The following is a 144,179-nucleotide window of genomic DNA, read 5'->3' on the forward strand; positions in this document are numbered from 1 at the left end:
AAGAAAGGTTTCAGAAAGTCAAAATGAAAAATAACTGTGGAATTGGAGGTGACAATGGAAAAAAAAATGTTAATGGCAAGGGATGTAAAGATTGTTGGATTGACTGGGAGAATACGATCTTGAATTGAAAAGATCTGGATTTTGTTTATTCAAGATTCTTTTGCAGATAAACCAGAATATTTTCCCAACATTTTGGTCTAAGTAAATTGTAGCACACACACCACAGAGTATCTAAAACAATGACCAATGTTTCCATCATTAACTTTGTTTTTCAGTTCAGAAATGCCACATGGAATATTATATATAAAGAACTTGACATAGTCTAAATGGCTATATACATTTAGTGTAAATAAATAACTTGGAAGAACATCTTGAAATGGGTATTTCCTTAAGTCATAAGGATGAAATTCAAGTCTTAATGGAATACAGAGTTGGAAATTTCTTACATTTTTGCTGTTTGCTTGTAGGGATATTGATAAGGACATTGTTAAGGATGCTATCTCACATTTTCTTTTTGATGTTGACCCACAGAGGAAATGCTTGACAGATTTCCATGTTGTGAAAAGTTGTACTTATCTTGAGTCTCTGCTTTTTAAGGTTTTTGGATCATTATGTATCTGATAAGGGATTATGCTTCTCTCTTTGCTTTGGACACCAGGAATCTCAAAAACTGAATTTGCAGAGCTTTTAAATAAGCATGTAAGCTCCTGTTGGATTCCATTTTATGTACCAAATCCATCTAATAGGCCTGCCTTTATTCTCCTTTGCACTCATTTTTCATTTTTTTGGGCTCTGTTACAGTATCTATATTTTTATAAGCAATTCCAAATCATTTTGAAAGCATGTAAGGTATAATGACCTGAACAAATCCTCTATTTTTTCCTTATCAAAGCTTGTAAGTATGGTAAACAGTGATAAGAAATGAATTATCAACTATGCCAAAATGACATATCAGACAACCTTATACCATTATTTTGAGCATGGGACTCTAAAGTATAGAGATTAGAAATAGAGAAATCTCAATGTTATATATTTTCAATAATGGAAAGGGAGAAAGATAAGTATACAATTTAAATATTGAACATATATATTGGAAAAACTTAAAAAAATTTTTAAGAGGTATGAACTTTGTAATGTGTTTTGCTTAATGTAAGCCAATTGTAATTTATCCTACTTGTTTTTCCATATGAGTCAGTGAGAGTATTCAAGGGACCAAATTTAATTTGTCATACATTCGCTTTGGCTTATTCAAAGGTTAGATTGTTGAAACTGAATTTCAATAGCGTAAATAATAGTGATGGGATTGTGATTGGAGGCCAGGCGGTTTGCTGATCTCATCCCCTTAATCACTGTGTTACATTGTTTGTATCTGTAGGGGTAACAATGCTAATGTGTAGTAACAAAAGACCTCCCAAATGTAGGGGATTTAAACCATGAAAGTAGATTTCCCGTTCACATGTACGTGTTCACCATGGCTGGCTGGGGCTTTGCCATCTGTTGTCTTCAGTCTTGAGCTGAGGCTGATGGAGAAGTTCCTATCAGGGATGTTGCTGGGCTCATAATAGACGGGAAAATAGAAACATGATTCATGGGTTGGATCTGAAAGCTTCTGCTGAGAAGTGGTATGTGTCACCTTCTATTCACATTTCATTGTGCGAGGAAAGTCACATTGTCTAAACCTATTGTCAACAGGATGGGGATGTGTAATCCTCCCACAGAGGAGCAGTTGTGAATGGTAACACAATATATAACATTGCTGGGAACAAGAGTCTTATCTCTTGTATGTTTTGTTTAGCTAGACTGAGCTTGGTGTATTGTATGGAACCTAAATTGTATGGCTGTCAAGTACACACACTAACAGACTATCTGATCTTGACCCTGGCTCAACCAAATAGATAGCATTTCCTTCTTCCTGTATTGTCTAGGATGACTATTCTTTGAGGTGGTGAAATGTGAAGCAATAGCCTCTTAGTAAAGTCTACTCTCTTATATACTTTTCTGAAAGGCTTTACAATGGAGAAATAGGAAGTATATATGTGACCTTGGCCAAGGTATGAGGTATGGCTTATATTTACCTCATAGTGTTGTTTTGAGGATCAAATGAGACGATTTTGGGGTGATCTTTAGCAGGGTGTTTGGCATATGAAAAGCGTTCAATACGTGTTATTAGTAGTAGAATTAATTCTAGTATAATATCATTTGCTCTTCTCATGGATCATCTAGGCTTCCCTCATAGCTCATTTGTAAAGAATCCGCCTGCAATACAGGAGACCCCAGTTCAATTCCTGGGTCAGGAAGATCCACTGGAGAAGGGATAGGTTACCCACTCCAGTATTCTTAGGCTTCCCTTATGGCTCAGCAGGTAAAGAATCCGCCTGCAATGCAGGAGACCTGGGTTCGATCCCTGGGTTGGGAAGATCCCCTGGAGAAGGGAAAAGCTACCCACCCAAGTATTCTAGCCTGGAGAATACCATGGATTGTCTAGACCATGGGGTCGCAAAGAGTCGGACTGAGCGACTTTCACTTCACTGGGTCACCTAATGCTTAGTTGTGTTTAAATGTGATTTACTTAAAAGAACTTGAAAAAACTATCCTATTCAATAAATTTGTATTTTATTAATGGTGTGTGTACACACACACACACACCCACAACTAGAAAAGATATATGTGAAAGACATTATGTATTTAGTCACTAAGAAAGCAAGATGGCTGTCTGAATTATTTGAAGACTCTGCAATAAACCTGTACCCTCTCATCTACTCTGATCCTTCAAAGTTTCATGATTAGCTTCTTGATATATGTAGACAACTGCTCCCACTCCTGCAACAAAACACTAATTCTAACACTGCCCTCTCATTAATTGCCAATCATCAAACTCAATATTAGAGTGTAGGTTTAACTGACTTTGCTGGTCAACATCAAGAAATTCACTTAAATCTTAATGATTTCAAAAGGAATCAAACTCTTCTGAATTAAAATTTTCCATAAAATACACATAGTTTTAAAATTGGATGGCCAAAATACACCATAAAATATGTTCTGAATTTAATGAACCCAAAGCTGTTAGCAATAACTTCAGCCCCAATGAAATCAACATGTATGGCAAAGATTTCTCTACTCTGGTAACAAACATGGCACTCGCGCACCAATTTCAACTTTAAATCTTACAGGACTCTACCAAAAGAGAATGTGGTTGCTTACTTCAGCTCAGTTGTTTAAATCATTTTCTGAATAAAATGGAGAAAAATTTGCAAGAAAATAAATGAATGACATCATTCAATGCCATACATACAATTGCATTGACTTTTCACCAGAGAAATTATATATTATCATGTTAGTATCATGGTTTGCATTTTCTTTGTTTCTTTCTCTAGAGAAATATTTTCCTTATGGTGGAAATCCAATGATTTCTTTCCTTATAATTGAAATTCTCTGTTTGCATGAAGCCAAAGCAGAGTAAATAAAGATATAAGTGAAGGAAACTGACAAAGAAAGGTTACATGGGTGCTCTTTCCTTGTGTGCAGAGGTCACAGACATAAATGCACATGGTGTAGTTTTACATCACTAGGAACAAGCCTTATCACTGAAGCCCTATATGAATAAATATTTTGGAAAGTGAGATAATTTATTCCCATTTTATTTTATTTTTTTATTCCCATTTTATAACTCTAGAGATACTTGGTTTTTATTTCTAATTGAGTTTTAACCATGTAACCCCTTCTCCCACTTTGAAAGTATCTTATATGTATATATATGAATTGGAAGGTAGAAAAATACTTACTGTACAATTTACAGAACCTTGGAATGAGTGAGTGCTTTTGTAAAATGAAACATACTGTTTTAATGGTAGTGATACCTTCAGATGATCTCTTTTGCAAGTCTTTTAATCTTTTGTCCTATGCCATGGCTTTTGAATGTGAGTGTACAATGAAGAGTCCGTCATCTGAATGATGACCTGGTAATTTGTCTCCTTTAGAGGTGTGGACTAATTGCATGTTAAATTTCAAGGGAGGAAGGATGGATCCTCATATCTCTGGGACTGGGAATGGGCTGGGTCTGAGCAATTTTGCCAAAATGACATGGCCCCTGGTGTTGGTGGGGCACAGGTGTCCCCAGAAGTCCCACCCATCTTGTGTCAGGGAGGGCTTTTACCATTTCATGCCCTGGTTCCCATGGTAACTTGGTATATTATTTGCCTTTGGCCTTAATCATGGCATATGATGTTAAACTAGAGCCAGGGACTCAGCTACGAACGCTTTGGCTTCCTGATTTATGAGAGATAGCATGACTGGGAGAAACAAATTTGTAAGTAGCAATTAGAAGAGCAGAGGTAAAGAATTGCACTGAGATTTATTTTTCCGGTGAAGTGCAATTAATGGAGCATGTAAATGGAAACGACTTGCCATTCTTTGGCGAGCTGGTACATTCCCTGATTTAATCAAATGAGACTGAAGTGTGCCTTTTACTTTCTATACTGTCTGACAGAGGTAATTTAGGATGGAGCTTTCAGATGAGTGTTGGCTGCTGCCGCCAGGGCTTATGTCTTATGAAGGAACCCCAATTGCAGATGTCTTCTTCAGCTGATTGATAGGCAATAAGAAAGTGAAACAAGAGCTCCATCTTCAAGAAATGAGAAAAAAAAGTTGTGTTTGTTAAATGGGGCAGAAAGATATCTGCTCTCCTCTTGTGATTTTTGTGTCTCAGTTAGTCTTTATGCAGATCTGAACTCTAGCATGTGAAACCAGATACGCATTTCCAATGTAACATGCTTCATTTGAGTCATAACATTTTCACTGAACTGCATATCCCATAATGCTCCAAAGTCTGCCTAAAAGTTTTTGGCTGATTAGAATTATCCACATTTGCAAATTATTGATGTTGGACCTAGAGAGAAAAGTTCTTATTACAAGAGACTCTAGCTCTTATTGTAATTAGTAGAAGAATGTAGATTCAGATCCTTGTTTTCATCCTCAAATCATTTCCTTCTGTTCATATAAAATCTATCTACTAAAAAGTGAAAACAATTCTCTAAGTCCACTATACAGATGATTGTTTATTACCCCAGCACATTCCCACTTCCCTCTCTCTTTCCAATCTTACACACATTTTCGCATCTTTACATACCTACTGAAAACATGGCTATCTGCTATGGAGATATAAAACTGAATGATTATGATATAGTGTGTCTTGACAATAGTAGATGATGTCTATGCTAGATGAGCAAGTCTGTGTAAAGGATTTGGAAAGATAGAGCCAGTAACTCTGTCAGAGGTTTCAGGGGGAGCTCAAGAATATGTCATGCAGGAGGCCAAGAAGAAAAGAAAATTCCAGCCAAGGGGAACAGGCAGTGCTACAGAGACGTGAAAAAACAAGGTATTTTCAGAACTAAGGTCTACTTAGCTCTGATCGAGATTCCAAGGAAGGTCTAAGAACAAAAGGTAATGACATGAACCTTCCCATGTTACTAAACTGGATGACTGCACTTCCCTGGTAGCTCATTGTTAAAGAACCTACCTGCCAATGCAGGAGAGGTGGGTTCGAACCTTGGGTCGGGAAGATCCCCTGAGAAGGAAATGGCAACCCACTCCAGTATTCTTGCCTGGGAAATCCCATGGACAAGAAGCCTGGCGGGCTACAGTCCAAGGGGTTGCAAGAGAGTTGGGCACAGCTAAGTCACTAAACAACAAGCTGATTACCACATTGACTTGATGTTGTAAAAGTGAACAGAACTTTATGAAAAAGCTTGTAGTCAGCAGCAAAGTTTAAACGTTAAACTTCTCGACAAAACTCTCAGGTGTGTTAAGTGACTAATATTCCCCTAAACAAGGTGCACATTGGTAAAGAAGGTCCAGATATTTGGTGCAAGAAGCTCTCCGATATTGGAGAAAGTATTAACAAGCAAAAGGGATGATTGTCAAAGATTATTGTCAGACTTCTCTTTTGGGTTACTAGTGATGTCTATGCAAGTATTGGACAGGTTAAGTTTGAAATACTAATGAGCCAAGACAGTTATCTTGTAGCTGGAAATACAGATTTAGATTCCAGGAAAGAAGCTGAGATTTCAGACATAAATTTGAGGGTGCCTATCATAGAGTTGGTAGTTAAAGTCATGAAGAAGTAGATGAAAATACCCCAAATTGCTGTAGATGAAATTCTAGAAAGCCACAAAGTTTAATTGATGGTCTAGGGGGAAACTGATTGGCATTTGGCTATGGTCAACTGAGCAATAGTTCCCCCGCTTTTCCCTTCCTCACAGTACCCAGATTTTTGTTTGGGTATCCACACATCTTTCCACTCTGCTGCTGGTGTGTGTCCTCAAAAGCTGACTCAAACTCAGCCCTAGGGGTGAGTCCTGGTTTATACAGCTATTCAGAGTAATCCTATACTGCTGCCACAATGATGGGTTCAAATAACCCAATCCTAAGACAATCAGAACATTTCTAGGGTGAGAAGAATTAGTTTAGGAAAGGGGCAGAGACCCAATTAAATTTAATTAGACATGATGGGATGTTTGCTGGAGGTTTCTTTTGGGAAATAAAAAAGCTCCTGAAAGACAAGCTCCTCCTTCGGATTAATAGGTATGGCCTATTAATGTGAAAATTGGAACTGTTATGGCCTAGAATGAAACTGACATCAGAGAACCAGAATCCAAGGAAAGAAACCAAGTTCTTGGTGAGCTGCCTAATCAAATCAGCCCTGACACTTGCCATAACTGAAAATTCCAATAACAATCCCTTGTAAATTACTGTTTAGGCCAACTTTAGTTGAGTTCTTTATTTGCAGTGACAGTTATTCTAACAGATACAATCGCATTATCACAATCAAGAAGACATTGAGAAAAGTGTCAAATGTTGTAGATCACTGAGGTTTGGGAGTTCATTCTTGTTCTTTGCTAGAGCAACCTTGGACAGGGCAGGGACAGAGGTGATGTGAGGGGTTGATTTCAGTGGGTGGAAGAAAGAATGAAAAATGAAAACAAGTTCAGTAAGAGCAAGTGTTTTTGTCTTTATAAAATGTATTATTGCAACCCCAATATCTAAAAATGCCCATGACACAGAATGCGCCAAACATGTATTGGAGAGTGAATGAATGTGTAGAAATTCATTGCCTGCCTGCCTGTGTGTGTACTCAGCTGTGTCTGACTCTTTATGATCCCATGAACTATAGTCTGCCAGACTCCTCTGTTCATGAGATTTTCCAGGCAAGAATACTGGAGTGGGTGGCCATTTCCTTCTCCAGGGGATCTTCCCAACCCAGAGATCAACCCCTAGTCAGTTGCTTCTCCTTCATTAGCAGGCAGATTCTTTATCACTGAGCCACCTGGTCTCATTTAAAAAGTGTAGGGAGAAGAAAATAGAATGTGGTAACATGCTGAAAGAGAGTGGGGTTAAGTAAAACATAATTTTAAATGGAATTTTTTTAGTTTAGCAAGGTCTTGAAAGAAATTCAGGAAAATGTAAACAACAATAGAAAAAGGCTGAAAATATGAAGAATAGACTTAGAAAATTTTTGACAACCTACTCCATGCCCTCCTCCAGGGGATCTTCCCAACCCATGGATTGAACTCAGATCTCCCACATTGCGGGCAGATTCTTTACCATCTGAGCCACTAGCGAAGCCCAAGAATATTGGAGCAGGTAGCCTATCCTTTCTCCAGGGGATATTCCTGACTCGGGAATTGAACTGGGGTCTCCTGCATTGCAGGTGAATTCTTTACTAGCTGAGCTACCAGGGAAAGGTTTTGACAAGGTGGAAGATGTAAAGAGAAAATCTTGCAGGTTTCCAGATTGAAAAAAATAGAATTTTTACATAGGAAGAAATATAATATTGGAATTCTGGAGGCAAGAAGATGGTGGGCTATTGCTATAGACCACTGGGAGGAAGTATGGGGTCGCAAAGAACCAGACACAACTGAGTGACTGAACTGAACTGGAAGGAAAGGTCTGCAAGCTGAGGCTGTTGATGTAATTCATTTGCTCTAGGTATAGGAAATATTTGTAGATTTGTGAGGATTCTGAGAAACTGTCAGGTACACAGTCTAAATGGAGCAGATACTGTTAAAAAAAAAAAGAGAAAGAAACCTCAATATAGGTGAAGAGAAAGAATGGCAAGCATGCATATATAAACAGATGTAAATATATGCAAATAGTATTAAACACGTGCGAGGGTAGATGTAAATATATGCAAATCACATTAAGTACATGCAAATGATGAATGATACTGTAATAAGAAATGTATAATTTAAGTATTAAATACAAATTGTCAAAGCAAAAGGGACACATGGAAAGGGAGGCGGCAGGTTACTAAATGTTTACCTAAAAAAGGATTTAGGTGTTGAAGTTGGGGGAATAAAGAATGGTGAAGCATTCTACAGAACTCAATACCAAGCAGTGGAGAAAGAAAAGCCTTTTAGCGGTCTCATCAGGGAAGAGAAAGAAAACAATGGGAAATAGCTCATCTCAGTTGGGAGAAATAGTTGTTATTTTGGTTTCATATAAAAAGGGATAAATAAGAGCTTGATTATGAGTGCTGGAAAAAAGAAGGTAAACACTGACAGAGTGGAAAAGTACCGAATTTCAAATTAAATACAGGGGGGAAAAGGGAATAACTAGCAAAACAGCAAAAGCAAGAAGAAAGAATGAGTAAGCAAAAACAAAGTAAAAATGAACAAAGCAAGTGAGATGTAAGGAGTAAAATAAAGTACGTAAATTGTTGCATTCAGCATGACTTGGCAAATTCTCTTATTGAAAGATAGATGTTGAGAGATTGGATTCTTAAAAAAGGAAAGCAGATACATTCAGTTTGATGAAACACACTTGAAATGATGAAAAGTGAAAGTGAAGTTGCTCAGTTGTGTCCGACTCTTTGCAACCCCGTGGTCCTCCATCCATGGGATTTTTCCAGGCAAGAGTACTGGAGTGGGTTGCCATTTCCTTCTCCAGAGGATCTTCCCGACCCAGGGATCAAACCTGGGTCTCCTGTGTTGTAGGCAGATGCTTTACCTTCTGAGTCACCTGGGAAGTCCCTTGAAATGATAGTTTGGAAATAGAAGGATGGATAAAAGAGACCAAAGGCCAACAAAAATGAGGGAGTGGTGATGGTAGATGAGCTTGAACTTAGCATTAATGTATCAAATATGTATGTGGGACTAAAGAATGAGTAAATCTATGTCAATTTTCTTGGTGAGATTTACATGTCTGAGTGTGAAATGGTAGATGTAGAGACTATAAGGTGAAAATCAGTTGTGTAAGATAGTCCCTCAAACCTAGGTGTTTGTGTTTGTGAGTGTGTGTGTAATTCTACAATTCTGGGGAAAGGTGTGGAAGGATACATACCAGTGTTAAACACTGACTACCTAGAAAGGGTCAGGGCAGGTTGTACAGGATCAGGTCAAGGTGAGGTTAGAGGAAGAAAAATAAGGATTCAATAACATCTGACTTTGAGCAAATGTATTGCTAGTGTCGCTAGTGGTAAAAGAACCTGCCTGCCAATGTAGAAGACATAAGAGATGCGGGTTGGATCCCTGAGTCAGGAAGATCCCTTGGAGGGTATGGCAACCCACTCAGTATTCTTGCCTGGAGAATCCCACGGACAGAGGAGCCTGGTGACTTAGCAGACACACATTGATAAACATCACCACCAGATCTCTTCTAAGATCTGTGGAGTACAGGGCTTGGACTGAAGGAAGACCTTGGAAAATGGGATCAAGAAGCAGAGAGTGGGATCTTACAGAAAAGGTTCTAGAACTGACCCATGACTACTCACTGAGCCATACTATGTGGGTAGAGAATAAGTTCTTTAAAAACAATATTTGGTGGATATATAAATTTACAAAGAAAGCTGCACAGAATTTGCATTTTAAAACAAGAAGCATAAAAATGATGTTTGATTCCAATAAAATGTGTTTGCTTTGTTGTGTCTGTGTTAGAGGCAAATGTACTTTAATGTATTCCTGTATTATTGTCTTAGGTGAGTACATATGAAGGAGTGCTACTAAGTCAATTTTTCATAGTCCTATTATTACAGAATTTATATGTCAGCAGAGTTAAGCATAAGGAAAACAGGGGACACTGAACACTTCAGATCTGTACCCCATCCTTTCATTGACATTGCCTACAGGAAGATCAGTTTTGAAGAGACAGATACAGACATAAAGATTTCATATTCCCTAATTCCAGGTAATTGCTTTGAGTATCCTGTAGAGTCCAGAGTCACTTTTTGGGGGGTGATTTTAAGTAAAAGATAACTTACTATATAAAATCCTGATAATTCAGAATTTGTCTATATGTTTCAGGGTCTAAGAAGTTTAACCATGACTTAAGTAAATATCAAAGAACAAAGAAGTTCTCCAAGCAGGAGGTAATAGAATTATGTTATTAAAAAAAGCAAAGTAACTTTGTGATATATTTAGATGAATATGTAAGAAATGAGACTACTTTTTCTTTATACAGCTATAAAAGGAAGGTAGCCAAAATGCTTTCTGCTTAAAAGAAAATCATATGATGCATTTCATGAACACAAGAAGGATGAGTTCATTTACAGGCGGCTGGATGGATTATGAGGTTGATGTTGGTGAACACATCCGTAACTTAAGTGTGTAAATTTATCTTCTGATGACAAACATTTTTTATTTAAGTGAATGAATATGATTTCCTGTAACAAATGTTGCATAAAGTTTGTGGTCACTGAAAGCTTTACGGTTAAGAGTTACATTCCTTTGTGATTAAACCAAAAGGTTAGTTAAGCAGCTGGATATTAAAGAGAAGAGCTTTAATCATGCTAATAAGAAACAGAGCTTGCGTATATTTAAACTTAGCTAAGACAGTTGCTCCTTCTGGCTAATTTCTGCATCATGGGCTACCCTTGTTCCGTCTCCCTTTTAGGTTTCTACCAGGAAGAGACAGAGGTGGGCTGCGGGAGGAGGGAGAGGAGGAGTTGGGGATAGTTATTCCCCGCTCTGCCTCCCTGTCCTGTTGCTGCAGGTGGATGGTGTTTGTCTCTGAAAGTCAAGACTGTGCAGCAGCCTCTTTATACACAGCTCTTTGGATTCCAGTATCCCCGTTTCCCATTGTCCCTTCTGATCTGCATTTGATCGTGACTTCCTCTGTTGCTCTAGGCTGCTGTCCTCTGCTCAGAGCTTTGCATAGGATCCATCTCTGACTCCTTCTGTACAATTAGTATGACCGGGCTGAATGTTTGCTGTTAGGACACCGACCAAAGCTGTGCAGTCTAACCTTCTCTTCTGCATCTTATTAACCAAGAACTAACCCCTTTTCACATCTGTTACTCAGAAATGCAGTTCACAGCACAGGGTTTTTTGTTTTAATACTTATATCAACAAGTTCTCAAGATCGTAGTCCTCAAATACAAGCATACCTTACATTTTCTTCAAAGTCAGCCAAAGAATCTCAAATTACTAATCCCAACATTCATAGTTAGATCCTGTTTTATAAGTGGCTAATCAAAGGCGATCCATTTATGTTGTGGATATTAGGATCCACGTGTTTCATTATTATGTTTGTTCCAGGTTTACTTCTGTATTTCTTTGGACTGTGGGGATTGACATGTTGATATTTTCTGGCAAGGATATGTCCTTAAGAGAATCCTGAGCAGGTATGAGTGGCAGTGATTTATCATTTTCTTACAGATTGTGAGGACCCACAGTCTCAGCGGGGCCCGTCCGGGTCCATAAGAGGATGTGTGTGTATCTGAATCTTTCTAGGAGAGGGGTGTGTGCTATGGATGGCAGTGGAAAGTGGCCCTGTCTGTCCCTTCAGTCATTCAGAATTGTTTGTTTTTTTTTTTGTGGGTTGCCACACATGTGTGGGCACGAGCCAGGATGCCCACCATTGGATGAGATGGCCCCACCCAGGGTTATGAACAATGACCCGCCTGACCACAGCTTCCCTTGTTGTAGCTGAGAACTAGACCCCTTTCATTTCTGTTTTTCGTGTACTTATTCAGTCATTCATTTATGGCTGCGCTGGGCCTCCATTGCTGCACGTGGGCTTTCTCTGGATGAGGCAGCAGGGGCTACTCTCTAGTTGTAGTGGGCAGGCTTCTCATTGCAGTGGCTTCTCTAGTTGCAGAGCACGGGCTCTGAGGTGTGCAAGCTCAGTTGCTGCAACACTTGAGCTTAGTTACCCTGGGGGATGCGAGATCGTCCCGGACCATGGATTGAACCCGTGTCCCCTGCATTGGCTGGCAGAATTTTAATCGCTGGACCACCAGGGAAGTCCAATTAAGAATTCATGAACATGTGGAAGTTTGAATCTCTAGAGACGTTTTTTCCTGCTCCAGACCCTTCAACCTAACTGATGACAAAGAAGTATTTCTCAAGCTGAGAAAATCCTAGAGCTGGATGGAAAATGACCAACTACTAAGGGTGAGCGACCTGACAGCCCAGCACACAAATTGTTGAAAAACTTTTGTGATTTGTAATCCTTAAGTTTGGCTTTCATTTGGGGAAAAACTGCTGCCAATAAAATTACACTGACTAAACTGTGATTGGGGTGCAGTCTCCTCCTGACTTGAAACAGATGTGAGGAGGATTCTGGATAGGGTCTTTTAAAAAAATATTTATTTTTGGCTGTGTTGGGTCTTCGTTGCGGTGCACAGGCTCAGGAGTTGCAATATGCGGGCTTAGGTGCCCCGAGGCAGGTGGGAACTAAGTTCCCTGACCAGGGATCACATCTGCACCCCCAGCACTGGAAGGTGGATTCTCAACCGCTGGACCACCAGGGACGTCCATGGAGAGGACTTCTGACACCTGATGAGTGTGGGCTGCTCAGTGCCAGAATCTTTTTCCAGGAGCCCTGCCCAGAGATCCGAGAGGTAAGAAAGGAGACCCAGTTTTCCCGCCCTGGGGCTGCCTCTCTTCAGAGGCATCTTGTGGAGATGATGGTGCCATGAACACGAGAAATTTGGAGCCCCAAGACCCTTTCTTCTGGGTTAAAAAAAAAATAAGGGTCACTTTGGAAGACAGTTTGGCGGTTTCTTACCACCATACTCTTACCATGTGATCTAGCAATTGTATTCTTTTGTATTTATCCAAATGAGTTGAAAACTTATGTTCACACAAAAACCTGCACACAAATGTTTATAGCAGAATTCTACATAATTTCCGAAACTTGGAAACAACCAAGATTCCCTAAGTGAATGGATAAATAAACTGTGGTACATCCAGATAATGAAATGTTACTCCACACTAAAGAGATTTGCTATCAAGTGATGGAAAGATTTAGAACCTCAAATGCATATTACCAAGCAAGAGAAGCCAATCTGAAAAAAGCTTCCATATAGAATGATTCCAACTATATGATGTGTTTCAAAAGGCAACACTATGCAGATGGGAAAAAGATCAGTGATCATCAGGGTTGAGGTTAGGGATGGGGTTGAGGAAGGGTGGCTAGATGAACATAGAAGATTTTTAGGGCAGTGAAACCATTCTGTGTGATGCTGTAAATGGTAGATGTATGTGATTATGCCTCTGTCAAAACCCATAGATGAAACAACAGCAAGATTGAACTGTAATAAATCTATAGACCTCAGATAGTAATGATGTGTCGGTGCAGTTTTATTGCTTGTAACACATGTACCACTTTGCTGCTGAATGTAGACATTTAGAGGGGCTAAGCATGTGTAAGGGCAAGAGGTATATAAGAAATTCCCATACCTTCTGCTCAATTTTCCTGTAAACCTAAAACTACTTTAAAAATAGCCTGACTTTTGAACTCTGTGGGAGAAGGTGAGGGTGGGATGTTTCGAAAGAACAGCATGTATATTATCTGTGGTGAAACAGACCACCAGCCCAGGTGGGATGCATGAGTCAAGTGCTCGGGCCTGGTGGACTGGGAAGACCCAGAGGAACTGGGTGGAGAGGGAGGTGGGATGGGGGACTGGGATGGGGAATACGTGTAACTCTATGGCTGATTCATATCAATGTATGACAAAACCCACTGAAAAATAAAAATAAAAAATAAAAAAATAAATAAATAAAAATAGCCTGTCTTAAAGAAAGAAACAAGGTCCAGGTTTAAAAGTGAATCGAGTGAGGACGTGTGTCTCACGGAGTCTCCAGCTCTGGGGTCACATGTAGAGAGTGTTCAAACAGCCTCTGTTTCAATGCCAGGATCCTTCCACATTGTATGTCTTGCTAACAGAGAAGAGCGTCGAAACCGTGAAGCGGGGAGGTCATCCAGTGGTCATGGGACATACCCCTGTCTTCAACTTATTCTTCAGAGGCATTTTATGCCCGTGGGAATCTAATGAGAGGTTTAATAAACACCCTCAATCTATTAAAAAGTTTCTTTGCCATTGGCGGCTTTGGCCTTTTTGTGTGTTTCTAAAAACACTTCCTAAATTACTGCTTGTGGTTTAGGAGCATTTGGGGGTGTCCTATTTTTAAAGACAAAGGATTCACCCTGCATAGGATTTTTCTAAAAGGATAAGGGAGAGGATTTTATGTTCACACCAAAGACCAAATGAAATATTCTGTGCCATGATTGCACATTTTTGGAATACTGAGGCTTTAGAACAGTGTTTTCTGAAGCCCTTAATCTTTCAGTAGTTGCCAATTGGCCAAAAAAAGAAAACAGCAGGAGGGCACATTTCTGTCCACTACTATTCATAAAGGTTCTGGATATTTTCCCTAGAGAAACTGATGATCCTTTGGCAGGTAGTAGATTATGAATCCGTCATCCTGTCTTTATAGAGGAGAGTTTTCTGATTTACCAGATGAAGAAAATGTGGTCACTCTTGGAAGAGAGACTGACAGAGGTCAGGTGCTTCGTGGTCAAGCTGAACAACTTGGACTACTGTGCATTTATGGTGCTCTGGCGGCTGATGCCGTTTCCAAGAAAGATTGGCTTGTTTGTCTTGACGTACTCATTTCAGAAGCAGATGGATAGACGGGGCAGCATAAATTTGGAGCAGGAGTGTTCAGACGTTTCTCATGCTGTGAATTCTTTCGTCTCTCCTGGAAATTCAGCACATGCATTTATCCCATTAGTGGTAGGAGTAAAAAAGCCCTGATCACCTTCCAATTCATATGATGTCCGTCAGCGGGTTGGAGTGGTGCTGGGCATGCCTTCTTCTCTGCTTAGGCTCGTCCATGTATTTAAGGGTCCTTGAAATCTGAAAATGGCCACCCTAGAAGCAGTTGAGCCCCTTAGTGACTGCTTAGATACAGACTTCTAATTTAAGCAAACAAATATCCTAATCCAAGCTGCATAACTCTGAAGGAGATCCTGGGAAATTCTGCCTTCAATTTCATTTCTTTGTGGTGCTTTGTCATGATTTTACAAATGTAAGTCTAGGCTGAAAAAGAAAAGACACTTATCTTTATTACGCCTAACAGACATACAGGCGTAGTAACAACAACATCCACAAACCTTAGATAGAGCTTTAGAACCTTTTGTCCCAGTGTTTTGTGTGAACTCTGTTAGAATGGAATGAGTGTGGAGAAATGTTAGCAACCTCCCAGGAGGGGAGCTCTGGGCTAATTTTTCCTGTAGGACCCATGTCCCGAATGCAGAATGACATGGGGGATGAGTTGCAGAGGTAATGTCCTTTGTCTCCTGTCTTGGTAGGTCTCTGCCAACTATGTTTGGAATTGAGCTGAGCCCTATGCTGAATTGTTTGACTTTAACACCCTGCCTAGGGATTGAATTTTGTGTCTTCTCCCACTGCCCAAAATGTTTTGAAATCTAATTCCCCATAAGACGGCATTTGGAGGTGGAAACTTTGGAAGGTGGTTAGGTCAGGGGTCCTCAACCTCCTGGGCCATGGACCAGTACCGGAACCTGTTAGGACCCAGACTGCACAACAGGAGGTTGAGCTCAGGGCCCAGCCTGATTGAGCTCGATTGATTCTGCATTATGGCGAGTTATTTCATTATATATGTAATTATTTCATTATATACCACAGTGTAATAATAATAGAGATAAAGTGCACAATAAATGTAATGTTCTTGAATCCTCCTGAAGCCATCACCCCTACCCCAGTCCATGGAAAAATTGTCTTCCATGAAAATGGTCCCTGGTGCCAAAAAGTTGGTCATGAAGGTGGAGCCCTCATGATGGGATTAGTGCTCCTATAAAAGAGACATTAGAGAGCTCCCACGGCCTTCCCCTACATGAGGACACAGAGAGACTATGGCTGTCTGTGAACCAGAGGGTGTATTCTCACCAGACAGTGAATCTGCCATCACCTTGAAGTCTAGGCTTCCCAGACTCCAGAACTGTGGGAAATAAATTTGTGGTTTTTTAATAAGTCCCCCAGTTTATGGTACTCTGTTATAATAGCCTGAACCAAGAAAAGTCAGAAAAAGTAGATTGTATTTATGGCAACAGCAGCAAGAGGCAGGGACACTGAAAATTAATATGGAATTTGGAGACCGAAGACTTGAATCTCACCTTTAACCTTTAATTGTTGCACAGTCTTGGGCAGGCTTTCATTTTTCATGTATATAAAATGGTTTCAGTAAGCATAAATGCAGGTAAAACATGTATTTATTTAAGATAGTTCCTGGTCTTTAGTGAGCATACAGTGTACAGTGCAATGATAATTATAATACTGAGAACAGATTAACTCTGTTTTTGAAGCAGAATCCAATAACCTTTTCTAGCATCTTTTACAGAGTTACAGAATCTGAAGAGTTGACATGAGGGCCTAGACATCTGCATTCTAGACTGTTGAGACTGGACAGAAAATCACCCTTTTGGGGTTGGGACTTTCTCTGACCTCTCTCAGCTTGCTTGCTGATTATATGGCTCAGGTAGCTTTAGTCAATACTGTGTGCAACTAAATTCCTGGTCCTGGACTCAGCCTTTCCCTGTTACTATACAATTCCCACTTAACGCAAGAACCATTTCTCTGCTCCCCCACCCTGCCCCAGAACACCACACTTCAGAGAGTAGTCAGAGGGCTCATAGGAAGATAGGATAATAAAGAGAACGATAGTTATACCAAAGTAGGACACGTTTTCTGTGTAGCAGATGCAGCCTATGAAAAGGTGTTAAATTTAGGAGTAGTATAATCATCTATAACCATACCTGGTTTTATCATGCTTTGCAGACACTGTATTTTTGTTTTTTAACCAACTGAAGGTTTGTAGTAACCCTGCATTGTCAGATGAAGGTTAGCACTTTCTAACAATAAGTATTTTAAACTAATGTATGTACATTTAGTCACTGTATGTTTTTCTGAGGCATAATGCTACTGCATTAATATGCAACAATATAGTGTAAACATAACTTGTATTGCCTCAGAAAACTCAAGTAGAACATGTTACTGTGGTATTTGTTTTATTGTGGTGGTCTGGAACTGAACTTGCCATATCTTTGAGATATGCTGATAATGCATGATAAAGTTGCATTGACAAAACTGAAAAACGACTTCTGATTCATCTGTATTTTACTAGAATAATTTTATCTAAACTCCCAACTTATGTCAGATGGTATGCAAGACAGTAAAAACGAAAATTCAGCTTGGCATTTGCTGTGTTAACTGCTAGCTGTTTAGGCAATGGTGGGTACTTAAATATCCTGTTCACCTGTGAGATCAGGGAACATGGACGTTCCTGTTCCCTTGTGGGCAGTTCCAGCATCAGGGAGAGAGCAGGATTAAGACTGAGCACAGATGAGTGAAATACGACTTTTCATAGAGCATTCAAGAAGAGAAGCAAACCTTCAGAGTCAGTGAATGTTGTGAAGACAATCTCAGAGATTGGGAGGGTGGCCAAGAAATTGGAATCCTAGGTGAGATTTTTTTCAGATGCAGAACTTGAGAACAGAAGGCCGATTACATGAATCTGGGAAGATTTTTGGGATGTTGACTCAGAAACTGGGAATTAAATAGACACCAAAGAATAGTGAGAAAGCCCTGGTGGTTCAGTGGTAAAGAATCTGCCTGCCAATGCAGGAGATGCAGGAGATGTGGGCGCAATCTTTGGGGCAGGGAGATCCCCTGGGAAAGGAAATGGCAAGCACTCCAGTATTCCTGCTTGGGAAAACCCATGGACAGGAGAGCCCAGCAGACTATAGACCATGGGTTCAGAGTCAGACACAACTTAGTGAATAAATAGCAACAGAGAATAGTGAACAGGAATCAGCCTGGGCTTGCCACTTCTTCAAATTAGAGAATAACAATGCTATCAAGTCCCATATGAAAAGATTCCATGTTTCAGGGAATCTTCAGTCAAAGAATATTTATAGGTATAACTGCGAGGAAGGCAGGAAAAAAAAGAAGCCAAAGGCAATGAAGAGAGGTCTCACCAGAGTGTTTCCAACTTTGAATTTCCCTAAATGCGATTTGCAAAGTATTATAGGTGAGAATCACCACCACCTAGGATTTTGTTAAGCACTACTGTGTGCCAGGAACTGTGCTAAATATTTTACAGGTATCATCTCTCTTTCTCTTCCTAGCAATCTTATAGGTAGATTTATTTTATTGTTGATAAAATTTTCAGAGAAATAATGTGCTAAGTAGAAGTACTAGAATTCAGATCTAGAGGTGTTAACTACTCTATACTTTCTGAACTTGGCTAAAATATGTTCATCTGTGCTAAATCAAAATAGTCCTTCTTGAAAGAGTTTAAAAAAAAATTATTTGGCTGCACAGTCTTACCGGTGGCATGTGGGAACCTCAGCTGCAGCATGCAGGATTTAGTTCCCTGACCGGAGACTGAACCCAGGCCCCTTGCGCTGGGAGCACGGAGTCTTAGCCAATGGACCTCCAGAGAAGTCCCTCTGAAGTAGTTTTCTTTATTCTCTTCTACCTGTAACTCTAACTTACCCAAGAGGAAGAGCAAGAGGCATATAAAGACACAAGAATATATTCATACTCTCTTTCTCTGCCTTCCATCTCCCTATTATCTATAAATTTATGTCTTGTGTTGCTGTTGTTCATTCACTAAGTCTATATAGTGCTAATGCAGCATCAATTGTTAAATACTATAAATACTAAGCTCCTATTCTGTCTGAAACATTTAGTAAGACAGGTGTGAAAGATTCGAGTATTTAGGAAACATTTTCCCTGGGCTCCAAGGAATCTATAATTCATTTGGGGCCCATAAGACAAATGCCATATTAATGTGACAAAGGTCATATGCTATGCAATCACTTGCTATGCAGTCAGGCAAACAAAATGATTTAGTAGTCCAAAAGAGGGAAATTATCTCCTTTGATGATGGAGGAAGACTTCATATGCAAGGGAGCTATTCAGATGGGCCTTCATAGAATCCTGTAAAAATAAACTGACTTGAGTTTCAGGCTTTATCTCTACACCAGGAGTATCTAGCCTGTTGGCTAAGACACAGTAGGAGTCAATAAATATTTTGTGTTATGAGGATGAGTAATGAATGAATAATGAATAATGTTTGTTGACCACTTAGCTTTTTTACTTTTGTGACAGATTTATGGCTACAGATAAATCATTCCCTTTATATGACTGTTATATATTATTTAGAAGATAATTACATTTACTACCAAGCTTTTAAATCCAAACATCTTCTTATATTTGTGGTTAATGTAAGAGGCTGTCAAAAAAACCTGGAAATGGAAAATAAAAAGCCACTTTGACCTGGAAAGAAATTCAAAGTGTTTTGAATTAGACTCATTCAATTGTGCATATCCATATTTTTCCACAAGCAGAAGCTTGTAAAATCTTGTACACAAGCAGTTCTTATCCAACTGAAAGATACTCAAAAACATTTCTTTCATCTTCTGAAGACCAGTGTATTTCTCTATTAATTACAAATAGCTTCAGTCTTCTAGTTTTTCCCTCCCAATGCAGTTGCAATACTAATCTATTTCTGTATAACAGAACACCCCCAAAACTTAGCAGCTTTAAACAACAGACATTTATTATCTGAGTTTCTGTGGGTCAAGAAATTTGAGAACAGCTCAGCGGGGTGGTTCTGTGCTAGCATCTCTCATAACATTGCAGTCAAGATGGAGTCCTGGGCTGCAGTCATCTGAGAACTAGTCTGAAGCTGGAGGACTTACTTGCAAGCTCTATCATGTGTTGATAGGAAGCTTCAGTTTATCACCAGTTGTTGGTTGGAGACCTTGGTTTCTTGCCACATGAATCTTTCTGTAGGGCAGCTCAAGACAAGGCAGCTGGCTTCCTTCAGAATGAGTAATACAAGAAAAATAAAGAACAAGATGAAAGCCTGCCTTTTTATGACCTAGTCCCTGACATCATACACCATTTACAGATGATGCGGCAATTAAAAATAGCTATTAAGTGGCAGGCGAATGCTTCTGTGTACAGCCCACCAGGCTCCTCTGTCCATGGGATTCTCCAAGCAAAGAACACTGGAGTGGGTTGCCATTTCCTCCTCTAGGGGATCTTCCCAGACCAGGGATTGAATATGTGTCTCCTGTGTCTCCTTCATTGACAAATGGATTCTTGACCATTGTGCCACCTGAGAAGCTCATAATTGGTAAGTCTAGGGTTCAAACCCATGTCTGTCTGACTCCGCAGTCTCCTTATAACCTACAGCATGTGTAAATAAATGGCCAAGATGCCTGACCCTTCCGTTGGACTCTCCCAATGAAGTTTTCTTCACAGTCACCACTGATCAGTCCTGCCTCCAGGAAACAGTTGCATCTTTGGGTCATGAACTTGAACTAAAATCTTCCTTCTTGTGGTATGAGGAGTTGGCTTCCCAACTATTTTCTGCTTTGTGCATTCCTCTCCCTGACCAACCCCAATAATATAAAGTAAAAGAATGAGATAGCACTAGTGGAATATGGACTAAAATTTATATTTTGGGAAGGCACAGACAGCTTTGTGGACTTAGAATGATGAAAATCTTTGAGAGCTCAGTTTGAGTCTATAAAATTCCCTCCACATTTATGTTTGGACTTTGGGATTGAGATTAGTGTTTCACTTGATATTCAGTCCCACTGCCAAAATGAAACGATGACCCTCTTGTTTTAAAAACAAATCTATAGAAGTTACTGAGCCATGTAGAATTTCTACCTGTGTTAATAAATCAATGACCTAAAATCAGAGAAAGGACCATGGTGTATACTTCATTTGATCTCCTGGCTGGTGAAGGCAGAGAATTAAGTTTATGAGATTCAAATTCACATTTTGCTTTCACTCAGCTTTTTTTTTTTTGAGTCTAGAGAAAATTTTTTCTCCCTCTCAGATTTTCCACATGAATATATTTTAGAGTCATCTATTCAATCCATTCTGCGAAAAGCTGACAGGGAGGGAAGGCTTGACAGATATCAGTTCTTCTTGCCCTCTTCAATCCCTACAGACATAAAAAACAGAATGTTATAAAATAAAAACTATTTGTGTAATAGCTTCAAATATGTACTTATATTCCTAGTTCTAAAGTATTAGTAGAGTACCACCTAAATGAGCAAATGAACCAGGAGCTACGATCAACTAATGCTCATCCAGTGATCTTGAATAAATTGAATTTTTCCTGGGCTTAATCAATAGATGAACATTACAGATGACATGAAGTTCAGAGAGCTGATAATAAATTAGCCTCAGGGATTGAAATAGTATAATTATTAGACTTTCTCTAAAATAAAATAATCACTCTATTTAAGAAGATTGGAGACAACAAGGGAACATTTTGTGAAAAGATACGCACAATAAAGGGCAATCAATCCTGAATATTCGTTGGAAGGACTACTGCTGAAGCTGAAGCTCCAATGCTTTGGCCACCTGATGCAAAGGACTCACTGGAAAAGATCCTGATGCTGGGAAAGATTGAGGGCAAGAGGAAGAAAGGGCAACAAAGGATGAGATGGTTGAATGGCATCACTGACTCAATGGACATGAGTTTGAGCAAACTCAAGGAGACAGTGAAGGACAGGGAAGCCTGGTGTGCTGCAGTTCATGAGGTGACAAAGAGTTGGACACGAATTAGTGACTGAACAACAACTCTATTCTCAGATCTATGAAGGTATAAAAGAAATTGTCTTCTCAGGAAATGACTAGAAAACTCTGAAAGTTTCTTTGGGAAGATTTAGAAAAGGCATTGATTAAGTATTGTTTTTCCTACAAATTTTCTGGCCCTAGTCCTCTGTTTAAATTTGTAATTTCTGAAGAAATGGACCAAAAGAGATTTTATCTGATGTAACCAAATAATTGAAGCCAAATGAGGATCCTTAATTAAATTATTTAAATAGTTCCTTAAATTTCTCATCACTGAAACTAACATTGGAAAAAAAAAAAAAACACTTGACTATACATTGGGAATAGCATAGAGTCTCTGGGATACAAAAAAATACAGTGTCAAAGATTTTGGACATTCAATCATTCATTCATTCATTTATTCATGCAATAATTTTCTGACTATCTACTATATACCAGGCAGCACTCTAGGTACTGGGGATTCAACACTGAAAAAAAACCAAAAACAAAGTGAATACAACAAAGACAAAAGTCTCTGTTTTCTTGAAGCTGAATGTCTGGAATGCCGAAGGGGATAGGAGACATCTTGATGAACATTTAAATTATAACTTCAGTTTGTGTAGAGATGTATGTGACCTTGATTTGTATTTTGGGTGTCTGTGAGGCAAGAAATTCCCTGAGTTTTTAATCCCAATGGGAGCAACTGTGAATGAGGAATTGCTATTGCCATTGATTAGAACAGATAGATCATTGTCAATGGTCAAGAGTGTGTAACATTGTGCAGAGAGGACTGATTATTGTCTTCATCATCCTCCAGTATTAAGACAGTTGCTCAGGTTGGTTAGTTATGCTGACCTTTGGCGCCATCTTTTTTTTTTTTCCTTTAAAAATGTATTTATTTATTTTGGTTGCACTGAGTCTTCATTGCTGAGTGTGGGCTTTCTCTATGTAAGGCAAGCGGAGGCTACTCTTTAGTTGCAGTGCCGGCTTCTCCTTGCAGTGACTTCTCATGTTGTGGAGCACAATCTCCAGGGTGCATGAACTTCTGGAGTGGCAGCATGTGGGCTAAGTATTCGCAGCTCCCCAGCTCTAGAGCACAGACTCAATAGTTGTGGTGCATGGACTTAGTTGTCCCGAGGCATGTGGGATCTTCTCAGACCAGGGATCATACTGGCAGACCAATTCTTAACTACTGAACCACCAGCGAAGTCCCATATTTGCTTCTTGAATTACTAGTTTTGTGTATTTCATTTTTATGTAACAGCAACTCCTCCCTCTTCCCTTATGGATTTGGTATCTTCTTTCCAAAATGGAAATAGTCAAATAAAGCCTAACACTTACTAGCACTAGATTTTTAAAATCCTATGGGCTTGTAATTTGTCCTGCCCCTTAGCCAGGGTAGCCCCACTGTATTCTGTATAGTTGACCACAACACAGCTTCATGTTGACTTGCAGAACACAGCATGTTCTGCAACATACGGCCAGGAAGCTGATCTATCTATAGGACCTTTGATCAAGGATGTCCACGTTAGAGGATAGATAGTAGTGGCTCTCTGGGGAGCTCCATCACCCATGCCATCTGTAAGGTGGATGAACCCACCTTCTAGATCTCTCTCAGTTGATCCCTGTGGACTTCCCAAGTGATCAGTGGGTCTGAAGAGGAATGACCACCTCTGGGGCCATTACACCTGAAAACAGAATGAGGATGGGAGAGTCGCTTTCTCTTATAGGTGGAAGGTAGCAGAGGGTCCAGGTTTGGCTCTATGCGTAAATATGGATTCCATTTTAATAAGGAAGACTCTGGGACCATTCAGAGGGTTTAGCCTTCTGCCCCCATGACCCAAGGCGTAACAATCAGCTGGGCGTGGGGAGTCACAGGCTCGGGACTTGGGAGAGCCTCCATCTCCGGAACGGTTCTGTATGTGGACAGGATCTGCTGCTTTAATGGAGCATAGCATGGGAATGAGGAGGGCCATGTCTTGCACCAGAAGCTCACGGGCAACTGTGGCCATCCTGGATAATACAGCAACTGTAGGCAGCGAGAGAGGAGCAATGCTGAGAGTCTCTGGGAGCATCAATAAGAGCACCTGGAGAATGGCGATTTGAATAGATTCTAGAGTCAATTTTTGTTGGAAGACACAATTCAGAGTGAGCCAATTCGTAAGTAACAACATGAACAAGCCTACCACCAGTTACAGATTATGCTAGAATTGAGATTCAGTTCTGATTCAATCTGTGTCTTGGCCAAGACACGTAACCCAGGTCCACGTGAAGGGGAACCCTGCTCCCACACCACTGCCCCTAAAGTCAGTTTTTGTAACTTAGTAGGTAATGTGTATAACAGAGGCTTGGTGAAGTGAAGTGAAGTTTGGTGGGACTCTGCAAATGCGGCAGAGTGTAGGACAGCTCAAAATGCAAGCTTGACGGAGGATAGCAACACAACTCAGAGTTGACACTTGTCGACACACAGCACTCAGAGCTCATGCTTTCCAGGGCCAGATGATCTGGTAAGCAAACCAAATGCAAGAGAACGAAGAATCCCCACATGTGGTGGTAATTGCTAGATGATCCCATTTACAGCACCGATTGCATTGCGGTGGCCCTGTGGCAGGTGGGTCAACCCCTCACTCAGATTTGGTTCAGATGTTGAGAAGGATGATGTCACATGTGCACCAAGAGGATAAGATAAGCTTTATTACTCAGAGTGTGGGATCATCCAGAATGGCTTAAACCAAAGGGGGCGAGTGGTTTTGGTTTTTATTGTGGTTGGGGGTGGGATGAAGGGTTTGTGTGTTTCCCCTCTTGTGCCAGAGGATTTTGTATGGGCTTGTCCAGGTGTGGGGCCAGAGGGAGAGGAGGAGGGGTGGGGCTTGAAAGCAGTCAGGGGGTCTACCAGTGAAAATGAAGTCAGACTCTTTATTGCGGTAGGTTCCACACAATTCTGTTTCTGTTGAAAGAATTAGAACTAACCTGAATACTCAAGGAGAGCATTGAGTAATAATTCTGTAGACCCATGCGTTGGACTATTGTGAGGCCAGAAATATTGTTAGGTGAGGAAATTAAGATATGCTGTATGATTCTATTTTAGTGTATATCCAAACATACATACATACATACATACATACATACATAGTGTATATCTAAACATACATACACACACATACATGCTGGGCTGTGCTTAGCCGTTCAGTCGTGTCCAACTCTTTTCGACCCCGTGCACTGTAGCCCACCAGGCTCCTCTGTCCATGGGATTCTCCAGGCAAGAATACTGGAGTGGGTTGCCATGCACTCCTCCAGGGGATCTTCCCAACCCAGGGGTTGAACCCAGGTCTCCCACATTGCAGGCAGATTCTTTACCATCTGAGCTACCAGGGAAGCCCAAGAATACTGGAGTGGGTAGCCTATCCCTTCTCCAGTGTATCTTCCTGACCCAGGAATTGAGCTGGGGTCTCTTGCATTGCAGGCAGATTCTTTACAAGCTACCAGGGAAGCCCATGCACATAAATAAACATATATATTTACAGGTAAATACACCAAAATGTTCATAGTATTAACTTACATAAGATTACAATGGTTTTTATTCTGATTTTGTTTCTTTGGATTTTCCTTTATGTATATTACATTTTTTTAAAATAAGATTTTGTGTGTGGAAGCAGTTCTTTGTTGAAAACTTTGGTTTAATATCATTTCTAGCCATGGAATCACAGATAGAGTTGAGGTGAGAGTTGTTGCATGTGAGTTTGGTCCTTCTGCCTGTATGTTTCCTCATTTTGTTTGTCTAGTTTAAAAATGATCCAGATGGTCCAAAATGCTGTGTTGTGTAAATAGCTTTGCTAGAGGGTCTGCTTAATTTTGATTTACCATGGTTCAGAACATCTTGAATTAGTTTTGTATTTATTTTATAGCTTTGTAAACCCCCCCAAATTCAGAGGTAGATAAGATTATTCAGAATTACTATGGTAATTACCTTCTCCTCCACTTTTTCAGTGCCTTGGCTAGAAATGATAAGATCTTCGTCATAAAATTATTGAATTCTGATGATAGAGTGAGAATTTGGTCCATGATAATGATTACTTCATTGGTAAAGAGCATAATCTGTAGAGGACATGAATATTTCATAACACAAATCAAGGATAATAAATAAGGATAATTAAAAACTATCCTAAAGACTATGTAGATTTTGCATGTTTGAAAATACCATTGCTGGGACTTCCCTGGTGGTCCAATGGTTAAGACTTCATGTTTCCAATGCAGGGGGCATGGGTATGATCCTTGATCAGGAAACTAAAATCCCATATGCCATAGGGTGTGACCTAAATTTTTTTTTAATTAAAAAAAATGAAAAGGAAAATAGCATTATTTTCTATTGAATATGAGTTACTATGTTCAAATATAAAAAGGTCAATAAATATTTGTAAATGCTTCTTCATAATTACTGAAAAAAGTATGTGTTTAAAGTTGTTTTAGTAGGTCATGTAAAATTATGAAGTCTTTATTGTGTGGCATTTAGTTTCATTATCAGAATATTAATTAGAGATATAACAATATCCAGTGGGTAATACTGTAGAACCTTCTAAATCTAAAAAGAAGATGGTTCATTGAATTCAAAAAAAGAATTTTGGCAATAATTGCATGTATTACATTCTAATTATTTTCAAATTGATAACTTATATAACGTGTATGTACCATTTAAGCACTCTAATCCAGAAATCAGAAAACCTATTCTCCAAATGCCAAATATAAAATAGTTTGTATAATATAGTCTCCAGAGAGGTGAATGTTGTGAGACTGGAAAAAAGTACATTCAATACTTGGCTATTGCTTCGCTGTGCCACACAGCCAGAGTCTGTTACCCATAATGTTCATTTATTCCTTGCTTTTAAAAATTCATCACAATAACAACTCATATTGAGCATCTCTTTTGTGCCAGTCTTGAATTAGAGTCAAGTTCTCTTCCCTGAGGAAATGTATACCCGTTTATATAATTTCAGCCTTATTACAAGTCTTCAGAAGAAGTTTCTGTAGTTGACTCAAGGGCAGAGGCCACCCTCCACTTCATTTTCTGTCTCTTATAACTGAGATGTGGGTAACTTGGCCCTTTGAATATGAATGGGAAGAGTAAGTTCTGATGAAGCAAAGACCATAAGAAAAAAAATCTATGCTTGTGACTGATGGAAGCAATGGGGATAGAAGCAAAAGTCTATTTCCCAGAGAGAGAATGGCATCCCCTAGGCAAGCCAAAACTTCTGCTGGTGGTGGCGGCTGTGGAGGTCAGCCTCGGATCTTCCCTGAGATCCTGTGAAAGTGAGAGGTGAATGTGTTAGTTGCTAAGTCATGTCCGACTCTTTGCGGCCCTGTGGACTGTAGCTTGCTAGGCACCTCTGTCCATGGAATTCTTCCGGCAAGAAAGCTGGAGTGAGTTGCCTTCCCTTCTCCAGGGGATCTTCCTGGCCCAGGGATCGAACCCAGGTCTTCTACGTTGCAGGCAGCTTCTTTACCGTCTGAGCCACCAGGGAAGCCGTGAGATCCTGTGCACTGCCCTTGACAACAGCCTATAAATAAGTCTTGTGGTTTTTGTTTTTGGCTAAAATCAGCTAGATGCAAGTGTCTGTTGCTTGCATCTAAGAATCTAACTCATTTAATACTATTAATCTTCACCAAGGAGAAAACAAAATCAGAAAAATTTAAGATCTGCTTGTTGAAAGCCCATGTTTTTTTCTTTTTTAATATGTCCTGCTGCAGAGATGTCTCCTCTTGCCAGCAAAGCTGCTTCTGGGTCCAATTTTCCAATCTGCTGGAAAATCACTCAAGGCTTACTATAGCCTACATGCCCTTCTGCAGTGGCGCCTCTGATGAGGGTGGGAATAGACTTTATCATCTTAACTTGGGTTTTGTCTATGGTGCTGAAACACAGACTTCAGTTCATTCAGTGTAGTGGGAAAAACAGTCCAAAAAAAACGGCTGGACAAATAAAACACAGCATCGTGGAAGAGGCTAAGTTGACTTATTGCATACTTTAGTTTTCAAGTCATTGTTTAGCTATTAAGTATAAAATAGCAGTTTTTTGTTTTTTTTTAAAGCAAACCTGGTCATCTTCCGTTAGAGAGGGCAAGGCAGCTTGAAGTGGGCTGGGGTAACATGGCTCATTCCACACACGCCTGCTGTTATGTAGAACATGCTCTTAAGATTTATGTTTGTCTTGAAGTTAATTAGCCCAATGTAAACCTTATGTGCTTTTGATTAATGGGTTTCGCACTGGCAGGCCCTGATAAACACGCATGATCTAGTGCTGACAAAGAAATGGGACGACCTGGGCTGGCGGGTCTGAAGGAGGAGTGGATGGACGGTCTTGCCTTAAGATGGCACTCCATTCTCTCCGTTTTCATTGTATCCAAACAAAAACCTGAGTGCATATTCCAGTCTCAGAGGAACAATTTGTGTTTCACAATCCAAGTTGTGATTCGATGATGTATCATGTTTCCCGTCTGAACTCATTGCTGATAGTTACAACATACCTTTTTTTTTTTTTTTTTTTTAAAGCTCTCATGGTGTATTTTACGAAACTCCAATGGTTGTTAGGTCTTGTTTTGTGTACCAGTGCCCTTCCTGAGTAAAAGCTTGGTTTCTTCAGATTCCATTCTTAACCCTTCTCCTTCCCAAATTAACTACCTGGCCCTTGGGCTGGTCCGAGATGGTGAGGGTGGTAGGGAAGGCTTCAGATCGCTCTCTACGCCCCAGAGTTCTTTTCTGGGTCCTTGTTGGGCTCAGCTTCATGGTGACTGTCGTCTATGATGGCGATGCTCAGCCTGCTGGCTCTACTGCTAAAGGCTGTGCTGGTTTTTCTCTCGCCCCTGAGCTTCCTCTCCTTTCTCTGCTCTGCCCTCTCTTTCCCTCCTAAGTCCTGCTGCCCAGAAGGAACCAGTCAAGGCCTGCCTTCCCTCCACAGTGCACAGAAAAACCTTTGCATATCCTCTGCAACATATGAGGGCAACTGGCAGAAGTTTAAGAAAGCTGAGCGCAGGCTCTGCTGCTCCTCCACTGAGCCATTACATGCTGTCTACTGTTGGGTGGCCGCTCCCTGTGGGTCTCCTGCCTCAGGAGAAGATGGGAAACCACACACACTGTGCCCTCTCACGCCTCCCCCCCCCCATACACTTTCAATTTTCTCCTCAACCTATCAACTGTGCCTCCAGCCTCAAGCTAAGATTTCAACTTCAAGTGGGGAGGAAGTTATGACCTAAGATTTTGGCTCCTCACCTCTGAATCTTTTCCTCTGTCCTTAATCTTCTAGGCTTGGAAGAGACTTCTTTCTCTTCTTCACTGACACCTGTCCTGTCACCTTCTCTGGGCCATAATAGTTGGTCAAACTGCAACAAAAGAAGTTGCCTTATTTTAAGAGCAGTTTCAGAAATTTTATAGAGCTTAAAATTCCATGTGCATGTGTACATTTAGTTCTATTATAATCATATATATATACACACACACACACACATGCGCACAGTAGTTTCCTCCACCTTGTGGTTATAACTTAATAACATATCATGCATACCCTTCTTTGGGGAAAGTATGTGTATTTACACACTTTAAAGAATGTGTTTTAAAAGGAGACTACTGAAGCCACAGTTCCTTGTCTTTCTCTTTCCTACCCCATCCCTTTTTCTGACCCTTATCTCTGTACCACTAGACAGTATATCACTGTGAGGAGGGAAGCTGCCAGTCTACGGGGCACTCCTCCACTCCACCTGAAGCTGAGTCCAGAAGTTACTGGCTGAGGCATCACTTGCATTTGCTACACACTGTCTCTATGTGGAGTTAGAACCATATACTTCTTTTTGAGAATCGATTACATGCTAAATGCATGGGTATGATTAAATTTACTATAGCATTTGAATTAAGCATGCCCAATTATTTGCAGATGTCTTAAAATGTCCAGACCACAGTATTTATAATGAAGATGACATATCTGTAATCGGTATGTGTTACTGATAAATTGAATGCATCTCTCTTGGGGTGGGATCAAAGCTTTGTCTCCTGATGCCTCTTTTGACTTTATTCAGTAGAGGGAAGACTTTCCTCAGTTATGCAATAGTCTATTGAAGACTATCCTGGAGTCTATTTATGTCACAAAACAGTCACAATTAAAAAAATGAAAAGCATCTTATCCAAGCTATTAACACTTCAGTCTTTATTCAAAGACATGTCTTCTCACCTTCTCCCAGCTAAGACCCAGCGGGTATAACGATCACCTACAATCTTTCTTCCTTTTTCTATCCTCCATGGGATGTTTTCTACCCTGTTAGTGATAAGGCATGGGAAGAGAGGAAACAGGATACAGATGTTGGCTCGATGGCTTTGTGCCCTCTGAACTTGGCATGGTTAAAGCCTACTTTTTCTCTTGTGGTTCCTTTTTGAGAATCCCAAATGGGGAATCTCTTACTTGCTGTTCCCTTTAACCCAGAAGACTGATTATCTGTCTACTCTGACTAGTGACATGAGCCTCCTTCTCCAGCCTTGGAATTTGCTTGCATCTCGGAGGCTTCTTGCATCTTCTAGTTTTCTCTCTGAATAGTACATTCTCCAGCTCACTACCAAACACTCCTCCCTCTTCTGTATCCACCAGAAGAGGTTAACTAGGTTAACCATAGTTGGTTAACTATGTTTCCAACCTCAGGGTCACAGATTAAGTTCTCTGTGGGGCCTAATTAGAGTCCCTCCCCATCAGAGCTTGAGGTAAGAGGTCAGGTTCCACAGTCTCCTGCGCTTTGGGGCACTCTCCAAAACCCCTCTTCACACAATGATCTCTTTGTATCATATTTTCTTTCCACTCTGGCCTCCTTGATGTTCCTCTTTTGGCAAGGTGTTCAAAGGGTCACAGGCAAGGTTTTGACTCTTGTAAGTTCTGTATTTTTGTCTGGCATTTCCTTTTGTAAATTTTTAAAATCTTTGTCATCTATTTAAAGATGTAAAGATAACACCTTGTCATACTTTTTCTATTCATGCTATCAATCCTTTCTTAAACAGTGGGTTATTTATAGTTCACTAGCTTGTAGTTTTAGATTCATATCTCTATTCATCTCCTGTTCTCTTTTCCTTTATCTGTATTATTTAGGACTCTTTGCTTTCTAACTAAGAGAAACCACCTAAAGTTGGCTTATGCAGCTGTTCATGATGACAACTCTTTCAAGGAAGTGAAAGGCATGAATACTGTCTAGCATTAGGGTGGATTTGAGCCAGGAAGAAGGTGATAGGGAGCCTAGGGAATATTCTCTTTCTATTCTATTTACATACACACACTTCAGTTTTTTCTCTCTGTAGACAGGCTGGCTAGCTCTGTTATCAGCAACTATGGTTGCTCAAGCTCCTATGCTATCATGCTACAAAGAGAGACTACATCTCTTATTTCTAGGAAACTGATCCTGATCGGCACATCATGGGTCAAGTGTTCATTTCTTATTACTTAAAGAGGGATGGTAGTTAAATAATAGAAACATTGTTACCACTGGAAGCCCCAAACTCTGGATTGGGTTTGGTGAACAGCAAATACAAAATAAGTTGGTCCCTAAAACACCTATAGCTTACAATACCTTCTAGAACTGTCAACAAAAAAAGATTTCCTTTTCATCATAGAGGACTGGAATGCAAAATTAGGAAGTCAAGAAATACCTGGAGTAACAGGGAAGTTTTGGCCTTGGAGTACAGAATGAAGCAGGGCAAAGGCTAATAGAGTTTTGCCAAGAAAACACACTGGTCATAGCAAAACCCTCTTCCAGCAACACAAGAGATGACTCTACACAAGGGCATCACCAGATGGTCAGTACCGAAATCAGATTGATTATATTCTTTGCAGTAGAAAATGGAGAAGCTCTATACAGTCAGCAAAAACAAGACCGGGAGCTGACTGTGGCTCAGATCATGAACTCCTTATTGCAGAATTCAGACTTAAACTGAAGAAAGTAAGGAAAACTATTAGGCCATTCAGGTATGACCTAAATCAAATCCCTTATGACTATACAGTGGAAGTGACAAATAAATTCAAGGCATTAGATCTGATAGAGTGCCTGCAGAAGTATGGATGGAGGTTCGTAAAATTGTACAGGAGGCAGTGATCCAAACGATCTCCAAGAAAAAGAAATGTGAAAAAGCAAAATGGCTTTCTGAGGAGGCCTTATAAATAGCCGAGAAAAGAAGAGAAGCAAAAGGCAAACGAGAAAAACAAGATATACCCATCTGAATGCAGAGTGTCAAAGAATAGTAAGGAGAGATAAGAAAGCCTTCCTATGTAACAATGCAAAGAAATAGAGGAAAACAATAGAATGGGAAAAACTAGAGATCTCGTCAAGAAAATTAGAGATACCAAGGGAAAATTTCATGCAAAGATGGGCTCAATAAACGACAGAAATGGTATGGGCCTAACAGAAGCAGAAGATATTAAGAAGTGGAAAGAATACACAGAAGAACTATACCAAAACGATTTTAATGACCTGGATAACCATGATGGTGTGATCACTCACTTAGAGCCAAACATCTGGGGCTGTGAAATCAAGAGGACCTTAGGAAGCATCACTACAAATAAAGGTAGTGGAGGTGATGGAATTCCAGCAGAGCTATTTCCAATCCTAAAAGACAATGCTCTTAAGTGCTGCATTCAACATGCCATCAAATTTGGAAAACTCAGCAGTGGCTGAGTTTTAGCAAGCTCCAGGAGATGGTAATGGACAGGGAAGCCTGGTTTGCTGCAGTCCATGGAGTCGAAAAGTGTCAGACATGACTGAGCAACTGAACAACACCAACAATATCTATGATGATGTTTATTGTTGGATTAGCTGCCATAACTGTCACTGTAATTATTGAATACCTTTTTAATACTATTCTATGGATGATATAACCTATTATTTGGTTGCTTAAAACAATGCAAATTTATTACCTTGGGTTCTGTAGGTCAGAAGTCTGAAATGGGACTCCCGGGGCTAAAATCAAAGTATTTGCATGGCTGCATTCTTTCTGGGAGGCTCTAGGGGAGAATCAGTTTCCTTGCCATTTCCTATGTTTAGAGGCTGCGCACATTCCTTAGTTATGGCTCTTTCATCTTCAAAGACAAAAGTAGCTTGTTGAGTCCCTTTCAGGCTGCATCACGCTGAAACTCACTCTCTCACTTAGAAGAACCTTTAAGATTACATTGGGTCCACCTGCATCACACAGGAGAATTGCCCCATTCCAAGATCCTGAACTTAATCGTGTGCACAACTTCTTTGAGTTGTTATATGAGGTAACATATTATGGGTTCAGAGAACTGGAATGCAGATATCTTTGTGGGATCATTATTCTGCCTACTACAACCTTCATTGTTTACCTTTTCCCCCTGACTTCTCTGTATATGTTGTACTTGATCTTACACTTAATGTTTCTTCTTTTCCATTTCTCTCCTTGTGGCTAAATTTTCTTTAGCTGGTCACCTGAAGCTTAAACAGACAAAAATGACATTCTGGTACTTTATTTAGTCTACTCTGCCACTCACTTTATTGATGCTACTGGAGCTTACTATTTGTTAGATGGACTCATAGGTGAAAATTATGTATCAAATATATCTTGAGAATAAGTACTCTTGCAAGTTGATGAGATTTCTAAAGGAGCAGAAAGCTAATGACATAAATGGATAATTTGTTGTTGTTCAGTTGCTGTCATGTCTGATTCTTTGCAACCCCATGGACTACAACATGCCAGGCTCCCTGTCCTTCACTGTCTCCCAGTTTGCTCAGATTCTTGTCCATTGAGTTGGTGATGCTAACTAATCATCTCATTCTCTGACACTCCCATTACCTTTTGCCTTCAGTCTTTCTCAGCATCAGGGTCTCTTCCAGTGAGTTGGCTCAGTGCATCAACTGGCCAAAGTATTGGAGCTTCAGCATCAGTCCTTCCAATGAATATTTAGGGTTGATTTCCTTTAGGATTGACTGGTTTCATCTCCTTGCAGTCAAAGGGATTCTCAAGAGTCTTTTCTAGCACCACATTTTGAAAGCATAAATTCTTCAACCCTGAGCCTTCTTTATGGTCCAACTCTCACAGCCATACATGATTACTGGAAAAACCATAGCTTTGACTAGACAGGCTTTTGTCAGCAAAGTGATGTCTCTGCTTTTTAATATGCTATGTAGGTTTGTCATAGCTTTTCCTCCAAGGAGCAAGGGTCTGTTAATTTCATGGCTGCATCACTGTCCATGGTGATTTTGGAGCCCTGAAAAAGAAGATCTATCACTGCTTCCACTTTTCCCCCTTCTATTTGCCATGAAGTGAAGGGACTAGATGCCATGATCTTACTTTTTTGAATTAAACTAAAATCTTAGCTTTTCGAATTTCAAGCCAGATTTTTCACTATCCTATTTTGCCCTCATCGAGAGGCTTTTTAGTCCTTCACTTTCTGCCGTTAGTGTGGTATCATCTGCATATTTGATGTTGGTATTTCTCCCAGCAATCTTGATTCCAGCTTGTGATTGATCCAACCCAGTATTTCACGTACTATACTCCACATAGAAGTTAAATAAGCAGGCTGACAATATATAGGCTAGTCATACTCCTTTCTGAATTTTGAACCAGTCCATTGTTCCATGTCTGGTTCTAACTGTGGCTTCTTGACCTGCATACAGGTTCCTCAGGAGACAGGTAAGGTGGTCTGGTATTCCCGTCTCTTTAAGAATTTTCCATAGTTTGCTGTGATCCACACAGTCAAAAGCTTTTAGCATAGTGAATGAACCAGAAGTAGATGTTTTGTCTGGAATTCTATTGTTTTTTCCATGAACCAGTGAATGTTGGCAATTTAATCTCTGGTTCCTCTGCCTTTTCTAAACCTAGCTTGTATATCTGGAAGTTCTCAGTTCACACATTATTGGCGTCTAGCTTGAAGGATTTTGAGCATAACCTTGCTAGCTTGTGCAATGAGTGTAATTGTGCAGTAGTTTGAACATTCCTTGGCATTGGTCTTCTTTGGGATTGGAATGAAACCTCTCCTTTTCCAGTCCTGTGGTCACTGCTGAGTTTTCCAAATTTGCTGGCATATTGAGTGTAACACTTTTAACGACATCATCTTTTAGAATTTGAAATAGCTCAGCTGGAATTCCATCACCTCCACTAGCTTTGTTCATTGTTAATGCTTCCTAAGGCCTATTTAACCTCACTCTCCAGGATGTCCAGCTCTAGGTGAGTGACCACACCATCATGGTTATCTGGGTCATTAAGACTTTTTTGTACAGTTCTTCTGTGTATTCTTGAACCTCTTAATCTCTTTTTCTTCTGTTAGGTGCCTGCCTTTTCTGTCCTCTATTGTGTCCATCTTTGCATGAAATGTTCCCTTGATATCTCCAATTTTCTTGAAGAGATTTCTAGTCTTTCCCATTGTATTGTTTTCCTCTATTTCTTTGCACTGTTCATTTAAGAAGGTCTTCTTATCTCTCCTTGCTATTCTCTGGAACTCTGCATTCAGTTGGGTATATTTTCCCTTTCTCCCTTGTCTTTCACTTACACAGAGTGCCTGAAGAACTACGGACAGAGGTTCATAACATTGTACAAGAGGCAGTGACAAAACCATCCCAAAGAAAAAGAAATGCAAGAAGGCAAAGTCGTTTCTAAAGAGCCTTTCCAAATAACTGAGGAATGAAAAAGGATAGTAAGAGAAAGCTAATTTTATTTTTAAATTTTTTATAATTTTATTTATTTTTGGCTGTGCTGGGTCTACATTGCTGCACAATGATTTTCTTTAGTTGCAGAGAGCAGGGGTTACTCTCTGCTTGTGGTGCATGGGCATCTCATGTGGTGGCTTCTTTTGTTGCAGAACATGGGCTCTATGGTGCTTCAGTTCAGTTCAGTCACTCAGTCATGTCCCACTCTTTGTGACCCCATGGACTGCAGCACGCCAGGCTTCCCTGTCCATCACCAACTCCTGGAGCTTACTCAAACTGATGTCCATCATGTTGGTGATGCCATCCAACCATCTCATCCTCTGTCATCTCCTTCTCCTCCCACCTTCAATCTTTCCCAGCATCAGGCTCTTTTCAGATGAGTCAGCTCTTCACCTAAAGTGGCCAAAGTATTGGAGTTTCAGCTTCAGCATCAGTCCTTCCAGTGAATATTCAGGACTGATTTCCTTTAGGATGGACTGGTTGGATCTCCTTGCAGTGCAATGGACTCTCAAGAGTCTTCTCCAACACCACAGTTCAAAAGCATCAATTCTTTGGTGCTCAGCCTTCTTTATAATCTAACTCTCACATCCATACATGACTACTGGAAAAACCAGAGCTTTGACTAGATGGATTCTTGTTGGCAAAGCAGTGTCTCCGCTTTTTAATATGCTGTCTAGGTTGGTCAGAGGTTTTCTTCCAAGGAGTAAGCGTCTTTTAATTTCATGGCTGCAGTCACCATCTGCAGTGATTTTGGAGCCCCCAAAGTAAAGTCTCTCACTATTTCCATTGTTTTCCCATCTATTTGCCTTGAAGTGATGGGACTGGATAACATGATCTTCATTTTCTGAATGTTGAGTCTTAAACCAACTTTTTCACTCTCCTCTTTCACTTTCATCAAAAGGCTCTTTAGTTCCTCTTTGCTTTCTGCCATAAGGGTGGTGTTATCTTCACATATGTGTTGATATTTCTCCCGGCGGTCTCTTTAGTAGTTGCAGCACTTGGCCTTTGAGCCCAGGCTGAATCATTGTGATAAATAGGCTCAGTTGGTCTGTGGCATGTGGGATCATCTTGGATCAGGGCTTGAACGAGTGTCTGCTTCATTGGCAGTAGGATTCCTTATCACTGAGCCACCAGCAAAGCCCCAGAGAAATCTAGTTTTAAAAGGCATATTCCTATTGGGAAAGGAAGGAGACGTGAGTTCTATGGTGATAAGGAAAAGTGATCTCTTAGAAGTGAATGAAAAATGATACTTCGGTTTGCTGAGATTTTTCCCAGAGCTAGTCAATTAAGGAAGCAACAACAATATAATAATTTTAACTATGAATACAATCAGGGTGGTCAGGCAATAATAAAGTAGATAGTAAGAACTTCCCGGGTGGCCCCATGGTAAAGAATCCACCTGCCAATGTAGGAAACACAGGTTCAGTTCCTGGGTCAGGAAGATCCCCTGGAGAAGGAAATGGCGACCCACTCCAGTACCCTTGCCTGAAAAATACCATGGACAGAGCCTGGTAGGCTACAGTCCATGGCATCACAAAAGAGTCAGACAGGACTTAGCAACTAAACAACAGTAGCAAGTAAAACTAATGCTACATACAGTAAAACTGTATGACAGGTATTGCATTAAGTGCCATATGTATACAATAATAATAAGCCTGCCAGCTAAGGTGTTATCATTATTTCCCCTTGTAACTGGGAGACTTAGAGCCAGATTATGTAATTTCGAAAGTCACACCAGTTGTAGTAGAAGATCTTGTATTGAAACCCATGTGGTCAATTATACTCTACAGCCTCCCTCTTATACACTTCAAACCCCACTAATTGCCTTCCTCCTTACTTTATCCTCCTTCTAACCATACAGATAAAAACATCAAGGTGTGGCAAGATAAAGAGACTTGCTTAAGGTCACTCAATTTCTGGCAGAATTAGAGCTCAGGATCCATGTACTATGATACTCAGTCCAAGGATACTAAGTGTTGATCATATACAGGGGGAGAAAAAGAAAGAAAGATGAAGAGGTGAAATGGGATATGAAGTATGAAAGTGGGAAAACGATAAGAGGGAAAAGATAAGTAATATTAAGGTTGAATAAAACTTTAAAAGTATTCATGCAGTGGTAGATGCTGCTGGTGGCTTGCTATCTACCTAGAATACTTGCATCCTATTCAGCTGAACAAAATATTGCTGAGCCCCCACTATTTCTTGTTCTTTCCCAAAGCTAAGCTGTGTTGTTTTTACATCCTCATGAGCCACTGATGATGACCAAGTTGTATGGTCAGGCAGGAAATCATTTAAGAACAGATTATTAAGGAGTGTTCCCTACGGAAACAAACCTTTTCCATATGTGGGCCTTGACTAATGGCAATTAGAGAAACATAAATTTGGATGCTCTTTTCCAGTGTATGGCACCTGATAGTCGTTGACTGCAAGAGCAGCTCTAAGCTCATCTTTGCTTTGAAGCTACGCTTCTTGGCTTCAGGGGTCAACTTTGGTGTGAAAAGATGACTCCTCAATTCCTGGGGAGTTAAAGGGTGTGTAACCTTTTCTCCTGTTGCAGTTTATACATGGATAGATAGCCCCAAACTGCTTCTTAGAAGTATGTTAGGAAGTAGCCCAGAGTGAAAACTTGTCCAAATATTTGACAAAAATATTGTACATCCTTCTGATGAGAGAATCTAAATTTAATAAGTTCTGTACGCAAGGTGTCACTCAGGAGACAAACCTGCATGCCTTCCAGATAATCTTTCTCACAAGCTAGCAGAGATTCCTTGACAGGTCTCTCTAGGCAACCTCTGCATGCAATAGGTGTTAGAGAATAGAATGTTTCTCTTGTCAGCAAGATCAGATAAAGCAGTGACGTGGTGAGAATGGGATAATTCAGGCTTAGTCCTATGACTTTTAGATTTTGTAGAGTCTGCCCTCATCCCTTGTGTGGTGATGATTGTCTTGTGATTTTTCAAACTCTCTATTTGGAATGTGAGAAACAGATCATTTTTAGCTTCTGATCCCACAAGTTTATCTGGGGTTCATTTGAAATTCTCCACATTTTCCTCATCTTTATCTAGATCTATCTCTATAAAATCCAGAGAGTATTTCTGGCCTGGCTAGGTGGAGGGCAAGGCAGTGTGTCAAGGAAGAGATGTTTTCACTGAAGACACATCTTCTTAAAGTCCAGACTAGAGGTTCTCAAGTGGAAACATGAGAGCTAAATTACCAACATATGATGAGTAATTTTTAAGTTAAATTTGCCTTTATTCAAAAAAGAGAACATGTCATATGTAAATTGGGGTGCCTGTTTGTGTGTTTCTTTTCCTTTCAAAAATCCCAAATGGTTTCCAGCACTTGACGGGACGTGCCCATTCCAGCTCCTTATAATCCCCACTATTTTCTCTTGTCTCTTCAGCGTGAGTCTGTGTGTCAGTTTCCATATATCGTCACTCACACACACACCCTGAAAATCTTTTCATAGTCTAAAAGTACGCGAATCTAAAATTTTGGTTGTAATTTCAATAAAGCTGAATTGTTTATGATTGTGGCCCATGTACTGCTGAATTTCCATAAGGAATGAAACGATTGGTAAAGAATTGATCAAGTATGGGCAGAGAATGAACAAGTGATGTTAAGCCTTATTGTTTATACTTTAACAGGGCTATGAGATACTCATTGACAAAACAGTGAAGCAGCGGTTTTAACTCTAAATAGCAACAATGAAAATCAATAATTGCTAAAATGTCTTTCGATTTTTCTCTTTGATGGGCCAGGGGCTAAGAACGTGTGAGAAATCTCTGAAACTCTATTTCCTAGACATGGGCGCGGCTCTTTTCTTCATCTCCTGCAGCTAAGTTCCAGTCATCAGTGAGGCCTTTTCTAACCAGCCTATTTAAAATTGCAACACTGTTTACTCCTCAGCAATCTCTTTTCCCCTTCTCTGCTTTATTTTTTCTTCAAAACCTATCACCTTTTAAAATAGTAACATAATAAAATGGGTTTTTTTGTGTGTGTATGTTTATTATTCCCCAGTCTTAACTAGGATGTAATTTCTATAAAGGCACAAATTTATGTTTGTTTGGTTCACTCTCATGACCTCGAAGAGTGCCTTAATCTGTATATTTTGAATGGATAGTTGTTGAATGAAGAATCATCATTTGTTGAATGGATAAAGAATGTGTATGCCTCCATTTCAACTCATAATCTAATTTTTTTCAAAGCAGATGTTTCTAAGATTTGAGAGTTGTGAACTATTAAAAAATAACCCATTTTTTGCTGAGTTTTTTAAATTTTTTTAACCATAGTACCTTTCATTGTTTAAGATGACATAAAGATTACTCAAGGGAGATTGCTCAAAATTTTCCTTCTCTTGTCACATTTTTTAATGTGACATTTTTCCAGAGGACATTTTTATAGCCTTTTTGATCAAAGAAAAAAATCCATGAATTATGTATTTCAGTACTTATTATTAATGTTTGAAGTTTGTAATATCCGGACTAAGGAGAGACCCTGAAAGCTGTTAACAAAGAAGACATCCACTGTTACTAATTCAGAGTCCTCTGGAATCTCAGTGTTTCTCATAATGGCATACTTTCCTGCTATGTATATTCCGGGGCCAAAGACAAAGAGTGAAATGTCTAAATTCAGAAAGCATCTAGGAAAATATATCCTGAAATATTATTATAAGCAGAAGTAAGCTAGATGGAATGAAAAGGAAATGGCACTTTTAAACTTTTATTCCTTCTTAATGCAGAACTTTTGTTATTTTTCTATCTCAGTTAATTTTGGCATGCATTTATTTTATTTTATTTTATTTTTTATTTTTATTTATTTTATTTTATTTTTATGTGTGTAATGTTACTGAGAACTTTGGTTAAGATTTGTTCTGATTTGCAGGACTTTCTTTTACTATATTTTATTAAACCATGAGAATATTTAAGATAACATGTGATAATTAATATGAAACCCCTTCAGAGGGGACACTAAGGTGATTTAAAAATTGTCTTAACAGTTTTATGAGATATATGTGGAGCAAATAGCTCACTTCAACTTACTGCATTTAAGTTGAATTTTTTATTTTATTTTTTTTATTTTTTATTTTTCAATGGGTTTTGTCATACATTGACATGAATCAGCCATAGAGTTACACGTATTCCCCATCCCACCTCCCTCTCCACCCCATTCCTCTGGGTCTTCCCAGCCCACCAGGCCCGAGCACTTGACTCATGCATCCCACCTGGGCTGGTGGTCTGTTTCACCACAGATAATATACATGCTGTTCTTTCGAAACATCCCACCCTCCCCTTCTCTCACAGAGTTCAAAAGTCTGTTCTGTACTTCTGCGTCTCTTCTTCTGCCCTGCATATAGGGCCATTGTTACCATCTTTCTAAATTCCATATATATGTGTTAGTATGCTGTAATGTTCTTTATCTTTCTGGCTTACTTCACTCTGTATAATGGGCTCCAGTTTCGTCCATCTCATTAGAACTGATTCAAATGAATTCTTTTTAACGGCTGAGTAATATTCCATGGTGTATATGTACCACAGCTTCCTTATCCATTCGTCTGCTGATGGGCATCTAGGTTGCTTCCATGTCCTGGCTATTATAAACAGTGCTGCGATGAACATTGGGGTGCACGTGTCTCTTTCAGATCTGGATTCCTCAGTGTGTATGCCCAGAAGTGGGATTGCTGGGTCATATGGTAGTTCTATTTCCAGTTTTTAAGAAATCTCCACACTGTTTTCCATAGTGGCTGTACTAGTTTGCATTAAATTGAATTTTTATCTCCATTCACTATATGCTGTATTTTAGCTTTTTCGTATGTATTTCCTGTGACCCACATCCCATTGAAGTAGCTGGGCAAATTTGAGAATGTGATAATTTAGGCATAGAATCTTCACCAAGAGATGGCAGGACACAGAAAAGAAATGATCTTGGATCTCTCAGCTGTTAGATAAATGCATTTAGGTCTTAGTACAGTAGCTGAAGCTTGAGGAAGATTCTGTTGTGTTTATGGCTTTTTTTTCCCCATTATGCCTACAGAGCAATGAAGAACTCTGGCTTTGAAGCCATAAAAGTCAATCATATGTTTCATATCATTATAATATTGGGCTCAATTTCTCTAAGTGTAGTTTCATCACCTGTAAAATAAGTGCTATTAAACATAGCTGGTATACATTTATAATATTTATTTGTCTGTATAAGATCTATATATTTAGTCTTCCCAAACCATTTGAATTAGGCACTGACTCTGACTTTGTGGTATTGACCAGGGAAGTTTAGTGACTTAAGACCTCATAACTAGTATTAATAATTGGTAGAGTCTGGCTAAGCCTGAGACGTATTCCAGTACTGCCTTCTTCTCTTCATGGCCACAGGAATCATTAACATGTGCCTTATAGGACTGTGGCATCCAGGTGATAGAGAAAGAAAGAGTTGGAAGTAATGAGAGACCAAGAGACAATGAAAATAAATGGCAAGACAAATGAGAGAGAAGGGATAGGTCAGTCGGAGTTTAAAATTTTCTTTTATTAGAATGTTTTCCATTGAGAAATAATTGATATATAACAAGGTATTAGTTTCAAGTGTACAGCATTATTCAATATTTGTGAATATTGTGAAATGATCACTACAGTAAGTATAGTTAACATCCACTGCCAATTCTTTTTTATGATGAGACCTATTAAGATCTATGATCTTAGTAACTTTCAAATATACCATATAGCACTACTAACTATAATTTCTATGCTGAAAATTACATCCCCATGACTTACCTATAATTGGAAGCCTGTAGCTTTTGAACACCTTTTCTCATTTCTTTTACCTCCCAGTTCTGACAACCAATTTCTGTTGTCTATATCTGTGAGCTCTAATTTTTTTTATTTTGATTTTTAGATTCCATATATAAATGAGATCACACAATGTTTGTCTTTTTCTGTCCTACTTCAATTAGCATAAAGCCTTGAAGGTCCATCTGTGGTGTCACAAATGTCGATTTCCTTCTATTTTTATTCCTGAGTAATATTCTGTGTGTGTGTGTATGTGTACACACACCTGCACACACACACACACACACACACACAACTTCTTTATTCATCTGTCCATTGATGGATACTTGGGTTGCTTCCATGTCTTGGCTATTATAAATAATGCTGTGATGGGAGTATAGATATCTTTTTGAGTTAGTGTTTTCATTTCTTTGAGATAAATACATAGACACATAATTGCTGGATCAAGGGTAGTTCTATTCTTAATATTTTAAGGAATTTCCATACTGTTTTCCATGATGACTACACCAAGTTGCCTTCCAACAAACAGTGAAGAAGGGTTCTATTTTCTCTATTTCCTTGTCAACACTTGATATTTCATATCATTTTGATAACAGCTATTCTAACAGTCATGAGGTGATAGTTTATTGTGGTTTTGATTGCCATTTCCTTGATAATTAGTGATACTAAATACCTTTTCATGTACCTGTTAGTCATCTTTATGTCTTCTTATATGTCTACTCAGCTCTGCCTATTTTTAAATTGTATTTTTTGTTCTTACTATTGAATTGTATGAGTTCTTTATGTATTTTGAATATTAAACCCTTGTCAGATATATGGCTTGCAAATATTTGCTCCATTTTGATAGGCTACCTTTCCATTTTGTTGATTGTTTCCATTTGTTGTGCAGAAGCTTTTTAGTTGATGTAGTCCCACCTGTTTATTTTTGCTTTTGGAGTCTAAAGATACTTTATTGATTTGAGTAAAATCAGTAAATTCTAACCATGAAAGTGGAGCTGTCATATTCACATTTTATTTATCCAAATTCAACTACATGTATTAGTATAAAAAATCTATAATCACCTATAACAATATGAACTCTGTGTATTAGCTAATTACTTTATTAGGTGCTGACCAGAAAACCAGAACCAATTAAATTCTGTCTTGGAGAGAGAGAGGGCATAGTGTACTCACATAGTGTAGTTTATGGTGATTTAATGGGCTATTAAACACAATTTTTACAACATGCAGTATTCTCCTTTGTACTTATTTTAAACATAACCTATGTTAGAGACAATTTTACTGTGGTATTAATATAAGCATTTTTCTATGAATTATATTAATTTTGCATAATAAACTCAAATTAATTAGCTTTGTACCAACCCTTAACATTCTGCAAAAAACTTTAACTAGTACAGAACTGTATTTTTCTTTATGGTGATATGCTTATAAGTTTGTTATTTCCTAGACCGTTCACATTTATATAGTTTAAAATATACCCATATTTTATTCATGTGCATACACATTGTTATAAATGATAGTTACTACTCCCCCAACTCCAGAAACTGCAAGGAACCTGAAATATGCATTCTACATTTATAATGAAAACAACAACACAATATCAACTTAAAAGTGACTTGCCCTGGATTACTCATAAAGCAGAAAAATTTGCCGTAGAAATGCTTTGAAAGCCTTGGAAGAAATGTGCCATCAAAATGCAAATATGTTTTCACTTAAAAAGAGAAAAAAATTCTCTCTGGAAACTGGTTTACATAGGATTTGGAGTTAACATTCCAGTTTTTCAACTGATTGAAACCATTGGCTATTTTATTTACCAGTGTTCTTTGGACTTAGTACCATCTGCTGTTCATTGTTATAGCATGCAAAATTCCAGGGATTATATATCCTCCAGCAGATTTCTTTGTTATGGTCCATTTTTGTAGGCTGTTGGTTCAACTTTTCTTGGTAGCTCCAGTATTTTTTCCTAAAATCTACTTTTTGGTATAGTTCTTCTATGACCTGAATTACAAATTCCTAATTTCCGGAAGAAATAACAAAGCATAGGTAAGTTGTAATAGCTTAAATTATTCTGACCTTGTTAACCACATTTAACATTTTGCTTTTGATAACTACATTCATTTATCCTCTTCTCATTTTTACTTCTTCCTTGAACTAAAATCATTTCACTTATGTTGTTACCTAGGGTATTGTTAGGCAGTACCTTACTCCATCAGTTACTTAGCGTTAGTTGCTCAGTCGTGTCTGACTGTTTTCAACCCATGTACAGTAGCCCACCAGGCTCTCTGTCCATGGAATTCTCCAGGCAAGAATACTGGAGTGGGTTGCCATTCCCTTCTCCAGGGGATCTTCCTGACCCAGGGATCTAACCTGGGTCTCCTTCATTACACTAAATAAAATCCTTCCTGATCTGTTGCTTATTGTCATGGGTTGATGGTGTCTCTCCCATTACCGCTCAAAAAAGACTCATTGGAGTCTTAACTCCCAATATCTTAGAATGTGACCTTACTTGGAGACAGGTTCATTACAGAGGTAATCAAAACTCCAGAGGCTAGGAGAAAGTCCTGGAACAGATTTTCCTTTGGTGCCTGGAGAGGGAGCATAGCCCTGCTGACATGTTGATCCCCTATTTCTAGCCTCCAAAACATTGAGAATAAATTTCTAAGTCACTCAGTAAGTAGTACTTTGCTATGGCAACCCTAACAAACTAATATTTACTCACTAATCTTATTGCTCATTGTATTTCTTCATGTCCTCTCCTGTGTGCCCAAACTTTCCTGATTATTTGCTTTTTTATTATTTATCATGGGCTGTCCTTCTCACACATCAGTATATTCAAAATTTATTGTTGTTTAGTCACTAAGTTGTGTCTGACTCTTTTGCAAACCCATGGACTGTAGCCCACCAGGCTCCTTTGTCCATGGGATTCTCCAGGTGAAAATGCTGGTTGCCATTTCATTCCCCAGGGGATCTTCCTGACCCAGGGGTTGAACCCGCATCTCCTACCTGACAGGCAGATTCTTTACCACTAAGCCACCTGGGAAGCCATATTCAAAATTTACCTTTTATTTAAGGTCCTATATTTCAAATACCAGATTGTTTATGAAAAGTTCATAAACAATAAACTTTTCATAAAATTAGGTATGTTTTCTCCTTGATCTCCTTGATGTCCCATTCTGAGATCCTTTGCTTAATTCCAAATGGCTAGCTAGAGATTGTTTTCATTACCATAGTAGATATCTTGGGCCCATGTATTCTGGAAAGGTCTGTTAAGTGAGATATTGGGAGAAGACATGAGATATGCACGTGGAAACTGATATATACAGATGATAAGAAGTCCACATTTATGGTGTAATGAGTGAGAAAGTTCTCCCTATTTAAATCAAGCTCAGTTTTTGGAAATTTCCCCAGAGGCCTGAAGACAGTTTCTTCTTTATTCCACTTATCCTGGCTCTTCCCAGGTAGCAAAACCACTGCAAATCTGTTTTTTTTTTTATGTTTTATCCTAGTTCATTTTCTTTTACTACTTCGCCTTTAATATGATATTTATTTGGGGGTGCAGTAATGACTTAGCGATTAAACCACCACCATGATCTAATTTATTTTCTCCAAGTCAGTTTTTCCATCTCCATTCAAATAGAATGATCTGTATCTGTTTGATTGTGCAGTGAGTCTTCTGTTGATTGATTTTGGGGTTTTGTATTATTGTAACTGTCGATGGCTCAGTAGTAAAGAATATGCCTACAGTGCAGGAGACACAGAAGACATGGGTTCCATCCCCGGGTCAGGAAGACCCCATGGAGAAGGAAATGGCAACCTGCTCCACTATTCGTGCTGGGATAGTCCCAAGGACAGAGAAACCTGGTGGGCTACAGTTGGTCACAAAAGAGTCAGACACAACTGAACATGCACACAAAAATGCAAAATCTCCATAATAATTTTGAATATTGTGCAAGACACATCCCTTTAATACCTTTGTATATAAAACACATATTAACTAGATGTTTATTGCTCCAGGTGCATTTTAATATATTTGTATTTGACTATAACCTAAACATTTACTACAGAAAAATACCTTTACAGTGTTTAGTATCACCATTTACTGTGAATTCTTTTTCTGTAGCAAAATTTTATAGTTTTATATATACCTAATATGCTTCTTTTTTTTTTCTTTAGTAATCTTTATTTTTTTTTCTTTTTTATTTATTTTATTTTATTTTATTTTTTTATATTACAGTGGGTTTTGTCATACATTGATATGAATCAGCCATAGAGTTACACGAATTCCCCATCCCGGTCTCCCATCCCACCTCCCTCTCCACCCAATTCCTCTGTTGAGATCATTTATAGTTACTTTTATCATGTTGCTCCCATTTAATTAGAATAACACTTATTTACTTGGGAATATTTCATTTTTATTCAGAGTCTTTACTCAAGTAATCTTTCAGTTCTAGTGAGCTTTCAGTCAATTTCCTTGAGTTTTATAAGTAGAGAATTGTTGAAGTAAAAATGGTTTTTATGGAACTTCCCTGGTGGCCCAGTGGTTATTACTTCACCTTCCAGTGCTGAGGGTACCACTTTGATCCCTGACGAGGGGGTAAGGGGCTTCCCGGTTGGCTCAAGTAGTAAAGAATCTGCCTGCTGACTCAGGAGACACAAGTTCGATCCCTGGGTCAGGAAGATCCCCTGGCGGAGGAGATGGCAACCCTCTCCAGTATTCTTGCCTGGAAAATTCCCATGGACAGAGAAGCCTGGTGGGCTGCACATAGGGAGTGAAGACCCCACAAGTCTCATGGCTGAAACACCAAAATGTAATAGAAGCAATATCAAAATTGTAACAAATTCAATAAAGATTTTAAGCACACCTGCAAAAAAAAAGAGATTTTAAAAATGGCTTTTCATATCAATGTATGACAAAACCCACTGAAAAATAAAAAGTAAATAAATAAATTAAAAAAAAGAAAAAAAAACATGGCTTTTCTTATTTTTATATTTTCTTAAATCTTTTTTTTGTTTTTTTTAGTATATGTGCTACCTACCGAAGTGGGCACTACATATCGATTTTTAAATAGCCAATTGATTTCTTTTTTGTGGTAACATTGGCTTATAACATGTATGTTTCATGTGTAGAACTTTATATTTCTACTTCTGTATAGACTAAAGTGTGCTATCTGATAAAAGTTTAGTTTTCATTCATCAACATGAAATTGACTCCTTTTACCCATTTCATTCTCTTCCCACATTCCTTGCACTGTGATAACCACTACTTTATTCTCTGTACTAATTTGTTTCAGTCTTGCTTTATTTTTATGTTCCACATATGAGTGAAATTATATGGTATTTGTCTGCCTTCATCTAACTTGCTTCACGTAGCATAATATGATCAAGGTCCACACATGTCATAAATGGCAAAATTTTATTTTTCATAGCTGAGTTGTATTGCTGTGTGCCTATGTGTACAACATCTTATCCATTCATTGGATTCCTTTCATATCTTGGCTGTTGTAAGTAATGCTGCAATTTATGTAAGAGTGTATGTATCTATTTGAATTAGTTTTTTTTGTATTCTTCAGATAAATACCCAGAAGTGGAACACCTGAAACATATAATAGTTCCATTCTTAATTTTTTGAGGAATCTCAATACTGTTCTAATCAATTACAATAAGAAGCAAATCAGTACACCTATGTTTTCTGACTTGTTTCTTATTGTAATTTATTAGAACTTACAGAAAAAACAAAGATCAGACTATGAATCCTTACTAATTCCTGTTTGAATGGAAATTTCTATTAACTGTTGCATTAAGCACCAGTAAGTATCAACTGTCTTTTTCACCATCTCATGAAATTATTATGAAATGATTTTCTTTTTATCAATAAGTTCTTTTGGCTTTTCACATTTGGGTCAATTTTTGTAATTTATATTAGGATAGAAAAAAATCAGTTTTTCTTTCCTCACTGTAATTTCTAATTTTAATCATAGAACTTATTGTAATCAAATAATTCTATTTTATAGATTTATTATAATGAAATAATTTAATCTTTAATTAAATAGAAATTTGTTTCTAGATAGGTTCTACATATCTAAAACTGTATAAATATATATTACTACTTCTGTTGCCTAATAGATTTATATGTTTTTTAATTTTATTTTATGTTTTTGAAGTGTGAAAGTCACTCAGTCACATTTGACTCTTTGCCACTCAATGGCCTATACAGTTCATGGAATTCTTCAGGTCAGAACACTGGAGTGGGTAGTTTATCACTTCTCCAGGGGATGTTCCTAACCCAGGTCTCCCACATTGCAGGCAGATTCTTTACCACCTGAGCCATGAGGGACGCCCACGAATAGTGAAGTGGCTACTCTATCCACAGTGGATCTTCCTGACACAGGAATTGAACTGAGGTCTCCTGCATTGCAGGTAGATTCTTTACCAGCTGAGCTGCTAGGGAAGCCCTTTATGATTTTATCCTTATATATATCCTTCTATATTGCTATTTATGTTAATTAATAGATATACATTTTAATTTTTTTAATGCTTTTATCCTTATATTTTTTTCTTCCTAAATTCTTTGCATTTTATTATTAAAAACCTTTTTTTCATTGAGATATAATTGACATATAACAATGTATTAATTTCATATGTATAAAAAGTGATTTGCTACTTGTATATATTGCAAAATGATAACACAGTAAGTCTAGATAACATGCATCATCATCTATTCTCTTAGCAACTTTCATAAGTACATTAACTATAGTCATACTGTACATTACATACTCATGACATGTATTCTATAACTGTAAGTTGTACCCTTTGACCACCTTTACCCATTTTGTCTATTCTCCCAACCTCTGGCACCACCAATGTTTCCTCTGTATTTATGAGCTCCAGTTTTATTTGATTGTTTTAGATTCCACATATAAGTGAGATCATATGGTATTTGTATTTTTTTCTTCTTATTTCACTTAACATAAGTCCCTCAAAGTCCATCCATGTTGTCACAAATGGCAAAATTTCCTTCTTTTCTTGGCTGAATAATATTCCATTGCTTATACATACATATAAAATGTCTTTATCCGTTCATCTGTCTGTGGCCACTTAGGGTAATTCCATGTCTTGGCTATTGTAAATAATGCTGCAGTGAACATGGATGAATGGATATTTTTTCTAGGAAGTAATTCTGTTCCCTTCAGATAAATACCCAGAAGTGGAATAGCTGCATCATATGGTAGTTCTATTTTTAATTTTTTTTAAAAAATTCTGTTTTCCATAGTAACTGCACCAATTTACATTCCCAGAAACAGGACATAGGCATTCCCCTTTCTCTGCATCGTTGGCAACACTTGTTATTTCTTATCTTTTCAATAATATCCATTCTAACAGGTATAAGATGCAGTCTCATTGTGGTTTTGATTTGCAGTTCTCTGATGATTAGTAATGTTGAATACCTTTACATGTATCTGTTGGCCATAAATACACTTTCTTTGGAAAAATGCCTTAATCATATCCTCTACCCATTTTTACATCAATATTTTCTGTGGTTTTGTTTGTTTGTTCTACTGTTGAATGAGTTTTTTAAAACACATTTTGGATATTAACCCACTATCAAATATATGATTTGCAAATATTTTTATCCCTTTCAATATGTTGCCTTTTCACTTTGTGGGTGGTTTCTTTTGTTGTATAGAGCTTTTTAATTTGATATAGTCCCAGATGTTGTTCGTTTTTCTTGCCTTTATTTTTGGTGTCAAATAGAAAAAGTTGTTGCTAAAGTCAGTCAGATAGCTTATCACCTTAGTTTTCTTCTAGTTTTATGATTTCAGGTCATTGTTCAAGTCTTTAATTCATTTTTAGCTAGTTTTTGTTTGTGGTATAAGATAATGGACTAGTTTCATTCTTTTGCATATGACTGGTTCTCAACACTGTTTATTGAGACTGTTCATTTAACATTTTATATTTGAAGCTATGTTGTCATAAATTAATGACTAATTTGTGGATTTGTTTCCTGGGCTCTCTATCCTGTTCTATTGATCATTGTCTCTATTTTAATGCCAATGCCATACTGTTTTGATTACTGTAGCTTTGTAATATGGTTTGAAATCAGGAAGTGGGATGACCCCAGCTTTATTCTTCTTTCTCAAGATTGTTTTTGCTAATCAGGGTGTTTTCTGGTTCCACACAACTTTTAGGTTGTTTTCTTCTACTTTTTTGAACAATGTCATTGAAGTTTTGATGGGAATTACATAAAATTGTAGGTTAGTTTGGGCAGTATGAATGTTTTAACAATATTAATTCTTCTAATCCATGAGCATGAAATATCTTTTTGTTTTTTTTTTCTTCAATTTCTTTCATCAAGGCCTTAAACTTTTCTGTGTACATGTCTTTCACCATCTTGGTTACATTTCTTCCTTGTTTTTTTGATGCAATTGTGAATAGGATTGTTTTCTTAATTTCTCTTTTTAATAGTTTGTTATTAGTGTGAAGAAGTGAAAGAGAGTTTTGTATACTGATGTTGTATGCAGCAACTTTACTGAATTCTTTTATGATAATATAAATTTTTGGTAGAGTTTCAGATTTTTAAAATATATATATCATTGGCAAACAGTGACAATTTTACTTCTTCCTTTTCAATTTGGATATCTTTTATTTTGCATATTTATTTAGCCTAATTGCTCTGTCTAGGACTTCCAATAGTATGTTGAATAAGTGGCAAGAGTAGGCATCCTTGTCTTGTTCCTAATCTTAGAGATAAAACTTTCAGCCTTTCACCATTGTGTATGATGTTAGCTGTGGGCTTATTATACATGGCTTTAATATGTTGAGGTGCATTATCTCTATACCCACTTTGTTGAGAGCTGTTATTATAAATGGATGTTGAATTTTGTTAGATGCTTTTTATGCATCTGATGGACAATCATGATTCTTTCTTCAAGTTGTTAATTTGCATCATATTAACTGATTTGCTGATGTTGAACCATCTTTGAATCCCTTGAATAAATCCCATTTTATCATGGTGTAGGATGCTTTTAACATATTATTGAATTCAGTTTGCTAATATTTTTTTGAGGAGTTTTGCATCTATGTTCATCAGGGATATTTGTCTATAATTTTCTTGTGGCATCCTTAACTGGTTTTGGTATCAGAGTAATGTTGATTTTGTAAAGTGAATTCCAGAGTGTTCCCTCCTCTTCTGTTGAGAAAGGTTGGTGATAATTCTTCTTTAAATGTTTGGTAGAATTCACCAGTAAAGTCATCCACTTCTGGACTTTTGTTTGTTGGGTCCTTTTATGATTTGATTTCCTTAGCAGTAGTAAATCTGTTCAGATATTGAATGTGTACATGCTTCAGTCATAGTGGATTGTGTGTTTCTAGGAATTTTCCAATTTCTTCTAGCTCATCCAATTTGTTGGTATATAGTTGTTCACAGCAGTCTCTTATGATCCTTGGTTTCTTTGTATCACTTGCAATGTCTTCTTTTTCAATTCTTATTTTGTTTGAATCCTTTCTCTTGCTCTCTTTCTTTTTTCTCCTTGAGATTAGCTGAAGTTTTGTTAATGTTATTTACCTTGTCAAAAAATCAGCTCTTTATAGTATTGATTCTTTTTTTATTTTCATCTCTATTTCATATATTTCATTTCTGGTCTTTGTTATTTCTTTTCTTCTACAAGCATATCTCAGGAGATTTTGTGAGTTTGGTTTCAGACCACTGTGATAAAAAAAAATATCACAATAAAGTGAGTCACATGAATTTTGGGGTTTCCCAGGGCATACGGAAGCTTTGTTTACACTAGAACTTAGTCTATTAAGTGTTCAATAGCATTATGTCTAACAAAAACAAAGTATGTATCTTAAATAAAAACACTTTATTGTCAAAAATGTTTAATGTCATCTGAGCCTTCAGCAGGCTATAATCTTTTGCTGGTAGGGGTTTAAAATACTGTGAGAATTACCAAAATGTGACAGAGAGACACAAAGTAAAGAAATACTTTTAGGAAAATGGCACCAGATATACCTGCTTAGGGCAAGATTGCCATAAATCTTTAAATAATAAAAAGCACAATACCCATGAAGTTCAATAAAGTGAAGCTAAATAAAATGAGCTGCGCCTATACTACCTTTGGGCTTTAATTGTTGTTTTTCTAGTTCCTTGAAGTATAAATTTAAGTTGCTTATTTCAGATTTTTCTTGTTCCTTGATCTAGGTATTATCCCAGGAATTTTCATCTTAGAATGGCTTTGACGCATCTCATAAGTTCTGGTATGTTGCATTTATATTTTCATTTGTTCCAAGGTTTTTAAAATTTCTCTTTTGATTTCTTCTTTGACCTTTTATTTAGTAGCATGTTTAATCTCCATGCATTTATAAATATTCTGCTTTTTTTCTTGTGATCAAATTTTTGTTTCATACTAATGTGGCCAAAAGGATGCTTAACTAGGATTTCAGTTTTCTTAAATTTATTAAGACTTCTGTTGTGGCCTACCTTATGATCTTTCCTGGAGAAAGTTCCATGTACCCTTGAGAAGAATGTGTATCCTCTTGCTTTTGTATGAAAGGTTCTAAATATGTCTATTAGTTCTTCTGATCTAGCATGTTTAAAGCCAGTGTTTCCTCATTGATTTTCTGACTGGATCATCTACCCATTAGTTAAAGTGTGGTGTTAAACTCTCTTACTATTATTGTACTATCTGTTTTCCCTTTAAATCTGTTTATATGTGCTTTATATATTTAGATGCTCCTATATTGGGTCAGAGAAGGCAATGGCAACCCACTCCAGTACTCTTGCCTGGAAAATCCCATGGGCAGAGGAGCCTGGTGGGTGGCAGTCCATGGGGTCGTGAAGAGTCAGACACAACTGAGCGAATTCACTTTCACTTTTCACTTTGATGCATTGGAGAGGGAAATGGCAACTCCCTCCAGTGTTCTTGCCTGGAGAATCCCAGGGACGGGGGAGCCTGGTGGGCTGCCATCTATGGGGTCGCAGAGTCAGACACGACTGAAGTGACTTAGCAGCAGCAGCAGCATGTTGGGTAGGCTTCCCAGGTGGCACTTGTGGTAAAGAACCTATCTGCCAATGCAGAAGACATGAGATGCAGGTTCAATCCTTGCATTTATAATCCCAGAAATATACCCTGGAGGCACGCATGGCAACCACTCCAATATTCTTGCCTGGAGAATCCCACGGACAGAGGAGCCTGGCAGGCTATAGGCCATAAGGCCGTGAAGAGTTAGCATAATTTATAAATGTTATATCCCCTTCTTGAACTGAGCCCTTTATCATCATGTAATGACCTTCTTTGTATCTTATTAAAGACTTTATCTTAAAGTCTATTTTGTCTAATACAAGCATGCTGCCCAGATTTCTATTGGTTTCCATTTGCATGGAATACCTCGTCCTATACCTTTATTTTTAGTCTGTGTGTGTCCCTGTATCTAAGATCTTCTGTAGACATCATATAGATGGTTCCTGATTTTTATCCATTTAGCTACTCTATGTCCTTTGATTTGAAATTTTAGTTCATTTACAGTTCGGAATTATTGATATGTATGTACTTAATGCCATTTGTTAATTGATTTCTGACTTCTGTAGTTTCTCTTTCTTCTCTAGCTCTATTGCTTTTGATACTGCTGCTTGATAGTGGTGTTCTTAGCATACTTTTTTTGTGTATATACTATAGATTTTTGCCTTATGGTTATCATGAGGCTCACATAAAACAACTTATAACAGCCTATTTTAAGTTAATAGCAACTTAAGTTGGAAAGCATCCCAAAGCTCTATATATTTATCCCCACACACATTTTGTTTTTAATGTCTTAATTTATGTATTTTTATATTGTGTATCATTAACTAATCATTATAGTTACAGTTGTATATACTACTTTTGTCTGTTAACCTTCATACTAGCAATATAAGTGATTAATGTACTACTTTACAACATGAGATTATTCTAAATTATTCTGAATTTTACTATATATTTACCATTATCAGTGAGATTTATACTTTCATGTATTTTGCTTTAGTAAGCATGTTTCATTTCTGCTTAAAAAATTCCCCTTAACATTTCTTGTAAGGCTGGTCTAGTTCTTTAGCTTTTGCTTGCCTGGAAAACTCTCTCCTTCAATACTTCATGACAAATTTATTCTTTTTATAGGTAGTTATGTGTAAGTCTTTTGTTTCATTTCTTTTTAGTAGTTAATGTAATTTGGGATACAAACTTACTTTTACTATACCTTGGTCAATCTATGCCATTTGACGTGTAGTATTTTTATTATTTTATAAATTGTTTTCAGCTGTTTCAGATTTTCTCTTTGTTTTTCTGGTCAGAAAATTAATTTTTAGTTCCCATGGTTGGGATATGCTTTATTTTACTGTGTTTTACTGTTTACCTTTTTTACATTATGGAGAATTATAGATTTTAAGGTTTTATTTAAGGTTGAAGAGATGATCAATTTTAGCAAATGTCCCTTGACAAAATATGAAAGTCTTTCTTTCCTTTGTAGGGTGGAAAGTTAGTTTTCTCTTTTTATTTAACTTTATTTATCTGAGCAAAAACCTTTTACTTTTTTCTCTTCTTGTTTGTGTACTTGCTCTGTTAAAGGCTGAAAATTGTCTGTTAAAATCTCTCTCTATAATATTTTCAGTAATTTGTGCTTTTTATTTGTTTGTGTATGTATATCTGAACCTCAGAGGCAAAGTATTGAGTAAATCACACACCTGAATACACAATGCAGGATCACTGATGGTTCTGTAAGGCCTTATGTTCTTTTTTGATTTATACATTTATTCCTTTCAATCCTCATTTTCTATTCCACCTGTCCCCCTCTTTCATCCCAAACTCAATTCTATCTAGTTTTGCAGATGTCCTTTGGTTTGTATATATGCTTATGAAACATGTGCTGTTTTATGTGCAGTTATTTTTAAATTTTTATAAATGATAATGTAAATTATATCACTTGTTTCTCACTTTTTCATAAAATATTGTGCTTATATGACAGTTTTGCTCTATATGCTGCTTTTAAAGTAGGCTTGGTTCTCAATAGTAGTATGTATCTACCATATTTATTTCACTTATTTTCTCAACAATGGGCACCCAGGTCACATTCAACTCCTTGAAATAAGTTGGCATAAATTTCCTTATATATTTCCCCTTATGGACTTCTTTAGCTTATAGAGGCAAGAGAAGGGTGCCCAGATGGAAGGATATCAATATACTTAATTTAACAGATTTCTCAGAAGATTTGCACAGTCTGCACTTGCATCAGCAAAGTATGAATATCCTCAGGTCTCTAATCCCAGCCATTTGGCCTTAGCCAGCTTTATAATTTTTGACAGTCTGAAGGGTATAAAAATGACATCTCATTTTAATTTATTTCTGATTATTATATGCTCTGAGCATATATTTAAAAGTTGAGATCTTTTAAATTTCACTTTCTGTATTTTGTTTGCTTTTACTTTTTGCCTATTTGGTATTGCTATTCTTTTGTCTTGTTCATTTGTAAAGCTTCTTTTATAGTCTAGACTGCTGCTGCTGCTAAGTCGCTTCAGTCGTGTCCGACTCTGTGCGACCCTATAGACGGCAGCCCACCAGGCTCCGCTGTCCCTGGGATTCTCCAGGCAAGAACACTTAGGGGTCAGCAAATTTTGTTCTCTGGCCTAAATATGACTTTCTGCCTATTTTCATACAGTCAACATGCTAAGAATGAAGTTTACATTTTTAAATGACAGGGTAAAAATGAAGGGAATAATAATATTTTGTGACACATGAAAATTATATAAAATCAAAAATTTTAGTGTGGTAAATAAAGTTGTATTGAGCATAGCCATGCTCATTCATTTATGTATTGTATATTGCTGACTTTATGCTACAATGACTGTGTTTAGAGTTTAGTTCCAACAGAGATTATATGACTCACAAAGCCTAGAATATTTACTAGCTTATCCCTTTATGGAAAAAGTTTGCTGACCTCTCATCTGAGGGAGACTCTGATTGATTTCAGACATTTTCAATTTTGCCATCATGTTTTCTAGTCAAGAGCCATTATTTTGCTATAATCAACTTAATCAGTTAAAAGTTTTTTCTGATATTCCATGCTTTTAAGATTACTTTTAAAAAGTTCATTTCCACTCCATTATCACAAAGATATTTTCTCACATTAGCTATAATTAGTTTTATGATTTAACTTTTACATGTAGATATTTTATAAACCATGAGTCCATCTTTGCAAATGAATTTTTCTCTGTATAGGGAACCAACTTTCCCCAAACCATCTAAAAAATTATCTGTTCCTTCTTTTTTATACGTTAATGTATGGTGCCATCTTTATCATGTATTATGTTCCTGCGGGCTCATGGGTCTGTTTCCATTGCTTTCTCTTTTGATCCAGCCGTCCCTTTGTCTATTTACTGGTTATTATAATGATTGGAAAGGTAAGTGTTCACCTTTTTTTTTTTAATGTAGGTCAACTTAATTATTTCCTCACTTCAATTTTTAATGTAAATTTTAGAATATGTTTGATTTTTAAATATTCAAAATGGAATTTTTTAATGTAGTTTATAGATTAAATTGGGGATATCTTTATAAATGTTAAGTGGACTTGTCCATAGCACAGAATATACTCCATTTATCCAGGTAATTATTACATACTTTAGTGAAGCTTAACATTTAAAAACATGAAATTTTGTTTACCTCTTGTTATCAAGAGGTATCAAATTACCTCTTGATAAAGGTAATTTCCAGTTACCTTAAATCGTTGTTGCTATTGGAAAGATACATTTTCTTATATTTTGTTATTTGGTTTTTGCTGTTACAGAAAATGGCATTGGTTTTTGTCTATTGATTTTGTCTCTGGCAACACTTGTACTCTCTTACTTTTATTGTTTTTTAATTTAGTTGGTTTGTCTAGGTAGATGATGATGTTATCTGCAAACAACAACATTTTTATATTCCTTGCTTCCACCTTGGTTCCTCCTCATTATCATTGTTTTTGCTGCTGCTATTATTATAACACTTTATAGTATTAGCCAGGATAGTACAATAGTGTTGCCAGAGACAAAATCAAGGTACAAAAACCAATGGCATTTTCTGATCCTATATTAAATGACACTGTCGTTGGTGGACATCCATGTTGTTTAAAATGGAGTAACTTTTAACTTTCTTGTGGCTCAATTGGTAAAGACTCCACCTGCAATGTGGGATACCTGGGTTCAATACCTGAGTTGGGAAGATCCCCTGCAGAAGGGAAAGGCTACCCATTCCAGTTTTCTGGCCTGGAGAATTCCATCGACTGTATGGTCCATGGGGTCACAAAGAGTTGGAGACAACTGAGCAACTTTCACTCACTTCCAGTAAGTGTACTGTTTATCATAGCTGGGTTTTGTGTGTGTGGGGTGGTGGTGGGGAGTGTGAATATAAACTTTAGCAAGTTAGGGTGATTTCCTTCCATCCTAGTTTGTGATTTTGTTCTAATTTGGAAGCTTTTCAGAAATCTGTTGTCTTTATTGAGGCAATCAGATTATTTCACTCCATTTTATGTGGCAAAATATATTGTCAATTTTTATGAGATATATTCACATATCATAAAATTTACTTTTAAAGTATATAGTTGGGTGATTTTTAGTATATCTATATATCTGTGAGGGATTCCCAGGTGGTAGTAGTGGTAAAGAATCTGCCTGCCAATGCAAGAGACCTGTGTTTGATCCCTGGGTTGGGAAGATCCCTTGGAGGAGGGTGCGGGAACCCACTCCAGTATTCTTGCCTGGAGAATCCCATGGACAGAGGAGCCTGGCTGTCTACAGTCCATAGTGTTGCACCGAGTTGGACACGTCTGAAGCGACTTAGCACACACTCATTTATCTGTGAAATTACTACTTCAATCTAATTCTAAAACATTTTAATCACTCCCAAAGGAAACTCTGTGACCTCATTTCCTTGTGCCCCCAGCCCCTGGCAACCATAAAACTGCTTTCTCCACCTCTATGGATTTGTCCATTCTAAACATTTAATGTAAATGAAATCATACAATGTATTATTTTGCATGTCTGGCTTCTTTCATGTAGCATAATGTCTTCCAACTTCTTTCATGTAGCGTGTATCAGTATTTCATTACTTTTAGAGCTGAATAATATTCCATTGTATGAATATACCATATTCTATTTATTTACCAGCTGAACATTTGGGTTGTTGCTACTTTTTGGCTTTAATGAAGTATTTGGGCACTATAAACATTTGAATACAAATTTTTATAAAGTTATATGCTTTCATCTTTTTAGATATATACCTATGAGTGGAATTGCAGAGTTATAAAGTAACTATATTGAACTTCTTAAAGAATTATCAAACTGTTTTTGAAAGCAGCTGCATTTTTTTTTTCATTCCCATCAGCAGTACATGAGAGTTTCCACATCTTCACCTGCACTTACTGTTTAGCCTTTTTTTTTTTCTTTATTATAATCACCCTAGTAGGTGGACAGTAGTATCTCATTGTGGTTTGACTTGCTTTTCCCTAATGGTTTTTTTCTATATCTTCTTTGAAGAAATGTTTAATTTCTTTGCCCATATTTTCATTGGGTTATTTGTCTTGTTAGTGAATTTCAAGTATTCCTTCCAGTCTGGATGTCTTTTATTTTTTCTTCTTGTCTAATTTCTCTTCCTATAGCCTCCGGTACAATATTGAATAAGTGTAGCGAGAGCAGACATCTTTGTCTTGCTCCTAATTTTAGGAGAAAGGCTTTCAGTATCTCTAAGAATGAAGTTAGCTGTGAATCTTTCACAGATATCCTTTCCTGGTTGAAGAAGCTGTCTTCTATTCCTAGTTTATTGAGTGTTTTTTATAACAAAGTGTATTGGATTTTGTCAAGTACCTTTTTGCATCTGTTTTGATGATAATATTTTTAATCTTTTATTAGTATGGTGTATTAATGTTCATATATTGAGCCAACTTTGTATTCTTGGAATGAATTGCAATTGGTCACAGTATATATTTTATATGTTGCTGGATTTAGTTTGTTAGTATTTATGGAAGATTTTTATGCCTGCAGTCAGAAAATATATTGGTCTATAGTTTTCTTTTCTTGTAATATCTGATTTTGGATTCAGGCTAATATTGACCTCATAGAATGAGTTGGAACATGTTCCTTTTCTATATTTTGAAAGCGTTTGAGAAAGTTTGGTGTTAAATTTTCCTTTAACATTTGGTAGAATTAGTGACTGAAGTTATCTCTTCTGGGATTTTCTTTGTGGGAATTTTTTTATTATTCAATTTCTTGTTGTAAGTGTATTCAAACTTTTTATTTTTCTTTTAATCAGTTTGGGTAGTTTGTGTCTTTCTAGGAACTTTTCCATTTCATCCAAGATATATAATTTGTTGGCCTACATTGGTAATGGTATTACCTTAGGACCTTTTTTAATTCTGTAAGGGCAGTAGTTACTTATCTTCTTTCGTTTTTTATTTTAGTGATTTGAGTATTCTCCCGTTTTTTTGGTCCATGCAGATAAATAGGGGGATGGGTGGGATGAACTGGGAGCCTGAGACTGACATATGTACGCTCCTATATATAAAATCAGTAACTAATGAGAACGTGCTCTACAGCATGGGGGACTCCCCTTGGTGCTCTGTGGAGACATCAAGGGAAGGCTATCCAAAAAAAAGAGGAGATCTACGTGTACATATGGCTGATTCAGTTTGCTGTGTAGCGGAAACTGACACAGTAGTATAAAGCAACTATACTTCAACTCCGATAAAAAAAGACATTTTCAATAAATAAGCTAGAGAATGATTTATATTGTATGATAACATGTTTAAAGCTTATATACATACATATGGTCTATAGCTATCTGTAAATGTAGACTTAGTTATGTAAATCTGGGATGAGAAGGATATATAGCACGTTCATGATAGTGGTTTCACAGAGGAGAGAGGGAAGGAGATGTGATTTCACGGCCATCAGTTGGTCTGTAACTATATTTAATGTTTGGTTTTCTGAAAAAAGAAATAATAACCAAAGAAAATATGCTATAATGTTAATATTTATTATTTCTGAATTGGGGCACATGGTTTTTCATTACATTAGTTTCTCTGATTTTTTCATATGTTTGAAATATTTTATAAGGAAAATATTTTTAAGAATCTCATCAGAGTGGAACAACATGCTGACAATAACAAGATAAAAATTAGGAAAGATAAGTTACAAAAAAAATTCTAACTTTAAATCAACGAGAAACCCCACCAATTGGATATATACACAGTAGGGGGGCATGTGGGTTAAAAGAAGAATTTATTTCAATATCTATGATTTGATTTGGTTACAGTTTCATGTATCGATACTACTAAAGCCTGCCAACAAATCTAATTTGTTCTAAAGCTGTACAGTATGAGTGAAATGTCGGAAACAGAAAAATGATAGCACTATTCAACTTTTTTCAGCCAAAGCTTATGTTGCTCAGTTTTATAGAAACTGGAAGCTGTTTTACAGAGAGAGTGAGCAGAATGGTGAGAGGAACTCTGAGCTGCGTCATGTGCCTGGCTTAGAGAGGACAAAGTTCGGGATGGATATGATGACCATCATTGCTGCCTTGTAGAAGTAGAATTTGCCTAGTTTGCTGTGGCCTGAAGGGTAGAACTAGAGCCAAGAAATTGCAAGTAGATGATTACACATGTTACGTTTCACCTCAAATAAACAGCTTTCTAGTTGGACTGGCCAAATATGACATTCCTCACCATTAAAACTGCTTAAGCAAAGACCCTGATTATTTGGTTGTGAATTGTTGGTTGTTGGCTGGACTGGAACAGTCATTCCTGAAACTGGAGTTTCATGGGCCAGTAAAACTTCAAATGAATAATTGGCAAACCAACAAAAAGTTTCCAACCTCCTATCTTGCTAAGGAAGATGGTTACAGAAGGACAAAAAATATACACCAACCCTATTTTCACCATTACTTACCAAAGTTAATGTGATACATTATACCAGAACATTTTTTTTTCTTTTCAAGAAAAAAAAAATTACCATTTGTACTGAGGTTTTTTAAGAGAGAGTGTGTGTGTGTGTATAATGTTTTAAAATAGAAGAAAACATAAACCTATTTTTGGTTTTTGTTATATGCTATGTAAATCATTTTCTTGATTAAATATATCAATTTGGGAATTCATACATATAATTGTATGCTATGAAGTGGAATTTATGTATCCAAAATGTTTTTGAAATTTATTTTTTGTTTATAGTCATTGTCAAACATACTACTTGGCCTTGAGGTAGAAGTAAATTCCAAATGTCATTTCTTTTCATTTAGAATATTCTTTGTGGGCTGGAAAAGCCAAATAACATCAGCAAATATAGTTCTATCTTCCCTTTGTGCCTTTCTGGAAACCAGGTTTGCTAGGAGGAAGGAGCAGGGCAGTGGTTTCCAAATAACTGCTTACAAAGAGGACCACACAGCTTAGAAACAAGGACAGAAGTCCCACCAATTGAATGCATCCACACCAAGGGAACATGGCTCCACATGGCTGCTTACAATAAGGATCTCCAAGATCAGAAATCAGTAAGATTGTGCTTCCTCGCAGACTGGGCTGATCCAGCAGATTCTGATCTACCACAGCCTGTCTTATTCTATGCACTTAAGAGTTTGGGCCCGAATTCTTTCTTGTCAAGGACTGTTCTGTGCCATGTAGGGTTTTACAGCATTCCTAGCCTCTATTTATTAGATGCCACAATTACTTCCCCCACTCTAGTTGTGACCATCAAGAATGTCGCTAGACGTGCCAAGTGTTCCTTTGGGACCAAATTGCTCCCTGTTGAGAACCATGTGTCTAAAAGAGAGTTTCTGATAGTAATACTAGAATCACTCACTCTTTTTTTATGATCTTTAAGCATAAATTAATATAAAAAAGGGCACGAGAGTGGACAGTTCTCTAGGCTCCTATTTAATCAGAGATGTTTCTTCTTTTGGACGTGGATAAAAATATCTGGGAACAAGTTTCATATGCGTTTGAGTGTAGAGAAACTGATGAACCTTTAAATACCATTGCTGCCCTTTTTGTATTCATCAGTCTTGATGAAGACTGTGACCCTTTTATCATGCTGCTGCTTTTTAAAAAATTACCTTGGAGTATTTGAGAAAACATTTTTAAGGATGTGTAGTCTGACCATTACATTTCCATCATCCTACAAGAGCCATAAAAAAAGTTAACTTCATTATTTGGGGAAAATCCCTACTTATGTAGGCAACTTTCCCTCAAACACATACATATGGCTTCTCTTATTCTGGGTTTGGCTTGCTGCCTGAATCAAAACTAGGAACTGATCTGTATTTGCCTTTGAGAAAGGGATCTGTGACCTGACTTTTGTTTTCCAGTGCTATTGAGCCATACACTATGCAGCTGTAAATAGTCTTTCTTGCTCATCCTAATGGAAAATTATACTTGGCAGAAATAGTGTGAATCGCTCTACACAAGGCACCATTGGAACTTGTGAAAACAGCAAAAGAAATGAAGTACCATACCAATTAAAGGAGCATTTTCAGGAGTTTATTTAATTATGGAGAATAAAGAATGCAGAGGTTGGAGCAAAGCATCATTTGCAAGAACATATTTAGTACTAGAGTAGAGAGTTCATAAAATAAATTTCATACAGGTTGAAATACATCTCAGTTTCTTGATAGTGCTGGATCCTATGCTTTCCAGAACTTTGGCTTTTGTTTGTGCTCAGAACCTCATTGATCTCAATAGGAGAAAGAAATTCAAGTTAAGATAGATGAACTTTTGGTGATCTGCTCTGTGAAGGTATGCCACAAAGGTAGAGCTAGTAGCCCAACAGTTCTAAGATTTTCTAATCCCATGCATTGGAAATTGTTCAGTTCAGTTCAGTTAAGTTGCTTAGTTGTGTCTGACTCTTTGCGACCCCATGGACTGCAGCACGCCAGGCCTACCTGTCTATTACCAACTTCTGGAGTTTACTCAAACTCATATTCATTGAGCTGGTGATGCCATCTAACCATCTCATCCTCTGTCGTCCCCTTCTTCTCCTTCCTTCAATCTTTCCCAGCATCAGGGTCTTTTCAAATGAGTCAGCTCTTTGCATCAGGTGGCCAAAGTATTGGAGTTTTATCTTCAGCATCAGTCCTTCCAATGAACACTCAGGACTGATTTCCTTTAGGATGGACTGGCTGGATCTCCTTGCAGTCCAAGGGACTCTCAAGAGTCTTCTCCACCACCACCATTCAAAAGCATCAATTCTTTGGCGCTCAGCTTTCTTTATAGTCCAACTCTCACATCCATACATGACAACTGGAAAAACCATAGCCTTGATGAGATGGACCTCTGTTGTCAAAGTAATGTCTCTGCTTTTTATTTTTATTTTTTTTATTTTTTATTTTTTTTTTATTTATTTTTTTAAATATTATTTTATTAGTTGGAGGCCAATCACTTTATAACATTTCAGTGGGTTTTGTCATACATTGACATGAATCAGCCATATAGTTACACGTATTCCCCATCCCGATCCCCCCTCCCACCTCCCTCCCCACCCGACTCCTCAGGGTCCTCCCAGTGCACCAGGCAAGAGCACCTGACTCATGCATCCCACCTGAGCTGGTGGTCCGTTTCACCATAGATAGTATACATGCTGTTCTTTCAAAACATCCCACCCTCACGTTCTCCCCCAGAGTTCAAAAGTCTGTTCTGTACTTCTGTGTCTCCTCTTCTGTTTTGCATATAGGGTTATCGCCACCATCTATCTAAATTCCGTATATATGTGTTAGTATACTGTAATGTTCTTTATCTTTCTGGTTTACTTCACTCTGTATAATGGGCTCCAGTTTCATCCATCTCATTAGAACTGATTCAAATGAATTCTTTTTAACGGCTGAGTAATATTCCATGGTGTATATGTACCACAGCTTCCTTATCCATTCATCTGTTGATGGGCATCTGAGGACACAAACAGATGGAGAAACATACCGTGTTCATGGATTGGAAGAATCAATATTGTCAAAATGGCTATTCTACCCAAAGCAATCTATAGATTCAATGCAATCCCTATCAAGCTACCAACGGTATTTTTCACAGAACTAGAACAAATAATTTCACAATTTGTATGGAAATACAAAAAACCTCGAATAGCCAAAGTAATCTTGAGAAAGAAGAAAGGAACTGGAGGAATCAACCTGCCTGACTTCAGACTCTACTACAAAGCCACAGTCATCAAGACAGTATGGTACTGGCACAAAGACAGAAATATAGATCAATGGAACAGAATAGAAAGCCCAGAGATAAATCCACGAACCTATGGACACCTCATCTTTGACAAAGGAGGCAAGGATATACAATGGAAAAAAGACAATCTCTTTAACAAGTGGTGCTGGGAAAACTGGTCAACCACTTGTAAAAGAATGAAACTAGATCACTTTCTAACACCATACACAAAAATAAACTCAAAATGGATTAAAGATCTAAATGTAAGACCAGAAACTATAAAACTCCTAGAGGAGAACATAGGCAAAACACTCTCCGACATAAATCACAGCAAGATCTTCTATGACCCACCTCCCAGAATATTGGAAATAAAAGCAAAAATAAACAAATGGGACCTAATGAAAATTAAAAGCTTTTGCACAACAAAGGAAACTATAAGTAAGGTGAAAAGACAGCCCTCAGATTGGGAGAAAATAATAACAAATGAGGAAACAGACAAAGGATTAATCTCAAAAATATACAAGCAACTCCTGAAGCTCAATTCCAGAAAAATAAACGACCCAATCAAAAAATGGGCCAAAGAACTAAACAGACATTTCTCCAAAGAAGACATACAGATGGCTAACAAACACATGAAAAGATGCTCAACATCACTCATCATCAGAGAAATGCAAATCAAAACCACAATGAGGTACCATTACACGCCAGTCAGGATGGCTGCTATCCAAAAGTCTACAAGCAATAAATGCTGGAGAGGGTGTGGAGAAAAGGGAACCCTCTTACACTGTTGGTGGGAATGCAAACTAGTACAGCCACTATGGAAAACAGTGTGGAGATTTCTTAAAAAACTGGAAATAGAACTGCCATATGACCCAGCAATACCACTTCTAGGCATACACACTGAGGAATCCAGATCTGAAAGAGACACGTGCACCCCAATGTTCATCTGCTTTTTAATATTCTGTCTAGGTTGGTCATAACTTTCCTTCCAAGGAGTAAGTGTCTGTCAATTTCATGTCTGCAGTCAACATCTGCAGTGATTTCAGAGCCCCCCAAAAATAAAGTCTGTTACTCTTTGTACTGTTTCCCCATCTATTTGCCATGAAATGATAGGACCAGATGCCATGATCTTAGTTTTCTGAATGTTGAGCTTTAAGCCAACTTTTTCACTCTTTCACTTTCATCAAGAGGCTGTTTAGCTTTTCTTCACTTTCTTCCATAAGGGTGGTGTCATCTGCATATCTGAGGTTATTGATATTTCTCCCAGCAATCTTGATTCCAGCTTGTTCTTCATCCAGCCCAGCATTTCTCATTATATACTCTGCATAGAAGTTAAATAAGCAGGGTGACAACATATAGCCTTGACGTACTTTTTCCTATTTGGAACCAGTCTGTTTTTCCATGTCCAGTTGTAACTGTTGCTTCCTGACCTGCATACAGATTTCTCAAGAGGCAGGTCAGGTGGTCTGGTATTCCCATCTCTTAAAAAATTTTCCACAGTTTATTGTGATCCCCACAGTCAAAGGCATTGGCATAGTCAATAAAGCAGAAATAGATGTTTTTCTGGAACTCTCTTGCTTTTTTGATGATCCAGTGGATGTTGGCAATTTGATCTCTGGTTCCTCTGCCTTTTTTAAAACCAGCTTGAACTTGTGGAAGTTCACAGTTCATGTATTGCTGGAGCCTGGCTTGGAGAATTTTGAGCACTACTATACTAGTGTGTGAGATGAGTGCAATTGTGCAGTAGTTTGATCATTCTTTGGTATTACCTTTCTTTGGGATTGTTGAAAACTGACCTTTCCCAGTCCTGTGACCACTGCTGAGTTTTCCAAATTTGCTGGCATATTGAGTGCAGCACTTTCACAGCATCATCTTTCAGGATTTGAAATAGCTCAACTGGAATTCTATCACCTCCACTAGCTTTGTTTATAGTGATGCTTCCTAAGGCCCACTTGACTTCACATTCCAGGATGTCTGGCTCTTGGTGAGTGATCACACCATCATGATTATCTAGGTCGTGAAGATCTATTTTATACAGTTCTTCTGTGTATTCTTGCCACCTCTTCTTAATATCTTCTGCTTCTGTTAGGTCCCTACCATTTCTGTCCTGTATTGAGTCCATCTTTGCATGAAATGTTCCCTTGGTATCTCTAATTTTCTTGAAGAGATCTCTAGTCTTTCCCATTGTATTGTTTTCCTCTATTTCTTTGCACTGATCACTGAGGAAGGCTTTCTTATCTCTCCTTGCTATTCTTTGGAACTCTGCATTCAAATTGGTATATCTTTCCCTTAACTACTTAGAAAAAATGGAATGAGATAGACTCACTGTGGTGGGAAGTGTTTTTGCTTATGTTCTTTGTCTTGATAGTGAATGGAGCAAGACTTCTTGTTTTAGATAAAGATATTTCCAGAGGCAAAACAGACACTTGAAAATAACTTTTAATATTTAAAATCTCCCCTGTGGCCTGATTACCTGGTTCATTTTCCTTTGAGGTATTTGAGAATGAGGAATGCCCTTTCAGGACGCTCAGTGTCATCACCTGAGTTGTGGGTTGACCAAACTCTATAATATATTCTCTTATGCCCTTTTATTAGGAAATTAAATAATTATCTGTTACTTTCCAACAATAACTGTCTGAATACATATTCAAGCCTCATTTTGTTGCTTCGGTCACAGTTGTAGGAAATTTCCCAGTTATGACTTACGCAAATATCTTTGACTTACTTTTTATTACTCTTTTTCTCCCTACTTTTCAGATGTTGAGAATTTAATGATTATTTTCTTGATGTGTCTTTATCAGTAATAGATGAATCCCCTTTTATAAGAATTTACTGTTGGTTTCAGGAGGGTTTTTTGTGTGACATATAAACTGCCTTTCTGCTAAATATGAGGGGTTTTCTTATTACATTCCAGTGAATATCATATATGCAAATTTTATATTGAGAGTAACCATACTGTTATTAGATTTTTCCCTTTATTTTTCTCAGGTTCTTCTTACATAAGGATAGAAAGCTTTTCTGCTCTCAAACTGGGCATGTGCCCTTTTGGAGCAAGTATTACTTCCAGATGGGTTTCCTGGGTGGCTCAGTGGTAAAGAATCCACCTGCCAATGCAGGAGATGGGTTATCCCTGGGTCAGGAAGATCCTCTGGAGGAGGAAATGACAACCCACTCCAGTATTCTTGCCCGGGAGATCCCATGGACAGAGGAGCCTGATGGGCTACGGTCCACAGGGTCACAAAGAGTTGGATATAACTGAGCGACTAAACAACAGTAGCAACAAATTCCTCCAGGATAGATGGTAACTGATAAACCAACAAGCTCGTAGCCCCAGGACTGCTTGAGTATCCAAGAGTTCAGTGGGAACATGGCAATAGGAGAAAGTGAAGGTAGGCAGGTAGGAAGGGGGAGAACTCTGACCCTGATATCTGTAAAAGTAAGATGGGAGAAAGGCATTCTCTTTCTGGTGACCCTGGGGATTGAGAGTATAAAAGGGGAAAGCATACAAGTAAGGCAGTCAGCGATTATTAGCATCTGAGCAAGTCACAATAAAGGCTTCTCTACATAGTCAGTCCCTTGTGCCGTAGCTGACCTAACCTCATACCTTGAGGAATTTGATAGATCGACAAAAGAGCAGATTGCCAGCTTCTTATATCAACTACTTACGTTAATGTTAGGATGTAAAATGTCCTGATCTGTGTTAGATATTTTCCCAGAAGTGTTGGAAGAGCAGCCAATTTAGAAAAGGCCTATGAAATAATTTCCACAGAAATTCACCTAAGAGAGCTCTGACATGGGTCTCGCATGAAGTATCTCAGCTTATTGGTGAGCCATTCCAGACTCCTGTGTAATCGTTTCTCCGTATCTTCTGCAGTACTTGGATATGGTCCCTGTTTTGTTGATCACTATACCTCTGGTGTCCTGAACTGTACTAAGCACATAGCAGGCGTACAATAAATATTGTTGAAAGAGACTGATATTCAGAGATCCTAAATGTCTCACTCAAGATTATACAGCTTAATCTAGCAATCATCAAAATCAAGGAAAATTCCAATCTAGATCTATCTGGCTCCAAATTCATGCTTTTTATGTTCACTCATGTATAATGTAACTTAGCTTATCATTTTTAGCAAAGCCAAAATATGTGGTACACTAAAAGATACACAAAAGCTCTGAATAAAATGTCACGCAATATTTGATACATATAAGTAATTGACATGACTTTATGAAGCATAATAACATCAACATGGTGAACTCACTATTTAGATTAAAAAGTAGAATGTTATTGACATCACTGAATTTTGGGTGTATTCCTCCAAAATTCCATTCTTCTACTACCATTCCAAAAATAACTGATATATTATTCCCTGTGCATGAGGTCGCAAAGAGTTGGATATGACTAAGCGACTGAACTGAACTGATGCATTTTTTACAGATTTTCCAGGTGGCCCTTGTGGTAAAAACCCACCTGCCAATTCAGTATACTTAAGAGATGTGGGTTCAATCCCTGGGTCAAGCAGATACCCTGGAGGACGGCAAGGCAAACCACTTCAGTATTCGTCCCTGGAGAATCCCATGGACAGATGAGCCTGGTGGGCTACAGACCATTAGATTGCAAAGAGTCAGACACAACTGAAATGATTCAGCTCACGTGCATGTATTTTTTTGTTTTGTAAATATCATTTTATTAGAATTGTGACCTAAAACCAATATAGTGATAATTATTATTTCAAGTTCTGGTTTTTATTTTTATTCAGTTTTTTTAATTAAAAATTTTTTATTTTATGTTGGAATATAATTAATTTACAATATTGTGTTAGTTTCAGGTCTATAGCAAAGTGATTCAGTTATTCATATATATTTATCTATTATTTTTCAGATTCTTTTCCCATTTAGGTTATTACAAAATACTGAGTAGGATTCCCTGTGCTATACAGTAAATCTCATTGATTATCTGTTTTACATGTAGTAGTGTATATATGTTAATCCCACTTCCCTTATCTCTACCCCAATTTATCCATTTGGTAACCATAAGTTTGTTTTTGAAGACTGTATGTCAATTTCTATTTTTGTAAATAAGTTTATTTGCATATTTTTTTTCAATTCCACATGTAAGTGATATTATATGATATTTGCCTTTTCTGACTTACTTCATTTAGTATGGTAATCTCTAGGCTCATCCATGTTGCTGTAAATGGGGTTATTGCATTCTTTTTAATGGCTGAGTTATATTCCATTGTATACATGTACCACATCTTCTTTATCCATGCCTCTGAAGATGGACATTTAGTTTGCTTCCCTGTCCAGGCTGTTGTAAGTAATGCTGCAATGAACACTGGGGTACATGTGTCTTTTCTAATTATGGTTTTCTCTGGATACATGCCGAGGAGTGGGATTGTGGGAATATATGGTAGCTCTTTTTAGTTTTTTAAGGAATCTCCATACTGTTCTCCATAGTGGATATACCAGTTTACATTCCCACCAATAGTGTGGGAGGATTTTCTTTTCTCCACACCCTCTCCAGCATTTAAACAATTTTGATGATGACCATTCTGACCATGAGGTGGCACCTTATTATAGTTTTGATTTGCATTTCTCTAATACTTAGCAGTGTTGAATATCTTTTCATGTGCCTCTTGGTCATCTGCATGTCTTCTTTGGAGAAATGTCTATTTAGGTCTTCTGCACTGGGTTTGATTATGTTGTTTGTTGTTGTTGTTTTTTTTTATATTGAACTGCCTATACTCTTTGTAAATTTTGAAGATTAATCCCTTCTTGGTCTCACTGTTTGCAAATACTTTCTCCCATTCTTTGGGTAGTCTTTTCATTTTGTTTATGGTTTCCTTTGCTGTGTAAAAGCTTTTGAGTTTAATTAGATTCCATTTGTTTTTGTCTTTATTTCCATTACTCTAGGAGACAGGTCGGAAAAGATATTGCTACAATTTATGTCAAGAGTGTTATGCCTGTGTTTCCCTATAAGAGTTTTATAGTATCTGGTCTTAAATTTAGATTCTAGTTTGAGTTTATTTTTGTGTATGGTATTAGAGACTATTCTAATTTCATTTTTTATTTTAGCTTCCAGTTTTCCCAGAACCATTAATTGGAGAGACAATCTTTCTTCCATTGTATCATCTTGCCTCCTTTTTCAAGGATTAAGTGACCTTAAAGGCATAGCTTTACTTCTGAGCTCTTTATCCTATTCCATTGATCTACATTTCTGTTTTGTATGTGTGTATGTGCAGTATCAAACTGTTTTGATGAGTGTAATTTTTATCAAAGTTTATAATCCAACAGTATTGAGAAGTATAGGACAAAATACAGTTATTGGAGGACAATTGCTCTACAGTATTGTGTTGGCCTCTGCTGCACATACCACAAATCACAGGTATATATTTGTCCCCTCCCTCCTGAAACCCCTCTACACTACAAATGAATATAGCTTTGTAGTATATTCTGAGGTCAGGGAGCTTCATTCCTCCAGCTCCATTTCTCTATCTCAAGATTGCTTTGGCTATTCAGGGTCTTTTGTGTCTCCATACAAATTTTCAGATTTTTTTTCAGTTCTGTGAAAAATGCCAGTGGTAATTTGAAAGGGATTACATTGAATCTGTAGATTGCTTTGAGTAGTATAGTTATTTTGACAGTCCTATTCTTCCAATGTAAGAATGTGGTATATTTTTCCAACTGTTTGTGTCATCTTCAGTTACTTTCATCAGTTTATAGTTTTTCAAGTACAAATATTTTGACCACTTAATTAGGTTTATTTCTAGGTATTTTATTCTTTTTGATGTGTAAGCAAATGGGATTTTTAGCTTCTCTTTTTGATTTTCCATTGTTAGTATATAGAAATTCAACAGATTTCTGTGTATTAATTTTGTGTCCTGCAACTTTACTGAATTCATCGAAGAGCTCTAGTATTTTTCTGGTAGTGTCTTTAGTATTTTCTATGTATAGTAAGTCATCTGCAAAAAGGGAGAGTTTTAACTTCTTTTTGGATTCCTTTTATTAATGTTTCTACTCTGACTGCTGTGACTAGGGCTTCCAAAATTGTGCTGAATAACAGTGGTGAGAGTGGGCACCCTTGTTTTGCTCCTGAACTTAGAGAAAATGCTTTCAGTTTTTCACCATTGAGTAGAAAGTTAGCTGTAGGTTTGTCATATTTGGCCTTTATTATGTTGAAGTATGTTCTCTCTGCCCAATTTCTGGAGAGTTTTTATCATAAATGGATGCTGAATTTTGTCAAAAGTTTTTTCTTCATCTGTCGAAATGATCATATGGTTTTTATTCAATATGTTGATGTGATGCATCACACTAATTGATTTATGGATATAAAAAAATCCTTGCATCCCTGGGATAATGGTGATCATGGTGTATAATCCATTTAGTGTATTGTTGATTTGGTTTGCTAGGATTTTGTTGAGAATTTTTTCATCTATATTTATCAGTGATATTGCCCTGTAAGTTTCTTTTTTTTTGTGGTATTTTTTTTAAAGTTTTGTTATTGGGTAATAGTGACCTAATAGAATGAGTTTGGGAGTATTCCCTTCTCAGCAATTTTTTGGAATAGTTTCAGAAGGATGAGTGTTAACTCTTTTCTCATGTTTGGTAGAATTTGCCTGTTAAGCTATCTGGTCCTGAGCTTTTGTTTGTTGGGAGTTTTTAAATCACAATTTCAATTCACTGCTTGTGATTGACCTGTTTATATTTTCTGTTTATTTCTTATCCAGTCCTAGGATACTGTACCCTTATAAGAATTTGCTCATGTCTTCTAGGTTATTCATCTTATAGGCATATATAGTTGCTTGCATTAACAGTTGTCTTATGTTCCTGTGTATTTCTATGTTATAAGTTGTAATTTAGCCTGTTTTCATTCCTGACTTATTGATTTGAACCCCCTCTTTTTTCTTGATGAATCTGGCTGATGCTTTATCAATTTTATTTATCTTTTCAGAGAGCCAGCTTTTACTTTTATCAATCTTTCCTATTGTTTTCTTCACCTCTATTTCATTTATTTCTGTTTTGATATTTAAGATTTCTTTCCTTCTATAAACTTTGTGTTTGTTCTTCTTTCTCTAGCTGCTTTACTTGTAAAGTTAGAGTTTGTTTATATGAGATTTGTTTCCAGAGGAAAGTTTGTATTCCTATAAACTTCCCTCTTGTGACTGTTTTTGCTGTGTTCCATAGATTTTGAATGGTTGTGCTTTTGTTTTCATTCGTGTCTAGGCATTTTTTACTTTCTTCTTTGATATCTTCAGTAATCCACTGGTTGTCTAGTAGCGTATTGTTTAACCTTTATGTATTTGTGTTTTTTACAGTTTTTTCCATTTGGTGATTTTTAATTTCATAGTTCTGTGGTTGGAAAAGATGCTTAATATGATTTCAGATTTCTTAAATTTACTGGGGCTTATTTTGTGCCCCAGCATGTGAACCATCCTGGAGAATATTCCAAGTACACTAGATGAATATGTATTCTGCTGCTTGGAATGCTATATAAATACCAATTAAGTACATATGGTCTCTTGTGTCTTTTAAGGCCTGTGTTTCCTTCTTGATTTTCTGTCTGTATGATCTGTCCATTGATGAAAGCAGGGTGTTAAATCCCCCCACTATTATTATGTTCCTATCAATTGCTCCTTTTATGGCTGTTAGCATTTGCCTTATATATTGAGGTGCTCCTATGTTAGGTGCATGTGTATTTTCAATTGCTACATCTTCTTCTTGAATTGATCCCTTGATCATTATGTAGTATCCTTCTTTGTCTCCTGTAACAGTCTTTATTTTAAAGTTTATTTTGTGTAATATGAGTTACAAGTTACAAGTTCAGTCGCTTAGTCATGTCCAACTCTTTGTGACCCCATGAACCGCAGCACGCCAGGCCTTCCTGTCCATCACCAACTCCCAGAGTTTATCCAAACTCATGTCCATTGAGTTGGTGATGCCATCTAACCATCTCATCCTCTGTTGTCCCATTCTCCTCCTTCCTTCAATCTTTCCCAGCATCAGGGTCTTTTCAAATGAGTCAGCTCTTTGCATCAGGTGGCGAAAGTATTGGAGTTTCATCTTCAACATCAGTCCTTCCAATGAACACTCAGGACTGATTTCCTTTAGGATGGACTGGCTGGATCTCCTTGCAGTCCAAGGGACTCTCAAGAGTCTTCTCCAATACCACAGTTCAAAAGCATCAATTCTTTGGTGCTCAGCTTTCTTTATCGTCCAACTCTCACATCCACACATGACTACTAGAAAAACCATAGCCTTGACTAGACAGACCTTTGTTGTCAAAGTAATGTCTCTGCTTTTTAATATGCTGTCTAGGTTGGTCATAACTTTCCTTCCAAGGAGTAAGCGTCTTTTAATTTCATGGCTGCAATCACCATCTGCAGTGATTTTGGAGCCCAAAAAAATAAAGTCTGACACTGTTTCCACTGTTTCCCCATCAATTTGCCATGAAGTGATGGGACCGGATGCCATGATCTTAGTTTTCAGAATGTTGATCTTTAAGCCAATTGGTACTCTAGCTTCTTATTTTAAAGTTTATTTTGTGTGATATGAGTATTGCTACTCTATCCTCTTTTGAATTCCATTTGCACGTAATACCCTTTTCCATCCTCTTACTTTCATTGTATGTGTCCCTAGGTCTGAAGCGGGTCTTTTGTGTGCAGCATATATATAGGGCTTGTTTTCTTATCCATTCAACCTGTCTGTGTCTTTTGGTTGAAGCATTTAATCCATTTACCCTTAAGATAATTATCAATATGTATGTTCTTACTGACATTTAAAACATTTTGGATTTGCTTTTTAAGTCTTTTTTCTTCCCTTGCTCTTCTTCTCTCCTGTGATCTTGTGATCATCTCTCTTGTGATCTGATGTTTAAATTTAGTCTTGTGTTTGGACTCTTTTTTCCTTTGTGTATGTATCTATTCTTCAGTTTGTGGTTACCATAAGGTTTTGATATAGCAATATGTATATAAACAAGATTGTTTAAGTTGCTGGTCTTTTCATTTCAAATGTATGTCTAGTATCCAGCATTTGTGCTCTCTCCTCTTCTCACAGCTGATGGTTTTGATATCATATTTTTATGTGTATGATTTTGTACTTTTACTATATGTTTGCCTTTACCAGTGAGTTTTTCCAATTGTAATTTTTTTTTTCTAGTTGCGACCTTGTCTTTTCTGCCTAGAGAAGTTTCTGAACCATTTGTTGCACAGTTGGTCTGGTGGTGCTAAATTCTCTTAGTTTTTGCTTGCCTGTAAATATTTTGATTTCTCTTTCAAATCTGAGTGAGAGCCTTCCTGGATAGTATATTCTTAGTCTTAGGTTTTTCCCTTTCATTACATTTTACATATTATGCAACTCCCTTCTTGCCTGCAGTTTCTGCTAAGAAATCAGCTGAATAACTATGGGCGTTCCCTTGTATGTTATCTATTGCTTTTAGTATTTTTTATTTGTCTTTATTTTATTGATTTGATTACCATGTGTCTCAGTATGTCTCTCTGGGTTTATCCTGCCTGGGACTCTCTGCTTCTTGGACTTGGATGACTGTTTCCTTTCCCATGTTAGGGAAGTTTTCAGCTATTATTTCTTCAACTATGTTCTCAGGCCCTTTCTCTTTCCCTTCTCCTTCCTGGATCCCTATAGTGTGATTTTGTTGCATTTAATATTGTCCCAGAGGTCTCTTAAATGGTCCTCATTTCTTTTTTATTCTTTTTTTATTTATTTTTTTTGTTCTGTGGCAGTGATTTCTACCCTGTCTTCCAGCTCACTTATCTGTTCTTTTGCCTCATTTATTTTGCTCTTGATTTCTTCCAGTGTATTTTCACTTCAGTTATTGTTCATCTCTGTTTGTTTTTTCTTTATTTCTTCTAGGTCATTGTTCAACATTTCTTGTATCTTCTTGTTCTGTGCCTCTATTCTCTTTCCTAGATCTTGGAGTATCTTCCCTATCATTACTCTGAATTCTGTTTTGGGTAGATTGCTTGTCTCAACTTCATTTAGTTGTTCTTCTGGGGTTTTGTCTTGCTCCTCCATTTAGAACAGATTTACTGTCTCATTTTGTCTTTCTGTGATTACTATTTCCCTTCCATAGACTGCAATGGTGTAGTTCCTCTTGTCTCTGATATCTGCCCACTGGTGGGTGAGGCTGGTTTGGAGATTTGTGGAGGCCTCACGGTGGGAGGGACTGGTGCCTGGAGCAGGGCCTTTTGCCTCTGGTAGGCATGGCCATGTCAAGCGGTGTGTTTAGGGGGAGGCTGTGGGCTCAGGAAGATTTTAGGTAGCCTGTCTGATGACGGGCGGGCTATTTTCTGCTGGTTGTTTGGCCTAAGGCATCCCAGCACTAGAACCTACAAGCTGTTGGGTGATTCCAGTCTTGGTGCTAAATGTCCCAAACTATTCCAGATGTGTTTACCACCAGCTTTTATGTCCAAAGAGAGAGCGATAGCTGCTTCCTGCTTCTTAAGTGACATACCAATGCCAGCAGGTAGGTGAGGTCCAGGCTTCTATGAAGTCATTGCATTTCCCCTGGCATCTGGTTTACATGAGGCCTTGCTTGTACCCTCCAAGAGTGGTGTTTCTATTTTCCAAAGTCCTTGGAGTTCCTGCGATCAAGCTGTGCTGGTTTTCAAAGCTGAATACTCTGGGGTCTTCTTCTCCTGATGTCAGACCTTCAGCCTGGGGAGTCTGACATGGGCCTCAGAAACCACACTCCTGTGGGGGAACCTCTGTGATATAATTATTTTTCAGTTTGTTGGTCATCCACATGGTGTGTGTAGGATTTTATATCGTCATGAATGCCCCCCTCCTATCATGTTATTGCGATTTCTCTTTTTGTCTTTGGATGTAGAATATCTTCTCTGGTAGTCTCAGTCTTTCTTCTTGATGGCTGTTCAGCAGTTATTTGTGATTTCGGTATTTTCATGAGAGAAGCTGAGCTCAAGGCTTCCTACTTCACTATCTTGTCTCTAACCTGCCTCCCTTTCCTTCTTAAATAAAATCTTCACATGTGTAGCAATATCTAAATAAAATAAAAAGCTCTTTATAAACTTTATAGGATATGTTAGGTAATTACATAATTATATGTGTATTATGCTTTATATAAGTTCATAATACATAATTTTCTTCAACTTGCATTTTTGCACTCAACATTGTTTCTATGATTCATCTATCATGTTCTTGTAGCTATAGGTCCCTCTTTTTCACAGCTACTTAATATTGTATTCTTTGGGACTATGCCATAATTTATAAAGCTTCTTTTTGGTCAGTGCTTCTGTTATCTGATTTTTTGTTCTTATTGTAATCTATACAATTCTTGTATTTAGCTTCTGGGGCTCATGTGCAGGTTTCTCTAAGTTTTGTTTTTAGGAGTAAAATTCCTCAGTTATAGGTAAGTTCAGGCTTAGATTTACAAAATTATTTTTCAAGTTAGATATTCCAATTATACAGCCCCTAGAGTTGTATACATGTTTGCTGTATATATGCTTCCTGGCCAGCAATTAATATCAGAATTTTAAAATATATATAATATAAATAAAATATGTCATCATGACATTAAATTGTGCTTATTTGATTACTAATGAGGTTAAATCATTAGTATTTTTTCTCATTTGAAATATACGTTTGGTCATTTATTAGGTTGTTTTGATTTGATGGGAGAAGGGTAGTTCTTTTTCTTGTTGCTTTATAAGCATAATTACACTTAATGGATACTAATTCTTTGGGTCTATCTTCTTCAACTAATTTGTGGTGTATTCTATTTTCTTTATTATGTCTTTTGATAAGCAGAAGCTTTTTCTATTAATATAGTTGAGTTTAATAATATTTTTTCATTTAAGGTTGATATTTACCCTATTCTGAGATCATAAAATATATCTTCTAAAAGCTTCCCTTTGGAATTTAATATTTAGTCAACTTGAAATGTATAGGTATTATATACAAAAAAATATTTTTTATATGATTAGTATAGCTCCTTTCTCCAATGATCAGTAATGTCATCTTTGTCATTACTGAGTTCAATTAAGCATAGGTCTGTTTCTGGACTCTCTAACCTATTGAGTATTTTGTACCATGGCCAGTTGCTCTGGCCAGTTGTGAATTAATATCACACTTTATTCACTGGCATACCTTTATAATAAAGCTTATTATCTGACAGCATAATTTTTCCCACACTATTCTTCTTCAGTTAGATTTTACCCATTATTGGGCCTTTACTTTTTCAAGCGAGTCTTAGAGTTAACTTATTTCCTCAAAATCCTGTTAATTTCGATTAAATTTATTGTTTCAGAAATCAGTAATTGAGAAGCCAAACACCACACTTAGAGAGTTGGAGAATTCAGGTTTATTGCACTGGCGGGCCCAGAGGAGATAACATTCCAAGCTCTGATCCCTGAACAAAGGGATTATGGAGTTTTTATACACAGACTATAGTGGGCAACATTAGCTGCTAACAGGCTGGTTTAAACTAAAGGGTTCTGCAGGCGGAAATAGCAGTCAGGATGGGGAGGGGGATGCCTGACCTTGATGCCTGACCTTTATCATGGACAGGCATGATTAAGCAGGTTGGCAGGGGCTGGGCCATTGCAAAGAGCAAGACAAGGGTGAGTGAGATAAGCTCCAGTTCCTAGTTTTGTAAGTAAGTCCCCACTTTCTGAGACTATGTGACCTACATAATCCAGACTTTGCAAGGAGCAAGCTGAGTTACAGAGGCAGAACGAGCAGGGGGTTATGTAAACTTCTAACTTTTCCTCTTCAATATAGTGACATTTAAGGAGAATTGACATTTTATGATATTGAGCTATCCCATCCATGAATTTGGTATATTTATTTTTATATTTCTGTGTTCTATAAATAGCTTTCAATAAAATTTAGTCTTTGTTCCTTGGCTTCTAGCACATCATTTTTTAAAATATATATTTCACTGTATGTTTCATGTTATTAATAAAACATTTTAAGTTATATTTTCTAAATTTGTAGCTTGTGTATATTAACATATTAATGTTTAAATAATGTTCAAATCAGGCACTTTGGTAAGCAAGATTTCTAATATTTTGCTGGTAAATTCTTTAGGTTTCTATGTAGACATTCATATCATTTATTCAGTTCAGTTGTTCAGTCATGTCCAACTCTTTGTGACCCCATGGACTACAGTACACCAGGCCTCCCTGTCTATCACCAACTCCCGGAATTTATTCAAACTCATGTCCATTGAGTCACTGATGCCATCTAACCATCTCATCCTCTGTCATCCCCTTCTCCTCCCGCTTTCAATCTTTCCCACCATCAGGGTCTTTTCAAATGAGTCAGCTCTTTGCATCAGGTAGCCAAAATATTGGAGTTTCAGCTTCAACATCAGTCCTTCCAATTAATAATCAGAACTGATTTCCTTTAGGTTGGACTGGCGGGATCTCCTTTCAGTCCAAGGGACTCTCAAGAATCTTCTCCAACACCACAGTTCAAAAGCATCAATTCTTTGGCACTCAGCTTTCTTCACAGTCCAACTCTCACATCCATACATGACCACTGGAAAAACCATAGCCTTGACCAGACAGACCTTTGCTGGCAAAGTAATGTCTCTGCTTTTTAATATGCTATCTAGGTTGGTCATAACTTTCCTTCCAAGGAGTAAGCGTCTTTTAATTTCCTGGCTACAGTCACCATCTGCAGTGATTTTGGAGCTCAAAAAAATAAAGTCTGACACTGTTTCCACTGTTTCCCCATCTATTCCCCATGAAGTGATGGGACCAGAGGCTGTGATTTTAATTTTCTGAATGTTGAGCTTTAAGCCAACTTCTTCACTCTCCTCTTTCACTTTTATCAAGAGGCTCTTTAGTTCTTGAATTTCTGCCATAAGCATGGTGTCATCTGCATATCGGAGGTTATTGATATTTCTCCCAGCAATCTTGATTCCAGATTGTGCTTCTTGCAGCCCAGCATTTCTCATGACGTACTCTGCATATAAGTTAAATAAGCAGGGTGACAATATACAGCCTTGATGTACTCCTTTCCCTATTTGGAACCAATCTGTTGTTCCATGTCCAGTTCTAACTGTTGCTTCCTGACCTGCATACAGATTTCTCAAGAGGCAGGTCAGGTGGTCTGGTATTCCTGTCTCTTAAAGAATTTTCCAGAGTTTGTTGTCGTCCACACAGTCAAAGGCTTTGGCATAGTCAATAAAGCAGAAGTAGATGTTTTTCTGGAACTCTCTTGCTTTTTGGATGATCCAGCAGATGTTGGCAATTTGACCTCTGTTTCCTCTGCCTTTCTAAATCCAGATTGAACATCTTGAAGCTCATGATTCACATACTGTTGAAGCCTGGTTTGGAGAATTTTCAGCATTACTTTCCTAGCTTGTGAGATGAGTGCAATTGTGTGGTAGTTTGAGCATTTTGGCATTTCCTTTCTTTAGGACTGGAATGAAAACTGACCTTTTCCAGTCCTGTGGCCACTGCTGAGTTTTCCAGGTTTGCTGAATGTTCTATGTAGACATTCATATTATTTGTTAATAGTGACATTTTAATTTTCTTCTGTATTTAACTCTTGTCTTACATACTACCTAGTACTTCCAGCATATATGGCTATTGAACACTCAATGTAGCTGGTATGAATAAGCATCTGAATTTTTAACTTAATTTTTTAAGTTTAAATAGTAATTTCGTCTAACAGTATTAGACTGCGCAGAAGTAGTATTTTTTTGTCTCTTTTTAACAAAGAAGTTATTCATTATTAAACAAAATACTTATCATTTTCTTATTTTTAGTTTATGGATTAATCTGTGAGTTTAACATTTTCTTTGATCAACATTGCTTTCTTGCATTTCATAACTTATATCTAGAATCTTTCCTCCTTTAAGTACACCTATTAAAATGTATGCTAGTAAATGTCTATTGGTGGTAAACTTGGTTTTTCTTTTTGTAAATGTCTTTATTTTAATAATGGCCTTGAAAAAGAACTTTTGTAATTCTAGGTTCATATTCTCTCAGTCTTTGGAAGATTTTGCTCTAAGGCCTTTGACTTACATTGAAACTGTTCAGAAATATATTGTTAGATTAAATTTTCTTTATTATAGGTGTTCTGTTTTTTTCTTTTTTTCCTGGCTGGCAGAATTTCAGATACTTCCTTTATTGTTGGTGTTCTGGAGTTTTACTACCTTTACATATAGATTTTTCTCTGATTATTAAGTTTCTGTCTATCATAATTCTTATAAAGCTCTCATGTTCATGAGTCAGCAATTCTCAGCCTGATTCTCAATTATTCCATTATTGTTTCTCTGTATTATTTTCTCAAGGATTATAATTAAATGAGTGTTTGACCTTCTGTGTTTTTTTCTTCAATGATTCTTAACCTTTTATATTTCCATGTCCTTATATCTCAACTGCAAATTCTTCATTTGTTTCCAGTTCATTATCTCTTTAGGTGTGTCTATTATTTAACATAGCAATTGAGATTTTAATTTCAATAAATATTTTTTACTCACAAAACTTCTACTTGATCCTTTTACAATTTGCTTTAGCCATTTTTAATAATCTCAAGTTTCTAACATATTTTAACTGTGTTTGTCTTCTTCTTCAGTTCAGTTCAGTCTCTCAGTTGTGTCTGACTCTTTGCGACCCCAGGGACTGTAGGACGCCAGGCCTCCCTGTCCATCACCAACTTCCAGAGTTTAGTCAAACTTACCTCCATTGAGTCAGTGATGCCATCTAGCCTTCTCATCCTCTGTCATCCCCTTCTCCTACTGCCTTCAATCTTTCCCAGCATCAGGACATTTTCAAATCAGTCAGTTCTTTTCATCAAGTCTTTTTTCTAGGCTTTTATAAAAATCATTTTATATTTTTCATCAGTTAATTCTAATGTCACCAGGTTTTGACAGGTTTACTTTTTATTTCTGATGATGCTCACTCATGCAGCCTATTTTATTTATTATTAAGTGATTTTTTTAAACTGTGAGTTTTACTTTAATTATGCAACTTTTGAGAATTCTGAAAGGCTAATGTAGGGTTACTTTCTGCCACTGAAGATTTGTTTGCTTCAGTGAGCCAAAGTTACATGCATATATTTGACCACTTTAGCTCCTGTGGGGCATTTACCTTACTGTTCAGCATCCCTACCTTGAAGACAATGGCCTAGGTGTCCCCTGAGCCCAAGGCTGGTATTAGAATTGGGGAACCTTAAATTGTATATTTGTTTCCTGGGATTGTTCAGGGTTTAACTCACTGTTCTTTTTATTCTTCCCCTACATATCTTAATCTTTGGAGATTTTCTATGTTTGCTTTTGTGTTTAACTCTAATTTGAAAAACAAGTATGTTGTAGTTTTGCAGGATCAACTTGCATTACAAGAGGAGGACCATTTGGGACATCTATCCTACCCTTGTCTTAACATCAAAAGTCAGCTCAGGGCTTATTTGATCACAAATAGGCTTCTTCTAGAGCCCTACAGCATTTTTGGAATAGAGAGTGCTTATTGTAGAACTTCTAGCAGTGGGGTTAAATTGATTCACTTTAGTTTTCCTGTATTCTAGGCTTTTCTGAGCCTTATAAAATCCAATTATGTTGTCAGATTGTTAAGTTATTATAATAAATTGTGGACAAAACAAAATAACTAATTTGTATCTGAAGAGCAAATATAGGTTTCACACTTTTGATCTTCCTTGGGAAAATAACTTCCAAGACAGTTGTAGATATGCTTTACAAAATATTTCCCAGTTTTATCCTCCTGGCCCATATTGTCTAAGATCACAAAGGAAGACAATGCATGGGAAGAGGACTAAATTTGGGGTGAACGAATTGACTGTAATCCTTAGTTTACACACTATGTAGATGTTTTTCAATGATGTAATTAACTTCTATGAGTCTGTATTTCATTTGTATAATGGAGATAATTTGTTTCACACAGTTTTTATAAGAATTAAATTCAACAAAATAGTACATGTTGAGTTACCTATGAAAATGTCCTGTCAGGAGAGCAGTATACGCTATCCCCCAATACTCCTCTTTGGCATAAAAATTATCTTGAGCTGGTTATTCTTAAGCCACAACAGACTTTTTAAGCCACAGCAGACATAGGAGAAGCTCTGAAAATCTAGTAGAAGTTGTCCATTTTATAAACAACATGCATAGTTATCAGGGAAAATGTCCATTTATAATGTGTCCCCCTCTCTGTACCAGGAAGAGAAAGATCACTGTCTTTAGACACGCTTACCAGTGGAGAAAACTACTCTATCCCTGTTTATTTTGCTGTGCCTAATAACCTTCCATAACTGGCTTATCCCTCCCTTTTGCAACATCATCTTTTGTCTTCAGCTGGTATATAAGATGTTGTTGTTTAGCTGCTAAGTCATGTCCAACTCTTTGTAACTCTGTGGACTGTGGCTCACCCAGCTTCTCTGTCCATGGGATTTTCCAGGCAAGAATATGAGACTGGGTTGCCATTTCCTCCTCCAGGAGATCTTCCAGATCCAGGGATTGAATCTGCGTCTCTTGCATTGGCAGGTGGATTCTTTACCAGTGAATCCCCAGGGAAGCCCATGTAGTGTGTGGCTTGGGCCATTTTGGGAGTTAGTTTTCCATGGGTATCACTGAGGTATACATGTTATTAAACTTCTGGTTTTTCTTCCCTGTTAATCTGCCCTTTAGCACAGTTGTCTCCACTAAAAACCTAGAAGTATAGAGGGAAAATTATTTTTCCTCCCCAGTAGTTTTTAAAGACCCATGATGGGACTTTCGGGGACAGCTTACTCACTCTGGAGCCTGCAGATGGGATCCGGGAAATCTGGTAGAAGCTGGCAAAAAGTAAAAACTTTTACTGAAGTCAATTCTCCCAAGTCCCTATCTGTATACCCAGTTTAGACAAGAGGGTAACAATTTCTTGTCCCTCCTGTCAACTAAAACCTGTTTGGTTACAGCCTGAAAGTAGAGCTTCCCTCATAGCTCGGTTGGTAAAAAATCTGCCTGCAATGCAGGAGACCCTGGTTCGATTCCTGGGTTGGCAAGATGCCCTGGGGAAGGGATAGGCTACCCACTTCAGTATTCTGAAAAGTAGAGAGCTACTTTGGTGAAAATGTTTAAGACTCTGAACGTGGGAGGCAGCATCTCAGTAGCTCTGAGAAAACTGCTCCAAGGAGGCAAGAGGGACCGTCAGGCTATATACAAGTTTGCAACAAAGGGAGCAGGTAGTATGAACATCAAAGATCAGGTATCAAGGCAAGGAATTTAGCATTCTATGTATAGGAAGATGCAAGTCTCTGAGTTCACTGAATTCATTCCTTTCAAATGCACCTCAGCTATCTGGGGCTAATCCTGTTTCCTTGTTCACCATGCTTCTTGCATTCTCCCAGCTCCTCAGCAATCACCTGGGGGTGGTAGCATCCTCTGGATTGCAGTTTGGGGAGCCTGCATTCACCTTTGAAGGCCAGAAATCTCTGATGGCTGTGACATATTTCTTGTTTATTAATATGGCAGGAGATATTTTCATTTCACACTTGCATTCCAAATTTAGATTAGAGGAAGAAATATTTGTGTGAACTAGTTTCTTGGGTATAGCAACTAGTGAAGAGCCCCTGGAGGAGAACACGGCAACTCACTCCAGTGTTCTTGCCAGAAAAATCTGATGGACAGAGCAGCCTTGGCGGAATATATAGTCCATAGGGTCACAAAGAGTTAGACACGACTGAAGCAACTTAGCACACACAAGCCAATGAAAGGCTTGTTGGTTTGAGTCACTATTGAGATAAATATACCATTGAGTATTCTACTTGTCAATGGGCAGATGATGGATCTTTTGAACTGGAAAGGCTTCCGTATATGAAAAAAAAAATTTTAACAACTGTCTTATTGGTACCTATGGAAAGATAACGTTGAAAATAAGACACAAAAGTAGTAGTATGCTATTTAGCTTTAGGGATTTCCTTAACAGGATGAAATTATATGAAATATCCTTTTTCTTAGTTCAGTTTCAAAAGATCCTACCACATTTATAGGAGTTGAAAACATCAGTGGACAGTCACATTTCCATTTACCGGGAGGCTGCCAAGCTGAGTTCTTTCCTTATAATACTGTAGTTAACAGAAAAGTCAGATGCTCCCCTGGGGAAACATGTCTCATAGAGGTAACGGATGAGCAGAATTTCTCCCAGGTCCGTTTACAAATGATCAGGACATGACTCAGGGGGAGGTTGATGTTAAGATGCTGGTAGGAGCAATAGCAGAGCTTTTCATCCTAAGGTGAACTGGTTGAGGTTGAACTGTACACTCAGAAAAAAAGGTAAGCATTTTTACAGACTTTACAAAGGCATACCACATTCAACCCTGAAGGTCCAAAACATAGGATTCTTTTGATTTCCATCTTGGTTGAAAATCTTGATAGAAAAGAAGGAAATGGGAGATAATGTATTTGGATGGGCAGGTCAGCTCCTTGATATAATTCAGGCTATAGTCCAATTCTCTGAGGAATTAAAAACAATTGTCTTTGTCTTTAAAATCTTTACAAAACCAGACATGTAGCTGTAGAAGCAATTAAAAAATCCAGCTATCCTTACCAACCCCCCAATCTCCCCATTGATCTCAAAATGCTTGCAGATATTGTATTAGATTAGGACGCTGGAAACAGAATTGTTCTGCACTTGAGAAAAAGACAAAATTTTTAATTTCTCTAGACTTTAAGATGAAATTTTGGGGATACTTGTACACTTTCTCTGTGCCTACCTTGTCTACACTAGGAACTGATAGTCATTTCTTTGAAATGCAAACTTTAAGGAAATCATTTTCATCTAGAGGGAACAGAGGAGAAACTGAGCAAATTAAAAAAAAAATTAAGTGTCTTCTCCACAAGTATTAGTAAAAACGCTTCCATCTGAGCAGGTAAACTTATTCCATCTGCCAGAAACACAATTTGGATCCAACTATTTCAAAAAATAAACTAGTGAGTTTTATATTGGACCTGGCATATGGCTAAGGCTAAAATTTTAGAATCCAAGCTATACTATTTCTCTTTGTGTCTCTCTCTATGATTATGTGTATCTATGTATGTTATAGATGTGGTATATTTCTATCTCTATATGATATTGTCAAACATAATTTGTCAAAACTCTATTTAGTCAGCTTGAAGGAAAACACTGTATGGATTGGATAGTCCAAAACCCACAGAAGTACAGAAACTAACCCTAAAATGTTTTTTCAAGTACATGTGATCTGGAATGCGAGCTAAGTCGCTTCGGTCATGTCTGCCTCTTGTGACCCTATGGATTGCAGCCTCCCAGGCTCCGCTGTCCATGGAATTCTTCAGACAAGAATACTGGAGTGGGCTGCCAGGCCCTCCTCCAGGGGATCTAGAATAATCTTTGGTAAATGAAAACTAGTTGAAGTTTGTTGGTTTAATTAAAATGACATGTTTTCAGTGTTATTAGCACTAAATATAATGCATACATACAACTTTTGTTCTACCTGAGTTTACTACTCAGCTAAGCTCATGTCTTACCTCTTACAAAAACTGTCAGTGAAAGAAAAACAATATGATGGTTAATTTTGTCTAATATTTATGAAAGTTTCATAAAGAATTGAAATATGATCATTAATAGTGAATTATATAGTTGTAAGTAGACTTTTTGATAATGATGAAGATTTTATGTCTCCTTTAAAATCTTTTAAAGCTTCCAAAATTTTTTAGTAACTCAAAACCTTAAAGTTTTGCTAAATTAAAGGATTATTTTTGCTAAATTAAAGGATTCATTGAAATCTATATCATTTCTAAATAAGATAGCATTTTGAACATTAGTTTTTCTGTAATAAAAAATAGATGTGCCCAAAATGTTTGGGTCTCATGCCACATCAAAAAACTGTACTAGTGAAAAGGAACACTGTTATAACAGACCATTCCTAATTGTTTACTTCTGAGGTTTGAGTGGAAATTAAGGTTTCTATAGGTTAAGGATTCTAATATATGTAATTAAAACTAGTAGCAATAGTAAGAGAAACTATTCCATCTCTGAATACAAGGTAAGTAGGGTATGTTATTGGGTGGCTAAGTATGAGACATGGAGTTGTGTTTTTGTTAAGAGAAATGAAAATTTTGTCTTTAAGAACAACGGCTATTTCAAAACGGAAAAGATGAGGATAAAGAACAGTTTAAATGGATATGAAAATTTGTGAAGAGAATCTTGTGTGGCTGAGCTAGCTAAATTGAATTACTATAAGGATTTTTAAAATAAGCTTTAATATCAATATTTGTACTTCTATAAAACTATAACTTTTCTTTCATCTATTTAAAGGACAATGTTTTCTTATTGGGTGGGAAAACCTATGGGTATAGGAACCTCAGGATATCTTTATTAGATACCTACTTGCTTGCATCATATAGGTCTAACTTTGGGAGCCCACCCACAAGGCTGCCTTCTGAAATGAGGCAACTGTTTAACTGACCTATTTCAAGACTAAGGGGCTGGTTCAATGAAATATGGAGCTATCTCTTAACTCATCTTCTGTACTATGATACTCCTTGGAGAAATTCCAGTAGCAGGGTGGGAGGTGAACAAATATGCCACCCCAGAATAAGCCTCATTTGTATATGGATTATCTTGAGGTGGTTATTTTTAATAAACAGCAGAATCAGGAGAAGCTCTGAAAACAAGTACAAGTTATACTTTTGCAAGAGACATTCACATTTATAAGGAAAACCTCCTTTTATAAGGGAAGTCTCTTCTGTAGTAGGCAGAGAAGAATGACTAAATCTCTAGAAATTCTTATCAAAAGAGAAGGTAACCACTTCAATTCATGTAATAATCATACCCTTGTTTACTGTGCTTTGCCTGGTAACCACATACCTGGCTCCCTTGGCTTACCTCCAACATCTTCTTTTCTCTTTAGTTGGCGAGGGTATTTAAGGTGATGGCTTGGGCCATTTGTGGGAGTTACTCAGTGTTTCTGGATATTTCCTAGGTATATCGCCCATGCATACTCAGTTTTCTATTGATCTCTCTCAGGTATACACGTTTCAGGGGTACATGTTATTAAACATTTATTTTTCTATTAGTTTTAGTTTCTATTATTTTTTTATCTGTCACACATGCACATAATGGATCCTTGGACAGTATTTTTTCTTTCCTTGTCATGGCATTTTTTGGCTAATATAGTTACATGTGTGACTTCAAAAAACTATATCTTGATTTTTCATTGATACTCATTTACTTCTAAGGAAATCTATCAGCCTTATCTCTGTATTTGAGAGTTAATTTAAAAAAAAACAGAGCAGAGTCGAACTCCTACCTATACAAATTAAGTTATTTTCAAGAAATGGGAACTTAGGTCTGATTGTAGTTAAAAATGTGAACAATGCTTATGTAACTTTAGTTAGGCAACATCTGGAGCTGATTTCCTAACTTTGATTAAGAGAACCAGCCTGATGAATCCCAGATGTTTAAACATGGCTGTGTTTCTCAGACTCACTAAATTATTAGAGCGAATACATGGGAGGAAGGGAAACATTTATAGGGACTAGGTGTCAAAGTGGCCAAGGGGGTTTTGGGGCGTTGGCTTAGTTGTGCATGTGGGGGGGTCTAATCAACATCCCCTTTAAAGTTTTATGCATGCGATTAAGACAAAGGCCCAATCTTTGATAACCTCAAAAGCATGTCTTAATAGCTTCTCTCATATTTATTCCTGCGGGAATATATTTTTGAGCATCCACTGTCTCTAAAGTCCTGGGTTAGAAAGATAAACAATAAATATTCCCTCCCTTTAAGTCACTCAGTTTAGTGAACAAGTCAGGCATGTGAACAGTAATTAGAATCAATTATAACTGCAATATTGAGGACTGAGTATAGAAAGTAGTCAGATCTTCCAGGGAAGATCAGGATAGTTTCAAAGAGGAGGCAGCCCTGGGTTCAAGATTTCTGTACATTACTTCTATCAGCTGCATTTAGTTGTATGAATACAATTCAGCTTCCATAGAATTGTATGTTCCATTAGATCTTGAGGCCATTTACATGTCATAAAAATACATTTAAAACAGCAATTTCTGAAATCGTACAATAGGAAGATCCCTTGGAGAAGGAAATAGCAACCCATTCCAGTATTCTTGCCTGGAGAATCCCAGGGACAGAGGAGTCTGGCCATGGAGTTGCAAAGAGTGGGATGAAATGGAGCACACACACACATTCTGATAATTCAGTATCATAGGGGTAAAAACATGATTATTAATCATGTTGACTGCTTTTAGAAAAGAAAGAAAACTGAAAACTGTTAGTCGCTCAGTGGTGTTTGACTCTTTGCAACCCCATGGACTGAACCCTCTCAGGTTCCTCTGTCTGTGGGATTCTCCAGGCAAGAATATCAGAGTGGGTTGCCATTCCCTTCTCCAGGGGATTTTCCTGACCCAGGGATCATACCCAGATCTCCCGCTTTGCAGGCAGATTCTTTACCATCTGAGCTACCAATAAATATTAATAGTTGAGTCTGTCTTTCCCACACATTGTGCAATCTCTCTGCAATAGAACCTGACTATTCCTTCTTCCTGAACAGTCTCCTGCGCTTTCTTCAGCTCTTCACCCAGCAATGCTGGCTGAGCTTTCACAACCTGGTTTTAAATGTCATTTCCCTAGAAAGGACTTCCCCAGTCCTTCTAGGCTTGCTAAAATCCATTTACCATGTATGCACACGTAACACTAGCACACGATCTTCATCACCCTTGTAACTGCATGGTGAGCATCTGTCTTTCTAACCTGATTATGAAGTTCCAGGAGGGCAGAAACTTTTTCTATCTATACTCATCATTGTGTTTTCAGCTCATTGCATCATGCAGTAGATGCTTGCTGAAAAGAAAACATTCAAAATCTTTATCACTGTAATATTTTATGCTCTACTTATATCTTGCCTGACCTATCTAGAAGGCATGTCTTACCTTACAGGTTTCAACACAGGTCTATCTGGAAAGACTTTCTCATAAATGATTACATCTTGACCTTCAGGTCTCAGCTAAAACCTCACCTTTTCATGAAGCTCTCTCACCAGTCTAGATGAATGGGTTAATTTCTACCTTATTTGTTTTCTTCATGATGCTTATCAGGATTTATAGTTATATATTGAATTTTTTCTTGTTCAATATCTAAGTTGAGGGCAGGGCTGTGTTACGCAGTACTTAGCTAGGTGTTGACTAGACAGGAAGATACTATTTTTGGGGGGTGGGGGGAGGGAATGAATAAAAGTTACTTATATGAATTTGGTGAATCTCTCTCTAAATATATTTTATGAGTTTCTTAGGCACAGGGGCTATGGCTTTTTATCAGTCTTATACTATATCTAGCTTGCTTCTTTGCATATATTAGGAGTTCATATATTTTTATTAAATGTATAAATAATGTTTTAGCAATCCAAAGAACTTTTGTGGTGTTGTCTTATATAAAGGTTGTCATTTTTACTCTATACCTATTAGAAAAAAATTCAAGATGACTTGCATATAACTTTTATTCAGTTAACTAGTAACACCTAGAGTGCAAGGTGCTATTGGCCTCTCTGAACAAGACCGAAACCATCTCCTCAAGCAGTTGTATTAACTGGGGCGGCTCTTGCCTCACTATTTCATGGGGGTTACTTTTGGGTTCCAGTCCATGATGGGATAATAGGATTGACACTGCTCTCCTTGCCTATTAGAAGTAGCAGCAAATCCAAAATAACCGCCTTCCCAGAGGTCCCCAGGAGCTAAACACTCAGAACGACACTCCCGAGCTACCCTTCTGAATAAGTGCCCCAGGGATGCTAAGATCCATTCTCTCATTGGTGCTCCTGGGCAGGGGCACCAGTGACGCATGAGCCCAGGGGCTAAGCAGGGTGCTCTGTTAAGGGCACTGACACGTGTGCTGGGATGATGGCCTCTTTCAAACCATTCTTATACTTCATAGGACAGTGAAGGGGGAAAAGAAATAATTTTTCTTCCACCCTTTCAGGTTCTTGACTGGGACTGTAACTGCATAATAAAAGCAAGTTAACAGGAGAAAAACAGAACCTTAATAACATTGTTGATGGAAAAATTAATAGTTAATTAAGAAAGAAATGGAAAATTTTATTTGAGTTAACCTGGAGGATTATAACCCAGAAAACAGTCTTTCAGAAAGCTCTGAAGACTCTTCTGCCCATTAGAGGTCAAGGTACAGTTGTATAAGTTTCTGAGACAAAGGGATATATTTCAAATGGTGTACTGACACTTTACACTGTCCAGATCTCCATGTACAAAGAAGCACATGGTGGGTCATGGGTCATCCTGGTCCCTTACAAGATTAAGAAGGAAGGTTATCTCCTGAGGAGTTGTAACTGTTGATCAGATTAAGTAGGAAGGAATGTTATCTGCTAAACAGGTTCAGTTAAGGCATATGTACAAAGAGGCCCAATCAGGTGAAGAAAAAAAAAATCATGTTTAAAATTTTCTCACCTTGCTTTAAAATAGGAATTTTATTTCATCAACATGTATACTTCCTGTATATGTGGAAGAGACCTAGAAAAACTGAGTAAAACTACCAGAAGTGGCCAAAGCTGCCACCTTAGAATAACATCTCCAGCATAAAACAAACAAAAGACATTTTGAATGGTAGGCCAGCTATGCTTGCCTGAAAAATACTATGGCCAGAGGAGCCTGGCGGGCTACAGTCCAAGGAGTTGCAAAGAGCTGGACACGGCTGAGTGCACTCACACACACAAGCTATGGAAGGTTACCAGGAAAAGCCTGGTAACAAGGGTAAGGTTTGCCCTGCAGATTTAAGTGGTTGTGGTAAAGCACCTGCCAATGCAGGAGATGTAAGAGACAGGAATTTGATCCCTGGGTCAGGAAGATCCCCTGAAGGATGGCATGGCAACCCACTCCAGTATTCTTGCCTGGAGAATGCCATGGACAGAGGAGCATGTGAAATATTTAGTCTGTAGGGTCTCATAGAGCCGAACAAGACTGAACCGACTTACACATGCACGCTTCTCTACTGATAATAAATTCTAGAGATGGAGAATCCTCCTTCTTTTCCGGGGATGGATAGGAAGATGCCCTTACAAATGGAGATTTCCTGTATAAATTTCCCTTACCAAAGGGCAACTACTATTCTGTTTTCATAGATTCTCCTGTGTTTGTTGTTTCTCAAAAATAAGGAGCTAAAAGTAATCCTTATGCCAAAGAAGTGTGTCTGGGATGGCATATTCTCCTGCCCTTCAACAGCTTCTGAGGGTGGGTCAGGATTGGGATGAGCATCTGCTTGTATTTTAAGCTAAGAACCATTGGAGGCTTTGTTCTGCTTTCTTTCCAAGGCAATGGGGCCACCCAGTCACACCAGTCTTAAGTAAAGCAAGTTTTTAGTTATTCCAAGTGCTTTTCTCTCCTGTGGGTAGGAGTGATGAGTCAGTGATTGCAGAAATCACCCCACCTCAACCACCCACCCAGACTCTTCAAAAAAAAAAAAAAAAGCTGGATTTCATTTTTTATTCTATTTTTCCTCCTTTTAAAGTATCTTTCTTGCTGAGGCAGAAAGGGACACATTCTCAAGTTTACTCTGTGTTCATTTCAGTTCAGTCACTCAGTCGTGTCCAACTCTTTTAGGAAAATCCAAATATAGTAATATTAGATAAGCTGAAATGCTTTCTGATATAAGGTAATGAATGATGCATTTTGAAGGGTACCAGGATATATACCACTCCAAAATATGCCCCTCTGGCATGTGGATTATTTTGAACTAAAGTCAATTGAGAACAAGCAAAAGCAGGAAACCCTCTACAAAAAGGTACAAGTTTTCCTTTGATAAAGGAAATTTACATTTATAAAGGAAACTTCTCTTTGTAGAGATGTCTCCCTCTGCAATATCAGGAAAAGTTGCAATCACTCTGATTCTGTAGAAGATGATAGAAAAAGTAAGACTGGCCAATGGGGCACCCAGACAGGCCGATATGCCATCCCAATCTCTACCACTGTAGAAACGGGAGCCTCGTATTCAGGGAAAAAACAATACCCTCTTAAGAAAAAGGCCAATTCTAGCTGGTTTTAAGCTGATTTCTAAAGTATGGGCTAATTAGACCCCACAGGTCTCCTTGTGTTGGGGTGCTCAATCACTCAGTCATGTCCAACTCCTGTGACCCCATGGACGGTAGGCCGCAGGTCTCCTTATAATACTTCTATTCTGCTGGTCAAGAAAACTCATACCAATGAATACTGATTCATTCAGGACCTTCACCCTACAGTTCTGAACCCATATACCTTGTTCCTTACCCAAGGACCACACCTGGAGATAATTAGATTTGAAAGATGACTTTTTCTGTATTCCAGTAGGAAAGTAATCACAATTACTATTTGCCTTTGAATGGCAAGACTCGAATTCCAAAACAGGAAGTCAGTACTGCTAGATGGTATTCCCCAAGTATTAAAAAAAATCCCCTATCCTCTTTAATAAGATTTTGGCAGAAGATATATGAGTATCACACCTGGAACAAGGTTGAGTAGAGGCCTTCCCAGAGAGAATTGAAAAAGCGTTGTAAGTGACAGAAACCCTTAAGGATGTTATTCCTAGATACAGCCTTCCCTCTACTCTTTGGAGTAAAAATGGACCTTTTTCATCCCAGAAATAACAAATAGTAAGTAAAGCTTTAGGTATAAAATGGAAACTTCATTCATCATGCAGACCCCAATCTATGGGAAAGGCTGAGAAAGGAGCCACACCCTGAAGAAAACTGTCACCAAGTTATGCCAGAAAACTCATCTAAAGTGGGCTTGCTTATTGCTCTCCTCTATATATGGTTGGCCCCTAGAAGAGGGCTAGGATTGAGCCCTGATGAAATACTAGATGGGAGACAATTCTTAGCTCCTAAGAATAAAGAAAGAGAAACAGTTCTATTGCAGGAGGTGAAAATTAAACAGCAGGTACAAATTCAGACTTAAATTGAACAAAGTAGGGAAAACCACTAGACCATTCAGGTATGACCTAAATCAAATCCCTTATGAATATACAGTGGAAGTGAGAAATAGATTTAAGGGACTAGATCTGATAGAGTGCCTGATGAACTATGGATGGAGGTACGTGACACTGTACAGGAAACAGGAATTAAGACCATCCCCATGGAAAAGAAAGGCAAAAAAGCAAAATGGCTGTCTGAGCAGGCCTTACAAATAGCTGTGAAAAGAAGGGAAGTGAAAAGCAAAGGAGAAAAGGAAAGATATTCCCATCTGAATGCAGAGTTCCAAAGAATAGCAAGGAGAGATAAGAAAGCCTTCTTCAGTGATCAATGCAAAGAAATAGAGGAAAACAACAGAATGGGAAAGACTAGAGATCTCTTCAAGAAAATTAGAGATACCAAGGGAACATCAGGCAAAGATGGGCTCGCTATAGGATAGAAATTGTATGGACCTAACAGAAGCAGAAGATATTAAGAAGAGGTGGCAAGAATACACAGAAGAACTGTACAAAAAAGATCTTCATGAACCAGATAATCACGATGGTGTGATCACTCACCGAGAGCCAGACATTCTGGAATGTGAAGTCAAGTGGGCCTTAGGAAGCATCACTATAAACAAAGCTAGTGGAGGTGATGGAATTCCAGTTGAGCTATTTCAAATCCTGAAAGATGATGCTGTAAAAGTGCTGCACTCAATATGCCAGCAAATGTGGAAAACTCAGCAGTGGCCACAGGACTGGGAAAGGTCAGTTTTCATTCCAATCCCAAAGAAAGGCAATCACAAAGAATGCTCAAACTACCGCACAATTGCACTCATCTCACACGCTAGGAAAGTAATGCTCAAAATTCTCCAAGCCAGGCTTCTGCAATACGTGAACTATGAACTTCCAGATGTTCAAGCTGGTTTTAGAAGAGGCAGAGGAACCAGAGATCAAATTGCCAACATCCACTGGATTATCGAAAAAGCAAGAGAGTTCCAGAAAAACATCTACTTCTGCTTTACTGACTATGCCAAAGCCTTTGACTGTGTGGATCACAATAAACTATGGAAAATTCTGAAAGAGATGGGAATACCAGACCACCTGACCTGCCTCTTGAGAAATCTGCATGCAGGTCAAGAAGCAACAGTTAGACCTGGACATGGACAAAGAGACTGGTTCCAAATAGGAAAAGGAGTACGTCAAGGCTGTATATTGTCACCCTGCTTATTTAACTTATATACAGAGTACATCATGAGAAACGCTGGGCTGGAAGAAGCACAAGCTGGAATCAAGATTGCTGGGAGAAATATCCTCAGATATGCAGATGACACCACCCTTATGGCAGAAATCGAAGAACTAAAGAGCCTCTTGTTGAAAGTGAAAGAGGAGAGTGAAAAAGTTGGCTTAAAGCTCAACGTTTAGAAAACTAAGATCATGGCATCTGATCCCATCACTTCATGGGAAATAGATAGGGAAACAGTGGAAACAGTGTCAGACTTTATTTTTTTGAGCTCCAAAATCACTGCAGATGGTGATTGTTAGAAAACGCCGCGGGAAGAAAGAACCACCTCTAAGGACCGGTGGTAAAAGGCCTTTATTGGGCTGGCGCTCTGGGGCAGAACTCCCGGGGAGGGGCGGGTGAGCGAGGAGACAAAGGGAGTCTGCGAGGAAGGAGAGGTGGGGAGAGGTTTTTATAGCCCGGCCGGAGCCCAGGCCAGGTCTTTCTATATAAGGAAGAAAGCGTGGGCTACAGCGGCGGTGGGTGTCCAAGGGCTCTGTGTCGGCTCCTGATTGGACCAGGCTGCAGGGGGGGTCAGTCCCTGGAAGTTTAGCCAGCCTCCAGAACTTGTCTGCGGCACTTTTCCCGGGGCATGCCTCAACATACAGTGATTGTAGCCAGGAAATTAAAGGATGCTTACTCCTTGGAAGGAAAGTTATGACCAACCTAGATAGCATATTAAAAAGCAGAGACATTACTTTGCCAGCAAAGGTGCGTCTAGTCAAGGCTATGGTTTTTCCGGTGGTCATGTATGGATGTGAGAGTTGGACTGTGAAGAAAGCTGAGTGCTGAAAAATTGATGCTTTTGAACTGCGGTGTTGGAGAAGACTCTTGAGAGTTCCTTGGACTGCAAGGAGATCCAACTAGTCCATCCTAAAGGAGATCAGTCCTGGGTGTTCATGGGAAGGACTGATGCTGAAGCTGAAACTCCAATACTTTGGCCACCTCATGTGAAGAGTTGACTCATTGCAAAAGACCCTGATGCTGCGAGGGATTGGGGGCAGGAAGAGAAGGGGACGACAGAGGGTGAGATGGTTGGATGGCATCACTGACTCGATGGACAGGAGTTTAGGTAAACTCCGGGAGTTGGTGATGGACAGGGAGGCCTGGCGTGCTGCGATTCACGGGGTTGCAAAGAGTTGGACATGACTGAGCGACTGAACTGAACAACAGATGGATGAACCATTAAACGCTGTGCATGACTTTGTGTCCCATAGGTCTCCCCCTCACCTGGAAGCTCCTTTCTATCCCTTGGGAAAGTGGAATAACAGGTGCTGCCAAAAGTGTGGAAAGAGCAACAACCTTAGCAGCAACTTGAAGAGAAAAGGAAGGGACCCGATGATGTTCTCACTACTCGCCTCTCTAAAATTGAGTGATGTAAAACTGTTGGTACATCATATTAGAGTAAAAAGATGACCAGAGTCTGACCAGCCAAGCCTGTGAACAGCCAGTGAGCGGATCCTGAGAAGTAGACATTTTACACTTTGGGAAACATTAAGTATTTGTTCTGGCAAGCAAAATGAAAGTTCTGTTTTGTTTGTTTGTCTTATACCTTTTCCCACAAACCTATAGATTCACATAATGATTCTTTCACAGTAATTCTAACTGCTGGATATGAAGTCAGCTTCCTCTTTCCAGGTCTTCAGGATTGCCTTGGTGGGTTTCTCTCCCTTAAAGGGAATGATGTGCAAACAACTGACCACAAGTCCCTCCAAAGTGCCACATCTAGACTGGCTTCAGTCTTTTTCTCCTGAATTCCCAAGGGAAGGAGTCTCGTCTGTCTGCTGAAGTTTCTGTTGTTAGTCCCCGTATTTCTCACTGGGTCTGTTGTGCCAAAATGGCAGATGAAAGGACTGAAATCTTAATTATTGAAAACTCAAATTCAAGATTTGGAACTCAAATATTTCTATAGGGAAGCCTAGTGTGCTATAGTCCATGGGGTCACAAAGAGTCTAACATGACTTGGTGACTAAACAATATGCCCCATTTCAACAGGAAGTAGCTAGACTGGTTGTTGCTCCATTTTCTGAAAGATTTAGGGAAAGATAAAACCTAAGTGGGGATTAAAACCAAGTCCCCCTAAAACTGAGTTCATGATTAATGTCTCTGCCCAAAATGATCATTTCTTTCCTTATGTAACTTCTGTTCTCCTCAAGATTGATACTCCTCAAACAAAAGCGGAGAGTGAAACCAAGGAGAACCCCGTTGTCTCCTGGGCACACAAGCCTTTCTGGGTCTCCCATTTCTTGTGTGTAGGCAAAAGCCACTAGCCTCCCTGACCTTCCCTGAGTTCCAAACGGCAGATTCAGAGCAGGGACAGGATTCAGAGACAAGAGAGGAGCATTCTAGAAACAATACAGCCTTGGGGCAGGGTCTTGGTTCCACCTCAAGGAATAAACATAACAATATCTTGGCCTCTTTACAGAACTAAAAGCCTCCTGACAAATGGAAATGTCAGCATTCTTCATTCCAGAGAAGACCACCTGAGGCAAGATTAAATGTACCAAAGATGCTCATCACCTGATTAGCCTCTCACACACCACAATCTTATCAGTGATCCCACCCTTGAGCCTCTGCTATAAAGCACCACACCAGATCCTCCCAGGCTGGGACACAGTTTACAAGAGCATGAGTTTCCAGTCCCTTTGTCTGGATTAAATATAGCAAGATAACTAGCAATAAAGAATAAAAATAGCAATAAAACTTATTCTTTTCTACTTCACCCCAAACTCTGTCTTTGAGACTTGATTCAGCACTGATGCACAGAGGTCAAGTTTTTTTGGCATCATTGTCGATGGAGAAAGAACTTCTTACATATGCACAACAAACCTTACTTAAACAATTCTTGTTTACTATACCTTCCTTGGTCACATTCTCTTAACTACATCCCTTGCTCAGTAGCCCCAAACTCCTTTACCTCCATGTAGCTTGAGATAAACCCAAATTCTAATTACTCCTCTAAGTTACTTGTTAGGTGCACCCACGTGTACAATCATGATGCAAATATTAATAAACTTCTGTTTTTCTCTTATCCTGTCTCTGGCCAGTCTAATTTACCAGGTCCTATACTAGAGAATCGAAGATGTGTAGAGGAAAATTTTTCCTTCCCCACAATGCCACAATTTGTAGTAATGTATAAGTAACATGTGACATGAGATCATGGGTTGGCAAAATCGCATTTACTTGTAGGAACCAGGACAGAGCTTATACATGTGTAGAAGTGGCAGAGAAGATCAACTGAATGTAATAATACAGTCAAAGACACAGTTGGGAGGAGATGGGACATGACTGGGAGGATAGAAGACCTAGAAAATTAGTACTAGAGACAGATTATGGATATCCTTGACTGGCAAACTAAGGAGACTTGACTTCAGCTAGAAAAAAAAAATTGAGCTGAGCTGTGGTCTACATATAGAAATGATGGGATCAGGAGCATATTTAAATATTCTGGAAAAGAAGTTAATGAGATTGTGAGTAGCAGCAATGGAAAAGAACAGAAGAAAGATGGGCTGCATTACAAGAGGTACAGTAATGATTGATGGTGCTGGATATAAGGAGAAAGTAGAGGCAAAGAGGCTGCCAGTTCCTGATGGAAAGATCAGTTGGTATCACAGCATGACTTCCTCCGGTGACACAGATTCTTGTTCTGACTCAAGGAACCAAGCTTTTGTGTGTGTTTCCTAACATTTTGCCTAAAAAATTTTTGAATTTTCTTTCAGAGTTAGAACATAAGTCACACATAGCAAAAATTTCCTTTGAAGCATCTATCCTTAAGAATTATTTATCCTTTCTTTTATCAACTAGGGGAATAATAGCTCTTGACATGCAACTGTTATAACTTTATAAGTGGATTTCATATACTTCTCATTTTATCCTGATTTTAGCACCATGAAAAAGACTTTGGGGTGCTTTTATAGGTGGGAAACAATGTACTTTTAGTTGTCAAAGTTTTCTGTGAAATTGGAAATAATGAAAAGCCACCTACAAGCAGCTGCAGCAGACCCATGAGTGTGAATCCCCATGAGCATACCTGGGGCATCTTAGTTTTAAAGAACAAGAGGCAGGAACCAGCAGTGTGCTGTGTCAGAGCCCAGGTTCTGTAGTCAGCTCTGGAAATAAATACCTTTTCAGGCAATTACCTGCTGCATGATCTTGAGCAAATTACCTAGCTTCTATGGACTTTAGTTTCCCTTATTTCCATGATGGGGTGATAATGATCAGTCTCATTAAATGAAAATAAAAATTGCTAGTATCAGAAATAGCTAATACGCTACACTTCTTTGCTAAGTATCAAACATTCACTAAGAGTTTTACATTCAATGTCTCAGTTATTCTCAAAATAGTCCTGGGATAAGTACTAGCAGTATTTCCATTTTATAGATGAGAAAATCAAGGCCTTTGAAACATTTATTTGCCTAGATTACAATGTTACTATAGTGTTAATGAGGATTTAAATCTGTGTGGACTGATATTGGTGCTTTTAAATTATTATTCTATACTATCATTGCACATGTAAATTACTTAACAGAGCATCCAGAATGCAATATGTCCCAGATATGTAATATTAGAGATCTCTTTATAGTCTCAGATCAAATTACAACTTAAATTGTACACTATAAGTACTCTGCAAACTAGTTAAAGAGAAGTAACATTTAATTAAAAATGTCATTTTTTTTTTTTTTTTTTTTTTTTTTTTTTTACAATAGCTAGGACATGGAAGCAACTTAATGTCCACTGACAAGACAAATGATATGGAAGTCGTGGTACATATATACAATGGAATATTACCCAGCTATATATTAAAAAAAAAAAAAAACACATTCAAGTCAGTCCTCATGAAGTAGATCAGCCTATTATATAGAGTAAAGTAAGTCAGAAAGAGAAAGATTAAATACCATATATTGAAGCAGGCATATGGAATCTAGAAAGATGGTACTGAAGAATCTATTTGCAGGGCAGCAGTGAAGATGCAGACGTAGAGAACAGGCTTGTGGACACAGTGCAGGAAGGAGAGGGTGGGACAAACAGAATTGCATGGAAACATATTCATGACCACATGTAAAATAGGTATCAAGTGGGAATTTGCTATGTGGCATGGAGAGCTCAACCCAGTGCTCTGTGATAACCTAAAGGGGTGGGATGGGGTGGAAGATGAGAGGGGGTTCAGGAGAGAGAGGACATATGTATACCCATGGCTGATTCATATTGAGATATGGAAAAGGCGAACATGATATTGTAAAGCAATTATTTTCCAATAAAAAACCACAATTTAAAAAAATATGAAAGCAACTGATTTTAGATCATGACCTTGTCACAGCAAAGGGAGCTTGCATAACTCAATGAATGCACATAACTCAATACCATGCACAGCCACCAAAGACAGATAGGACACAGTGAATGGCTTTGACAAAACGTGGTCCAGTGGAGGAAGGAATAGCACACCACTCCAGTATTCTTGTCTGGAGAAACACAGGGACAGTATGAAAAGGCAAAAAGATATGACACCAGAAGGTGAGTCCCCCAGGTTGGAAGGTGTCCAATATGCTACTGACGAAGAGCAGAGGGCAATTACTAATACCTCCAGTAAGGATGAAGCAGCTGGGCAAAAGCAGAAATGACACTCAGTTGTCGATTTTGTGAAAGTAAAGTCTGATGCTGTGAAGAGCAATATTGCATAGGAACCTGGAATGTTAGGTCCATGAAACAAGGTAAATTGGATGTGGTCAAGCAGGGCTTGGCAAGATTGAACATTGACATTTTAGGAATAAGTGAATTAAATGGACAAGAATGGGTAAATTTAATTCAGATAACCATTATATCTATTATTGTGGGTAAGAATCCCTTAGAAGAAAGGGAGTAGCCCTCATAATCAACAAAAGAGTCCAAAATGCAGTGCTTGGGTGCAGTCTCAAAAACAAGAGAATAATCTCGGTTCATTTCCAAGGCAAACTATTTAACATCACAGTAATCCAAGTCTATGCCCCAACGACTGAAACTGAAGAAATTGAAGCTGACCAGTTCTATGAAGACCAACAACACTTTCTAGAACTAACAGAAAAAATAAAAGAAGATGCCCTTTTCATCATAGGGGATTAGAATGCAAAAGTAGGAAGTCAAGAGATACATGGAGTAACAGAAAAGTTTGGCCTTGGAGTACAAAATGAAGCAGGGCAAAGGCTAACAGTTTTTTTTTTCAAGAAAACACACTGGTCATAGCAAACACTCTGTTTCAACAACCCAAGAGACGACTCTACACATGCCCATCACCAAATGGTCAATACTGAAATCAGATTGATTATGTTCTTTGCAACCAAAGATGGAGAAGCTCTATACAGTCAGTAAAAACAAGACCAGGAGCTGACTGTAACTCAGATCATGAGCTCCTTATTGCAAAATTCAGGCTTAAATGGAAGAAAGTAGGGAAAACCACGAGGCCATTCTGGTATGACCTAACTCAGATCATGTATGATTATACAATTGAGGTGGTAAATAGATTCAAGGGATTATATCTGACAAAATGCTTGAAGAACTATGGACAGAGTGTCGTGACTCTGTATAGGAGGCAGTGACCATACCATCCCCAAGAAAAGGAAATGCAAGAAGGCAAAGTGGCTGTCTGAGGAGGATTTCCATATACCCAAGGAAAGAAGGGAAGTGAAAAGCAAAGGAGAAAGGGAAAGATATACTCAACTGAAGGCAGATCTCCAGAGAATAGCAAGGAGAGATAAGAAGACCTTCTTAAATAAACAATGCAAAGAAGTAGAGGAAAACAATAGAATGGGAAAGACTAGAGATCTCTTTAAGAAAATTGGAGATATCAAGGGAACATTTCATGCAAGGATGGGCATGATGAAGGACAGAAATGAGAAGGACCTAAGAGAAGCAAAAGAGATTAAGAAGAGGTGGCAAGAATACACAGAAGAACTATACAAAAAATGTCTTAATGACCCAGATAACCATGATGGTATGGTCACTTCCCAAGAGCCAGACATCCTGGACTGTAAGGCCAAGCAGGCTTCAGGAAACATTACTATGAACAAAGATAGTGGAGGTGAGGAAATTCTAGCTGAGCTATTTCAAATCCTAAAAGATGAGGCTGTTAAAGAACTGCACTCAATACATCAGCAAATTTGGAAAACTCATTGGTGGCCGCAGGACTCGAAAAGGTCAGTTTTCATTTGAATTCCAAAGAAGGGCAATTCCAAAGAATGCTCAAACTACCATACAATTGCCATCTCACATGTTAGTAAGGTAATGCTCAAAATCCTTCAAACTAGGCTTCAGCAGTATGTGAACCCAGAACTTCCAGATGTATAAGCTGGGTTTCAAAGAGGCAGAGGAATCAGATCAAATCACCAACATCCATTGGATCATGGAGAAAGCAAGGGAACTCCAGAAAAATATCTTCTTCTTCACCGGCTATGCTAAAGTCTTTGTGTAGTTCAGAACAAACTATATCTTAAAGATATGGGAGTATGAGACCACCTTACCTGTCTCCTAAGAAACCTACATGCAGGTCAAGAAACAACAGTTAGAACCAGACATGGAATAATGGAGCAAGTGAAGAAAAATTAAAGAGCCTCTTGATGAGGGTGAAAGAGGAGAGTGAAAAAACTGCCTTGAAACTCAACATTCAACAAACTAAGATCATGGCATCTGGTCCCAATACTTCATAGCAAAGAAAAGGAGAATAAATGGAAATTGTAACAGATTTTAATTTTCTTGGCTCCAGAATCACTGCAAATGCTGACTGCAGACATGAAATTAAAAGATGCTTGCTCCTTGGAAGAAAAGCTATGAGAACCTTAGCTTATTAAAAAGTAGAGGCATCATTTTGCTGACAAAGGTCTGTATAGTCAAAGCTATGGTTTTTCCTGTAGTCATATATGGATATGAGAGTTGGACCATAAAGAAAGCTGAATGCTGAAGAACTGATGCTTTCAAAATATGTTGTGGGAGCAAACTCTTGAGAATTCCTTGGACAGCAAGGAGATCAAACCAGTCCTCCACTATTGCCCTGAGTTTGCTCAAAATCATGTCCATTGAGTCAGTGATGCTATCTAACCATCTCATCTTCTGCTGCCCACTCCTCCTCCCCCTCAATTTTTCCCAGCCTCAGGGTTCTTGAGAACTGACTCATTGGAAAGGACCCTGAGGCTGGGAAAAATTGAGGGGGAGGAGGAGTGGGCAGCAGAAGATGAGATGGTTAGATAGCATCACTGACTCAATGGACATGATTTTGAGCAAACTCAGGGCGATAGTGGAGGACAACAGAACCTGGCGTGCTGCAATCCATGGAATGAGACATGACTTAGCAACTGAACAACAGCAGCAACTCATATAATATTAAGATGAAAAATGGATTTTAGAGTGGATTGTAGAGTTAAAAGAGAAACGTGATAAGGAGACCTGGAAAGAGAATAGATGGAGAAAGGGAAGAACCAGGAAAAGATCATCATCATGCTAGCTTTTTTGCCATCTTCCTGCAATGAATTGGGAAAGAAAATCTGTAGGCATCGAGTCTATACTGTAGACAGCATGTGGCTGTAATACCATTAGGATTGTCTGTAGGCCCACCATCTTATTGTGCACTGATCGAGGGAATGGTGTGAATTACATGCAAGATTTGGGGGCCACAAGTACCCTAGGAAGAGGCCAGGGAATAAGCCCTGGGAAGAAATTGTAGAGATTCTTGCTTCAAGTGGCTAAACCAGGACAAGGTTCTATGAATCAGGGAGTGGCTAGCAGCAAACAGTGAACTGGAGCTGCCAGCAAGCTGAAGAGAAGCCTTGGCTTGTGGAAAGGAGAGGCTTCATGTTTCCTCCTGGGAAAAGTTGAACTCACTGGTGGGAAGTTCTTCTGAGGACTTGAACTTGCTATCAGTAAGTTACCCTAGGTTCTGCATGTGGTTGAACTCCATAAGTGGAGATGTTATAGACCCTGTTTATTGTCTCAGTGGGATTACTGATCACAAGAGTGCTAGTAACCGGCTACTTAATGCCATTGTGGTTCTACTAGTGCCTCATTTCCAGATTCTGAATCTATTTGAACACTTGCCTGGGGCTACATTCTGAATTAAAGTGGCCTCTGAGTTGTATCCATATCACCTGGATAGCTTGGTGACACCTTCTGAAGTGTCTGGAGCTCATGGCCATCCCAGGGAATATCATACTTCTGAGTCAAAATAAGACAGTTGTACTTTTCCTGCTTGCCTCTGAAGGTCAAGGTAAACTTTCCCACAGAAAAATACCAATAGTTGAAACCTGAACTTGAGAGAAATGGCACTAGGCAGAGATGGAACTATACAAAACATGCTTACATGCCTAAGCGTGTAGACGGATCCACACTTAACAAGTTTAAAATAATTAGGCATACACTATGTTATTTCAACATGGTTTTTAACATAATGAAAATTGAATTAACTAGAAATTTGTAGATCTGTCTATACACAAACAAATTTGATTTGCATAGTACAACAGTTGTGCTTTTGTTTCACTGAACTGGCAAATAGCTTGATTGATTTAACTGAATGAGCTAGTTATATTTGTGCTGAGTTGGCTGTAGAAAGCATGCATGTAGACACAGTAAGCCATGCTGATACAAATAAACAGAGAATATCGAGTTCACCTTAGATGTGTTTTAGTCAGTATTGTCTACATCTTGTGCTTTAAGAGGAGCACAGAATCTCTCATGCTGAATTTCAATTAAAAATGCAACCTATTTTTAGTGGCTTGTATGAACAATCTAACACATTAACTTTATACAATTATAAAGTTATATTTTATAATTTTGAATCTCTTTTCCCACCTCTTTGTATTCTAATCACAAATATCTTTACTTTCTTTCAATGCTACTTCAAATAATCAATTTGAGCGTAGAAAATACTGGAGAGTTTCACCTCAAAAGAAAAATTTTGGCAAGTTTTGAGTGAAAACAGAGCATTATAATAGAATCCACTATGCATACCTCTACCGCTGAGAGCAGACCTCATGTTTTTATAGTCACCCAGCGCTAATGCAGCAGGAGGGCTCTGTCCCAGATTCTTTGTGGCTCCAGACTACTTTATTTCCTTTCTTCTCACTGTAGGAGAATGTTTCCTTTTTCCCCTTGTCTCAGAGCCTATGAGACATCATTAGCCCTTCTGGCTCTATATCTTGCTATTTATCTTTTTTGCTTTCTTCTGTTTCCATTTTCATATCTTACTATTTTTTGCTTCTCTGTGAGCAAGACTAGTTGTTGCTCAGTCACCCAGTCATGTCTGACTCTTTGTGACCCCAGGGGGTGCAGCAAGCCAAGCCTCCCTACCCCTCATCATCTCCCGAGGTTTGCCCAAGTTCATGTCCATGGCATCTGGACATGAACAAGACTAGACTCATTGTTCAATTCAAAACTGAGGGAATAATAGTTCATTACTACTTCTGAAAACCTGTTGCATGCCAGGTGCTACAGGTGCCTTGCAAACCTTATTTCTAATTAAACAGTTTAATATTCCTATTTTACAGTTGTGGAAACTAAAGCTTAGAGACTAAGGGAAGTCTTGTTCATACAGCTGGTAAATAACAAAATTCATGGAAGATCTCAGGACTGTTGCCTTCCAAAGGCTGTACTTCCTCTTTCCTTTCTGATCATCTGAGTCTATTCACCTGGTCTAGCTTAGCATGGATTACCTTCCCAGGCATGAGACACTAAACTTTCACTGATGATCATGGGACTTTTATCTTTATCTAAGGATTAAGTTTATTCTTTAGTTTTGCAACATTTCTTTTGCCAGTCTGTCTAGAAACTATGGCTCTAACTGGAAACCCACTAGACTATGCACTCCTGTCTGACTTCAAAGGCTCTGCCCTTTACATCTTGTTATACTTCCTATCAAGCATGATTGATCAGTTATTACCCACCCACCAAGTTCTGGAAGCTACAATAAAATTTAAACTTCAATGGCTGAGTTTCTTGGAAATACTTTCAAACATATAATTGGAGTTTTCTTACTTAACTACACCTTAGCTACACTTTTCTAAACTTTTTTCTGGGACAGTGCCAGTCACAATATAGCTATAAGAAACAAAAATAGAGCTATTTGAATCAGAAAAGGATTCAAAACAAGGAAGGAGTAGCCTCCTGGCAGGTCATCCAGGAATGGACCTCAGAGTAATAATGAGGAACTTACCAATCAGGGGAGCTACTGCTTCTGCCGTAACTAAGGGGGAAGAATCACAAGGCTACCAATGCATCTTTACAACTGCTGCTGGGCACCCCTATGGCAGCAACTGGGCGCTCCAGTACCAACTTGGACCCAATGTCGCTGACTGTGGCTTCCCACAGAAAACAGCACTGAAGCAAATCATTCGCCCCTGCCCCACTTGCATCTTCTGAACCTGGCATGAGTGAATCTCATTTGTGAACCCTGCCTGGTATCTAGAACCCTTGCTGCAAGGGAGTTTGAAAAGCAACTTTTAGTTTTTCAATCTCTGCCACATAGAAAACTTTCAGAAAGCAGATGGAATAGAGAGCCAACAAACTAATTATTCTTTGACAGAGGGGGTATTTGGTCAACATTGATTTTCTTTGTTTTGTATTGAATGAGATGGAGCATTTTTAGAAAATAGCTATAATAATGCAAACAGCAACACTAATGCAAACAGCAACAATAAAACACACTGTGTGAGTATCTCACTTATTTGGATGATTGGTGTCTTGCCTTACTGGATGTGTTTTTATACTTAATTAATGATAATATTTGACAAAAGGTTTAACTTTCTCAAATGCATGAGTGATCTTGTAAGTGGAGGGAATCTTTCTTAAAGACTGACTCCAAGTAGAGGGACTCAAAATGTAGAATGTAAGTGCCACAGTCTTGACGGTACATAAAGACTGGAAAAGAATTGAAGGATATCTTCTAGACAAAAGCTTGATCTCTAATATTTTATATTAAGCTAAAAAAAATCAGTATTACAGGGAATATTTAACCAATACAAAGCAAGCTAACCAAGTATAGAGAAGTCAACTAATACTAGATCACCACGAAACAACAAAAAAGTCTAAGGTTCTTTATATAAAAGAGAAAATCTTTCTAGAGATTTCCGATATAGTAGTGATGTTAGTGATCAAATTCATATCGATGTCAGAATGAAAATTAACATATAAATTTTTCATGTCTTTAATGAAGCTTTAAACTAAGTGTTCCTTGACCAAATTATTGCTGAAAATAGCTAATTTAGGAATCACAAGAGACATTTATCCTACAAGAGATATTTTTTCCTTTGAATTATTTTTAATTGGTCTGTAAACTAATCATCTGAAATGACTTTATCAAAAAAGATGCTTATGTGTAAAACACAGTAAAATAAATGTATCATTAATCTTCTTTGATGAAGAGTTAGCTTTTAAGAAGTAAAGTCTAAATATAATACCAACTTTTAATCTGGATAACATAAAATTCTATTTTGGTTACTTTAAATCAACTTTCCTTCCTTCTTTACTGTTTCTGACAGGAAGGTGTGATAGGTTCCTAAGGTTAACTATTCTGCTCTATTTTTCAAAGCACTTTCAAATATATTTTCATTTCTTTATTTATCCTTAAATAACTAAAAATGTCTCAATTTTATTTTTTATTAGGCTAGTCAGTTCAATAATTTGAGTCTTGAGAGTTCTGGTTCAAGATGGTAACACAGGACCCTGAACTCACCTCCTCTCATGAACACACCAATCTATAGTTATATTTGCAAACTTTTTCTCTGGAAAAAAAATTAAAAACCACTCATTTATTATTGTGTCAAAAAGAATAAAATACTTAGGGATAAACCTACCTAAGGAGGCAAAAGATCTGTATTCCAGAAACCATAGATACTGATGAGAGAAATCTAATATGACACAAACAGATGGAGAGATGTACCATGGTCCTGGATTGGAAGAATCAATATTGTCAAAATGAATATACAACCCAAGGCAATCTACAGATTCAATGCAATCCCTATCAAATCACCAATGGCATTTTTCACAGATCTAGAACAAAATTTTTTAAAGCTTTTATGGAGACACAAAAGAACTCAAATAGCCAAAGGAATCTTGAGAAAGAAAGAGCTGGAGGAATCAGCTTACCTCAGATCATACTACAAAGCTATCATGATTAATACAGTATGGTACTAATACAGAAGCAGCAATCTAGATCAATGAAAGAGGATAGAAAACCCAGAAATAAACCCATGCACCTGTGGTCAATTAATCTATGACAAAGGAGGCAAGACTATACAATGGAGAAAAGACAATCTCTTCAATAAGTGGTGTTGGGAAAACTAGACAGATACCTAAAAAAGAATGAAATTAGGACATTCTTTAACACCATACACAAACTCAAACTGGAGTAAAGACACAAATATGAGATACTCCTAGAATAAAACATAGTACAACCTTTGACATAAATAACAACAATATCTTTTTCAACTGTGTCCTAGAGTAATAGAAATAAAAACAGACAAATGGGACCTAGTTAAATTCGAGAGTTTTTGCACAGCAAAGGAAACTGTAAACAAAACAAAAAGACAACTTACAGAATGGGAGAAAATATTTGCAGACAATGTGCCTATCAAAGAATTAATCTCCAAAGTTTAGATGCAGCTCATGAAACTCAATAAAATATTTTTTTAAAAATCAAAAAATGGGCAGAAGACCTAAATAGACATTTCTCCAAAGAAGACATACAGATGGCCAAGAGGCATATGAAAATATGCTCAACATCACTAATTAAAGAAGTTCAAATCAAAACTATAATAATGTATCACCTCATACCAGTCAGAATGGCCATTATCAAAAAATCTACAAACAAATCCTGGAGAGAGTGTGGAGAAAAGAGACCTGTCCTACACTGTTGGTGGGAATGTAAATTGGAGAACAGTATGGGTTCCTTAAAGAACTAAAAATAGACCTAACTTTTGATCCAACAATCCCACTACTGGGCATATATCCAGATAAAAACATAGTTTGAAAGGATACATGCACTATGATGTTAATTGCAGCACAGTTTACAATAGCCAAGACATGGAAGCAACCTAAATGTCCTTTGACAGATGAATATATAAAGACATGTTACATATATACAATAGAATGTTACTCAACCATAAAAAAGAATGCAGTGATGCCTTTTGCAGCAACATGGCTGGACCTGGAGATCATCATAAGTGATGTACGTCACACAGAGAAAGACAAATGTTATATGATATCATTTATATGCAGAATCTTAAAAAAAAAATGGTACAAGTGAACTTATTTACAAGACAGAAACAGACTCAAAGGCTTTCAAACAAACTTATGGTTACCAGGCGGGAAGGGTGGGAGTTAGGGATAGTTTAGGAGCTTGAGACTGACATGTACATACTGCTGTAATTAAAGTAGATAACCAATGAGGAGCTATTATATAGCACAGGAAACTCTGCTTAATACTCTGTAATAACCTAAATGAAAAGAATTTGAGAAAGGATACATGTATATGTGTACCTGAATTCATTTCTCTACATCTGAAACTAACACAACATTGTTAATCAACTATATTCCAACAAAAAATAAAAATTAAAAAAAAAATTAAAATGATGAGAAAGGGGAGGAAATATGCAAATAATAATGATATAAAACAGTAATAAGAATTGCTTTGAGAAATATTCAAAATGATATTGGTTTAATAAAAATACACAGTCTTGGAAAAAATAGATAACTAACAAGGACCTATTGTATAGCAAAGGGAATATCTGCTCAATATTCTGTAATGACCTAAATGGGGAAAGAATCTGAAAAAAAATGGATGTATGTATATTTATAACTGAATCACTTTGCTGTACACCTGAAACTAATACAACATTGTAAATCAACTATAATCTAGTAAAAAATAAAAATTAGAAAAACCCAGAGCCAGCTGAATGACTCCTATAAATTGAACAAATGAGAAAAAACCCATATTGAAGTGAGTAGCAGAGACTGAGACGCAATCTAGCCGTAAGTCACTTCCCTGGTACAGCAACCTGCAATTGGGAGAAGACGCAAAACCCTGTGCTTCTCCTGATGAACACAAGTTTTGAGCCCCACATCTGGCATTCTAACGTTTAAGACCTGCAGGCAAGAGATGAGCCCCCCAAAATTCTAGCTTTGAAAGTCGGTGGGACTTGGGTCCACGAGAACCACAAGGCTACAGAGAACTGAAAGCAGTTCTTAAAAGTCTACTGTGCATTCACCCATCCCAGATCCCAACACAGATAGTCAAAGCACCCAGACTTTCTACTTTCTATGAAAGTCGATAGTCAAAGCACCCAGACTTTCTACTTTCTATGAAAGTCGATAGTCAAAGCACCCAGACTTTCTACTTTCTATGAAAGTCTATTTGCTTATCTCTAACCATCAGCCTGAGGATCAAGCATCTAATTTAACATACATCTAGTGACCTACAGAAATATTCTCCAAAAATAGAGGCCAGGGGTGCCATCTTTGTGTGTTCCTTTTGCCCCACTTCAGGTTGCTGATACCTCCTAGAAAGCAGCTTATACACTTACCTGGCATCTCAGTTTTAACCTCTGCCACCCAGAGGACACCTCTAGGTCACCTGGCTCTGGTGACCAATGGGGTTAGGCTTTCAGGTCTGACAGGACTCTAATAAATGGGGAAATTTCTGAACCCACTACCACCCACAAGGTAAAGCAGAGAGGTAACAGATTAAGGTGTCCAGTCATTTTGTGAAAGAGGCCTATAGCTTATTTTTATAACTGTGGCCCGAAGGGCAGGCTTCTAAGTAGACACACATCCAAGGGCTGATTATAACCTCCCTTCCTCAGAGAGTGGAGAAGATGGCAGGCATCATATTGGCACTCCTTTTCTGCTCCACCCAGGTCATTTGTGTCTTGGAGAAAGGAGCTTGTATATAATCCTGGTTTCCCAACTTTTGCACCTGCCACTCAGAAGATAGTCCCTTGAAAGCCTGGCTTTAGTTGCTCACTGTGCTTATGTTTATGGGTTTAGTGGGACAATGACAAAGTAAGAAAGATTTCTTAACTGGCTATCACCCCCAGTCTCAGCACAGAGAGAGGAGACAAAAGCCCATACTCCAGTCTTCTCTTGGAGCTTCCCCCATGGCTCAGTGGTAAAGAATCCACCTGCACTGCAGGAGACACAGTAGGAGGCACTGCTTTGATCCCTGGTTTGGGAAGATACCCTGGAGAAGAAAATAGCAACCTACTCCAGTATTCTTGCCTTGAAAATTCCATGGACAGAGGAACTTGATGGGCTTCAGTTCATAGGGTCACAAAAGAGTCAGACATTACTTAGCAACCAAACAACAACAACAAAAGTCTTCCCTTAAAGGAATCTATTTTTATATTTTAAAAGTTGCTGTACAAGGACCTGGTTTCTAATAAGCCTGAATCTAGCTGTTCACTAAGATCCTTCCTTTTGGACACTGACAGGAGTGGGCATAACTCAGTTACTTGGAGCCACTAAAAGTAAAAGAGGCTGCTTAGAAAATCACAAAGATTTGAGAGACCAAAGAGCTAGGGCAGAGTTGAATAATAATATTCATTTCCTATAGGAGACCACTCCTTCAAGACTAGAGGTGGTGACTGTTTCATCTAATGCATAAAACTGCATAACCCATACCCATACAGAGAATCAAGGAAAATGAAGCAACAGAGGAATATGGTTCAAATAAAAAATGATGGAACCTCAAGAAAAGAACTTAATAAAACAGAGATAAAAGATTTACCCGATAGGTTTCAAAATAATGGTCATAAAGATGCTCACTGAGCTCAGAGAAGATTGAATAAATAAATTTTACAAAGAGAAAGAAAAAGAAAGTACTAAATACAGCTGAAGAATACAGTGATTGAACTGAAAATACAACAAAGAGGCTCAATAACAGACTAGAGGATGCAGAAAAAAGGATTAGGAAACTTAAAGATAGGGCAATGTTTTATTTAAAATGGATAAGCAACAAAGATCTTATGTATAGTACATGGAACTCTGCTCAATGTTATGTGGAAGCCTTAATGGGAAGGGAGTTTGGGGGAGAATGGATACATGTATACATATGGCTAAGTCCTTTTGCTGTCCACCTGAAACTCGCAACATTATTAATTGTTGTACTCCAATAAAAAATAAAAAGTTTAAAATAGATTATTATAGATATAAATTATTCTTTGTAAACCTCATGGTAACCAGAATGCATAAACCTATAGCAGATACAGAAGAAATTAAAAAGAAACCTAAGCATACCACTAGGGAACATTATCAAAGAGAACAAAAGGAGAAAGGAACAAAGAAATTATAAAATAACCACAGATCAATTAACAAAATGACAATAAACATATATGTACATACTTTGAATGTAAATGCACTAAATTCTCCAATTATAAGATAGAGAGTGGCTGAATGGATGAAATAACAAGGTGCATCTATATGCGACCTAAAAGAGATTTGTTTCAGATCAAAGGATACACACACAGAGTATAAATGAAGGAATAATAAAAAGATATAACATACAAATGGAATTTTAAAAAGCTGAAGTAGCTATACAAGTATACCTTAGAGATATTGTGGGTTTGATTCCAGACTACTATAGCAAAATAATTATCTCAATAAAGTGAGTCACAAAATTTTTGGTTTCCTAGTGCATATTAAAGGTTATGTTCCCACAGTACATAGTCTATTAAGTTTGCAATATACATAAAATGTAGCCTTATATTTAAGCAATGTACATACCTTAATTTTAAAATACTTTATTGCTAAAATCCTAATCATCATCTGAACCTTCAGCAATTCATAATCTTTTTGTAACAGTAACACCAAAGACCACTGATCACAGATAACCATAACAAATATAATAATAAAAGCTTGAAATGTTTTGAGAATTACCAATATGTGATACAGAGACATGAAGTAAGAAATGCTGTTGGAATAATGTGGAATAATGGCACTTCTTTGATGCCCTATTGCCACAAAACTTCAATTTGTTAAAAAAAAGTTCTATGAAGTACAATAAAATGAGGTATGGTTGTACTTACATCAGGAAATAAAGTTTAAGACGAAGACTATAGTAAGAAACAAAGAAGGTCATTATATAATGATAAAGAGGTCAATCCAACAAGAGGATATAACATTTTAAAATATTTATGCATCCAATATAAAAGCACCTAAATTATAAAGCAACTATATTAATAGACCTAAAGGGAAAAAATATGGTAATATCATAATAGTAGGGGACTTTAATACCATCATCAATACATAGATAATGCAGAAAGAGGATCAATAAGATTGATCTTAGTATGTTTAAGGCTGAATGGACTTAACAAACATGCAGAACATTTCATCCAAAAGAAACAATACACATTCTTCTCAAGTGTATATGAAGAATTCTACAGAGGAGATCATATGTTATACCACAAGATGTCTTAATAAATTTAAGTTTGAAATTATATCAAGTATACTTTAGACCACATGGTATACAACTAGAAATGAATTACAAAAAAAGAAGTGGAAAATTTACAAACATATGGAGATTAAATGATGATACTGAACAATCAATGGGTCAATGAAAAAATCTAAAGAGTAATTTAAAAATACCTTAAGAAAATGAAAATAAAATATACCAAAACTTATGCAATGCAGCAAAAACAGTTCTAAGTGGAAAATTTATTGTGATTAATGTCTATATCAAGATTAAGAAAAAGGACACAACCTAACTTTGCACTTCAAGGAATTAGAACAAGAACAACTAATTCCAAAATTATTAGAAGGAAGGAAATAACAAAGATCAGAGCAGAAACAAATGAAATAAAGACTAAAAATACAAAAGATGAAATTCAGCTGATATTTTTTAAAAGCAAGCAAAATTGACAAATCTTTAGCAACTCACCAAGAAAAAAAGAAAACTAAAATACATAGTTAGAAATGAAAGAAGAGGTGTTACTGTACCAGAGAAATACAAAGGATTGTTAAAAGACTACTATGAACTATTACACATTAACAAGTTGGACAACCAAGAAGAAATGGATAAATTCTTAGAAACATACAATCTACCAAGACCGAATCATGAATAAATAGAAAATATGGATAGACTGATTACTAGTAAAGACATTCAATCAGTAACCAAAAACTTCCAACAGATGAAAGTCCAAGACCGAATGGCTTCACGGTGAATTCTAGAAAGCATTTAAAGAAAATTAACAACAATCCTCTCAAACCGTTCCAAAAATTTTAAGAGGGAGTAACTTCAAATCTCATTTTATGAGGTTAGCATTACCCTTGATACCAAAATTAGACAAGACACTCCAAGAAAAGAAAATTACAGGTCAATATCACTGATGAACATGGATGCAAAAGTCCTCAAGAAAATATTAGCAAACTATGTATTTGTTTGATTAAATTTACATTTAATTAAATAAATTAAATTTGTTAATTTATCAACAATAAATAAAAAGGCTCATGATCAAGTGGGTTTTCTCCAGGGATACAAGGATGACTCAACATCTGCAAATCAATCAATGTGATACATCACATTAACAAAAAAGAAGGATTAAAATCATATGATCATCTCCATAGATACAGAAAAAACATCTGACAAAATTCAACATCTTTTTATAATAATGACTCTTAACAAAGTGAATATAGAGGGAATATACATCAACATAATAAAAAGCCTTACAGGACATGCCCACATCTAATATCAAACCCAATTGTGTAAAGCTAAAAACTTTAGGGTCAGAATTTGGAAAATTCAGTGGTGGCCACAGGACTAGAAAAGGTCAATTTTCATTCCAATCACAAAGAAGGACAATGCCAAAGAATGTTCAAACTTTCAAAGAAATCACTTAGCCATCAATTGCACTCATTTCATCTGCTAGTGAGGTAATGCTCAAAATCCTTCAAGCTAGGCTTCAATAGTATGTGAACTAAGAACTTCCAGAAGTACAAACTGGATTTAGCAAAGGTAGAGAAACCAGAGATCAAATTGCCAACATCCACTGGATCATAGAAAAAGCAAGGGAATTTCAGAAAAACACTGCTTCTGCTTCACTGACTATGCTAAAGCCTTTGACTGTGTGGATAACAACAAATCGTGGAAAATTCTTCAAGAGATGGGAATACTGGACCACCTTACCTGCCTCCTGGGAAATCTGTATACAGGTCATGAAGCAACAGCTAGAACCAGACATGAAACAACAGACTGGTTCAAAATTGGGAAAGGAGTACGACAAGGCTGTACAATTGTCACCCTGTTTATTTAAGTTATATGCAGAGTACATCATGCAAAATGATGGGCTGGATGACTCACAAGCTGGAATCAAGATTACCGGGAGAAATATTAGTAACCTCAGATATGCAGGTGACACCAAATGGCAGAAAGTGAAGAGGAACTAAAGAGCCTGTTGATGAAAGTGAAAGAGGAGAGTGAAAAGCTGGTTTAAACTCAACATTCACAAAACTAAGATCAAGGCATCCAGTCCCATCAATTAATGGCAAATAGATGGGGAAAACGTGTAAATAGTGATAGACTTTATTTTCTTGGGCTTCCAAATCACTGCAGGTGGTGTCTGCAGCCATGAAATTAAAAGACGTTTACTCCTTGGAAGGAAAGTTATGACCAACCTAGATAGCACATTAAAAAGCAGAGACATCACTTTGCCAACAAAGTTCTGTATAGTCAAAACTATGGTTTTTCCAGTAGTCATGTATGGATGTGAGAGTTGGGCCATAAAGAAGGCTGAGCACCAAAGAATTGATGCTTTAGATCTATGATGCTGGAGGAGACTCTTGAGAGTCCCTTGGAAAGCAAGGAGATCAAAGCCATCAATCCTAAAGGAAATCAGTCTTGAATACTCATTGGAAGGACTATTTCTGAAGCTGAAGTTCCAGTACTTTGACCACCCGATGCAAAGAGCCAACTTGTTGGAAAAGACCCTGATGCTGGGAAAGTTTGAGGGCAGGACGAGAAGTGGGTGACAGAGACACTCAGACTCCCAGCTCATGTCAATGGACAAGAGTTTGGGCAAACTCCAGGAGATGGTGAAGGACAGGGAAGCCTGGTGTGCTGCAGTCCATCGGGTTGCAAAGAGTTTGACATGACTGAGTGACTGAACAATAAGACAACAATGGCCACTCTCACCACTTTTATTCAACATAGTATTGGAAGTCTCAGCCAGAGCAATTAGGTGAGAAAAAGAATAAAATAAATTCAAGTTTGAAAGGAAGAAATAAAACTGTTACTAGTTGCAGAAGACATGACATTTTATATATATTAAAAGTGCAAAAGTTTCAATAAAGTTAGGAAAGTTGCAAGATACAAAATAAAAAACTGTTATGTTTCTATGCCAGTAATACATTATCAGAAAAGAAATTAAGAAAACAACCTCATTTACAACTGCATCAAAAATAGATTTAACTAAAGAGGTGAAAGACCTGTATACTGGAAAATATACAATGTTACTGAAAGGTATTGAAGAAGATACAAATAAAATGGAAATATATTACTTGTTCATAGATTGGAAGAATTAATAAATGCTCATACTACTGAAAATAGTCTATAGATTCAATGCAATCTTTATCAAAATTCCAATGGAATTTTTCAAGAAATAGAGCAAACAATCTTAAAATGTATACAGAACCACAAAAGACTCTGAAAGCTATAGCAATCTTGAGAAAGAAGAGCAAGCTGGAGACAACACAGTACCTAGTTTCAAACTATATCACAAAAGCTATAATCATGAAAGCAGTATGGTATTAGCATAAAAGCAGAGACATAGATTAGTGGAACAGAAGAGAGCTCAGAAATAAGTCCATTTGTATATGGTCAATTAATTTTCTTAAATGAGCTAAGACTATATAATAGATAAAGGACAGGTTTCGGTCAGTGGTGGTGGGAATCTGGAACATATGCAAAAGAATGACAGTGGACCATCTGATACCACACCCAAAATTTAACTCAAAATGGCTTAAAGATTTCAATATAATACCTGAAACCATAAAACTTCTAGAAGAAAGCAGAGTGGTAAGTTCCTTGACATAGGTCTTAGCAATGATTAATGGATATGATACCAAATGTAAAACAATAAAAACAAAAACAAGTGAGACTGCATCAAACTAAAAGCCTCTCCACAGCAATGATGTGAAAAGGCAACCACCTGAATGGGAGAAAATATTTGCAAACCAAGTATCTGATACTGGAATAATAATCAAAATATATAATAAAACATATAGAATTCAATAGTAAAATAACAATCTAGTTAAAAAATAGGCAGAGAATTTGACTAGATTTTTTTTTCCTAAAGAAGACACACAGATAGCCAACAGGTACTTGAAATGGTGCTCAACATTACTTATAAATAGGGAAATGCAAATCAAAACTCCAATGGTTATCACTTAATGCATATCTGAAGATTATTATGAAAAAGACAAGAAATAGTATGTGTTGCTGAGAAGATGGATGTGTAATGTTGGTTGAAATATTACTTTGGTATAGCCACTATGTAAAAACTATATAGTGTTTCCTCAAAAAACACAACTACCAAGTGATGTGGGACTTCCCTAGTGACTCAGATGGTAAAGCGTCTGGCTACAATGTGGGAGACCCGGGTTTGATCCTCTGGAGAAGGAAATGGCAACCACTCCAGCACTCTTGCCTGGAAAATCTCATGGATGGAGGAGCATGGTAGGCTACAGTCCATGGGGTCGCAAAGAGCTGGACACGACTCAGCGGCTTCATTTTCACTTTCACCATGTGACGGGTGGGGAGGAGTCTGCTGCGGCAGCCAGGGGAGCCATGCCCCGCTCTGCTGCACCCCAAGCCGGCCCCTGGCTGCCCGCCACCCCTAGGGCAGATGCTGGGAGTAAGCGGGAGCCCAGGAAAATGAGCTGCTGCCTGGCCGGCGATGTCACCATTGTTCAGCTGGGCGGCCAAAGTGCCTGAGATCATCAGTTCCATCCAGCAGGCCCGCTAGGAGGAGCTGCATTGCCTGAGGGAGTTCGATGACACCTTCGCCAAGAAGTTTGAGGTGCTGTTCTGTGGCCCCATGGTGATGGCTCAGGAAGGCTCCACCAGCCCTGATCAACTAGTACATGGAGGGCTTAAGTCCCGTGAGAGGTGGCTTCTCCTCTTGGATCAGCTTCAGTCTGCGCTGCAGCCACTGGGGGATGCTGAGCGGGCCCTCAGCCAGTGCGCTAGTCCTTCTCAAAGCCCTGGCTGCGGCTCCTTGGCCTTCGAAAAGGAGTTTCAGGATGCAGGCTTGCGGAGTAGTAGTTTCTTCAGCTCTTTTGAGGAAAGTGACTTCCAGAACCACCTGATTAGTGTACTCAATATTGCGCAGTGGGCAGATATTGAGGAAGCTTGAACTATGCTCTTCACAATTGGTTAATTCGAAGTTTACCTCATCAGTCCTAACACCAAAAAAAATAGCGTTGGAGAAAAATTTTCAGGAGATATCCTTTTGCTCTCAGGGTATTTGATATGTGGACCACTTTGGTTTCATCTGCCAGGAGTCTGATGGAGGTAGAGGCTTTCATTTCCTCTGTGTTTCAGCGTACAAATGAAGCTCTGGTGGATGAGATTGTCAGGGGAATGTGTGATTTCCTTGGTTCTGTCTCACTGCAGCAAAAATTTGAAATGGCAGACCAGTGTTACAGTTTGGTTACAGCTCAGTTTTATTTGGCAAGCAAAGGAAAATATATCCTTGAGGTGTGAGGGCGGTCCAATCCAAAAGAAGAGGCAGGGCTCAATTTTGGCTTCTCTTTTTATATGCTTTTCTCTTCCCCCTGAGCCTGCCCTATGTAAATTGGGCTAGCCAGGAGGGCTGTTTATTTTACCTGAGGTTCTCACTCTGGTCCTCAGATTTTCTTTTCTTTCATTTCTGCGGGCTTTTCTTTTTGTGTGTGTGTATTTTAGTCACTGCCATTTTGGATTCCTTTTTCCTATTCTAACTACCTATCAAGGTCATGATGACCCTGAAGCAGGCCTTCACGGTGGTCTTGGTACAGCAGACAGCGAAGGCGCTTGCCCCGCTATGTGAGGGCTGCCCCCTGCAGGGCCTGCACAAGCTCTGTGAGCAGATCAAGGGAATTAATTCTTCCAAAACCAAACTAGAGCTCCAGAAGCACCTGACATTAACTAATCAGGAGCAAGCGACTATTTTTGAGGAGGTTCAGAAATTGAGATCAAGGAATGAGAAGTGAGAGAATGAATTGGTTATTTCTTTCCTGAGATGTTTACATGAAGAGAAGCTAAAAGTTCACGTCCATATTGGGGAGATAAAACAGACATCGCAGATTGCAGCAGAGAATACTGGAAGTGAATCCATCAAGTGCCACTCGATTTAGGCTAGATATGCTGAAAAACAAAGCGAAGAGGTCTTTAACAGAACCTCTAGAAAGTATTTTGTCCCAGGATAATAAAGCCAGAGGCCTCCAGGAGCACTCGGCCAGTCTGGGTCTGGACACTTCTATGTCTGACATTCAGTAACACCAGAAAAGAGCTGTCTGACTGTGAAAAGGAGGCCTTGCCTATCTCTAAGAGCTGCTTCAGGCTCCTCAGCTCCTTGGATGACCTGTCCAGTGACTTGGAGAGCCAACCCACCAAATAGCCAGCCCTGCTCTCACCCAAGCAGGGCTTCCAAAGGCACGCCAACACCCTAAGTCATGTCCCTGGGGAATGCCAAGGCCTCCGCAGCCAGCATGGGGGTCCCTGGGGGTCTCGCAAAAGAAGCTCGTAAGGTATCACTCAGTGAGCACAGAGATTCCTCATGAACAAAAGGACTTTGAGTCCAAAGCCAACCATGTGGGTGACGCCAGCAGAACCCCCATAAAGATGTGGGGACATTCATGGAGGCAGCAGATCTTCCTTCGAGTGGCCACCCCCCAGAAGGCCTGCGGTTCTCCCAGCAGATATGAAGATTATTCAGAGCTGGGAGAGCTTTCCCCATGATCTCCTCTAGAACCAGTTCATAACGATGGGCCCTTCAGCCCTGTCCCAGAGGAACAGGAAAGGACATCTCTTGAACTCCGAGAGCTGTGGCAAAAGGCCATTCTACAACAAATACTGCTGCTCAGGATGGAAAAGGAAAATCAAAAGCTGCAAGCCTCTGAGAATGATTTGCTGAACAAGTGCCTAAAGCTTGATTATGAAGAAATCACTCCTTGTCTTAAAGAAGTGATTACAGTGTGGGGAAAGATGCTAAGTACTCCAGGAAGATCACAAACTAAGTTTGACGTGGAAAAAAATGCACTTGGCTGTTGGCAAAGCTGTGCCACGACATCACTGGGGTGAAATCTGGAAATTCTTGGTGGAGCAGTGCCACCTGAAGCACCTATTCCTCAGCAAACAGCAGCCCAAAGACATGCCCTACAAAAAGCTCTTAAAGCAGCTCACCTCCCAGCAGCACACCATTCTCAGTGACCTCGGGCAAACCTTTCCAACACATCGGTACTACGATGCTCAGCTAGGAGCAGGGCAGCTGTCACTTTACAATATCCTGAAGGCCTGCTCGCTTCTAGACGACGAAGTGGGCTATTGCCAAGGTCTCAGCTTTGTAGCAGGCAGCCTGCTGCTTCACATGGGTGAAGAAGAGATGTTTAACATGCTCAAGTTTCTGATGTTTGACGTGGGACTGCGGAAACATTATCGACCGGACTGTTTATTTTACAGATCCAGATGGAACAGCTCTCAAGGCTGTTCCATGATTACCACACCTGGAGGAGCATGAAATCGGCCCCAGCCTCTACGCCATGCCCTGGTTCCTCACTGTGTTTGCCTCGCAGTTCCCCCTGGGCTTCGTTGCCAGAGTCTTTGATATGATCTTTCTTCAGGACTCAGAGGTCATATTTAAAGTGGCTTTAAGTCTGCTGGGATACCATAAGCCCTTGATTCTGCAGCAAGAAAACCTAGAAACCATAGTTGACTCTATAAAAAGCACGCTACTCAACCTAGGCTTGGTGCAGATGTTGAAGACTATCAACCAGGTGTTTGAGATGGACTCCTCTAAAGTTAGAGGCTTATGAAGTTGAGTACCACGTGCTTTAGGAAGAGCGTATCGATTCTTCTCTCAGTGACCACCAAAGAATGGACAAATTAGAGAAGACCAACAGCAGCTTACGCAAACAGAAACTTGACCTCCTTGAACAACCGCAGGTGGCCAATGGGAGGATCCAGAGCCTGGGAGCAACCCCTGAGAAGCTCCTAACGAGCAGAAGCAAGCTAAAGCAGGCGACCCCGGCCTTGGAGCTGGAGTGGTCAGCCCTGTGCAGACGGTGGGGCAGCTCTGGAGGCAGATGGCAGAGCTGGGCTGCTGGGAGCCTGACCCCACGCTGCTGGAGCCCTCGGGTAACTGACGGCCTGGGGCTCAACTCCCACCAGCCCACAGCTCTAGAACTAGAGTGTGTGTGGCTCCCGCCCTGACACTGTCCAGGCCTTAGCTGGGAGAGATGGAGATGCTGGAGGAGAACAGAGAACAAAGTGTGCTTCTCAGGGAGGAGACCGACTTGCCGGCACACAGATTCTTCTGAACTGAGTCACAATGCGGGGGATGAATGTCTCAGTGTTTTTGTTGTTGTTTAGGTTTAATTCTTCCCTTTTCCAGTCCTGATTAATCAGTAGATTAGATGGCATGGACTTGAATAAATGAACCATGTTTAAAAAGAAAGACAAAAAACAAAACTACCATATCATCCAACAATTAACTTCTGGGTATTTATCTAAAGGAATCAAAAATGCTAACTAAAAAAGATCTGTGCACGCCCATATTCATTGCAACTTTATTTATAATAACCAAGACATGGAAACAGTCTAAGTGTCCATCATTGAATGGATAAAGAAAATGTGGAATATGAATTGAGTGGAATACTATTTACCCACTAAAACAAGAAAATCTTGCCATTTACTCTATCATGGATAGACCAGTTTATCATGGATGTATTGTGGATGGACCATACATTTTTCCCAGTGAAATAAGTCAGACAGAGAAAGACAAATATTTTATGTTCTTATTTATTTGTGGAGTTAAAAAAAAACAACCCACAGATACAGAGAACAGATGGCTGGTTGCCAGAGGTGAGGTTTGGGTGGTGGGTAAAATGGATGAAGGTAGTGAGGAGGTAAAAACTTCCATTCATAATAAAAATTAATCCATGGATGTGCTGTATATCATGGTGACTACAGTTAATAATACAGTATTATATGTTTGAAAGTTGATAAAAAAATAAATCTTTAGTTCTCATCACAAGAAAAAATTTTAAATTTGATGAATGTTAACTAGATTTATTGTGGTGATCGTATCACAATATACACAAATATGGAGTCATTATGTTGTATACCTGAAACTAATGTAATGTTATATGTCACTTATATCTGAATAAGAAAGAAAAATTTGAGTCCTTGAAATGATTCTTTAAAAAGGTATTATCCATACAAATACGATTGAAACCTGTCATAGGTCATTTCATTTAATTTCACCTCAATCTCATGCACATCATTTTAGCAGATTTATTATGCAGTTTTATATCTCCATTTAAATGACAGCATGTCTGAAATAAAAATAGAATCTGAATCTCAGATTTTAAAACATAATTGCAAATTTATTACTATCATAAGTTGTGGGCAGAATTACTTATTTCCAATGAAAAGGGACCTTTATTTAACAGGTTTGAGGTTATGTTCCTTAGATGGACAGCCTGAGAGAAGAATTCAGATGCAGAGTTTTTTGAGGGAGTGCTCCTCAGAGGGGAAAAAATCTGTAGGAGAGGAAGTAAAGCAGGATAAGAAAGGTGAACAAAAGGAGAAAAGGCAGTAATCTGTGGGGTGAGGCGGCTCCTGTCAGCCGAGGACAGTTTCCTGTAGAAGGAAGGCTTCTATAAGCCTTTAACAGCCATGCTCAGGATACCAGGGAGGTGGGTGTACTGACTCATAAAAGGGGATATGGGTTGGAGACCACCTATCTATTGCAATAGGAAAGATGGAACTACAGTTGATATAACTCACCACAGTCATAATAGTTGTTTCACTCTGGGCCAATTTAAGGAGAACTAAACTACTACACTAGTGGCCATGTATGGATATGAGAGTTGGACTGTGAAGAAAGCTGAGCACAGAAAAATTGATGCTTTTGAACTGTGGTGTTGGAGAAGACTCTTGAGAGTCCCTTGAACTGCAAGGAGATCCAACTAGTCCATCCTGAAGGAGATCAGTCCTGAATATTCATTGGAAGGAATGATGCTGAACCTGAAACTCCAATACTTTGGCCACCTGATGCGAAGAACTGACTCATTTGAAAAGACCCTGATGCTGGGAGGGATTGGGGGCAGGAGGAGAAGGGGACGACAGAGGGTGAGATGGTTGGATGGCATCAGAGACTCGAAGGACATGAGTTTGGGTAAACACTGGGAGTTGGTGATGGACAGGGAGGCCAGGTATGCTGCGATTCATGGGGTCGCAAAGAGTCGGACACGACTGAGTGACTGAACTGAACTGAAGCTACTACAGTGGCTGCAGAAGGAGTGAGTCTGGATGATCATCTTTGTACCATGTCCTTACACAACTGGACAACCAGGCGAGGCCTCAGACTAAAGGCAGTCAATCCATCTGTTTTCCAATGAGTTATGATAGGACCAGATTTAAAAGATGACCTGGGGAAATCAACTGTTTTTAGTTTAAATTTTTGAAGTAGGCAGTACTGGGAGCATAAACTGAAAAGTCAGAGAGGTCTTGATAATTTAATGTATAGGCTGAAGTTATGAGGGAAGCATAAACTATGAGTAGGCAAGTGTGTATATGTGAGGTAGAGAAAAGACATATAGACAGTGTAAGTGAGGAAACTGTTTGCTGGATAAATGTAGGATGGAAGACAAAGTAGAAACATAAAGGGTAGCTGAATCACATTGGTAGAACTCCAGAGAAAACAACCATAAAATCCCAATGTTACTTTTATTTCATCAGATAGGATGTGGGTTCAAACCCTGGGTCAGAAAGATCCCCTGGAGGAAGACATGGCAACCCACTCCAGTGTTCTTGCCTGGGGAATCCCATGGACCAAAGAGCCTGGAGGGCTACAGTCCATAGTGTCACAAAGAGTGGGACACAACTGAAGCAACTTGGCAAGCATGCAGGGAAAGATTTCAAAGAGCAAGATGAGTAAACATCAGATTGGATACATTTCCTCTGGAGAAAGCAGATACTGTTATTTGCATGATTGTGTTTTCTTAGACACTGAAATGCTTCTGGAATGCTTGGCAGAATTGCTCTGCATAAGAGAGACTAGAGAATCTGGGCGGCCAGGGTGACACCAAGAAAGAGGGATAACAAAGGTGACTCTGAAGAAGAGAGATACCCGAACAGGATTTCAAAGTTGTTAATGGCAGAGCGTGTGTAAACCAATTTACACAGTGAACTTTTTTGGTGAAGTGTTATACAATTATGGGGATGAGGGGGGCAGTTGACATCTGTACTACTCAATATTATTTTCCTGAGAAAGAATTCCAAATGAACTCATAGGAAGAGCACTTGCCAATCAGAGCAGAAGCCAGAGAGAGGTATGAAGGATGGACAGGGCTTGGCCTGGTGAAGAGGGGAAGCTCAAGTCACTATTCTAGACAGTAGTGAGAAGTGTTGGACTTGATCATGTCTATGGATCTTGCTAGTTTTGCCTCTTTTTGTGTTCTTGAATATGAGGTCTTAGGCATTTTGATCTCCTTTAGTAGGTAGAGAGAGAAACTTGGGTGACCTGGGCCAGAGTTTCGTAAGGGGAGTTATTTCTGCAATGCTGTGAGATTTCTGAAACAGTGATAAGTAGGGAGGCTGGAACCTGGTTAGGTTATCACAATTAATCCTCTCTCCCCCATGAGAATATGCTGTAAGAAGTATTAAATATTACAAATATTTACAAATTTTAAAGTCAAACAAATTCAAATATACCAATGTAAAGTCTCTAGGAATTGCTAGATCTTCCTTACCATTTGAATTATGAACTGTTTGACCCAAGAAAACATGTGTATGTGCATATATGTGCATAGGTCCATTCATTTCTGTATGAAAAATATCCATAGATCCATTTTTATGAGATCAAGAGAATCTGAGACATGCTTCGTTGTTCTACATTTGCCCTTTGCACTTAAGGTTTGGTCAAGTGATTTCTTGAACATGCCATTAAAATAGATCTCTAGATAGTAATAATGAAGGTTTGAAATATAAAATTAAGCAACACAATAAAGTTGGAGTGGGTAGATTGAAAACAAGTTCATAGCATAATGAAACTTCATTAAATGTGGTGGTGGTGTTTGTGTGTAAGTGTGCATGTATTTGTGAGTGTCTAATTCTATGATAAGAGAACATTTAACATTAATTCGGGAGAAACAGCTCAGTAATTTACTGAGCTCTTAAATTCTTAGATTCATCTTGCTTCCTCTTGAAAACACTAAATTAACACTACTACAGACCTTTCCTCCACCCTACTTTCTGGAGAATATCTAAGAGACAATTCCACAGCTTTTGATGTTACCATCAAAACTCTTTAATTTTAAACGGAATATGTTCTCTGTTCCCACTGAGTGTTGTCATAAATGAAATACAACCACTAGAAGAAAAAGTATTAATCAGATCAGTTCAAAGTTGGAACTTAAGTGGAATGCTCTAAAAATTGAAACAGTGTGCTCCTAATGTGATAATATGTATTTATAAACAGGACTTTGTGGTTGATGCCATCAACCACTTTGCAAACTCTTGCCAGTAATATTATTGCCATAAAAATTGAAGAGTTGATTAGTGGGTCACTTAAAACCGTAATCTCAGCCTTTAGAGGATTTATTTAAATCTAATTTAAAATGAGTCCTTTAATATTTATTTTTACAGCAGTTTACTTAGAAATTTAAGATTAGAGAATAGTTTCAAATGAGTGCTGCTGAAACTAAAAGAATTTGGATATATGGCTTTTTCCCAAGGTGGTCGCATTTCCCTCAAGGCCAATTTGTCATTGATGAAACATTTGTCCAAAATCATTCATGTGTGTTTTGAGAACCTAGGATCAATCAAATTCTCTGTTTGGATAGGCAACTATTGTTTTCTAAGTAAAGATGAATGATGATAGGTGAATATATTTTTAGATTTAACTTTAATGAGGTCTACTTATTTTTCTGTAATTGGAAAAAATTTGTGCTTTTGCCTTATCTCACAATTAAGTTCTTCTTGGAAACTCGGAAAAGGAAACAGTCAAAGGATATTTTAAAAGTCTTAGGAGATATTTTATTTTGTGCTGATGGCACTTTCTCATGGAACTGTTCAAATATACTGCCAGCGTGGAACTGGATGTTTATAGAAACAAATCACTGAAGATTTTTCTACGTTGAAACATTTTCTTTTTTGAGGCACACAAACCATGATGTCATTCTACTCTTCAAGAGTCTACATGCCCCACTTTCTGTCTCCCAGATCTTCCTCTTCTCTATTCTAGCCACAGACATGCATGAGGCATGTTGTGTTACTATGTACATGACCGGGAATTTTTAGTCTTTGCCGATATAGGATAGCTGATAACTTTAAGTTGAAGTCTCTAGAAAGAGATATACATTGCAGGTTAAGCTTTTCACTTAACCATTTGTTCATTTATTCACTAAGAATTAATTGAACATCTACTCTCGGGCACATTTTATACTATACTATAATTAGGTTTTCCAAGGTCTCTGATAGCAGATTGTGAGAACTTCTATTTCAGTGCCTGGATTAAGAGCCATCAGTTAGAAAAAATGGAAGATTTTTTTTTCTCACTGGGCCTAGTAAAGTGGTAAGGGTTTTGTGGTCAGCTACTGCAGTCTTAAGTATATGGTCTTTGAGATCATATATACATGAGCTCACCTCTCAGTTCCAACTTACCAGTCCACTGACTTTGGGCCAGTCACTAAATCCCCCTGATTCTAGTTATTTTAATCCTTTCTCAGAGGTTACTGTAAGAGCTGAATAAAAAGCAATATAACTAAAGTGATTCTAACATATATTGCATGCTAAATGGATGTTAGGTGTCTCTTTTACATTTCCCTTCATCTTTAAAACATCACTCTTGGATCTTTACTTCCATTTATTTGTTTGACAAGTATGTATATAAAATATACTAAATGATGGCCATTAATCCAGGCACTGAAATAGAAGTTCTCACAGTCTGGGGCTTCCCTGGGGGCACCAGTGGTAAAGAATCTGCCTGACAATGAAGGAGACATAAGAGACATGGATTCGATCCCTGGGTTGGGAAGATCTAAGGGGGAGGAAATGGCAACCTATTCCAGTATTCTGGCCTGGAGAAAGCTCATGGACAGAGGAGCTGGTGGGCTACAGTCCAGGGCGTTGCAAAATGTCGGACATGACTGAACACACACATGCATGCTTTTACCACTGTTAATTAGAAGGAAATTTAATAAGCTTCAAAACCAATTCTATGAAAAACATTACTTTTAATGAAGCAGCCACAATTCTGTGTTCTCTCTAAAACTGGAATGGGAGACAGCAAGGGTGATGACTGTTTTAAACGTTCTAGCCAATTAAAAAGGATACAAAACATGAATTTAAATATGGGAAAAGTAAGAAAATATTCTTTTGTAGTTGATATGTGTGGCTACCTAAAAGAGTCAAAAGACTCAACGAAAAGCTATTAAAACTCAGGTGCACTAATATAAGTAGATGAACAATGCACATAAATGCCGTGACCATTTTTTTCTTTAATTCAATCAATATTTTGTGAAGTTACTATTCTCAATGCTAGAGATACAACGTGGAACAAGAGAGACAAAAATCTTGCTCTCACTGAGCTTACATTCTTAAGTAGGCAAATAATAATATTTATTCTAGTAGTAGCGCATATGTAGTGCTCATGTGTCAGACACGCATTTCTTTTCTTGGTGTTTTTCTTTCTCTCTGTCACACATACTCAATCTTGTTTAAATTTAACACCCTTATGAGGCAGGTTCTATTATTATTCCCATCTTACAAATGTAGAAAATAGATCACAGAAAGGTAAAGAAGTTGTCCAGAGTCATAACAGTGAGTAATGGAGACAAGTTTCAGATCTAGGCAGTTAATGCTCCTATATCAAGCGTGATTAACTATATTAAGAAACAGTAAAACAGAGTAAGGAGATAGAGAGTGGCAGGGGTGCTATTTTACTGAAGGTATTGAAAGAGGCCTTGAGATGAGATGATGTTTAAAAAGAGACCTGATATAAATAATAATTTAGCCATAAGGATATCTTAGGATAACCAGAATTCCGATAAGCGGGAATAGTAGATGCAAAAGTCTTGTATTTGGAGCAGGCTGGATGTGTTCAAAGTATAGCAAAGAGTTCAGTGTGACTGGAGGGGATCTTAGACTATGTTTGGATTTTTGGTTATTCTGTTAGAGATGGGAAACAATTAGGAGATTTAAGCATAGCTCTGGTATGATCTGGGCTCCTCTGGTAGCACAGACGGTAAAGAATCTGCTTGCAATGTGGGAATTGTGGGTTTGATCCCTGGGTCAGGAAGATCCCTTGGAAAAGGGAATGGCTACTCATTCCATTGTTCCTGCCTAGAGAATTTCACGGACAGAGGAGCCTGGCAGGTTACAGTTCATAGGGTCACAAAGAGTCAGACACGACTGAGTGACTAACACTTTCTCTTTCTGATATAATCTAACATTTTAAAAAGGTTCATTCCAATAGCTATGTAAAGCCTACACTGTACATTTGCAAGATTGGAAGCAGAGGGGTTATTTAGGAGGCTTTCTAGGATTGTTCAGGAAAAAAGTACTTGGACCAAGTAGTATAAAGTTGGTAGACTTCAGAAGTATTTTGAAAGAAGAACCAATGAGATTTATTGACATGTGTGCTTAATTGCTCCGTCCTTGTCTGATATCTGATAGATTTGCTTTTTTCTTTTTCTTAGTGTGTGAAAATAAAGAGGCAAAATGATTCCAGAGTTTTTTCCTGGTGTAATTGGATGAATAATTGCTGCTTACTGAGGAGAATATTGGGAGAGAAACATGTTGGGGTAAGGAGAGTAAGAAATTTTGTTTTGTTTTGAACATTTCATGTTTTATAGTCTCTCCACTGAGTCCAAAGTAAGAAGGTGACCATCTGCAAGCCAGGAAGAGAGCCCTCACCAAGAAATGGAAATGCCAGAACCTTGAACTTGGACTTCCCAGCCTCTAAAACTGTGGAAAGTACATTTGTTATTCAAACCACCAATCTGTGGCTTTTTAGTTTTGGCAGTCTGAGAACACTAATACAGGAGTGCAGGTGTGTAAGATTTTAGAAGCTATATAAAAAATATGGTTTTAAAAAGCAGATATGTCACTTTGCTGACAAAGGTCCATACAGTCAAAACTATGGTTTTTCCAGCAGTCATGTACAGATGTGAGAGTTGGACCATAAAGAAGCTGAGCACCAAAAAATTGATGCTTTCGAATTGTGGTGCTGGGGAAGACTCTTGAGAGTCCCCCGAACTGCAAGGACATCAAACCAGTCAATCCTAAAGGAAACGAACTCTGCATATTCATCGGAAGGACAGATGCTGGCTCCAAAACTTTGGCTACCTGATGCAAAGAGTGGATTCATTGGAAAAGATCCTGATGCTGGGAAAGATTGCATGCAAGAGGAGAAGGGGGCAACAGAGGATGAGATGGCTAGATGGCATCACTGACTCAATGGACATGAAGTTGAGCAAACTCAGGGAGACAGTGGAGGACGGGGCATGCTGCAGTCCATGGGGCCACAGAGAGCCAAACACAACTGAGTACATGAACAGCAAATATAAAAATAATAAGGAGAACAGTAAAGCAAACTGACTTGAGTTTTGCAGGTAGCAATAAGGGGTTAGGTAGGATTTTTATTCATAAATTTCAAGTTGGACTACTAAAGCATGGTTTTGAGTTTTTTTTTTTTTTTTTTTTTTTTTGGTTTTGAGTTTTATTCTAGGTATATTCAGCTACTTCAGTGCCAAGCAAGCAGTGCAGGATAACTAGCTTTGATAATATTTTGATATATGATAGAGGGAACGTGGGAAAGGGCTTTAGAGTGCTCAGAACCACAGAGTAAACATACTGCTTAGAGATCACAGTGGTAGTGGTAAAATAATTATAAACAACTGCTAGTGTGAAACATAAAATCCATTAAATAAATTGTTTTGAGAGATGTGGGTGTTGGTAATGTGTCACCTTGCCTAAGCTGAACTACATTTCCCAGGATTCCCTTTTCTGTGTATTTCCAGTTAAGACTGAACTGTTGGAGACATTTTTATAGGCTGTCAGGGAGATGGAAGTTAAACAGAAGCCATTTTATAGTTTGCAGCTAGTTCTGCTCTCTCAAAGGGCAGAACCCACATTTTCTGAATTCCTTCTTCAACTCTGCCTCTCCTGACATTCATGAAGAAGGTCACCAACTTTCTGTGCAGGAACCCATCATCAGGATCACAGATGGGTGAGAATTGACATGGGTTATGTTTTCTTCCTCATGGGTTCCAGCTCCTTCTTATGAATTTCAGCTTCTCTTTGATCCTCCCTATGCTACTTTCATCTTCTCTTCCCAGTGACCTACCCTCTGGTCTTCAAGCTATAGCATGAGACAAAAGACAGCAGCTTTAACAGACATTACTTAGCCAGCTCTCATATTTCTATAAGACCCAATCCTGGCAACAAGTTCCTTATACATAGTGGTTCTGCTTGTTTTAAAATATAATTTGTTAAAATCTTTTAAAAAATGCATTGTTTTGGCAGTGCTGCCATGAGGTATGTGGGATCCTATTTCCCCAACCAGGGATTGAACCTGTGCCTCCTGCCTTGGAAGTGTAGGGTCTTAACTGTTGGACCAGCAGGGGATTCCTCTGATAAAATTCTAATACAAGAGATTATGAAAAAAGGCGGCACATATATTGTAAGCTTCCCAACCCAGGGATCAAACCCAGGTCTCCCACATTGTAGACGGATTCTCTACTAGCTAAGGCACAAGGGAAGCCCAAGAATACTAGAGTGCATAACCTATCCCTTCTCCAGGGGATCTTCCCAACCCAGGAATCGAACCAGGGTCTCCTGCATTGCAGGCAGACTCCTTACCAACTGAGCTATCAGGGAAGCCTTATATTGTATGCTGTGCTGTGCTTAGTCGCTCGATCATGTCTGACTCTCTGTGACCCCAGGGACCGTAGCTCGCCAGGCTCCTCTGTCCATGGGGATTCTCCAGGCAAGAATATGGGAGTGGGTCACCATGTCCTCCTCCAGGGGAATCTTCCCAACCCAGGGATCGAACCCAGGTCTCCCGCATTGCAGACGGTTTCTTTATCATCTGAGCCACCATATAGTAAGCTAGAGCATATCAATTCTCCTTAAATTAATTTATAAATGTAACAGTTCTGATAAAAATCCATCTGGATATGCCTTATAACTTAAAATTTCAGTGCGAATACTTTAAGAATATGACAGAGCATAGAAAGCCACCATCCTAAATCCCTGAGGAAGCCCGATGTGAGAATATGAATAGAATACAAAGGTAACCAGGTTCTATGCCATGCTGGGAAGTATTACATAGTCACAGTATATGAAACATCTATAGCAAGAAACTATAAACTAGGAAACAAGGCTTTCATTTCAGGTGACAGGAATTAAGCGGTATGAAATGATATTTATAGCTTGCATGTATTTGGTACTTTATGTGTGAGACACTCACTTTCAAAGTTTGACACACACACACACCAGCTCATTTAATCACTATAATAGCCCTCTGAGGTAGGTACTACTATTCCTGTTTTTCAGGCAACAAAATTGAATCACAGAGAGATTAGGGACCTTGCTTAGAATCACAGCAGAAAATGACAGTAAGGTCACACCAGAGGATAATAGCGGTCAGAACTCCTATCCCAACCAGCCTCTGGCATTTCCTCATTGTGATTTATGCTCAGCTATTTGAAAATGTTGCCATAGAAAAGCAAAGGTAAGTGATGGAGAGGACCAGTACCTACAAGGCATTCTTGAGAGGAAGGCAGCCGTCCTTCATCCTCTAACTAACTGAGTACGTCTGGACTGCTGAGGATGGAAAACATCAGCTCCATGAGCAGAGAGCTAAGGAAGAACAACTGACTCGATTATTATTCTTGTGAGTTACTGGCTTGTTGGAACAAGGCTGGCAGAGTGGCCCAGGGATAGATGACTGAGTGAAACATGTTGCAGAGCCAGAATCAAGACAAAAGCTTTTTTTAACATCTTGACCTTATCAGGGGGGCATTTTAGTGCACACCAACATAAGGACACCCCTTCCTCTCATTATCAGGCCAAGGTAAACAGCTTCTCGTGACAGATCAGCAATCAAAATAGAAACGGAGACAGTTCATGTTGCTCCAGGCCCACATAAAACCAAAGGTGCTTACATAGTCAAAAGGCAATAACACTGGCTAGGACATGTTCTGCCTCTGCAGAGTAGGAAATGGTTCTTGGGTGTTTGTGAGGCAGGTAAGGATATGTAAGACGACTATTTTCCTTAAAAGGCCTTGTAAGACTTTTAGGTCTTTATGTGCAAATATATTGAATTTCTATGAAATGAATGAAAAACTATAATGATATTCAATTTTTTACCTATCACATTAGCTAAGCGGCCAAGTGAGCCTGGGATGAAAACATTAAGAAGTGTATGATAAAATGCTCCAGTATTGCTGGTGGCAGAGTTAATTGATATGACCTTTTTAGACAGCAATTTATCAATATGTATGAAAAGCCATAAGAACCTGATGTCCTCTGAACAGTAATTCCACTCCTGAGAGTCTACAATAATAAAACAATCCTAAGTATAAAAGAGAGCTTGTCATGAACTAAAAGAAGTTCATGGGATCATCAGTAATAATTGTGAGAAACTAGTAACAAACAATATTCAATAAGGAAAAAATTAAATAAACCATGGTACATCACATATTTAAATGTTATACGCCACTAAAAATATTTAAAAGATAATGTAAGAATATGGAAAATGCTCATGGAATAATTCTAAGTTAGAAGACTAGTACATAAAGCTGTATATATTACTTTTTTAATGCACATATTTTTGTCAAAGGTTTAGAAGATAAAAGACCATAACTGTTTGATTTCCCTCTTTTCATGTCTATTTCTCTGAATTTAAGTCTGTTCATGAATGTTTTGAATTAAAAAATTGAATAAATTATATGCAACAACAATAGTGTAAACTGAACCATCAGAAGGAAAGAGGGATTGTGTATAAACCAGCCTGAGCCCCAGAAGCCCATTGTCATCAAGGCCAAAGGAATGTCCCAGCACTTGGAAAATGTAGCACAATGTTCTGTTGTAGCTGTTCGAGGAACAGCTTTCAAAGTGAAGCTCTAAAGAAAACCTAAATAAATGTTCTGGTTATTGCCAGAACTTGACTTATTTGCAATAAATTGGCTCAAGAACTTTGCTGTGATTAACCTGCATAAAAAAGCTGGAAATTTAACTTGAATGTTCAGTTACATTGCATTCAATCTTGGGACATCCCAGGTGGCTCAATGGTAAAAGAACCTGCTTGCCAATGCAGGAGGCACAGGAGATGTGGGTTTGATCCCCGGGTTGGGAAGATCCCTTGGAGGAGGAAATGGCAACCCACTCCAGTATTCATGCCTGGAGGATCCCATGGTCAGAGGAGCCTGGCAGGCCCCAGTCCATGGGGTTGCAAAGAACTGGACATGATTGAGGGACTAAGCATGCATCTAATTTTGCTTATTCCCCTGAAGAAACTCACTGTATTGGGAAAGGGTAGGGGTGGGACAAGGGAAATTCCAAATATGTTTTAGCTCAGACACTCTTCTAAACTATGACTCTGAGGTGGAATTTGTCACTGGCATGAATGCTTCTGCACCATAAACAGTTTTGAAAGCAGCAGAGGTATGTGTTTGTGTGTGTGCCAGGTTTTTTCAGGTTCTCTCACGTTTGTATGTAGTTACTTAAACTAGGATTCAATGTGGGAGATGGTAGCCAGGGCTTCTAACTTGTAACCCACTAACACAGTGTTATTTTTCTTTTAAAATTTCTTCTGAGGGACTGGCTTCTCTTAGTGCATAGCTATTCAGGAATGTTTAAAAGCACAATAAATATCATCTCATAGCTGCTGACCTAAAACCTACAAGAAAATAATCCTGCATTTACAACAACGTGAATGGAACTTGAGGGCATTATGCTAAGTGAAATAAGTCTGACAAAGGAAGACAAACGCTGCTATGATATTACTTATATGTGGAATCAAAGTGAAAAAAGGAGGAAAACCCCTCACAGATATAGAAAACAGGCTGGTGGTTACCAGGGCTAGGGGGTAGGAGGTGGCCAAAATGGGTGAAGGTGGTCAAAAGGTACAAGTTTCTAGTTATAAAATAAATAAGTCCTGGGATGTAACGTACAGCCATGGCAACCGTAGTTCACAATATTGTACTGTGTATATGAAAACTGCCAAGAGATTAGACATTAAAATTTTTCATCAAAAGAAAAAATTGTAGCTCTGTGTGGTGATGGATGTTAAGTAAACTTATTGTGGTACTCATTTTGCAATAGGTACATATACCAAATCATTATGTCATACATCTACAATTAATATAATGTTATATGCCAATTGTATCTCGATAAAACAAAAAATTAGAAAAAAACAAAATAAGTAATACTTTTAGATATATAAATGTGAATTATAGAGGAATTCACAAGATAGTATATATAATTTTACTTCTGAGGACAAAGTACCTCTTGTCCTTTTTCCCCAAATGTAACATTATTCTTTTTATTGTAAAAAAAAATATATATATAGCAGGATAGTTCCCTCTATACATTTTAGACATTTGCAAGTTATAGAAGAAGTAATAGATATAACATGTAATAGATCAAGCCACTACTTTTGGCTCTTCTTTTCTTGCATTCCCAGGAAGATAATTATATTACAGGAATTTGTACATTCTGTCTGTGCTGACACTATCTACTATTTTTGTTTTCAAACTCGACTGCTGCCTTCAGCATTGTGCAATGTTTGGCTAGCATTCAGTTTTGGCCGTCAAGACTTTCTTGTATTATACATGATTGCAAGAGATTTTGATATTGATTCAAGATATGTTTATATGTATTTCTTGTTCTCAGTTTTTTTTGGAGGTTAATCTGCCTAGCATTGTTTCTTTATTTAAAGAACGGAATCTAGGAATCCTTGAGAGTTGGGTTCTCAAAATGGGGAAAAAAACCTGAGTGAAGTCTTTGAAAAGTGAAAATTGATTCAAAGGAAAACCTTTAGTTCTGAAAAATCTCAAATTTAGAAATATTCTTATATACAGTTTCTTCACATTGTTGCTGAGTATCAGGAGTAAAGTTAATGTTTACTGATATTTTTAAATGTACCAAATGGTGGACAAACATGGATTTATCCTGAAAGCTGTTTCAGAAAATGTGGCTTTCATAGGAAGGGCATTTTAATCTTGGTCTCAATAGCCATATAAATATGTGTGAACCACTGGATAAAGTCTAAACAGTTATTTGTCTCCTACTGTTCATTTACAGTTTATTTAGTTGGAGAAAGCTTTTCTCTATCATAGTAAAACTTAGCACGTCACAAAATGTTTGTGCTCAGTCTTACAGTATGCAGTTACTTTAAGAGATATGACATAATCTTATGGCAAATTTTTAAAATAATCCAGTGCAAAATATTAATTTTTTTTTTTAATCCAGAGTAAGATGTTGAGACCTGCAGATGGTAGGCTGGAGTGTTTGGAGAGGAGAAAGAGAAGCTTATGATAACTTTCCTGGACTCAGGCTCATCAAGCTGTAGTTTTAGACCATGCCATGGTTGAAGAGGGACGAGGGAAGAAAAGGAAGCAGGAAAGGGAAGTTCTCTCTGACTGAGGACTAACTGATATCTTCATAAACTGGCTTCTCACTCAGGTCCTGGCAGGTGTTTGTAGCTGATGCTTTCTCCTATGGGTACTTTGTGTGTTCTTCAGTCATGTCTGAATCTTTGCAATCCCAAGGACTGTAGCCCGCCAGGCTCCTCTGTCCACGGGATTCTCCAGGCAAAAATACTGGACTGGATTGGTGTGCCCTTTTGCAGGCGATCTTCCTGACTCAGGGATCCAACCCACATCTCTTATGTCTAACCTGCATCAGCAGGCAGGCTCTTTACCACCAGCGCCCCCAGGAAGCCTTTAGATCTCCTGTTAATTGTGACTCTGCTGTGTCTCTGTTGCCGTGCACAGGTTTTCTCTAGTTGTAGCGAGTAGGGGCTTCTCTCTAGCTGTGGTGCTCGGGCTTCTCATTGTGGTGGCTTCCCTTGTTGCGGAGCGCAGGCCCTAGAGTGTAGGCTCAGTAGTTATGGAGCACGGCTTAGTAGCCCCGCGGCGAATGGAATCTTCTCAGACCAGGGATCGAACCAGTCACCCTTGCACTGCAAGGCAGATTCTTAATCCCTGGACCAACAGGGCAGCCCTCCTGTGGGTACCTTAAAGATTGCTGAGTGATCCTTTTAAGCTGTCATGGTGAGTAATGTCTTCCTTCCGCCCTCGGCCCTGGTGATATCTTCCGTCTTGGTGCTACATCCACATTCTTTTGTGCCCCAGATCACCTTTTTCCCCACAGGCCCACATCTGGTCCACGGGAATCAAACATTCCTTGGCTTTTACTAGTAGAAGGATAACTCCTTTGCCAACATAGCCCTGTCCTCTCTTTATTTTCCCAAAATAGGCCACTTTATGAGACCACGGAATCCTCCAACTATGGAGAGAATTAGGCCCTCTCTGGGTTCTTAGTGAAGCCCTTAGTTGCATTGACTTGAGGGGCAGCAAACTCCTCTCCTCTTCCCTGGGGTAGTAGAGGGGTCTCAAGTCCAGATTTTTCCCTTGAAACATCCCCCACAAATCTCTTTCATTCTCCTGAACACTGCAACCCCTTTTAATATTCTTGATCTCACTAAATGGCCCAAGAAATGTAGAGCCAGTTTTTGTACATTTCATTTGTGAGTTCTGCCCTTGGTCAACCCTCAGCTTTGGCACATATTCCTTTTCGTATTTTGTTGCCTGGGCCAAAACTTTACTGAACACACCTTTACATTCATGTGACTCCAGTCATAGTCATGTTACTTTGATCTTAGCCTAAAATTGATAGAGAACATAGAAGACACGCATTTAAATTTGAATTTCAGATAAATAAATAATTTTTAATACAGTTATGTCCTATGCACTGTTGGAGACATGTGTAAACTAAAAAACTATGTGTTTATCTGAAATTCATATTTAACTGATCATCCTACATTTTATTTGCTAAATCTAGCAAAATTCTCTTAACCAAGAATCTTCAAATGAAAATAAGAAAATATTTTGATTAATATTTCATTATCTGCAGGGTTCTATGCATGAATGTATGTCTCTCATATCCAGTTTAGATAACTTGGAATAAACTGTGTTAGAGGCATAAAATTTATTCAGCAAATCTGTACTGATGGCAGTAGATAGGGTTCTGCTTCTGGGTGTGTATGATTTGTCTTCCTCCTGGCTACTAATCTGTCTTGTAACTACACATGTGTATTGAATCTTGAGAGTAAAATAAAGTCTGCTTTCTCTTAGCCATGTTGAGACCTAGTTTGGGGAGGCCTATAATATGATGAAACACATTTTAGTACAGGGAATAGGCTGTTTGTTGTGTTATTAAACACTTTTTAACAGCTTACATTTATCTATTTACTCTTCAACTCATAAATACTTTTATTTATAATGTGTCTTGTAAGGAGTTCAAAATGTATTACAAATGCATCCTATTAAAGCTATCTGATTCCACTGTTGATATTATTAGATATTGTACTATGATCATGCTCTTAATGATAAACAAAGGGCATAGCACAAGAAAGCAATTTACCAAAGCGAGGTTTCTCTTCAACCTTTTCAGTTCATATTGTGAGGTTCCTTTAATCACAAGTCTTTGTGAGGAGTCTTTTTGTCAATTTAGTTCAGTTCAGTCGCTCAGTCTATGTCTGACTCTGCGACCCCATGGGTTGCAGCATGCCAGGCCTCCCTGTCCATCACCAACTCCCAGAGTTTACTCAGACTCATGTCCATTAAGTCAGTGATGCCATCCAACCATCTCATCCTCTGTCGTCCCCTTCTGTCTTTTTGTAGTTGTACATGTTCCTGAGGTCTTGGTTTGGTGCTAGATAGAAAGATCAGTTTACCACACTGAGATTGATGGGTGTGTTTTGAGCTCCTGAGAGGTGTGTGAGAAGACATTTCATGGAAGATGGAATCTTTTGTACTACAAATTCAGAAAATTTTTAGCAGAAGACAATGTGGTAGAAAAAAACCATTTATAGAAACTACCCGTGTGATGCTTTAAATATATAACAAATATTTCTGATTATAGATGGCAAAATTTATTATCTTCCTTTCATAGCCTGAGGATTTCTGGACTTAAGAAGACAGGGTCTCAATTAAGATTATTCTGTATTTTTAGGAAATGCACAAGATGGAATGAGAGACAACTACCTTAAAAGGAAGTTAATATAGGAAAAATATACACTAATTATAAACGTAATCTGATCATCCTAAATCACAACCAGTTTAGCTTAAGCTAATGGTATGGTGACTTTGATAAAATATTGTTTAGTTTGAAATAACGGAAAAATACTGCTGTGACCACCTCTGTGCTCACTTCTGGATGTAATGGAAGATGTGCAAGAGCTCACAGTGTGTATGTGTAAAAGAGAAGACTTAAATGGATATTCTAGCTACCCTTACATACACATAATGCTCCCTTAAATAGAAGATGGGCAAATTTAGGGTAGTTGCAGAATATAACCAGAACATCAATGAATAGTATTTACCAGTATTCAGTTTACAGCCTGTCACTGGCTAACAAATAGAATTATGTAAAAGAGAAATAAGGTACTCTGTTTGGTATCAAATGGCCTATTGGGATAGAGTTTTTAAGCTCAAAAGATCACCTTTCAAAAATGTCCCTTAAATAGATGGTTTAAGTTCCTTCTAACTGAGAATAGTTAACATGTATAGAGTACTTCCCATCACTTCATGACAAATAGAAGGGGAAAGGGGGAAGCAGTGACAGATTTTATATTCTTGGGCTCCACAATCACTACAGATGATGACTGCAGCCACAAAATTAAAAGACACTTGCTCCTTGGAAGAAAAACGACGACAAACCTAAACAATGTATTAAAAAGCAGAGACATCACTTTGCCCACAAAGGCCTATATAGTCAAAGCTATGGTTTTTCCAGTAGTCATGCACGAATGTGAGTGTTGGACCATAAAGAAGGCTGAGGGTTAAAGAATGGATACATTCTAACTGTGGTGCTGCAGAATACTCTTGATAGTCCTGTGGACAGCAAGGAGATCAAACCAATCAATCCTAAAGGAAATCACTGAGTATTCACTGGAAGGACTGATGCTAAAGCTCCAATACGTTGGCCACCTGATGTGAAGAGCTGACTCACTGGAAAATATCCTGATGCTAGGAAAGATTGAAGATAGGAGGAAAAGGGAGCTACAGAGGATGAGATGGTTGGATGTCATCACTGACTCAATGGACATGAGATTGAGCAAATTCTGGGAGATAGTAAAGGACAGGGAAGCCTGGCATGCTGCAGTTCGTGGGGTCATAAAGAGTCATACATGATTTAGTCACTGAACAATAACATAGAATACTTTCTTTTTTCAGGTATTGTTCTAAAGGCAAGTACTCATTCATTGATAAAATATCAACTAACTAGTAGGTACCAGGCATTTTTAAATGTCCAGTTCAGTTCAGTTCAGTAATTCAGTTGTGTCTGACTTTTTGTGACCCCACAGCCTATAGCACACCAGGCCTCCCTGTCTATCACCAACTTCTGGGGCCTACTCAAACTCATGTCCATCGCGTTGGTGATACCATCCAACCATTTCATCTTCTATTGTCCCCTTCTCCTCCTGCCTTCAATCTTTCCCAGCATCAGGGTCTTTTCCAATGAGTCAGTTCTTCACATCAGGTGGCCAAAGTATTGGAGTTTCAGCTTCAACATCAGTCCTTCCAATGAACACCTAGGAATGACTCCTGTCTCTCAATTATTATTAATGAAGAAAGGCATATTGAGTAAAGAGATTTTTCTCTGCTTATCTAATTGTTAAATTAAAAATTTTTTTTTCTAATTGGAAATTGATTCTTATCTAAATTCAGCATGGAGGTAATTGTTTTCCTCTTTTAAGTGGTTTTACTTTTATTTTTAATCATTGTGGCTAGAAATTTTTAACATGGTAAAGAACTTTTAAATTTAGTACTGTATATTCACTCCACTTCCCTTCTATGAAATAATAATTTGAAAAGTAACGAAGGTCACACTAAGAGGTAATCATGAATGATCTTTTAGTACATTTCCTTTTAATAAGTTTCCTTTTAGTACTTTTAGTATTCATATTTATAGATGTTATATATGGTGGACTTTACACTATATATAACTTTTTCACTGACATGGTATCATGACATTTTTCCCATGCTATTTTTCTTTTTTCTGGCCATGCTGTGTGGCTTGTGGGATCTCGGTCCCCTGACCAAGGATTGAACCCAGACCACGGCAGTGAAAGCACCAAATCATAACCACTAGACTGCCAGGGAATTCTGTTTCCATGTTATTAAATTCTTTATAAATATAATATCTATTCATAATTCTTCTAAGCATTTCCCTGCTGTGGAACTGACCCACAACTTTGTAATATCTTTTTAAAAAGACTTTTTTGGCATGTTGTGAATACTTTCCAAATACAACTGTTTGTGTTTGGAATGAAAACATATTATGGAGATGGTGCAATCGGTGATGTGGCAGTGTTTCTGTAACATTCTCTTTGAAATGGTCATCAGTTAGTGAGAAAGCTCATCAGCTGATAATCACTTCACTAGAGGTCTATGTTTCATGCTCTTTGAGAATTTGGTATTATTAATGTTCTCTTTCATGTCAATAAACTTTGCCAGAGACATCTGTTTAAAAGCAGGCAAAGAAGTGGTGTCCCCCAGGCCAATATTTGTATTTTTGTTACAGTCTTCTTGGATCTGTTACAGATAGCGATAAATATAAGCCTCTCCAAATAACAAGGTGAACTTCAATTCTGTTTTAATGATTATTCTTCTACTAGGTGGTATTTAAGTATTTAATATTTTTCAGGGATTAAAACTAGGCTAATGGTGCAATCTGTGATGAGCATATTGAGATATTTATAGATTTCAAGCTTTGGGGATTAAATTTGCTAAGTGCTCTGGAAATATTGTTGCATGTATTCTTACATACAATGCACATACTCTAATAATGATCTCTGTTTATACTTGGACAGACACTTGTTTGGAATATAAAGTGACTGACAAGAATCAATCTATAGTGACACTAATTGCCTATTTTATTTTTAACTAAAAATAAATCAAATATAAATGTCACCAATTTTCATGATGTATTTGTGGTAGCTAATGCCTAAGTCTGTAATATCCAAAAAGTAAGCCAGAATAAAGAGCAAGTCAATAGCACATTATATTTAAGAAAAACTTCCATATAATAAGTACATGGCCAATCTTAAAAGTTAAATACAAAAATAATATATATCTAGCATTAAGATTATGCTGAGTAAATTTAATCTTTGATAACCTGGACATTTTTTGAATTATAAAAGATATATGAAAATACCAATTGTTCTTGTACTGTGGAAATTTTGATATTTACTAGGAAAACCTCAAGAATATTAGAATTGTAGGACCTATAAACTTAATCTAATAAAAACATACTAGAAGACTGGAGTCAATAAATTCAAATAATGCAGAGTCATAAATAAGCTCCACATTGTCTGACCTCTCATTCATAGACATTTTTCCTCAACAGAACATCAATCACTCTTCCTTATGAGACTTTGACTTGTAAAGGTGACCAAATGCTAGGTTAATAAGCTTTGTGTCCAAAGATTCTGAAAGGAGTAACGTTACCAATATGGCAACATAAGTCATTCCTAACTTTGTTTCTCCTCACAAGGACAGCTACTAACAACTCTTCACAGACAAAATCATCCTGAAAAATTCCTAGAACACGGGGGTGAGGCTGAAGCACTCCCTGCAGCCCAGCAACCAAGACACTGCTCTGAAGTATACAAGTGACTACACGGTAGTGTGCATCCCACCCCAGGCTGGTGCAGCACCACGCTGAGAGATCTCTCCTGTGTTTATGATTCCTCCAGTAGAAAAGGAGAGTCCAAGGTAGAGCCCTGCTCTCCCAGCGTTGCAGATTGTGGGAATTCTGGTCTTATTCATGGGCTTGCAGGGGAATATGTGAGGCTTGACCCTTGAGAATCTGACTGTGATTGAAAAGTGGGTAGGGTCTTGCAACAATTAGCACTCAGATCTTGATAGACTGAGTTCCTCCTTGCAGTGCCCAAATAAGTAGTCAAAATCAACACGTTTGCTGATCAGAAAAGCCAAGACAGTGTAGCATTATGACTAGGAAACTTGGCAAGGGAAGCTCTGCCTGATTCAGGTCCTTAAAGAGTGTTGCCAGCCCTGAAGTTTGGTCAGCACCAGAAAGAGAATTTTTGGCTTCAAAGCCAGTTCTCCAGCTTTTCCCAGACAGGGAAACTAATTCGTGGTCCTTCCCATTGCAAAACCCAGCCTTAAGCCTACCAAGCCAATGAATCTATTTAGAGTACATGGAAAGTTGCATCGTCTTCCCAGCAGCCCTTTGTACAGTGGCACTTGAACAGTGAACATAGCCCATGACATTATCTATCTGCAGGGCAAAACCAGTGGCCTCATCTGGCCAAAGAATTCAGCACACAAGCTTTGCTGATTTGTGTCTCCAAACAATGAGCTGTGTGAGCCCTAAGGCCCATTTTGTTACTCTCCAGGGCAGGGAAACTAATTTGTAGCCCTGCCTTCTGCTGACAATAGTCTCAATATCTAGGAAACTTAAACAGAGAACCAGGGAATGGCAAAGTCCATCCTACAGCCTTGCTTGGGCAGGAAACCAAGCCATCAGTCCTATCCAACTATTCATCACCAACAGCAAAAATGCCTCTCCTCACTTCAGAGCTTGAGAGGAAACTTGCTTCAGAATAGATTCTTATAGCAAGCCCAAGGCCCTACGGGAAACCTGAACTGAAGTGACAGTGAGGAACTGTCTCTATGAAAATGAACCTGAAGTATAGGAAGAGGAGATTGTTGCTCAAATATTCACATACCAACATAAGGACTCAAGAAATCATGAAAAGTAAACAAGACACCAAAGAAAATGACTAAAGTTCCAGTAACTGACCATAAAGAAATGGAGATCTAAGAACTGTCAAAGAATTCAAAATAATCATGAAGTTTAGCGAACTACAAGAACACAAAAATAGATAATTAAATAAGAAAAACAACATAAAAAGTTCAAAGAAATAGAAACCATCAGTAAAAACATCCTAGAGGTGAAAAAACAGTGACTGAATTGAGAAACTTAGTAAAGAGATTGGAAAGCACATTTAACCTCTCAGAAGAAAGAATCAGTGACCTTGAGACAGAGCATTTGAAATTCAGAGGAGCAAAAAGAAAAAAAAGAATGAAAAATAATGAAGAAAAGCCAATGGAACTCATAGAACACAACCAAATAAAACAATAGCCACAATGTGAAAATTCCAGACTGAGAATAGAAAAAAAGACAGAAAATATATTTAAAGCAATAATAGCTGAAAACTTTTCAAAACTGGAGAGAGAAACATCCAGATCAATGAGGCCCAAAGAATCCCAAATAGGTTGAACCCAAATAGGTATGCACCAAGATACATTAAATTGTTAAAAGTCAAAGACAAAAAAAAAAAAAATTTTTTTTTTTAAACAACAAGAGAAAAGAGAGATGTTACATATAAGGGGATCCCCACAAGACTATCGTTGGATTTCTCAACAGAAATAGTTCAGGCCAGGAGAAAATGGAAGGATCTATTCAAGATGTTGAAAGAAAACAAACCTGTCAATCAGAATTCTATATCTGGCAAAACTCCTTCAGAAATAAAGGAGAGATAAAGACCTTCCAGAGAAAACAAAAGCTGAGGAAGTTGATCATCACTTGACCTGTGTTAAAAGAAATGCTAAAGGAGTTCTTTAAGTATAAATGAAAGGATGCTAATTAACATCATAAGAACATAAGAAGGTATCATAAAACTCAATGATAATGGTAAATATATAGTCAAAGTTGATTCTGTTATATGGTAACGGTGGCATGTAATTCACTTACAATGATAGTTGCAAAGTTAAAGAAACAAACAGTAAAAACAACTTTTAGAATCACAATATAAAACAAGTAAAAAGTAATTACTAATCTAAACAGTGAGAGGGTAAAAATGAAAGTGGAAAGTTTAGAAACACTATCAAAATTGTTAGTTTAAAATAGAGGGTTATCACTTCTGGGCATACACACCGAGGAAACCAGATCTGAAAGAGACACGTGCACCCCAGTGTTCATCGCAGCACTGTTTATAATAGCCAGGACATGGAAGCAACCTAGATGTCCATCAGCAG

General features: G+C 38.1%; 1 long non-coding RNA gene and 1 pseudogene across 1 annotated transcript; both read left to right on the top strand.

Annotated features, from left to right (window-relative positions):
• The first annotated feature begins 54,432 nt into the window (after nt 1–54,432).
• LOC136145279 (uncharacterized) lies at nt 54,433–97,431 on the top strand. Its single transcript, XR_010658727.1, has 3 exons — nt 54,433–54,491; nt 57,506–57,675; nt 97,099–97,431. It is a non-coding gene; the product is annotated as an uncharacterized lncRNA (long non-coding RNA).
• Nucleotides 97,432–117,568: 20,137 nt separating this feature from the next.
• Nucleotides 117,569–121,016, top strand: LOC136144713 (TBC1 domain family member 1 pseudogene; annotated as a pseudogene).
• The last annotated feature ends 23,163 nt before the right edge of the window (nt 121,017–144,179 follow it).

Source organism: Muntiacus reevesi, chromosome 12, assembly GCF_963930625.1.
Source record: "Muntiacus reevesi chromosome 12, mMunRee1.1, whole genome shotgun sequence".
In the NCBI taxonomy this organism is placed as follows: Eukaryota; Metazoa; Chordata; class Mammalia; order Artiodactyla; family Cervidae; genus Muntiacus; species Muntiacus reevesi.